At 34.0% G+C, this 116,012-nt stretch overlaps 13 protein-coding genes across 16 annotated transcripts; 5 read left to right on the plus strand and 8 right to left on the minus strand.

Moving 5' to 3' along the window:
• Positions 1-9,239: 9,239 nt before the first annotated feature.
• LOC107186135 (JNK-interacting protein 1) lies at positions 9,240-32,044 on the minus strand. The gene is made up of 8 exons (XM_015573947.1): positions 31,962-32,044; positions 25,895-26,107; positions 20,575-20,822; positions 18,560-18,838; positions 16,188-16,340; positions 13,527-13,807; positions 10,908-11,086; positions 9,240-9,312 (listed from the first exon to the last, which is right to left on the minus strand). The coding sequence occupies exons 1-8, from the start codon at positions 32,042-32,044 to the stop codon at positions 9,240-9,242; spliced, it is 1,509 nt and encodes a 502-aa protein (XP_015429433.1).
• Positions 32,045-42,969: 10,925 nt separating this feature from the next.
• LOC107186123 (tryptophan 5-hydroxylase 1) lies at positions 42,970-51,113 on the plus strand. The gene is made up of 12 exons (XM_015573931.1): positions 42,970-43,068; positions 43,837-43,941; positions 44,533-44,746; positions 46,078-46,181; positions 46,257-46,324; positions 46,415-46,465; positions 47,560-47,658; positions 47,765-47,811; positions 47,914-48,049; positions 48,682-48,808; positions 48,947-49,176; positions 50,765-51,113. The coding sequence occupies exons 1-12, from the start codon at positions 42,970-42,972 to the stop codon at positions 51,111-51,113; spliced, it is 1,629 nt and encodes a 542-aa protein (XP_015429417.1).
• A 1,750-nt stretch (positions 51,114-52,863) lies between these two features.
• On the plus strand, positions 52,864-54,657 carry LOC107186133 (suppressor APC domain-containing protein 2). The gene is made up of 4 exons (XM_015573944.1): positions 52,864-53,776; positions 54,008-54,154; positions 54,231-54,443; positions 54,511-54,657. Exons 1-4 carry the CDS (start codon positions 52,931-52,933, stop codon positions 54,655-54,657), a joined length of 1,353 nt encoding a protein of 450 aa, XP_015429430.1. The 5' UTR covers positions 52,864-52,930.
• A 1,844-nt stretch (positions 54,658-56,501) lies between these two features.
• LOC107186138 (protein crumbs homolog 2-like) lies at positions 56,502-58,576 on the plus strand. The gene is made up of 4 exons (XM_015573950.1): positions 56,502-56,550; positions 57,815-57,958; positions 58,084-58,212; positions 58,455-58,576. The coding sequence occupies exons 1-4, from the start codon at positions 56,502-56,504 to the stop codon at positions 58,517-58,519; spliced, it is 387 nt and encodes a 128-aa protein (XP_015429436.1). The 3' UTR covers positions 58,520-58,576.
• Positions 58,577-59,801: 1,225 nt separating this feature from the next.
• LOC107186127 (cold shock domain-containing protein E1) lies at positions 59,802-63,616 on the minus strand. Its single transcript, XM_015573938.1, has 10 exons — positions 63,051-63,616; positions 62,793-62,972; positions 62,514-62,704; positions 62,222-62,432; positions 61,913-62,142; positions 61,572-61,833; positions 61,256-61,492; positions 60,976-61,181; positions 60,324-60,908; positions 59,802-60,223 (listed from the first exon to the last, which is right to left on the minus strand). Exons 1-10 carry the CDS (start codon positions 63,444-63,446, stop codon positions 60,055-60,057), a joined length of 2,667 nt encoding a protein of 888 aa, XP_015429424.1. The 5' UTR covers positions 63,447-63,616; the 3' UTR covers positions 59,802-60,054.
• A 2,456-nt stretch (positions 63,617-66,072) lies between these two features.
• On the minus strand, positions 66,073-68,190 carry LOC107186125 (ataxin-3-like). 3 transcript variants are annotated; one of them, XM_015573934.1, is made up of 5 exons: positions 68,046-68,190; positions 67,804-67,968; positions 67,127-67,263; positions 66,782-66,936; positions 66,073-66,704 (listed from the first exon to the last, which is right to left on the minus strand). In XM_015573934.1, the coding sequence occupies exons 1-5, from the start codon at positions 68,067-68,069 to the stop codon at positions 66,073-66,075; spliced, it is 1,113 nt and encodes a 370-aa protein (XP_015429420.1). In that variant the 5' UTR covers positions 68,070-68,190. The 3 variants fall into 3 exon arrangements, with proteins under 3 accessions (XP_015429420.1, XP_015429422.1, XP_015429421.1); XM_015573936.1 differs by having other exon boundaries at positions 67,804-67,964; positions 68,046-68,083; XM_015573935.1 differs by having other exon boundaries at positions 67,804-67,982; positions 68,046-68,070.
• Positions 68,191-69,224: 1,034 nt separating this feature from the next.
• On the plus strand, positions 69,225-73,173 carry LOC107186126 (SRSF protein kinase 3). Its single transcript, XM_015573937.1, has 6 exons — positions 69,225-69,761; positions 70,849-71,062; positions 71,145-71,460; positions 71,660-72,235; positions 72,310-72,604; positions 72,685-73,173. The coding sequence occupies exons 1-6, from the start codon at positions 69,574-69,576 to the stop codon at positions 72,974-72,976; spliced, it is 1,881 nt and encodes a 626-aa protein (XP_015429423.1). The 5' UTR covers positions 69,225-69,573; the 3' UTR covers positions 72,977-73,173.
• A 5,994-nt stretch (positions 73,174-79,167) lies between these two features.
• Positions 79,168-81,842, minus strand: LOC107186129 (sodium/hydrogen exchanger 8). The gene is made up of 4 exons (XM_015573940.1): positions 80,519-81,842; positions 80,275-80,444; positions 79,827-80,198; positions 79,168-79,724 (listed from the first exon to the last, which is right to left on the minus strand). Exons 1-4 carry the CDS (start codon positions 81,792-81,794, stop codon positions 79,374-79,376), a joined length of 2,169 nt encoding a protein of 722 aa, XP_015429426.1. The 5' UTR covers positions 81,795-81,842; the 3' UTR covers positions 79,168-79,373.
• Positions 81,843-82,228: 386 nt separating this feature from the next.
• Positions 82,229-84,134, minus strand: LOC107186137 (diphthamide biosynthesis protein 2). Its single transcript, XM_015573949.1, has 5 exons — positions 84,020-84,134; positions 83,432-83,765; positions 82,870-83,351; positions 82,503-82,794; positions 82,229-82,427 (listed from the first exon to the last, which is right to left on the minus strand). Exons 1-5 carry the CDS (start codon positions 84,122-84,124, stop codon positions 82,258-82,260), a joined length of 1,383 nt encoding a protein of 460 aa, XP_015429435.1. The 5' UTR covers positions 84,125-84,134; the 3' UTR covers positions 82,229-82,257.
• A 3,067-nt stretch (positions 84,135-87,201) lies between these two features.
• LOC107186139 (mucin-17-like) lies at positions 87,202-96,944 on the minus strand. 2 transcript variants are annotated; one of them, XM_015573952.1, is made up of 15 exons: positions 96,492-96,944; positions 96,133-96,347; positions 95,963-96,043; positions 94,183-95,742; positions 93,839-94,090; positions 93,659-93,760; positions 93,126-93,230; positions 92,668-92,812; positions 90,078-92,539; positions 89,588-89,998; positions 89,301-89,504; positions 88,679-89,205; positions 88,330-88,573; positions 88,011-88,113; positions 87,202-87,932 (listed from the first exon to the last, which is right to left on the minus strand). In XM_015573952.1, exons 2-15 carry the CDS (start codon positions 96,235-96,237, stop codon positions 87,202-87,204), a joined length of 7,032 nt encoding a protein of 2,343 aa, XP_015429438.1. In that variant the 5' UTR covers positions 96,238-96,347; positions 96,492-96,944. The 2 variants fall into 2 exon arrangements, with proteins under 2 accessions (XP_015429438.1, XP_015429437.1); XM_015573951.1 differs by lacking the exons at positions 87,202-87,932; positions 88,011-88,113; positions 88,330-88,573; positions 89,301-89,504 and having other exon boundaries at positions 88,617-89,205.
• A 1,708-nt stretch (positions 96,945-98,652) lies between these two features.
• On the minus strand, positions 98,653-100,736 carry LOC107186134 (PP2C-like domain-containing protein CG9801). The gene is made up of 6 exons (XM_015573946.1): positions 100,570-100,736; positions 100,268-100,494; positions 100,002-100,202; positions 99,576-99,873; positions 99,018-99,507; positions 98,653-98,868 (listed from the first exon to the last, which is right to left on the minus strand). The coding sequence occupies exons 1-6, from the start codon at positions 100,734-100,736 to the stop codon at positions 98,653-98,655; spliced, it is 1,599 nt and encodes a 532-aa protein (XP_015429432.1).
• Positions 100,737-102,594: 1,858 nt separating this feature from the next.
• LOC107186130 (protein zyg-11 homolog) lies at positions 102,595-106,850 on the plus strand. The gene is made up of 9 exons (XM_015573941.1): positions 102,595-102,711; positions 102,846-103,083; positions 103,181-103,375; positions 103,476-103,870; positions 103,948-104,093; positions 104,229-104,617; positions 105,813-106,182; positions 106,255-106,591; positions 106,716-106,850. The coding sequence occupies exons 1-9, from the start codon at positions 102,603-102,605 to the stop codon at positions 106,841-106,843; spliced, it is 2,307 nt and encodes a 768-aa protein (XP_015429427.1). The 5' UTR covers positions 102,595-102,602; the 3' UTR covers positions 106,844-106,850.
• Positions 106,851-113,243: 6,393 nt separating this feature from the next.
• Positions 113,244-114,834, minus strand: LOC107186124 (probable DNA primase large subunit). Its single transcript, XM_015573932.1, has 4 exons — positions 114,588-114,834; positions 114,195-114,463; positions 113,563-114,128; positions 113,244-113,492 (listed from the first exon to the last, which is right to left on the minus strand). The coding sequence occupies exons 1-4, from the start codon at positions 114,764-114,766 to the stop codon at positions 113,244-113,246; spliced, it is 1,263 nt and encodes a 420-aa protein (XP_015429418.1). The 5' UTR covers positions 114,767-114,834.
• Positions 114,835-116,012: the final 1,178 nt, after the last annotated feature.

The raw sequence follows: 116,012 nt of genomic DNA on the forward strand, positions 1-116,012 counted from the left end.
CACACAGAGAGACGCGTCTCCTAGTTTTTCGTATCGAGTGATAGAGACCAGTAAAAACCGAAGGAAAGGTGGGAAATATAAAAGGGAAAATAAGATTGTCTTAACAACGCATGAGGTGTATAACTCTTTATAGATTGCCAAAAAACGAGAAGAAAAAATAGCGTAACCGAAATCCGTTTCTCTGCTCTTCCAAAACCAATACACACGATAAAGGTGATTCACGCAGCAATTTATAAAAATGTTTAACAGTCGAGTCGTTTTGAGCAGAGCGTAGAAAGATGAAGGAAAGGAAAATTTTATTCGAAGCGAAAGAAAGAGAGTGAAAGAGAGAGAGCGAGAGAGAGAGAGAGAGAGAGAGAGAGAGAGAGAGAGAGAGAGAGCTTACAGTTTTTTTGTTATGCAGACATCGGTTTCGAGGGCCTCGTTTTCCACTTTCTAGCGAAACAAAAAGAACGAAACGACAGAAAAAGGAACGGATAAAACAGAATTTTCTTTTCTTGTACCACGATCGATCTGTGAAAAGAATCGACGAAAATTGTGCCTAACGGTGTTGTACGTATTTGCAGTAACCATTTTCAAATTCCGTTTCCGAGTACAATTAGAAACACGAATGAAGGATTATTAGAACGTACATATACATATAAACAAGCATAATAAGAATAATTTAAACAAATGGAAAAAAAGAAAGAATGAATTCTCAATATAATCATTGAAGGGAATATGTATAATGATTGGGATCATATACACGTATAACTTGTGTCAAGACTGAATTATCAAGACTTCGTAGGAGGTGGAACATTTTTGTAAATAATACTGCCTGAAAGAAATATATGTAGAAATTATATGAGAATTTAAGGGAAATTCCAACGACCACCACCCCCCGTCATTTAAATGTATTTTCCTCGTCTCCTGTCTGCTTTGCGAGCTTCGTTATAAAGTAAACGGAAAACAATATGTATATGTACATACTGGATAATGAAATATTTAAAATCACGAGTTATTTATTACACAACTCTTAAAATAATTGCAGAGACCCCATCGATCAGCGGAGACTCAAGGATAATACAGACACTTTATCACAATTTAAAGTTTAAACGCCTGTCACACGATCAACAGAGGTATCCTCCATATTCTTCCGTGCTCGCGACTCTTTCGATCAATTCTTCAAACATTCATTCATTCCCAACATTTGTTCTGTTTTCGTATTACTCTTTTCTGTATGTTTTTTTTTTTCGAGCGTCGATCTAACCTAATAAATAAGTAATCGATTCGGCTAAACTCACTAATCTGATTTTTGGATTTAAGGCTGGTTTCACACACGCAGATCTTGCTCAATTTGTTCATGAATGAAACGCGGTGCTTTATTGTTGGTTTCACGCGTATCGATCACTGATTCGTGACCGGAGTTTATCAATGGCATATGTGACGGCGTGTACACATATGTATGTACATTCACATGTATCGTCACTTATGCTCCAGTTGCCCCTCAGTGTTTCATTAACAAATAGTTGTTTTTAATACTAGAACTACCATTATCGGATGAATACTAAATTAAATTGTATAATATTGTAATATACATAACATAGAGTACAACTTAGTATAAAATAGTATAATATCAAAATGTAATAGTAAATTAAAAGCCAACATAAATTCCGTCAAAATGAGTATTATTTCAGTAATCGTAAATAATCAATCTGACGGATTTGGCAGTCCTAATGTTAAAACGGTTGATTTTTAAATCAACATGGTTAGGCTATGTAGTTGCATTGAGTGAGACAAAGACTTGCACTATGGTTCAAAATACAACACATCTGTAGACTGAAATGAAACTGAAAAAAATGTGAAAAGAGATATGCGAGGAGTTGAGAGATGAATTTAACGGACTGGGCGATATTAAAGAACTGCATGTTGTAATTGTTAAAATAATTAGAAAAATTCGATTTTATCTTCCCCCGGATCATCAATTAATGTATAATATGATTCAATATCTTTTTTCTCTTCTTTGGATGAACCTAACGATTCCTTCGAAATTGTGCTTTTCGATGACAACAATACAGAAATATTACAGTAAGCGCCTCAGACCTACAGAATTGTCAGGCATAGACAGGTGGAAGCGATACATATAGGTAGCGTGATCGTAAAATGGACGATTATTCCATTATAAGAATTACAATAAAACTTTGATTAGTGCCCGAAAATTGGAAACGAAACTGAGCGCTTATAAAGGAGGGGAATCGATTCTAAATACAGAATCAACGTCGAACATAGAAAAGGACAGCAAGTGAAAAAGAAAGAGGGACTGATCCTCACGATGCAACGAATTCCCCCTCAATGGTGGGGATGAACACCAGTTGCTTACTCTATAGATCGTTTCGAGCATTAATCGAAGTTTTACTGTATTCAATTTTAACGTCTCAAAAATATGATACTACTAATTAACGACCATCCCTTTGCTAGATTTATGTCGTACACTGTATACATTTAGCTATCCATTCACTTGGAATTTGAAAAAAAAAAGGAAACAGAGTTCTATAACTCCCTGTTGATGTTACGACCACAACATATTTCGTCAGCCAAGAGTAATAACCAGAATACTTGTAAAAACAAAGAGAAATTGACCAATTTCTCGCGACGTGTGCAAAGGCTAGCCTAATGAACTATTCCACAGATGTCAGTGACGTGACAGTTCAGTGCCAGTTCCGTGTCAGTGGTATTCGCGACGTGTCACTGACGACTATTATCGCGTATCCATACTCTACAGTTTCTTCAGCTGCTGGTCCTTGAACAGTGTTCAGATACGACTCATTTCTCCCTAGGATGGAATGGCAATGGCGGATAGAATTACCGGTGATGATGAAAGAGAAATATGAGTGCGAAAAGCCTGACTGAAGAGGCAAACTAAAAAAGAATTTGCAAGTCCTTATAAAGAAAATTGATTCATGAAAACATTACGTAGAATATTACAGCACTCATTACAAAGAGCCTCTGTGAAACGACAAAAATATCGTTAACCGACGAATTCTTACTTCGCCGTATAGGTGACCCTCGTATAACACGATATTCCCATAACACAGAGATTTGGGGAAACCACCAAGTAACACGGTTTAGAGAATTATGTATTATAGAATAGTGTAGTTGTGTTACATATGTCGCCGCCTAAGTTCTTAACCGTTGTAACTCCATTTTTCAAAGATATTTAGTTAATTAGTTTACGTGCATCTGATTGGCCCATAGAATACGAATTCACCATAATATAAAGAAAATTCAACCTTAGAAAACAACAAATATTTTTTTAAGTCCTAACTTAAAAATTTTGAAAGTTTTTTTTTATGGCTCTATCTCTCAATAGGTACATACTAACAACAATTAAAAATTTGTGCTGGTAATGAGATACAATTTTGTTAAATATTGTAATAACTAGCTATATATTGAGTAAGTGATATTATAGTGTGTTTACTTATTTCACTACTTTCCTGTGTCTATAATATTAAACTTCGTTTAAACTCTGTTTTCTCAGTCAGAAACTAGTGGAGATATAATGCTTAAGAACTAGAACAACGATGTGTCTACTAGAGATGGCGTGAACTGCTACTTGTGAATCACTCGTTATTCGATCACGTTCGTTCCCAATCACGGTGATTTTTCACAGTGATTCGTGATTTCTCGTGATCGTTTCTGATTGGTGGAGAAACCTAACAGTCCCGTACACGCGACACATAATCTATATATTTTATATTAACGATATCAAAACAAAAATTCGAGTTATATCGTATAAAGTGAAGGAATAATTAGAAACAATAAAGAATAATAAATAAATTAATGATTACAAATTATAATCTACACGTTACCTAGCAAATCATTCTTTTAGAATTTCTTGTTTTTTCTACTGATTTTTACAAACACAAATAGTAATGTAATTCATCGTAAAATCATATTGAATACGTTTTTCTGTTTAAAGATCAAGGACTTACGATCGCAGTGAGCAAATTCACTCAAGATAAAAACATCGCATTCACGGTCGTAAATGAAGTTAAATCACGACCATGATCGTGATTCGGCGATCACTGTGATAAATCACCGTTAGCGATTTTGCACGCCATCTCTAGTGTCTACACACAATGTAGTTCTTAATTTCGTGTAACACGAATTCGCCGAACACGAAAATTTTTATGAATCTAACCACCGTGTTACACGAGGATTACCGGTACAGATACGGGATTGATGCTGGCGGAAAAATTACAGTCACTGAAATGGCTAAGCGCGAACTTGTCAATAATTCTAAAGCAACTAACCAATATTTCAACCATCGCGTCAGTGAAATTAGCGAATACACATTATAGGGCAATCGTCCGACGCTTCGAGATATGTTCCGCGTGAAATGGAAGCCAGGACACTATCCTCACAGTTCATCCGCTACGAGATAATAGAAAATGAAAAAGAAGTGATCGTTGTCGATAACAAGGATTTATTATTTCGTATCGCTACCAAAATTGCAACTGTAACGTAATAATATACACCTTTCGGGCGAACGAAGCTTCGAATCGAATCCCCAATCGAATAGCCCCGACGAAAAACACATCGAAGGTCACGGTGAAACGAACAATGGCGCTCGTTTTCGTTCGGACTAACCTGAAAAATTTTGTTATTATACAGTTTCCTTTTGTACCGAGAAAAGGAATGTGACAGATCTTATTATGCAAACGTAAGTAAGTACATACTTATACGTTTCCCTTTTATTCGTTTTGTTTTTTTCTTCTCCGCATCGCTTACCATCTTTTTAATTCTATCTCGATGACATGGATCGCTATTATGGAAAATTAGACAAAGACAGAGAGAAAGTGAGCGTGGAACAAAGAACGTTGTTTTTATCGTCGAAATCGCAACAATGACCTATACACGCGGTGATGATATTAATTTGTACCTACATGAGAAAATAATCGAAAAGACACGATATACATATGTATATTCGAGGCGATCTCAATAAAAGGCACGTATAATTGGTAGACAATGGTGTGCAGCAGGCAGAGTCTCTGAGCATTGAATAAGTAAGCACTGCAGTTTGTCTCGTAATTTTTATTCAACATACCGTAGAACCAAGCAGCTTTAAGGGGTCATGCTCAGTCAGAAATTTTCAAAACATCGATTTTTCACTTTATACATTTTCTTTAAGTGCAATATCTGGGGAATAGTCTGTGCAAGTTTCAAGGTAATCCGATTAAAAATGACAGAGTTACAAGCGTTAAAAAATGAACATTTTATATAAGTGTCAGCTTGACTTGAAACTTTAAACGCGTTTTTCTCGAAACTACATTTTTCAAATCGGTAATCAATATTTCTCGAAAACCACTGTGTCGATTTATATGAAACCTTTTGCGCCTTATTTCAAATCAGAAAAACTTGTCCTTGAACGAAGGATTTTTTTTTTTGTTGTATACTTTTTTTTTAATTGACCAAAAACGAGTGATTCTTTAGGTGAAAATTGCACTTTTTCAGGAAAATGTCCGCCATTTTCTTCCTAATCGATATTTCGAGAAACCCCACGTTCAAGGACAAGATTGGTTCTTCCATTATATAAATCTTACTGAATTTTTAATTTCAAATGAACCGTTACGAAGTTACAGTAATCACGGCAGACCACTTTTTGTGAAGATACATCCGGGAGATCGCTCACCATTTATTTACTAATAAATATTTTTAAATAAAATATTTACCTTATTATCTAGAAACTGCAATCTTTGAAACACAATCACATTTTTTGAAAAAGGTCTTATAGTTTCTGAGAAATAAATTCCCAAAAAACACTTTTTTTTTCAGTCTCCTGACTGAGCATGAGCCCTTAACACTAGGTTTACGGGAAGCGTCACTTTTATGCATTTCGAATACCTTCTAATCTCGAAATTTTCTATGTGGTATACCTATCTCTACGGATACGCGTCAATTTGACGCGATTGTAAATTGAGTATTACATAAAAGAAATTGTTTTTTAAAGAAAATGTGCGGTTTTGCTGATGCGTGTCCGTAGAGATAGGAGTATAAGAAATGTCCGCAAACCTAGTGTTAAACACGTGTGAAAGTAAGAATAGTGTAGAATAAATCATATTTCGTTTTCACACTTGACACTAGGTACTATCTAATGTTGCTTTTAAATTTGACAATATCTCACAATGATAGATACATAACAACAAAAAATTAAAGGACTGTATTAGTTATATTGATAATTGTATTGAAATTTGCATACCTCTTTCAATTTTGGGTTCTTTCTATAAAAACACTTTTGTCCCTCATTATATTTGTATGTAATCTTGTGGTGTCCCGGGTTTTAACGATCACACTGTGCCAGTATATTCTACGGTGTGCAGATAACAAAACGTTATATAAACAAATGTCCATAAGCTTTATTCAAAAGTTTTAACTAGATATCAAATGTCAATACAGTATGGAACAATTCTGTCTACGTATCATTTCAAAATTGCGCTCACTCTTGGGAGATCGAATCTACTATCGTACAGATATTGCCGCGATTTTGTTTATTTTCAAGGATTTCCAGTGCATTAATTTTCATCATCACGAACGTTTCATTAGCGACATTTTTAAATCTTGATGGTTAAAAAATTATGCAGTTGACCCCAACATATGAAATTTTCAAGATAATATTTGTTAATTCTTAATAAAATATTCCATATCTTCGCAATGGAACTTTTCAACAAAACAGTTCCTTTTCATTTCCCATGAAACATAGTTTCGTTTGTTGATTTGTTCATTTCTATCAAAACTTTCCCTAATCTGTCATAGTTCGGCTGTTAAAGCCTAAGTCATATTCCCGCGTAAGTATGTATTTACTATGTAAGCATCATGTATGCGGTGTAACAAATATTATCTATCCCGTAAATCCTGAATATTTATCCTTTTTGTTTTACATAACATCGTACACACATCTTCGTTCACGATAAAAATGGAGCGTTTAACAACAATTAGGACCCTGCGTACACGAGACCGTCGTGATACTCGTCGTTCGAACGACAGAACGGCGATCATCGGTACAAATTATAATACTCGCGACATTCGAATTAATAATAATAATCGTTGACGCTCGCTCATTGCTTGGGGTGCGTACGATTTGATTCGTGACCGCGTGAATATCAACAACGCAGTATAATACCATCGAGATACAATTGAAAATACACAGAGGCCAATGTGCGCTTCGATTTATAAGTAATGGTCGATCGTTTTTTTTTACTTTTTTGCTACGCGAACGAAGGACTCGTGGAATCGTAAACGATCATCGTAAACGTCAACGCTTTATCGTTCGGAACATAAATCTATAATTAATGATTTCTTCGGAAAGGAAGATAGAAAAGTATAGGGGTCTCTAAATACAATAAAATAGCTTTTCTTCCATTCTTCTTTTTTTCCTAGACATGCTTTTCGAGATCGCTTCAAAGTGTCTCCATGATTCTTTCCATTCTGTTCCCTTCCCTCGTTTTCGTTGCCATATTGATAAACGTAATTGGGCGGTAAAAGCAATTCGAAGTACAAAATTGTTGACGGTCGAACGAAAGGAGAACTGCATCATTCGAATAAAAATCATCGACACGACAAAGAAAACGATAAAAACCTTCGTGGTTTTCTTTCTTTTTTTCTTTCATTTCTTTAAACGTCGATACGATCCACGCTATTGTCGTTTGTCTTTCTATGTGTCGCTAACGCGGTTGTCTTGGTCGAAGGATCGAAAGGTTAACGATTAGTTCTTATCGGTAATAATTAGTGTACGTTTAGTCGAATATTAAAGATTTCACGCCCTCGGTATTCAGCTCGCGTCCCAATCGCGTAACGAAAAGAAACGAAAATCACCTATAATGAAATTATTGTTTTCTTCGGATGCGTTTATGATGGATCGTGCATGGTGTTGGATAGAGGGAGGTTTAAGGGAGGATGAAGGAGCGTGGAGGAGATATGTTAAACGCAAACGAAGAGGAAAAGAAGAGGGAAAAATATTGGCGCTGATGTCGGTCCCGTCGTGACGCTTTCCGAAGTTGTTCGGTACATACATATACATAGATGTACATAGGTCTACATAGATTTACATGTGTGTTGTGTGGAATACACATGTATATCTGTACTATATGTATATTTATATACGTATATATGTATTAATATATATTTATATAGATATACACAGAGATGTATCGGATTGTTCGGAAAGTTCGTGTCGTTTATAAGTAAAGAACGTTGATCTATAGTTTTCGATTTGCATCCTGTTTTCACTGCAATTTTTACATAAAATTCATATCCTTTCGGTTAAAGGACTCTTCAAGGTACATACAGTGGGTAAAAAAAGTATTCGTACACCCTTTAAAACAGAACAACTTTTTCAAAATTGAACCAAGTGTCTTGAGTTTCTTTGTGAACCTAGAAGGATTAGCGTACTATGTAAATCATGTGTTAACAAACTGTTGAAAAAGTTTCAAATGGTCGGAATCGCGAAAAAAATAGTAAAGGTCGTTTTTTGCGAATTTTTTCTGAGATTGTAATGAAAATTTAAGGATAAACTTCCGAAAAGCCCCCATACCCAATCACCTTGACCTTGACATATGTTATCAAGGTCACCCAATTGAGTTTCCAATTGGTTTCAATCGTTCAACAGTGTAACGTCTGATAAGTATTAGGTATACCAATAAGTAGTCCACTGTTTTTTGTAATTATGAGGCGATACAGTTTAAATTGAAAGTATCGTTTCGATTTTTCACTGAGCAAAAATAGCGTAGGATGTTGGAAAATCATTGTGAAAAGAAATGAAACCATATAGACCCTTGACTTTCATACAAACGTATACTGGTTTCGTCAAGAAATTTCGTTAAATGGACGACTTATCTACAATAGGTACACCTTATAGTATAAATGTTGAAAAGTTTCACAATTGAATCAATGTGATTTATTTTATAGCGGTTCATACCTTTTTTTTGCATTTCCCACAGAAACCAAAACATCCACCGTTAAATTTTTTAAAGATAACAAATATATTGTGCTCGAAACGTTTCGAACTGTCTGAACGATCCAACATACATATACATATACATATACATGTACACATATGTATATGTCTTTTAATTGGGTATTTGATTCGCGTTTGCCATTTTTTTTTTATCTACAGCTAAGGGCAGTATGTACAGGGGAGAAAAGAATGTGTGTTTTATCTGTTTCCTCCGTAGCCGCTATACGACAGGCCAGCAGTATAATATCTATTCAATATAGATATCCTCTATCGGGAAAGCAGTCTCGATGAACTTCGTGTAGAACCGATGAAAAGCACGCCTACGGAAAGAACATATCGCAGTTTAGAATCTAATCTTAGTCGCGTGAAAAGAATGAAATATTAGTGAATTTTCAAATGTAAAAGATAAAGCTCTGATTTTAGTAATCTGCTAAATTACAATTGCCTTAATATCTTCTATAAAATAATAAAGCGGGAACGATATATCAGAAAAAAGTTATTTCTGTTTTATGTTTAATGACCTTTGTTACTTCGAGGATATCGAATTCTATTATATTGTAGATTACTTCTTCTTGGAATGTAATCGCGGTTAGCACGTTCGCCGTGGCGGCCATTTTGTACGAGAATCTCGAAATCATTGATCTGAATGCGTGTTAATTCTTTTTACATAATGCAATATACAATTTTTCACGGATGAATTAGATACTTTAGGTTTCTTTGTTTTCAGTAATAATCTTAATTGCGTATTCCAATCTTAATTATGCTCTTTCTCATGACGGGGTAATGTTAATTGAAAATTTCAATCTTGGCTACTAGTAAACAGCATGGCGACGAACGTGTAGAGATATTAAGGTGATTGCTTCTAGCTAGCCACTCTGTATCATATACTATATGTACATATATGTAAGTATGTACGTTCTGACCTCGCCCCAGTTAAAGGTTTACCCTCGGTGAACGTAGTACATTTTCAGATTGAAGGTGCGAAAACAATTTGCACGACTACGTATCTCTATAAACATTAATACATTCGAAAAGAAATGTTACATTGCAATGAAATTTTCATTTTGTCAAAAACTAATAATACTCTTCTGTCTTGTAGTTGTAGTTGTATTTAACACGACAAAAATACAAATTTTTTTATTTTTAAATCCCAAAAACACTATTTTACTTTACTTCTTTCATTTTTATTAGATTGTGTAATTTAAATTTTTCTTCAAAATGCAGTCCAATAGTGACCTTCGAGCTATGGTTTTTGTAACCAATATATTTTGCAACATTAGTTCAACCATCAGTTTTCTTGCAGACACGATCACTTTATCTAATTCGATCTTGGTAAAATGAAAGACTGTTCGTTCTTAGAATAAGTCGAATATTTACAGCGAATTTATACTTATTGGAAATAAGAATGTGACAAAAAAAGAATGCAAGAAATTGTTAACAAGGTTTGGTAAAGCTTTCTCTTTATTCTTTTGAATCGAAGAAAACCTTTAACAAGGTTACTTAACGTAAAGAAAGTAAAGAAATCTTAACAAAGGTTTTCTTCATTAAGCTCGGAAAATCTCATTTCTGTTTAGTTTTCATCGATCTATTTAACAGCAATTAACATAACATACGCAATCTACTAATTATTATTTTCATTAAAAAAAAATTATGATTAACACTAGAAGTACCGAGGGATAAACATACATCTATTTCTATCGGCCGATAACCATCACAAATTTTTAAAAATGTATAATTGTATAAATTAACTGGTTTCTTCACTTTCATATGGTAATAAAAGTTGTAGGAGATCTGAGAAAATGTATGGTTATAACATTTTAATCAACGTTATATGAGTGTTCTGACCAGTTATTTTAACTTGTTTAATAGTTCTAGTGTAAAAAAAAAGTGGACAGAATAATAGGACTATGCATACCCGACAGCTTCGGCAACAGGCCTCGTAGATTCTTGGCCGATGAACACGTGACAAGCGAACCTCTGCAAGGTAGGATGCTTCGTGATGAAGCCGAGGTAGCGATGATCGCGAGGATGAAACGCACAAAAGGAGACGTTTTTCAACGAGTAGAAATAATCGTGACAGGGCCCCTGACATTTCTGAAAGAAAAAAAAAAGAACACAATAATAAGCATTATACAATAATCTGCAAACATTTCCATTTCAGAAATCAACGATTACAAAAAGAATAAGGATCACAATGTGAATCGAGCAATTTTTTAATGAGGCAATCACGGCAGAGTAATCAGCAATCAATTATTCACCCTCGAGGGTAATCAATAATCGTATACCGATACCGTATGCGTGATCTGTAACCATTAATCAGTAACTTCTAATTACGAAGTGAATAATTATTCCGGTCTTTAACCAAGCTGCCAATACAATTACGTTCACAATATTAATGACGGCGTACAGAGCTACAGATGAGTTACTTTATATGTACACAGGGTAGGGCAATAACTATGTCCACTTTGAATGTTGCCATTATTTGTAATAATATGAAAAGCTTGTTATGTACAAAACTTACACGGTATAGAGGGAGGCATATTGTAACACAAACATTTTCTGCGTGGGTGAAGGCATAGAGGAGATTTCAAGGTCATCCCTATTTTTTTTAATGTAATGCTATGTTTTTTTTTATTGCGATGTGATAGCCGGTTTTGAGACGACATCAGCAAGCTATCATTGAAGGTCATGCAAGGTCAAGTGTGGTTAAAATAAACTTTCTTACATTACAGGAGATGCTCGAAGTGGTGACCGTTTGCGTCAATGCAAAGTTGCAATCTTCGTATCGCTGCATCACCTGCATGTCTTATCGTTTCTGAACTTATTCTAGCACATACTGCAATTATCCGTTGTTTCATATTTTCTGGTGTAGTGGGTACTTCTTGATAAATAGCATTTTTCAATGCTCCCCAGAGAAAAAAATTTAATGGGGTTAAATCTGGAGAATGAGGTGGCCAAGAAATTAATCCTCCACGTCTTATCCATTTATTTGGGTAAAGTTCGTTCAGTGCATCTCTTACTCTCCGAGCATAATGTGCTGGACACCCGTGATGCTGTAACCACATCATTTGACGAACGTTTAGTGGTACATTTTCTAATAAAGTCCCCAATCTACTTCGTATAAAGTATGCATATCGACGATATGATATCGTTCGCCAGTAAGATTTCCATCGATAAAATGCGGTCCGATTATTTGATCACCAACGATTCCACACCACACGTTAACTGACCTTGAAATCTCCTCTATGTCTTCACCCACGTAGAAAATGTTTGTGTCATAACATGCCCCCCTCCATACCGTGTCAGTTTTGTATATAACATTTTTTCATATTATTACAAATAACGGCAATATTCACAGTGGACATAGTTATTGCCCCACCGTGTATAATTAAATATATGTAATACAATCATTTATACGTATTAATTACTCGGTCGATACTTTTATGAAGATTTCATTGGTGCATTGAAGTAATAATAATCAAAATTGCAATTATTGGTTTTTACAGCCTTGACGCACACAGCGACGCCATTTTGATTTTTCGTGACATAATGGGGTTCACTTCGACAAATCACGATACAGTATTCTGTAACACTTCCAAAATGGAAAATCTACAGAATATCAAATGTTAAGTTTGTTAGGATCATAAAGGAATGTTTTATACACCTTACAATCGAGTAATAAAAATCATACGTCTGACATTCAGGAAGACAGTTTAATAAAGTGTGCAGTAGAGGATACCAAGGTTGAAAGTAACGGAGGTACATAAATTGTAACAGGACTTATAACTTTTTAAATCAAAGAGACTGCGCTATGATAACAAATAATTAATAAAATATGGCAATTCTTAATCATAATAAATAATTGATTTCGTTAAGAAGATAATGTTGTGTTGTGCTAATTAAAAAACGGTAACTTATGTTACGTCGAGTACCTATTGATTTAGAAATAATGTTATGTTGAGTCAATTAAAGAGAAAACTATAATGTTATGTCGATTCTTTGTATTTATTAGCTAATTCTGCTTAATTGAAAAACATTTCATCGCTAAAGAACTAATCTTGAATCTCCAACTTACCCGTATAAATTAACATTAAATCTCTAGCTAAACTATAGACTTTTCAATTTCATGAGAACCAAAAACTGTTATTTTCAACCCTGGTCTCCCCTAATCGAAGGATTAATAACGTTCCCATTTACCTAATTAACAACATAATTAAATTATTAAAAAGGCGGAATAAATATCTCTATGTAGTCAGTGCCTGTTTTTAGAATTTAACCTATAAGAAATGTTAATTTGCATAGACATTCATAATCTATACTAAGGTACTTGTTCTGCGCAGCTTTTCCCCATGATCTTCCTTAAAGTGGCGAGCGGGATCGGCAAGCAAGTACATATATACTTTCTCTCGTGGAACGGACCTTAGTATTTATATGAGGTCGCGATTATTAATTGCTTCATTTACATCTATCTCAGCTTTCTTTCGCAATAAATTCGAGTTTACAGTTTAGTAGATAGAAAGAGTCGAGAGTTTACCCGTGGTTTACTTCTATCGACCATCCGAAGACCCTGATCGGACACCTCCAGGATACAGCTCTGGGAGACAGGCAATTCCTGGGAATTCCCGACGATTCTTCGGACCGCTTGGCAAACGACACCGGTACCTTTGTGCGCCAGGGTCTCCACAGATCCCAGGTAACCAAGGAGGTATCGTTCCCTCTTCACCTTCGGTGCCGAGGGATCAAAGTCACTGTAATCCATGTCGACCGCGTAAGCAGACGGGAAGATACCCTGACGACCTGTTCTGAGGTTCACGCCTTCGAATTGAAACATAGATTAGTTAGTATGACGAATACATGTCGGGAAGAATAGTCGTGGTGTAACCGAGCAAAAGATGAAACTTTTGTTACGTATAGAGAATAATTTCATTTTCAATCGTATTCTACCGCGCGCCTGGCAACGGAAAACGCCCTAAAACTCTGTCTGTTTATTCCTTATAGTAATAGGGGAGCGTAATCTCGACCAACTGGATAGTAACCTAAAGACAGAATCATGATTCACTCGCGACCGTTAAGATTTCCTTATAAAGAAATTTTAATGAAACCTCACCCAGCTTTGGGACTATAAACCACCTCTGATTTCAACCCTCGGAGGCCAGAATAGTACAGTCACTTGTAGTGTCACGACGTATTATATCCGGTAAAGAGTCGGTTGTATCCAGTGAGATCGGACTTAAGGGATCATGATCAGTCAAAAATTAAAAAAAAATCGATTTTTCACTTTCTACATTTTCTTTAAGTACAATATCTCGGGAATAGTCTGTGCAAGTTTCAAGGTAATCCAACTAAAAATGACAGAGTTACAGGCGTTAAAAAATGAACATTTTATATAAGTGTAAGCTTGACTTGAAACTTTAAACGCGTTTTTCTCGAAACTACATTTTTCAAATCGGTGATCAATATTTCTCGAAAACTACTGTGTCGATTTACATGAAACCTTTTACGCCTTATTTCAAATCAGAAAAACTTGTCTTTGAACGAAGGATTTTTTTCGTTCCATACTTTTTTTTAATTGACCAGAAACGAGTGATTTTTAGGTGAAAATCGCACTTTTTCAGGAAAATGTCCGCCATTTTGTTTCTAATCGATATTTCGAGAAACCCCACGTTCAAGGAAAAGATTGGTTCTTCCATTACATAAATCTTACTGAATTTTTAATTTCAAATGAACCGTTACGAAGTTAGAGTGATCACGGCAGACCACTTTTTGTGAAGAGACATCCGGGAGATCGCTCACCATTTATTTACTAATAAATATTTTTAAATAAAAAAAATTACCTTATAATCTATAAACTGCAGTCTTTGAAACATAAATACATTTTTTGAAAAAGATCGTATAGTTTGTGAGAAAAAAATTCTCAAAGAACACTCTTTTTTCGGTCTCCTGGCTGAGCATGACCTCTTAACCCCTTGGGTACATTTGACGTCTGAGACACGTCATTCACTTTTTTCCCCTAAGAGCGGATGACGTGTCTAAGACGTCAAACCAAAAATTAAACTTTTAGGTACATTTGACATCTGAGATACGTCATTTTTTTTTTTTTATTGATCAATTTCATTCATCAATAAAAATATCACACTCTGCATAATTATTAGTAATTGTTTTTTTTTATAAATTGAATTTATTTCATTTAGTTTTATTTTGTTGTTATTAATTTATTTTTGTTTTGCAATTCTAATTAGTTGAAGACATCTTAATACTACATATGTCACCAATATTTTAGAAATAAATACATTCTTACGTAAAATGTACTGCCTTTACATACTACTCCAAGCAACATGCGACAACACTACACTACATACACTTGTATTAAAGACTGATTGTATAAAACTTTACTGTTATACTATGATTCAATATAATTAACTCTCGGGTCTTAATTAAGGAGATATTTGTTTATCCTTTCTTTCACTTAATTTTTGTAAATCTATATTTATGTTCGACGTTGCACATCTTAGCTGGTTTTCTAAATTGGCATCAGTTAATGAAGCACGTGATGAACTCTTTGTAAATTTCATCTTCGAAAAAAATGTTTCACGAACAAATGTGGATCCAAAAGCACTTATAACTCGTTGTGCAAAATATTTTAAGTTGGAATATCTCTGGGATGTAACATAAGTATTGTCATCATTCCACTCTCTTACATTACTAAGTGCAAAACCGATTCTTTCAGTAACATTTGGCGTTCGTCGATATCAAATATAGAACTGGAGTTCGAAGTCGCACTTTTTTGTATATATACAACGGGAAACAAAAGTTTCAATAGAAATATAAAATCGCCTGGCGGGCCGCGTGTTGGCCAGGCCTGCTCTATTCCAAAGAAAAAATCTCTATTTTCATTAACTCACGGAATAGTTCCAAATTTTAGCCGGCAGTGTATGTCGTAAGTTGAGAATAAAATTTTGCAATTAGAACGTCCTTTCCAAGAAATTGTTATGGCCATTTATAGAGTGTCGGTTCGCTACTGGTCGTTTCTACTTATCATACCATAAATCTTCAAACTCGACTTTCTCAGAAGCAAAATCTCGAGCGAAGAAATTTATTACGCGTTTAATTCCTCGTCCGATCGTGCCATGAACTTATTCCTAACTTGTATGATTAAATTTAAATCAACTGAAAACGGGATTTCGATGCAACGAACCTTCACACCACAGATCGTCAGCCTCCTTCTGAACGTAGATAGGATCGCCGATTTCAAGATCGATCTCGTCGTGATGTCTCGACACGAATTTGTGCAGTCCTCGATGCGTCGCCTCGAGTAACTCCAGTTGAGTAAACGGCACACCTCCGCTACCTTTTGAAACAACAGCGAATTATTAATTAACGAGATAAACGAGAATGTAACCCTTAACTGGTCAGGTGAGGTCTGAGGAACCCTATAAATATTCGTAGGATATTTTACTTTTATTCGATAGTCACTTAAAAAGATGTTTGTTTATTTCGATGTTCTGTTAGATGAGAATTCAAAACAATTATGTAGTTGTGCGAATAAGAAATAAGAGTAGACTGCAGATTCATATACATTTATATCATATACCTACAACTATGTGAAATATGATAAATAAATGGTAAAGCTAATATCACATCTTATACATTTTCTATCTTAATCTAGTCATAATAAAATCCTTACGAAATGGAAGAAAATTTAATCTTCACATCCACCGTTAAAAATCACTTCGAAAAATATTATTTTGCCTAAAGTTCCGCAATTTGGTAATAAGTTATAAGATTTCCACTTGATCAATTGAAGGTTAACATATTTTCTTGAATTTTTATTCGTATTTCATAACTTCGTAAATCAATTTATATGTAACAGGAATCGAATAGAATCATCGTTTGTTTAATCAAGAGTTTCGATACGACAAAAATAATTTAAATGTTTCACTGCATTGGTTTCTTCTCAAAGCCTTTCATTTCCATTGTTGCCATATGGCTACGTATTCTAAATTACAAAATCAAATAATAGTATCATGTATTTTTTTATATCCCTGAGTATGTGATGGTTTCTTCCAGTCTTGTATAGATAGAAAGGTAGATCGAGGCTAATCGGATCACAGGGCGAATCGGATCAAAATAAGAATTCAGTCCATATTTGTTAAATCCTTCTGGAGACGAGCATTTTGATTGTTCATATTACGTCATCCTTGTCCCACACCCAATCCAATAACCCATCAATTGTTTTACGTAGTTGTTTACTGCTGGCACTGCTGGCACATGTTGCCATTGAGACGAACGCGTGCGAACGTTATAATTTTGGTGCGAATCTAAGATACGTAATCTGCAATTTCGTATTTAAAATAAAAAAGTAAGCTTAAAAAATTCAAAAGTGTTTATTGTTATTAGTTTGTATGATGCCCAACTTTAGTATTTCATATGTTTTAGATTATTGTATCATAATTCGTCTATGTATGCTATTCAATTTGAAGTCCTCGTGTATGGGGCTAATCGGATCACGTTATTTGGGCTAAATTGGATCACTCTTTTTCTTCGTTTGACTATTTTTATGATTATAAATGTGATAATTATTTATATACACATGGTTCGTAAGTACATTAATAAGACCAATCAAGGATCATGGTGTCCAGAAAAAATGAAAGAAGATTGTACATGTATAGTGCAATGTCTGCAAAGAGTGATCTCACGAGAATTGTAGGTATGTACTGATAGAGGTGGTGTTAAAGGGCACTATGCTTGCGACTTATGTACGGGCCAAGTAGTGTGAGTTGGCCTCATTATCATTAAATTATATTTTTTAAAGTTAATATGAAGATCTTTTTTTATGAAAATTTAAGTTTTTTCAAAGATTTCTGGATTATCCGATTCGTTCCAACTTTTGGAGCGAATCGGATATTTCTTACTTTTTGGTTTTTTTCTTTGAAAAAAGAAAGATTTTTAGGTTTTTTAATTTTTTGATTATTATTGTTCAAGTTAATGCGTACTAATTACGATTTTATGATAACCAATTAGCTTTCTCAGCTTTGACTAGTATTATTTTTACTATCAAACAGAAAATGATCCGATTCACCTCTGTCTATCCTATAACACTTTCAATGTGCATTTATAAGCTTATCGGTGAAATAAGATTATAGGTCCCTTGCCTCTTTCATTTGATGGAATTCAAGTGTTGAGCATCGTTACGAACACAGTAAACACTTACACAACTCTAATATCTTTCAAATATTTCAAGTGGGTTTACTGATCAAAGATAAAAAAAATTCGATTTTATTATATACATATAATAACATTAGAATGGGAATTATTATACCTATATAACCGTGACAAAGGTAAAAAAGTTGTCAAATTGCAACAAATGAAAAATGGGATTGAACACTTTCAAAATGTTAAAATGTTCTTGTGAATCACCTATATGTTACGTAATATACACAAAAATGCAGCAAAGTATTTCTTTCGTAATTTTTAGATAATTCAGTACTGAAAGGGTTAATATGAATAAGAAAATTAATGAAACTTAACCAGTGTCTTTTTAAAAAGAAAGAAAAATCGTAATGTCACCTGGCGTACTGCTAGGCGAGACGGAGTCCGTGTTCTGCAGGGTATTGCATGGTATGGGAGACACGCTTTTCGGCCCGTTTTCCGGCGAGTGTGCAGTGGAATGGCCGCTGTCAGTCGCCATTCGTTCGCTGTCAGGCGAGCTGTCTTCATGACGAAGCCTCGAGTGACATTTTCGTAACACTAAATGGGGCCTGCTCGAAGTCGAGCCGCCACCGGCCGCGCTCAGTTCGTCCGCCAGTGACGACGAGGACTGCATCGACGTTTGACCGATAGGCAGACCTGAAAAGGAGAATCATTCTGTCAAACGTTTGGATCACACGAACTTAATATCATCCGTAATCGTTATATGGGTACACAGTGAATCCTCGATAAGTGTACGAAAGCTCCACGGTATTAAACATGAAATATTTCAATAACTACTGGCCATATATGGCTAAAACAAATCTCATTGGCTTCAGAATTCCAAGCTCTATCATTGTGCTAAACCTCATGGAAAAGTCAGCGTTACACCTAGGGACCTCTCCCTATCAGTGTCGACTAGCCTTCGAACACTTATCGAGGATTTACTATACTAATGAAACTCGATTCGACTGTGTATTCCTGCTTCCGAAATAATTACTAAACACTCAAAAACTATCGAAGATCCAACGTACCAAGATTCTTGATATACTACTATCGAACAATTAACACGCGATCGACACGCATTGATACGATCAAATACGGTCGTGACCATCGTAGGGAACCAGCGAGGGAGTACTTAATATGGTCTCGGCTAGATGTAACGAGGCTGGAACAAGTGACGTGTGACGTAAGTAGATGTCATTATGGATTTTCTATCGTTGCGGTCAACGATTCTGCGGTTGAGCTCGTGATATCTTTCAAGATCCTCGAATCCAAACAGGCGACGAAGAAATACATAGGATATAGTCGATTCGTAACGGAGACCACCTTGCACGCTTAAGGTCATGTCATTCTCGAATGACACCTTGATCGCAGCGGTAATGGATCAGCATGTGAGATCAGCCTGGGGTATTATCGTCTGACATTTTCATTCGAAAAGATAAATGTAACGTTTTTTTATAGACAATTTCCTGGACCAGAGTAACTTTAAATGTTAAGAACGTGTTTCAGACGAGACTACGTTATCAATACAGTAGGATACCTGTTTTCCATAATCTACTTATTCGAATCAATTTCTGTTGAGTACCTGAATTACTAAGCGAGTTGACATTATATTGAATATTTGAGTACGTGCATTAAGGGGGGGGGGAGTACATCATCTTGTAGGCCTAACAGAAATAGGTAAATTTTGAAATTTGTTCTGAAGTAATTATTGAGCAAAATATTACATAAAGATGTTACGTAATATTTTAATGTTATTTTGATACATTATTTATTATTTAACACTACAAAATGGTGTGTTTATATATTGACTGTCGTCATACTTGGCAGGATCTTGTTAGCTGATACCCAGCAGATCTCCGAAACTTTTCATCCCGTCAACATCAAATGTGGACACATTATCCTTTATAAAATTATCTACTACGTAGCATACAACTTTCTTCATATTTAAATTTGATGAATTTTTATGAACTTTTAAGTTTGATATTTTTCAGTAATAAAAATTATTTCTTCTTTATAAAGCTGCAATTTCCTTATTTTTTGAAATTACTAAAAAATTATATGCTACGTCCTATGTAGATAATTTTATAAGAAATAATGTGCCGAGATTTCAAGTTAAGCGGATAAATATTTTCGGAGATCCTCTGAGTATGAAAATAAAATTAAAAAATTGCCTCACTTAAAAAGATCCCAATATTTTACTCAATAATTACCAGAAAAACCAAATTTTTAATTAACCAATTTTTTAGGCCTACAAGGTGGTGTACACCCCTTAAATAAAAATAATTAAAACAAAACAATAAATGTACGTTTTTTTAGGTCAACAAGGTGGTGTACAACCATAAACGGAAAATCAGTGAATTACGGAATTTTTTTGCATTTAATTCTCTTACATTTTTTGGTTTTGGGGATTTCCGGTAACCTCCGACGTCTACGCTCGTTGCCACCGCTTCCAGGGCGATTCAACGGTACGTGTTCCGGCGTTGGCCAGGAGCTCAAACTTGAACAAGAGTCACCGACGTCGCTGACGACGCTGTCTCTGCCGCCGTTTCCGGAACCGGAAATGGTGGTGGTGCCTCCACCAGGACCCGGTCCACCGACGCCTGCCGATCGACCCCTGCTGCTCAGTCCACCGAACAAGCTAATGTCACCCAAGGGTAGTTGTGTAGTGAGCTAAGCTACCTTTCACCATGCCGTTCGAAGTGTATTGATTGGGATTTTAGAAGGAGTTAATGCATTGAGAACGGGATCATAACATCTGCCTGTATACTCGAAATTTTCGCAAATTGTTTTGCTAGTGCTCGTTATACCAGTAAGTAGACTACTATTTTTATTTATTATTTCGAAATAACACAAACTCTGATGTTCTCGTAATAATTATTCGTGGTTCGTCTGTATATTATCATCTTACGCCATTTTGACGATGGGAAAAGCGGAAAAGTATTCCGAATTTAAACTGTATTGCCACGCTTATGGAACTTTATTTTTTGTTTAGTAATTTACATTTGGAACTTATAGGATACAATTCAATTACGAATACACCTCTGTTCGAATGTTTTCATATTCTTTCATATTCTTCATCACTGTCACTTTTAAAAGTTATTTGCCTATACTCAAATATTTATTCATCGCACGATTATACCAAACGAAATTTCCAGTAATCGTTCTATTTATGAAAATTTCTTGTCTCTCCAAGAAAGAATAAGCAGCTGGTACAAAGTGAATGACTTTATGAAGTTGTTTTTTACTATGCTTCGCAATCAAATTCTCTTGACGAAATGATGTAAATAACTCTAGGTAAGCCTTATGGAAATTAAAAATTTGGAATTATACTTTTATGTACATACGTATTTGTTGAGCATAATTAAAGACACGTACCGTGAATAAGCCATTTTTGTTTTTTGTACCTTTAAAAGGTATTTTGTTTATCTTCTAATTTAATAATTTTCTATTTTCAATGGTAAATAATTGTAATGAAAAATAAACATTAGTCGAGTAAAAAAATTTAGAAAAATAAAAGACTTCTCGGTACCGGTGACGTACGAAATATGTCACCCGTGTCCTTGAGAGTTAACTCTGGTGGACCATAGTGGATTACTTATTGGTGCAACCAGTAATATCAGTTTAAATTTGATCATAAGCTGAACATCTGCGTTTACAATTTAAGAATGAACTGGTATCATCGTATGATCTTCGTAAAATTTTCATCGAGTTAGCATAGAGGTATGTGAAGGTTCCTTTACCATGCAGTGAAATCACCTAACAGTGCCCGTATTGATTATGCTTACGATTGTATTCTGTGAAAATATTGAAATTCTACATTCCACATACATCTTAAAATTACAAGAATATAAAGAAACAAAAGTACGTAATAATATTATGTCCACCTTTGTCAACGTGTTAATTAATATAATTGGAAATTCAATTTTGAAAGTTGTATGGGTGCATATACAGGTAACCCTGCTATAACACGGTAGATAGGTTCCTAGAAAATGCCGTGTTGTGTGAAACCGTGTTATATGAGACCCAGAGCCGGTACAAAAAGGGTGGTTTCATTCCGAAAACTTATTAAAAACCTTTTTTTTAATTTCATGTAAGCAACTTAATTTTTATTAAAAATATAAATGTTTGTATAACACAAAACGAAAAAAAGAAACAAAAATATCATTTTTATTTAATGTAACCTTAATTTAACAAATTTCTTCCTCATCACTACCCAATACAATCAAACGAGAACATTTTTTCGGTTGGACGATATCACCTTCACTTTCTGAACCTTCTTCTTCATTTAGATTTTTTGCATCTTCTATCCTCTTTGAAAAATCTGTAATTTTGGTTTGTTTGCTGGTTCTTACAAGGTCATTGTACATTTCATAGTATGAAGATAGACAATTTTGCAACTTCCTTTTGAATTTTCGGCTTCTTTCAGCGGAAAGGTTTGCATTCAGGAAACATGATTCAAAATTTTCAGCTAAGCTTAGGCCTTCTTCTAATTTTTTTAATGTTAAATTATTAACTTTACAATCTTCATCAGTGCTATTGTCCTCAGAATCGATTTGATTTCCAACTTGGGATGCCATTTCCATCAAATCCGCTTCGTCAACTTCTTCTTCCACTAATAAGTCTTGAACGTCCTCAATAGCCATATCCACAAAGCCTTCGTCTCCGGTCGATTTAGCAAGTTCTAATATGCCACCAATTTCATTTTCTGACGATTCAAGCACGTTCTCTATTTCCACTGAAGATGGCCATATCTTCTTCCAACATGCATTTAACGTTGATGTTTTTAGTTCTTTTAGCGACAAAGATATAATGTCGATGCAGTGCTTAATTGAAAATTGCTTCCAAGCTTCCATTACATTAATTGATTTCGAATCGATTACGTCTAAAATCCACTGTAATGCTCTTCTTATGTAATAAGTTTTAAAGGTATAAATAATACCTCGATCCAATGGTTGGAGCAACGAAGTAGTGTTAGGTGGTGGGAACACTATTTTGACGTTGGGATGACTCAAATCTTGTGGGTGACATGGAGCATTATCTAATAGTAATAGCGCCTTGAAGCTCAAATTTTTCCGTTTTAAATCATTTTCAACGTTTGGCACAAAACAATTTAAAAACCAATCTTTAAATAAATTTCCAGTCACCCAAGCTCTAGGATTTGCTGTCCAATATACCGGTAAGGTGTTTTTATTTACGCCTTTAAGTGCACGGGGATTTAGAGATCTATAAACTAGCAAGGGTTTTGTCATAAAGTCCCCCCACGCATTACTGCACAAAAGTAGCGTTATACGATCTTTAGACACATTAAATCCAGGTGTAGTTTTTTCTGTTTTCGGTATAAAGGTTCTACTGGGCATTTTTTCCACCAAAGCCCAGTTTCGTCGGCAATTGGAAACTTGATGTGCTGTGTATCCAAACAAAAATCATGTTATCCAGTACTGTAGAAGTACAGTGTTGTACAAAAGTTTTCGCAATTTTCTTATCATGTTAGAGCGAAACCGTGTTGTAGGAGGGCTACCTGTATTTCATATCCCATATTTCGATTCAGATGTTATGTAATCTAATTCCAATGCATTTGTGAAAGGATATTCTTTTTAAGGGACGTGAGATGCTAGGATATCGAAATACACTTTACCAGTTACTATTCTAAGGAACTTAAATGCAAACTTGCCTTTATCACGATGCTTTTCTAAACTTGAAAAAGTATCGATATCCTTTCTTTAAGAAACAAAAATAGAGGAGACATAAATACAATCGTGACCTTGAGGAGTTATGGGAAAGGTTTTGTTTAAAAGATTTGCAGGAATTTGAGAAAAAGTTCATTCCTTCTTCCATGCAAAAGTTACAAGAAGATTTATCTAGACATAAAGAATTAACAATGTTAACTGTTTGAAGTTGAGTTATATTAGAAACAAGAGTTGAATCATGTATAGGGTGTTCCACATTGTATCAATGCGTTCTGTATGTAGACGCAGAAACAAGGTGTTACGTAAATAGACACTTGTAATGGGTTCATTGTAATTGTAACTAAAGTACGAAATAATCTATGAAAATTGATCAACTACAATTTAAAGTTACCATATAAAAAAAATCAGCATAGTCTCTATTAATCACTTGTCATTAATTCTTTTTAATATATCATGTTTTTTTACTTCAAATTTATTATTTCCAGGACATTATACTTTTTTCTAACCTCTTTTATTTAAATCAATGTGTATGTAATATATTCCTCTTTCGGATAATAGATATGTATATTTTTCTCGAGCAGAAAATTCTAGGACACCCTATACACTATCGAATGCAATTAGAAGATCGATTATCTGAATCACTATGGATTATCCATACACAAAATTTTACGAAAATAGCTAGTTGAATGATCAATTACAATCTCATACGTTATACATATTTATACGTGCAGAGGTGTGTAAATTATTCGACTAAACGTAATCTAATAATTTTCCTACAATTTATTGTTTTCTTTAGAGAAACGTAAAGAAATTACGGTAAAAAATATTTTATTCTTGCAATATTCTAATTGATACATTAATTTGACGCTAATATTTTACATATATATATTACTATCACGCAACTTCACAAAAATTACAATTTTAAATTGAGAATTTAGTCTTTAACATCAGCGAAATCCGTCATAAGACGTTCGCTACCACCATTTAACACTTTGACTGCAACATCATCTAAACATGGTGGTGACACGTGCATTACAAAAAGGCTGGATTATTTAAATACCGTTACAAGATTTTTGTGTAAAATTAATGTCGCAGTATAATTTAAAGCAAGACCCACAGCCTCTATTAACTAAACACATATGTATATTATCGACGATTTATGACAAAAAACGAAATAAAGTGTCTGGTTACGTGCGGTGTTTTTCACTGTGGTAGTCAAAGTATTAATTTGCAAACTGCCCGTCACAGACCCTACTAGAATTTCGACATTCTAATCAGAACAAGTACAAGTGAATATCTCTGATTTCATTTGACTTTTTAATGCAAACTCATAAAAAATAGAAATGGTACACATGCCTCCTATAAATAAACCGTCATTTATAAAAAAAAAGAAGTTCGTACTCATAATACAATGGTGATGCGCATAAAACCGGACCTAAACGCAAAATCCAGTTTTAGATTTTTATTTGATAATAATGTACCGTACATTTTGGTTACATTTGGTATGGTATATTAACGATTTTTCCACCTTGAAAATACAACAATTTTACCAATTAACGAATAATATTAAATACAAAATATAACTTTAACCCTTAACTGCTATAGTTGGATTCTGGAGTATCCCCAACAGTATAAAATTTGTCATAATTTCGCTTTCAAGTAGCATATTAGGCTAAGTGCCTCAGTAGTCTTTTGTTAGGTGAAGTCTTATAATTTACCAATTACACGTGTTGGCCTAATTACACTTAATTACACTTCGGGTAACACGCCAGTGTTAACGTATTTGAATTTCACCATAGTAGTTAAGGATTTAAAAAGTTGATTTTCCATTTGGGGCCACTTTAATGTCCGCCTTACCCTGTATTCCATTCTACTTCAAGTTCTATAATTTACACACCTCTATAATTCACCGATTAATCTCACAGTCATTCGATCAACAGTAACGAAACTCTAAGAATTGTCTAACGACGTGTTCACAGGCAAAAGGAAAAAACGGTATTTACACACTTACGATGTTACCAACCTGAAGTCGCTGTCGGCTACGATCGAACAATTATGATCGAGATCCTCGCTCTCGTCCCCCGACGTGTGCCCGCTCTGGTTATCGTGTCGGTGTATCACAACCACGTCCTCGTCCTCGGAATCAGCCGCGACTCCGTCGCAGGCTCTGCCGACCTCAGCATCGCTGCCCTGCGACGAGGTCGGGGAATCATCTATCATGACATCGTGAACAAGCCTGTCAGACAGAAACAATAGTTCATGAACGTTGATCCTTGTTTCCTGGTTGGACTCGAAGAAAGGAGGGTGAATGATGGAGTTAAATGGATTAAGAACGTGCACAGTAAATTCTCGATAACTGCTCGGAAGGATTTCTACGTTAACTACTTCTTACTCATCCCCGCTACAATAAATCCTCGATGAATGTTCGAATGCTCGTCGGCACTGATAAGGAGAAGTCCCCAGGTATAACGCTGTATTTTTAATCAGGTTGAACATAGCGATAGAGCTTGCAATTCTGAAGCCAGTGACATTTGTTTCAGCCGCATATGGTCATTAATTTATGAAATATTTAATGTTCAGTACCGAGGAGCCTTCGAACACTCGTCGAGGATTTACTGTACTGGGAGGTTCTACACTGAAACTTGGTTCGAAATGCAGTTCATGAATTGACACAATTCATGAAGTGCAGAAATCGTGTCCGTCTGCGATAACTGCTCCAAAGTGGTCCCGCGTTTCGAGCATTAATCGAAAATTTACTGTATTTTGTTTGTTTCGACGATGATTATGACGACCATATTTTTTTGAAGGTAATAAAGGACAAATCAGAAATTGTTTCATATTTAAAAAAAAGGTTAATTTTGATACTTTTTAGAAGAATGGCCCTTTTTTTTAATAAATCAGCTTTGTGTTTTAAAAATTCATAAATACAATTTATGTCAAAGTTGCATTTAGTATAAATGCGTGCTTTCAATGTTTCCTTTTTTAATTGGGTTAACCTATCTACTATACGTTAGCAGTATTTGTCATTTTGTCGCCATTCTTCGATCTTCTCACTGGTGACATAACTTTTAATACACGAAACTTCATCAAATATTTCGCCGTCATTTATATTTATGTTCGATTTACTATTTCAGTTCACAAAATAAAAAGGAAACTAACCATTCTGACAGAGCAGTGAAATAAAGGACTGTCCTCTTAAATGAAGGACGTATGGTCATCGTAATGATGATCGAAAAATGAATAGATTGAGACATACAGGGTGTCGTGTAACTACTGGTATATCAGGTTAGGGAATAATTCTACGTGAAATAATAAGTCGAAAATACAGAATAAAATTGTTTCATATGGAACCCGACTTTCGAGAAAATCGACTTTGAACATCTTATGTGTCTACTTATTGCAACAACCGCGTTTTAGATGAATCTTCAAACTCGATTTTCTTGAACACGGACCTCCATATAAAAAGTTTCATTTTGCATTTTCGATTTATTTTTTCTACTCGGATGCATTACCAGTTACATGCCATCCTTATATCAGACGTAGATAATGTACGGAAAGAGGTTGCGAGCGTCTTTGTTAACCCTCGAAAGGTGGGTGCTTTTCATGACCCAATAGATAGCTGTGCGTTGATCCAGATAGACTCATTTGTCTTTAGTTGTGTCTTGAAACGAATTTCTTGAATATATGCAATCTTTTTTTATAAAATACCAATATAAACAACTACACATTTTTCTGTAAGCTCCTAGGTTAAAATAGACCTAAACATCGCCATCCGAGAGTTTAATGAATGCGTTGATTTGAAATGTCTTATAAATTATTTCTTTTTCGACTGTCTTTTGTTAATACTTCTTTGCGTAGAATGATGATATGAATTGATTTTATGTAAAGGAATACATATATTCGTTTAAGAAAATATTTAACTAGGTACTGGAGATAATTTGTAGCAGTCCAAGATAAGATTTTGCTAGTAGAAAATAGATTTTTTAAACTATTCAATCGTTATAACAACCGCAAGGGAAGTACTCTTGTCACCGTTACGTGGACCACCCTGTATAACGTGAAATTATGACGGATCATAGAAGAACAAGTGAAAGAGTTAACACTTTTTATTATAATTATTTTGTAAAATCGTTATTTTGGTTTGTCGCATAGCAGACAGTTGAAATTTGAATGACTGACGGTTCTCGTAGATGGTGCAGACGGATTGTTTCGATTGAAATTTCGAAGTGGATGTGATACGTCGTGCTCCGGTACGTCTTCTGTTAAAATATTATCCATTTAACCGACAACTGGATCAAAGCTCAGCGAGCTGACACGTTAGAACTCTCAAGGAACACTTCGTCACGAGCAAGAAACACTCGAATACTGTTGACCAACAGGTAAACAACGCTGTTATCTTAATTCAGATTCGCAACGTACGGTGCTTGTATGCAAGTTCGATTCAGCGGTAATTTTACCAAACTTTTTTCTACTTTGTGCAAGAATACCCGAAAAATGGTCAAATAATTTAGGTTCCCATCGTGATAACAGAAATAAGCGAAAGATGTCCTATCAACATACGTCTGCAAATTATTCTTGGCGAGGATAAATCGAAACAAAGATGAGAAAAAAGCAATCAAATATAAAAAAAAGATCGTTTTAAGTTACATTTTTCTTCCAGTTTTTTTATGAAAAATGTTTCACAGAAAAAAATCTACGAGTACCTTGAAAACTTTACCGTCTTTGAGGAACTTCTTCGCAGGTGTAAGTCGAAAAAAGTATCTAATAGGAAATTTTGGGCTTATTTGAACTTGTGTAGGTACTCCATGTCCCTAAATGTTTTGCTCTTCTTCCAAAACACTCTTCTAGATGGACAGTTCGTGTCAACGTCTAAAATGTCATGAGTTTTATAAAGCCCCTGTGTCTCATTGTTTTCAAGATACTTATTTAAAGATAATTCACTGCCGCCAAAGAAATGTGGACATCTGATTAGATCAAATTAACGATAAAAGCTGAACGCGATTGCGGGCCATTAATAACCAGACGTGATTCGCGTAAAAGACGAATAACCAAGAGTGACAGATAGAGCGGATATAATTTCGCGTAGTTATCGGATGGACTGGTATCGATTTTATTTTATTCCTTTTTCGGTGGCGGGTCAAGCTCGCCCGTGGTTAATAAATAAACTTCCACATGGCACATACCTATCACTGTATTTTTGAAGCATGTTACTGTTGAGAGTATTAGTCTTGACCGCGACAAATACAAAAATTTTAATCTTGCCGACCTATCATTTTTCTTAGTAACGTAATTTCATTGAAAACGGTAATCGTCTATGAGTCATAATTTTTAATTACGTAATTAAGTAATTAAGTAGTACAGCAACTCAAATATAATATTTCATTTAATTGTTACAGCCATTTTAAACAGGCCATATTTACTATTAACTGAACACTTTCAAAAATGTATTGTTTAATATCTAAGTTACATTTGAAACTGTACTTTGATCTGATTTATGCACAAAACTTTAAATACATTTAATTTCGGAGTGTTAGAAGTAGATGAGAACACTCTGTTTAGTCTGTTTTTACATAAATCTAGTTTATCTGTAATAAAATACAATGTTGTTAATTTTCAATGTATATATTTGGTTACTTTTTAATCATTCTGTATTAAGAATATATGTATATTTCGAATAATTTTATACAAGTACTCTGACAATTCTTCTTAAACTGGATTAGTTTATCTGTAATAAGCCATTGGGAGTATTTAGTCATTTTTTAATGAACCTGTGATTGCAAGACTTTCGTGTATACTGCGTCTGTTGTATTAACACTAACCGTACCGACCGCCGGCCAAATGACCGGTTTTAAATACGGTGCAAATAGGTATATAAAATTCTCGGTACGGTTAGTATTAATATACAAAAATATTCAGTACCTTTCAACCCTTGTGCACTATTCAATAAATTGTCGCATTACCGATCCTCGAATTAAACAGGGTCTAAACTAAAACAAAAATAAGGAAAGAAACTAAACAAAATAAGTAAAGAGATATACTTACTCTGGCAGCTTTAAGAATCTTAATTGACTACTATGTAGAATCAAATCACATAAATCGAAATATTTGACAAGGGTCGTTTCTGTTATAGTAGCCCCTCAATTATTGCATTGAACTACTATTCCTTGAACTAAACTTGATCTATAAACTAAAATCGTATTCAGGAAATATACTTACAGATCGTTTTATTGTTACATATGCAAATTACTGACGTAAAATTGATTTACAAATTTCTCTGATAAAGAATATAATTCAAAATTAAAGCCTAAATATAGATCAAATTGATTCGAACAGTGCACATGGGTTAAGCAGATATAGTGTTTTATTTATTAGTTATTGAAAGAGTTCAGTTATTTTTCCATGATCCTATAGATGAAGTGACTCTACGGAGATTGCTTCTTTTCGCACTAAATTTATTTCACACACAGGGACATAAGCATCGACCGCGCCTCCGTCGCGTATCTTTCCGATGCATCCACGGCTTAGCCCCCTAATTTCCACCCAAAAGTGCAACACACCGGGTGAAAGCAACGCTACGTAATAGATGCAGACTGCAATGTGATCGGCACGTTAATACGTAGCTAATGCTCTGTCGACATTCGAACGGACAAAGTTCAAACATTATTGCCTGCGGATTTTTATACGAAATTACATTTTCCAAAATAATACGTAAAGACAAGAGCAAATGTAGAAATTATTTTACTCTCTTAACATTAGAACTACCGACGATAAACGCATATCCATTTCGATCGGTCGAAAAACATGACAGACTTTTGAAATTTATAAACTTATGAATTAACTAATTTCTTCAATTTCATATCGTAATTAATAAAAGTTGAAAAATATCTGAGAAAATGTATTGTTATAACATTGTAATTGTAATCATCGTTATAAAAGTATACTGACAAGTCATTTTGGCTTGGTTGGTAGTTCGAATGTTAAATATCTTATTCGGTTCAGAATGAAATAGAAAACTCGTTGCATCCGATGAAAATTTGATCCTTCATTGTATTTCACATCGCTCTCTAGGCTATAAATGCATAAAATCCGCAGTCTAATTTTCATATTACCAGTATGTATCGATTCTGTCGACATTCAATGAATCGACATAAATTTAAAAAATGCAAAAATAGTCCAGAAGGAATCATGTATGAAAAGGTTATTATAAACTGCCAGAAAAATTGCGTCATATTTGACAAAACCTACTCGACCTATTAACAACGTTTAAACTATGCATCTGTGTTCCTAATGATATAGAGCCAGCTTCCAATTCACAATAATCCCCATTATCAGTACATATCATACACGTTCATTCACACAAAGTCCCGTCAGTAAATCGATCCTCCTTAAATAACTCAATCTTTTACATCTTACGACCAGACTCTAGAAGGAACATTAATAATCACCAAATACTTTTTTCCGTAACCTTGTCACAATTTTCGAGTAACGCAACCCCCCTTGCAACTAATTATATTGCATCGAGGATAATCAATTAAAGACACTTCCCTCTCAAATACCACCATTAATCTACAGATTCCATGCAATTCAAATACCAAACAATAAAACAAAACCTACATAATCTACCGCAGTCCTCATTTTACGTTCAACCGAATTCAACCGTCCAACCTCTAGCGACATAACGTGACCAGACTTCCCAGATGGACACGAAGCAACATCATCCTACCATCCCCAGTACAATCCAAACTCGTCATACTCCACTCTAACATAAGAAACACACGACGAGCCCGCCAATCATTCCTACAAGCCGATTAACAACCGAAAATACTCTTCCATTCAACGGTTCGATCGGCCCCAGTCACTCGAATTTACATGAACGCAACTGCAGTCTAAACATCGCCCAGTAAAATCCGTTCAGGATCACATCGACGTGGCACACGGTGACAGTTTTGCAGTCCAATTTTCATCAAGATCTTGCCTCGATAAAAAATAAATACGCTTGTGCCCTCTGACAGCTAATATCAGGGACGTGGGTCATAGCAAGCTCGGAAATGCGTTTTCTCGTCGTGTAAACGTCCCAGGTCGCTACTCACGTGTAATTGGAGAGAGGCGCCTTTAGGTGTTGGGGCAGCCTCTCGAAATAGTGCCGAAACTCTTCGAACTCGGTGTCGGCCATTCCGACGGTTTCACGATCGGGAACACGGGCCGCGGGGGTCGGTCCTGAAGACGGCCGTGACGGCCTCGAGGTGTGCTGCTCGTCGACCCCGTATGGAAACCAACGGTGAGAGATGTCGCTGACGTTTGTCGGCGGGACGAGGCGAAGGGTGGGGGGGAACGCGCCCCCGCGCGCCACTCGACAACGACCGAGATCCTTTTGCCCGTGCGAGCCGGAGGAAATCGAACCGGGCGAAACCAACCGACGAGGCCAAGGAAACGTGGAACAGGACCGACCGTGTCGCGACTGCAGTTTCCAACGATTTAATATTTCAATCGCGACCCGAGTACACACCGGCCAATGGAGACATGGACGTTCGGAGAGTTATTGAAATGATGGATGGAAGATGGATAGGTGGATCGAATATGAAAAAGTAGAGTCGTGTGGGTTGGCGATGCCAATGATACAAAAAGATGAGAAGGTTAGGGGATGTAGACGTTAGGGAGTCGTATGTTGAGGGATGCTAATGTTACTTGTACACATTCTTGTCTGAGGTCCAGATTTTTGAATATGTTGAAGGATTTTTATAAAATACTAGCTGCTTGTAGTATAACAATTAAAAAATGAAAATAGTACGATAGTTTGAAGATGTTGGCGCTGCAGTTCAGATGTTGAGAGATGCTAAAGTTGGTTGTAGATCTAATCTGAGGTCTACATTTTTTAATACAGTAGAACTGTATTTATGTAGATCTGTCGATCGAGAAATTTGTTCATATAACCAGATCGTACGTATAATAGAGATCCACCTATTTCTTCTCGTACCATCTATATGACTTTACATTCGAGGAAGCTCAGTTAGAATTCAGTTAATCAAGCACTACTCAAATTTTATTCGGATAAATGGAGTTCATATAAACTGTTGTTCATAAAAACTTTTATAAAAGACTAGGCGATTGTAATACAACGACTAAAACGGAAAAAAGGTTTGGGGATGTAGGCGTTGGAGTCATATGTATGCTGGGAGATACTAATGTTGCTTGTAAATCTTCTTGTCTGAGATCTAAATGTTTCAAATATTGAAAGACTTTTGTAAGAGATAGGTACTAGTTGATTATGATGTAACAATTGAAAAGAAAAATAGTTGGTTTGTTTGAATATTACTAAATTTTTAGTTAACAGATTCTCCGCGTCGTCTATTTCGACTAACTGCTCATTTACGCCGATTGTAATATCTGACATCATAATTCGTATTGCATGATGATCACCGGTGACCAACGCGGCGGTGAATATGTTAAGAATTAGTCTAATTGTTACTCTCTTTTTGGTTTAGAATATACCGTGGTAGGTGCAATAATTTTTCCTTTCGCTCTGGTTTTCTTTTTTAATGGTTATGAAATTAAGAATTTACTTAAAAATCCGCAGCGTACTTTTAATGAGAGTAATGCGGTTCTTATTGCACACATGATTATATAAGAGTTGAAGATGAAGCTCAGAGTCTGGAGCAAACATTTATATGAGATATAACTGCATGTGATGTCTCTTATAACTTCTGCATAATATAACAACAATTTGGTAAAAACATAAATACTCACAATTAAATCTCGCATCTTAAACTGCGGATTCCTACTTTCATAGAACATTTTTCAAAATCCAGAGTATATACAAAATTTGTTTCACCAAATAAGACATCCACTATCTTTAAGAATAAAATAAAAATTTTTTAAATTTTTGTGTAAGTTTTAATTTCACTAAGTTTTGTATTTCCTTTTCATATATTACAATAAATTTTACAATTAAAGTTATAATAAGCTAATCTTCGCTGGTAACACTTTTATTAACATAATCAGGAATACAGAAATTTGAATAAAAAATTTACAAGTAAACGTAGAAAGGCATAGATGAAAATGATGACATAATAAAATCTATCTTCCTTTTTTGATTTTTTACAAAAATACACTTATGAATGTACATAGTGTCCTGAAGAATGCAGTTCCATTTACGAGAATCTGTTATTACATCCGGCAAACGCATTTGGTACATTCCGTTAAAAAACGTCATGGTAGGAAAATAAACTTACTGCATCATATAATATTTACGCCCGCCATTGCTCTGTATCTTCGCCTGGAAGGGAGTCGTAAGCTAACTCAGTTCCTGTATACATATGTGCATAGTTTCATTCTATTATATTGTACAGAAAGTTCAGACTGCACGAAAGTAATGTCTAGCATTTAAATGTGTCTTCCCTCACGACCAAAACCTAATTATATAACTTATACATTTTCATTATATTTTAATTTTTTAGTAAACATCTAACATAAGTACGTTAGATATTAATGTATAATTGACTGAAACGAAATATATCATCGATTCCATTGCGCTATAAAACCATAAAGGGATTAACTTACGACGTTAATTTATTATCGTAATTTTCGAGAAATCTGTTACGTTCGTCATCAATAATTTTTATATATACTTATGAGCGACGAACGACAATAATTTTCTTTCACGAAAATTGAACGACTTAAAAACTGTTGCAGGAATATTGTCAATTGTTATCCATTGTTTTCTGTCTTCGCATACATTCGAAAACATGTGAAAAGTTGCAGGGAGAGAGACCAGTTACGATGCAAGGGGAAGAGACCAGTTAACGAGAATAGAGTGTTCAAGAAGAGCTAGTGGATATAGACAACCGAGGGAGTGTAATTAATGTCGGTTAATCGAATTAAAGAAGTTGCCGACGTCAAAAGTTTCAGGTGACACTGTTCGGAGCTTCCATGTTTCCTCTTTATGATTTGTGAATTAGGCCAGTAAACCTAACCGATATTTATGGAATTCCATAACTAACGCGTGTCCACTGACAACACTCCAAAATTTTGTCTTAGCGATATCCATGTTAAAGTACAGTAGACCCTCGATTATCAATTACAAAAGTATTCGGATAACCGAATTTTCGCATAATACTAGATGTACAATTTAATTCGTGGCTTCTACAATTAATTATTAACTGAAAACCGCCATCATTTTTTCATGAGGGAATTCGCTGACTGTCCGATAAATGGCGTAAATGTGTAGAACATCGATAGGGAATATTTTCAAAATTAATTTTTTTAAATAAACGACAAATCTATAAAAAGAAGGTCACGAATTAATTTGTACAGCTAATAGAATGACAACTCTTATCATGTGGAACTTCAAATATTTTAAACATAACACAAATGAATAGAAAAAAGGGACACGTAAAAAAGTTTTTTTTTTTATCCATATCTTTTTAGTCGGTGAATCGCATAAATGTTTTAACACTCACAATTCTGTACAGTTGCATTCCCTTTGCGATCATTAGATGCATAGAAGGAATGTCTAAAGGAATTTATATACACGATGTCTCGTTTCATGTGAGAAGTACAGCAGATTTAATATACTAAAATAAGCAAAAAAGTTCATATTAACATGTATAGGCGTAGCCAGGGGGGCAGGTGCGGGGGGAGGGGGAACTTGCCTCCCCTGGACGGATACAAGTGGCTTTTGCCCCACCCTACAAGAAAAAAATTAGATTTTGTTTCCCTCTCCCTATCCAGAGTTACAACATTTTTACATAATATTTAATATTGCAGTATAATTTGAAACTCGACAACAGCCTCTATTAACAAAACGCATACATTTTTAACGATTTATGACTTTAAAAACACAATTAAGTGCGTCTGGTTACATATGACCTTTTTCACTGTGGCAGTCGATGTGTTAATATTTTTGCCCCCCCCCCCCCCTCGACTGATAACCTGGCTACGCCCATCTTCACATGTGTTCGATATGACCTTGGTTTTCAAATACAGGCTCTTACGTGTTTATTGTTTATCTGGAACATTTAATAGTCATAACGTTTAACTAATTTGTTAATACTATCATGTATTGCTTGTATTATGAATGGAGTAATTAGTACACGGACTGTGTTCAGTGAACACCTGTATTCAAGCTAGTGGTGTCCATTTCAAGCATTTCCTTTGAAATTAAATACACACTTGTTGCAACACGAAACAGACTGTAACTCGAAAAGAAGGTCATGTTGGACATATGTTTATATGAATATTGTTTTGTTATCGTTGTATCTTGAATCCACCCCTGCAGTACTTCCCACATAGTACGGGTCACCCTGTATACAGAAGGATTCATAAATGCATGTCAATACTTAATAAGTATATATATGTATAGTCATATAAGTAAAAAAACGTCATGTGAACGTGTGTCCTATATACCTTCATATTCGAGTTATGGTTGATTGAAAGAAATTTTAAGAATTTTAGAGGAAGCAAGAAGTGCCTCGACACACGCCACTGCACGCCGTACCACCGAGTTCCACATTCGTTCGAAAATATTAGGTATTCTTCGAGTAGCCTCAAATCCATTTTGTATCCTTTCTTATAGAAAAAAAATATCGATGGATATTGTTTATAAACATCTGTCAAGGTCAAGACATACTTAGGCGTGCTGTAGCATGTGTTGACGCATCTGGCGGGCACTTCGAACGTTTTCTTTAATCATCCATAACTCGAAAACTAATGTATATTGAATATATTTTCATGATGTTTTTTACTTATATTAGTGTGTAAGTTTACCCCCTGAAGTATTGACACGCATTCATGAATCGTCCTGTATACATGGCAGGATGTAAGCATTGTGTGGAACATACCTGACGTCTGAAATACATTGTACGGATAATAGAACGTTCAAATAAAAGAATGTTCGCATAACAGAGCGTTCCGATAATGGATGTTCCGATAATAGAGGTTTTACCGTATTCTTAACTGAAAATTGTACGATTTTATAAACGTAACGTAACCACCGATAACATACGGAAAATTTATAGCTTCCAATTGGACTAATAGCGGCCCTATTCAAAATTCGCGGGTTTTTATAATTGAAATGTGTCCACCGGTAACGTCAGCGAATTTACATTGGGTCTAGGCCAAAGTTAATCTCAATTGTGGACCTCTCTGTGCCAATCATACTATCCACAACAATGCCACGTTCGTTCGATTCGGTGTGTACAGAATTTTTTTCCCTTCGATTTTCCCTCGTCCCCTATTGCATTCAGCCCTTTTTGTTGGAATCAGACCGTTCACTCGTGCTGAGAGCGAGCTCCGAGAGGATCTTACCAACTGCAAACAGCGAATATCCATCGTCTTGTTCTTACTTATAGAGTTCTTAGACTATTTTTGCTAATCGATGAAGTCGTTTCGAGTGGTCGATTTGTATCGAGTTTAATCGTTGGTAGAATCGAGGAAGGAGTAAAAATCGAATCGAAACGAAAGTCTCGGTACAACGTACAGAAATCTACCCAAAAGTAGTCGCATGAATGTATGCAATTACGAAGTAGCATTTATAAGAACAAAGTACATATGCATTACACAAGGTGGTCGGTAACTGGTGGTGTAACCGGAAAGGAGTAGATTCTAGATAAAAAAATAAGTGAAAAATTTAGAATAAATTTTTTCATTTAGGACTCCGTTTTTGAAAAAATCGACTATGAAAATCTGTGGTTACGTATACAATTGAATAGAACTTGGCTAACGCGTCTGTTAATTGCATTCCGTTTCTACTTACTATCATGATGAATACACGCATTTCAAATTACATTTCAAAGTTGACTTTCTCGAAAACAAAGCCTCATACGAAAAGACTTTATTATACATTTTCCACTTATGTTTTTATCTAGAATCACCCTTTTCCTGGTTGTACCACCAGTTACCGACAACCCTGTATATTACAAATTTTACTTAAATATAATATTATTAAAGTCTGTTCCTATGTATTAGATTCTTGAGAAATAAATGGTTAATTTTTCGTAAGATATTCATGTCTTACTGATCTCATACTTGAATAGCGAATGGCTATACGAATTTATATTTTTATCGTACAATTTTACATTTTTTTCTAATAATCATTTTAAGAAGATGAAAATAAAATAGAAGCTTTATGCTATATATTTTACTTTTCTCTAACTTACTTCATTAGATGATGGTATTACAATATTGTACAAATAGTTGGAAATGTGTATTGTACAAATAGTTGGCGTGTCCTTTTCCCTTTGATCGTTGTTTAAACATGTTCAAATGTTGATAATGCGATAACAATGTATACCGTTTTATTCGGAAGAGTTTACAGAATAATTTGACGTAACAATCAACTGAATAGCTATTAATGTTTGAACACAGGAAATGTTCAAACTTGAAAATTTGCATTTTTTTTCAAAATCAAATTTCTCGTAAACTGAGGGTGATGGCAAAAAACTGTTTACGGATTCGTATTCAGCACAGAAGAATTTATAAGAATCATTAACTGGATGTTCGGAAACAAACAAAAAGTTAAATTTTGTTGACCAGGGTTATTAGCAAGATAATATATTACTTCATTCCATACATAAAGATTAAGATCCTATTTTCTCAAATCGAATCTGTGAACTTCATGGCAAATGTGATTCGTTATTATGTAAAAAAGGAAAAATTAACATTGACTTGTTTCTCCGCAACAGAAACTTAAAACAGATTAAAATATGCATGAAAACATGGATTGTGTCTGCGAATGGCCCACTAACCTTTCCACAAACCTATATTCAGAATGCACGTTGCCACAAAATGCTAAAGACTAAGTCGAAACGGTAGGGACAAATTAGATTCATCGAAAAAATATTCGTATACGTTTATAAATTTTTCTGAACACCAGAAAATGTTCGTTAGAAATCGAAATGTCATCGAAATTTTATATTCCTTTTTTTGTTCGAGCTAACTTATTTATCTTCACGCTAAACGAATTCAAGCATAGGAGGAACATGTTTACATGAAAAATAAAGGACTACCACTATATAAATACTAACTATTAAATGTGCGTTAATAAAGTGTGTATTACTTGTCATGTTATAACTTGAATCTAATACCTTCCACGCTTTTGTATGCACATATCTTTACACAAGGTCTGTTCGATCTACTACCATTTATTCATTTTTGTGCGAACATTTGTACTTAATATTCTTATTACACTTCTCCTCGACGTTTGAACTTCTTTCCGTATAATGGAGCAAATTAGGAAATTCCAGTTCCGAGCTCAAAGGAACATTCTGACGAAGCAGATACCAGATTTCGCGGATGACCCCAGTGAATGGAAGAGGACGGATGTTGAAATACGGGTTGGAAAACGTTCTAGTACAATGTTAAGTTAAATTACTCTTGTATCTTGGCACGTGTTACTGCTGAAAGACGAACTAACCTGTACTGATTAAATACGACTTCTTCGCAGAAGTAGGAAATCAATCGCACATAAGGTCACTGTCCCTATTTCTAATCGCGTCCCGATTTATAACGTTAAATAATAAATTTTAAACGTTAAACAATAAATTAGTTATACAAAAAATGATTGAAATTAATTCAGTATTTCCGTACAAAATACTATAGCCCGCGGTTCAATAGATGGCAGCATTTTAATAGAAATAAATTTAATAAGTTTGTCTGGTGTAAAGAAACGTGATTTAAGCGATTCCGTCACGATCGTGAAGTTACACGTGGACACTGCGTTCTTACTAAAAGAAACTTACGGAATCTTTAATATTGTTCGCCAAAATTTGATTTTGGTACTTCCATTTACGCTGAGCAGAAATAGGGACATTTTATACTTCATATTAGATTAACTATTATTAAGTTAAAATGTTTTTAAAACTACTTTTATTTAAATTTAATTATAAAGGGAGGTTTAACTTTTATATCTAAGAAGTTCTTTTGTCGATTGTTGCATAAATAAATAATAAAAATCAATTTCCGAGATAGCAGAACATGATTAGAAATAGGGACATTGACCTTATACATACATATAATGGTCATCTCTTTGTTCGAATCTCTCATAGCTTTTAATTTATAGACGTTTCTTTCACAGAAATCTATTGGTTTCTTCTTAAACATTATAATTTATTCACAATATTACAATAATAAATTGTGTTTATTAAAGCCAAGAATAAGTAAGCCTCCATTATTTTACTAAGCTGGCAATAATCTAAATTTCAAATATTTTTCCTACCATTTCTTGGTAAAATAGCGTAGGGCGATGGACAATAAAAATGAATATTATTGAAGTAATATGCATATTTAATCAACTTAGATGTAATACAGAATTTGATAAAAAATACTGAAAATATTTATTGCATCACTCTTATATTTACGTATTACCTATGTATACGTACAATTTTCATAGCAATATGATTAACAAAATAATTCGTATTCAATTCACTTTATTCACGATAGTCAGGTACGTATTTTTACAATAAGTATCTGTTTTAATTAATTTTCCTAATACTAATAATAAAAAAAAGTATAAGTAATAACATGTTTAATATTTAAATGATGCAATAAATATTTCCAATACTGTATGTATGTACATACATTATTATTTAGTTCCATTTCAAGATACTAATTTTAATTACTATTTAACGCATATGGTATCCTAGTTGGTATTTTTCTCTAGAAACAAATGTAAAATTTTCAAATCTCGAGTAACAAAGTACACTGTTCCGATTAATAAAATTCAATCATTTATTGACATTCGCATAAAATGCAATTACTGTAAGCAGTTTACTGTTCCCCAGTAAAATATATGCATTCACTGTCAAAAACAATTTACCGACTGGCAGACACGACGATAAAAGGAGTATCCTCAACGCAGATCGAACGATACTCTCAATTCTCTTAATGCCACAGGAACGCCCGGTATAATTCAGCGAGGGTAGAGCCACTGGATGGTAGCTGATAGTGGTAAGTGATGGACATTGGTAATGTGCTGCATCTGCTTTGCCAAGAAGCGAAGGAACGTTCTCGGCCGTTCGAGCTTTTATGAAACGCTCTCTTTGTTCTGGGGAAAGAAATACAAAGCGGGAACGATTGTCTCGTTGGAAAAAATAAACTGAATCCTCCGGAGAAGACTGTGCTTCCGATCGGAGACCGTGTTTCCTTGACGTAAGACGCGTTTGAACACTTACCGTGACGTTATTTAATTGTATTCGAATAGTGAATGAACTATATGTATACACTTGAGCAACGAATCTTACGATGTTATACAGGTTGGGTCATAAAATGTGTTATAAGTAGAAAGCGGATTTTTGAACAAATATAGATTTTTGTAGATAGTTTTATGAAGATTAGAGACAAATAGAAATTTGTTTGCTTTATTAATCCTCAGACACCAGACTAGTACGAATTTGCACCAACGAAACGTTATTTCGTCTGTTCCTTTGGAAATTTACCGTTTTTTTATAACAGATTTTCATAATTAAAAAATTATTTCCCACTTTTGCAATTATTACCATTGAATTTCTGAGGAAATTGTACCCCCAAGAATTTGTTACGAGTTCAATTTGCTTTTATTTTCTTCAAGTTTTTAATCATTAAAAATTCAAAATCCCAATTCGCACTAGTGTGGTGTTTACATATACGTATGCTGAGTTGGGGTGTGGTTTCTCAGTGTTATGGTTCTTGTAAGATTCGATAAAATGTAATGTTCTCGATAATCTATTATAAATTTAACTGTACCGAATTTTAGACAATCGTGTTAGGCAATAAATGCATAAAATCCACAGTCCACTTATACGTTTCATTTTAAAAAGTTCTAAGACGGTGCACAAGTAATTACTTTCCTCAGTATTAAATACTTAACTGCTGAATGCCTTGCAAGCTTATAAGATCGTTATGCAGAGTTTTCATCCGATATAATATAATAAATATAATAAATCGTCGGATGATTGCTTGACATTAATGTCAAAATGACCATTTCTGAACTTTTTAAGCGAATTTTGACAGTAGTTTAAATGAATTTTTACTATTTATTTAGTCTTAATTTTCGTAACAATGTCAAAACTCGACAATACCAGAAAATAATTATAAACTAATTCTAACTGTGAGTTATTATACTTAAAATGTGGTTTATTTTAACTAAAATCATAACCATAATTATAACTACAATTACATAAGTCTCGATTAATTTCAACCGAATGCCATTTCAAACCATAAAATCACGAATGATGGAAAACTTTTCCATTGATGTATGTACATTAAAGAAATTTCTACATGTATCCATCTTATAAGTTCCAGAAACGATCGAACGAACGCGTAGAACCGTGAAGAATCCTCGAATCAACGAACAAAATTCGTGTCCTTCCCATGGCCGACTAATTTCACTTGGCCCGGTAACCTATACACACTTACACACGGTTGTGCCGGTCGCGCGTGATTCCGCGAACAACTGAGACACGGAATAGGCGAGGACAGAAAAGTAAAAGAGGAAATATACATATATATATATATATATCTATATATTAATATAATTAAAAAATATATATATATACATATATATATTAATATAATTAACAAAAAAAAAATATATATATATATATATATATACATATATACATATATATTCTTCCCTCCAGGAAGAGACCTTGCGATCTCTTCCTCGCCCGTCCATCGTCGGGACTCGCACCACCCACAATCACGCGGGGCTCCAGTGACGTCACAATGAATACACATTCTGCGACCGGCACAGTTACGGTTAAATGGGGTGAGCCAACACACTCCGCTCTCAACCCCATGGAAAGTTTTATCCGACCAATGGGGAATCGTTCTACCGTCTGTACGTCGACCAATCGCGTAGGGATCGTCATTGAGAAGGACGCGTACGGCGGAGGGGACCGAGGTCTTAAGAAGAGCCGAAGACAGTGGTACCGGGACACTGTTGCTTGTGACATTTCAAGGGGTGAATCATCGAACCCTCGAGCTGTAGTTTCTTTCGAGAATTATCCTTCCGTCGATTATCGTCCTTGCGTTGTAATGTGAATCTTTAAACCGTCTAAAGGGATCCGTATAATTTCGATTGGTCGACGGAATTATAGAATAGTTTTTTATAAGGCGGAGGTCATCATGAGTGGATCCGGTAAAGGACTTCTAGGGGTGTGGCTGTACAGACGTGGGGAACACTGGGCCATCAAGGAAGGCAGTCCCATTCATAAATCGAGCGACGTACGTTCAATCGGGATAAGTGGACAGTGTAGAATTATTTTCTTTTTGATTTTGACACATTGACGACCGGTAACGAGAAATCCTATATTCACTATAAATTTATTATCGGTGACCGGTAACGAGAAGTCTCGTTTTCAGACACGTGCATGATTTATTTATTCTTTGCTCGATGACGGTACACTTTTTTACATTAGAATATTATTGGCTTTATTACAAAAAATATTTTTAGTTTGGTGTTCGAGTTCGATGGACAATTACATACAACTTTAGCGAAACTTTATTGGTCGCCAATATGTTAATTCTCTGGTAGTTCGCCTATAGCCTGTCTTCTTGCAACTGTTGTAGCTTTATCATGGGAGAAGGGATGTACAATACACTGACCCTCAAAAGTTTTCGTATTTTGTTAATAATCTCGACATGGTTAATTGGTTAAATCTCAATCCGTGTTAGAATTACTATTTTTGAAAGACTTTCAATGTTCATCACGATAATAATCATTTTTCTAGTATACCTCTATCCAACATACTTACCAGTCTGATTGTCAATATATTAGAAATGAACTTTCGATCGATACGATAGATAGTTTCAATGTGATAATAATATCCGTTTTTCTGCTTAATTTTTATCAAATGTTTTGAAGTTAAGTATTATACATATAATCAGATATACTTCAAATTGTACTTAACTCTTAATAGTACGATAGATAACAGGCGATTGCAGGGTTGAAGCTGTAGGGTACTTTATAAATATGTTCTTTCATTCATTCAGATCCCAATGGTCGAGCGGAGACCGAACAACGATACCAAAAGTTCCGTCGTTTTTTCGTTAAAAAATCAAGTCGGTGGCTTGGCGCGAGCCCTTCAAGTCTTTCAGGTACGATATTCGAACATACTTGACAGAATAGTGCGTGTGGAACACCGTTTCGACCGTACAAATAATTATTAAAACGTATATGTTGAAGAAAAAACGATAGTTACTTATCAAACACTGATTCGCAACAAACATTAAAACTATTTAAAGTAATACTTTTAAATATTTTCTCTATTGTCAATAGCCATCAACGTTTTTTACGTAATATTGAAAACAAATTACCTACTTTATACTATATATTTCAATATGTCTACATATTTCAAAAAATTCAATTTTGAGTATCTTTCAAATGCTGATTCTCCAGAAACATTAGAACTACTTCAATTTCGGAAATAAATTACACGGGACAGCATTTTGGTTTATACAGAAGATTGTACAGTCGTAATATTTTTGGTTTATTATAAGATTATACAGAATCGTAGAGTTCTACAAAGGTTATCTAACACTTTACCATCGTGTGCTTACATTAATGAAAATTTTACTGTGATGTAGACAGTAGGTCATACGTGTGAAATGTTTTTTCTAATGTTGGAAACGGCGAACATTTTACAAACCAAAACTAATAGGACACGTTTTTACGCGTATTTCGCGAAGGATCTGGGTGTAAATGTTATTCACATCGAGTCCCGGAAATCGTTACGTCGCGGCTCGGAATTTGAAATTCTTGTCGATGTTGAGTGCGATTCAATAAGGATGGAACAGTTAACGAGAATGTTAAGTCGCGAAGTAGCTGCCATTAATTTGGCCCAGTATGAAGAGATGGGAAGTATTCCGCATGCACCATCGCTATCCGCCGCTCAAAGTTTCGGTGAGTAAGCAATGTAACATATACTATTGAACAGTATTTATTATGTAGTTCAGTAATTTAACAATCTCATATGATTCTGCACACTTTCGTTTTCAATTTAAATGACCCTCTTCACTAAATCACTGCTCTACTAATGTACGACGCTAAAAATAGCGTCAGATGTTAAAATGTAACAATGAATAGTGCTGTAATAGCATATGTTTTGAATATTTTTACAAATGAAGTATAAATGTTCTAAAGAGTAGTAGATTACCAATTGATACTCTTAATAGATAATTCTCTTTGTATCAGGTGGTTCGGAAAGTATGTACCGTTTTAATTACTATTTTTCTTCCTATTTCGCTCCATTTTTCAATTAATTTCACTGTACCAGTTATATAGTATACACCTTCGGTTGCATTGGCGGAAAAAAACTCTTCAAGCTGCTTCTCGATAAATTCTGTTTTCGAAGAATTTTCTTGATACAGAATATTCTAGCGATCCAAAGGAATAATTATTCGATGGACCAAGTCTAATTAATTGGGGTAAATAAAACTATATCTTCCAGTTGAAGTAGTTTAACTCTTTTACATTGATAGAACGTAATGAAAATGAACATTATGCTAGTTCATACGTTTCATCAGTACTTTTTGACAGAAAACAACAAAAACGACGAGTAACATATACAACAAATACATTCAATCCATATCTATAAAATAATAGTTGTTCACCGCATCAAATAATTTTTTCTTTGTCCAGTAAAAAGGTAACGAAGCCAATGTACCTACTCGAAACGCTACGAACTTTCCGAACGACCTAATACTAATTTTCACAGATCACCAAGTCAAATAAGTTGTCTATTAATACTTTGAATGTTAGAGCAATATCTGCAAACATTTTTACGAGATCAAAACCCCAAAAAAGATATTTAATTCTTTCAGCGGCATATTTACATAATAGACCCAATATGGCAACTATTTTGGGCTAGATTCAAAATTAACAAATAAACACAATAACGTGATTTTTCATCAAAGTTGCATAGATTCGATCCCTAAGAGTCTAAAAAATGCTAATATGTGCATACAATTTGCAAAATAGGTAGGAAACATTAAAAAAAACTGAGGAAAAAAAAGATGATACGAATACGTACCTACCACTGCCCCTGAAAGGGTTAAACTAATTAAGATTATTATTGTTTTACCTTTTGGCATCTGTTGTAACGTAAATATTCATTACACAGAACGTTTTTTAAAGAAACAAAAGCCTTACGAACTGTGATCTGTATGATCATTTTTATCTTGTTTGATACAAGTGATTAGAGAAAGTACCTACTTAAAATCAAAACATTGCAGATTTCAGTGAGGTAGATATGCCTTGGTTCCCACGGAAAATATCGGATCTAGATCAGGCTCAGAAGGTGCTCATGTACGGATCTGAATTAGACGCAGACCATCCCGTACGTTTTTATCTCATTCGTACCAATTGTTCCCATTAAGGTCGTTCATAACATGAATCAAATTTCATGTTTTAGGGCTTCAAAGATCCGGTATATCGCAAACGTCGCGAACAATTCGCCGATATTGCGAACAATTATAGATAGTACGTGCAAAAATATCCAAAATTCTTCTAAAAAAAAATCTATAGGATCGATCCTTGACCTATTTTCAACGGAATTACTGTGTTTTTCAGTGGCCAACCGATTCCTCGCATTGAATACACGCCAGAGGAAATCAAAACATGGTTCGTGAATTTCTTATTTCTTAATAGTAAAAATTTTATATATTTATTAAATATCAATCAGCATATAACCCACTTTAATACACCTAACGTTTACAAATAGTAGATCATTGGAAAAATACATGACTTTGATTCCTACCGCGTTCTTTTTCTGTCGTTAAATCGAAATTGTCTGAATGTATGCTCGATAAAAATGATTAACACCATTATTTCGAACTTCTTTTTTTGTAAAACTTTCGCTTGTTACGACAAATCATCGTACGTGCTTCCACAAATACGAAGGCAATCTGCAACGAAGAAACGATCATTCGATACTTCTGTGAGTTCCTACTTCGAGCCTGAGCCTTGCCAATAGAGAATCGAGAGTTTACCTTCCATCTTCCTTCTTCGAGACGTGTGAACAAGCTAAGGTTGTCTCGCGTTGAATGCACCCCTTAATTGTCCTGATTCGATTTATTCTCACGATCTCGAAGCAACTCCTCTAATCCAATTTCGACCGGATATACGTACACAAGACGAGCACTAGTGAACGATCTATTCTTGAAGATTCACGAACCATATGGTCAAGAAAGTGTTAAATAATAACCGTATAATTCGTATTCTTAAGTAATAAAATTAATTCTTTCAAAATCGAAGTTAGAAACCAAATTGATACATGACAATTAAATAAAAAGAGAGTATCGTTATTGGAGGAACGAAATTAAAGCGGATAAACGATAAAGAGAAAGGGGGACATGTAAAAAATGGAAAATAAATAATAATAAATTACAGTTTATAACAATTGCATTTGATGTTTAATGTTTATATATTAATTTTAATACGAAACGATTCTTTTTTGACGAAAATTTATAATTAGCAAATGAAATATGTCCCTTATTCTTACTATACTTTATAAATGTGTGTACAAAAGAACCCAGAATCGCAGAAAAACTTATTTCATCAATTAGAAGGGCTATTAAGTTAAAGATATAATCACAATTTTATGAATCTTCTCTAAACATTTTTACGTTGCATTTCATATATTTCTGCAAATTAGAAGTGCATGATATTCTCAACTTAAGAACATGTATGTGTTTTAAATGCTACTTACTGTTTAGGGGTACAGTTTTCCGTGAATTGCACCAGCTTTATCAGAAACACGCTTGCAAAGAATATCTGGAAAATTGGCCAAAGCTGGAGAAATATTGTGGTTATAGGTAACATTCTCTTAACATACGATATCGCTTAATTAATATACTTATACAATTAACATTAATATAATTTTATTAACTACAACGTACAATGTCATATTTCTCATAACAGACAGGATAACATACCACAATTACAAGATGTTAACGCTTTTCTGAAACGTAAGTGTGAAATTATAATTTTCTTCACAATCTAACGATTAACAATGATTAATTGCTTATAATTGTTACTACTTAATTGTTGATAATTTGTTAATAACAAAGGAACAACCGGATTCCAACTTCGACCTGTGGCTGGCTATCTCTCCCCAAGGGACTTTTTAGCGGGACTTGCTTTCCGTGTATTCCATTGCACGCAATACATTCGACACTCGTCTGATCCGTTTTACACACCCGAGCCGTAAGCAATTATTAAAGGAATACTTATTCGTCAGATCATGAAAATATCGAATTAATGAATTATATTATAAACTGTATTTTAAATATTCTCGTTTCAAATACACTCGTTCTTTAACCCTTAACTGGTGAAGTGAACATCGTATTACAGTAAATCCACGATGAATGTTCGAAAACTTCTCGACACTGAACATTAAGTATTTCATAATGCAACTGGCCATATGCGACTGAAACAAATATGATTGCCTTCAGAATTCCAAGCTCTATCATTGTGCAAAACCTCATTAAAAAGTCAGCGTTACACCTGAGGACCTCTCCTTGTCAGTGCCTAGGAGCATTCGAATATTCATCGAGGATATATAGACTATACTCGTTACTTGTTACACAATTCTTATTACTTATTCTACAACTAGTTGTTTTGCATTCTCATGTCAGAAAACATCAAAATAAGCAAACATCTCGTTAATAACTATTAAATAAGAATAAAATATTACGAAAATATTCATGGGGTTCCTCACCAGTTAAGGGTTAAAATCTTTAAAATCATCATTAATTACCTTTCGCATTAATTACATATAAATCCCTCCCAATTCTTTCAATCGATCATTTCATCAGATTTTCTTTTGTCATTCACAGGGACTGCTGTCACGAACTGTTAGGACACATGCCGCTCTTGGCGAATCCAAGTTTCGCTCAATTTTCCCAAGAACTTGGACTCGCTTCCTTAGGTGCTTCGGACGAGGACATCAATAAATTGGCAACAGTGAGTGTATCGTACCCGAGATAGTTCCTCGGTTTCATTAAAACTTCATGAAAATTTATTTCAAGCTTCGGGAACGGTGGGGAACGCTCCGTTTACGATGTATTTCTCCCTATCTTTTTCTCGTTCGTTTCATTGTAGCTGTACTTCTTCACTGTGGAGTTCGGTCTGTGCAAACAGGACGGCGTGCTTCGTGTTTACGGGGCTGGATTGTTGTCGTCCGTTGCGGAACTGAAACACGCGATCTCCGCCCCCGAGAAAACGTTTCGTTTCGAACCGGACATCACCTGCAGACAGGAGTGTATCATCACCGCGTTCCAGAACGCGTATTATTACACGGACAGCTTCGAGGAGGCAAAAGAGAAAATGCGGTATGTTCGTGTCTGGTCTGCTAACTGACAAGGGATGTTCGCGAAGTGATACACGCCGATTCTTCTGTAACATTGCTCAATTGTTTATTGGACCAACCCAAGAATTTTGCCGTACCTGGTTGGTGCTGTTTCTAGACTTTAAGGGAGAAACCACTCATCTTACCCGAAGCGTCCGTTTACGTATTCGCTTGTACAGAGCTAATAAACTACAAAAGATATCAACAGAAAGTTTAGATAAATTTTATATCGTTTTTAGTTGTCTATATATCTTATATCTATATACTATATAGGTAGGAATACAAATTTTCAGAAACAAACATTTTCAAAAAAAATATCGAAACCAAGTATTTTTTTGGAAATTCCTTCCTACCGATATATGGACAACTAAAACCGTTATAAAATTTATCTACACTTTTTATCGATATCGTTTGTAGTTTACGTATTACAAGCGGAGAAGTAAAAAGGACGCTTCGCATAAAAAGTATGGTTTTCTCCCTCGAAGTCTAAAAATAGCACCAACCAGGTACGGAAAAATTTTTAGGTTGTTCCGATAAACAATTGAGCAAAGTTACAGAAGAATCGACGCGTATCACTTCGTGAACATCCGTTTTAAGTGACATTTCATTTAACCCTTTCGATATTATGGGCGACTATAGTCGCTCGCCATGAAATAACTGCCCTGTACAATATTAAACAGTTTCTAAATTACTGATGTATTGATTTAATATTAAATTTTATTGCGATTAAACGTCCACTAAGCGTCTGTCGTCTTATTTAAAGATTACTTATAATTTAATATCTAAACGTACGGGAGCGTTGCAAACTTTTATATTGTTCCAAAGTATACATACGTTTCGCGGCAGATATGGCCGTATCGAAAGGGTTAATGGCGTCAGTTTACAATCTGGTGAAATCAGAGAATAAGTTATAAAAAAATTTAATTCTCAAATGCTAGAGAAACATTGCATTATATCCAATGTAATAGGCTCGTTATTTAAATGATTAATAAATTTCTTTATATTCTTGCACTATTCTACTATATATTCTTATTAAAGAAAGTTCTGTATGGCTCCTTATGCTGTATACAAGAAATCTCCTCGTAATGAATCCGTTATACATATTATATGCAACATCTAGATATGATATAATGTTTCATTCTTTTGATCATTAGTTTATCAACTGACTCCATTGAAATGAATATATTCTTCATATCACATATATACCTAGTGACACATTGTTCCCGACGTCTACAGCCAACTCAAATAAACTTCATCAACACATTTCACTAACATTAAAGATGAAAAGCATTAAACAAAAGTAAATACAAAGATACTTTCTTCTTGAGTTACATATTTTATAAATTACTCGTTGAAAAATATTCGCGAAAAATTACTATATTATGTTAACAAGCAAAAAATCATTAATCCTCAATACTTCGAATATTTCTGACATCTATTTTAGTCAACACTAGATATTTAATGAACTTTGTAGCTACTATACGAAGAATTGATAGAACATTACATAATAGAGAAGTATTGTTATCATTTGAAAACATAAAATTTAAAATCATATAATTGTACGTTCTCAGGTCGTTTGCAGGCCAAATAAAACGCCCATTCGGATTACGTTATAATCCCTATACACAGTCTGTGGAAGTCCTTACGGATGCTCAAAAGATCACCGCAGTGGTCAGTGAACTCAGGGGCGATCTTTGTATCGTTTCGAACGCTTTGAGGAAAATACACGAGCAGGATAATACGGTGGACGTTGAAAGAATAACCAGCCTCTTAACTCGCGGTATTGATTTACCTCAAGACACTTCATCCTCCGACAGCGATATCGATAAAAGTCCTAACATTGAGACGCCACAAAAAACCGTGCAGGATCAAAACCCGGAATATGTGCCCAATGGTAACACAATCGCGACGCAAGATTAAAAGTCTTTTTTCTTCTATAAGTGACTGATGATATGTAACGCATATTGTATATTGTTATTAGCTCTAGAACGTAATGTCTGTAAATGTTATCTGCCCCTATTAGCCAGTTGTGTACAAGTTTCGAGCAAATCGCCAACAATAAATGACAAAAGTTGTCTAAAAAAACCATAGCCATCTGTTTTCGCATTTGACTTGGGTTTTGCAGGCAATGCCAGATTACAAAATGGTAAAGCAAATTTGCTTAGCAATTGGCTTTAGTCTTGCAACATGACCTATGTCAAATTGAGGGAAAAACCGCAACAAGGTTTGCGCAAGCCAATTTGCGGCATATGTTACTGCTAATGTACGCGCAAGTGGTTTGTAGCAAATCTTGCATCAAACTTGTAGTCATAACTTTATAACAGGCATTGGACAAAATTTGGGTTTGCAGGTTTTTGGCTGACTGGGGCGTTTAAAAATCGTTCAACATGAAATGAACTAAATATATTATTATGGAATGTAATGCTAATCATTCGTTAGATCATGGCTCAAAAATGTGTTATAGGTACATAGTATGTATATGCAATACGCGTACGTAAAATATTTATGCTTGTAGAGAGCCTAATTAGAATATCGTTACATAGCTACATTATGTATAAAGGAAATAAATTTGAGATGAAGTAGAATGCATTACTTGTATATTCAACAGCTTTATTAGATTAACGGGTTTTTTTCAAATTATTTTGCAAATAACATTAAATATACTTATTCATTAACATTAAAAGTACATTTACTTACTATAAAATACATTTTACTTCCCTGATAACCAGTTGTATGCAAGTTTCGAGCATACTGCCAACAGACAATGACATAATTTGTCTAAAAAACCATAGCTATCTGTTTCCACATTTGACTTGAGTTTTTCTGGCAAAGCCTGCTGACAAAATGATAAAGCAAGTTGACAGCAAATTAGCAGCAAGTCCTGCAACACAACCTAGGCTAACTAACATAGGTCAATTCATAACCTAGGCTATATTGCAAGACATGCTGCTAATCTGCTGCCAATTTCCGTGCAAGTTATTGATAGCAGATCTTGCATCAAACTTGTAGCCATATTGAATACATAATATTATAACAAGCTTTGGACAAAATTTGACTTTGCAGGTTTGGCTGACTAGGTTTATTACGTTAAGTGTTTATGTATTATTACTTCGCACTTGATTCTTTCAACCAATTTCGAATAAATTTGGAAAATTTTGTTTATTTATTATATTTAATAAAATTGATATATTTATATCGGAATCGCGTATCTTTCATAGAATAATTTAATATGTTATTTTTCTGTACATACGTTTTTTAAACATTTAATCTAAGAAGGTCAGTCTTTGAAAACTGTTTTTATGAGCAAAATAACTATAGTAAGTTCTAGTTATGTACCTTCATAACCGTTCGATACACCTGTTCCATCTGTTGTGCATACAATTACAAGTTCAATGAGGTTATTTGAAAAAGAAGATTGGAGTTATTAACAAAAAATTGATAGAAAAATGTATTCAAAAAATGTTGAACGTAGTCAAATCTATAAGGGATAATTTAGTTGATAATTTAATAATATGTGTTAATAAATGTCCCGTATAGGAAGAAACACCTGTCAGGTGAATAAAACAATGATCAATTAACAATGGCTAATTATAAGTAAACGATTAATTCGAAAAACGATTCATGAAAGAAACAATGGAACATCTTCCAGCGTTAGAAAGATAACGTATAATTGTAAAATATTTAAACGATTATATGTGGCTTTAATAACCATACTTTAAGCACTCTTGTATATAAACATGGCGCAAATACAAACTTCAGGCGCTGATGGGCTGCCAAAACATTTTGTCAGTGCCATGCGTACGCTTTTTGATATAATGGATGATCAAAATACAGGGTTTGTCAAATTTTCGGACATTGAAGGTAGATGGCAAGATGATGGAACACAAGGTCTTCCAAAAGGTGTTTTAGACAGTCTTAAAAAAGTTACACCATCCAATGGTTTGTTATCTTTCGAAAGGTTTTGCACAGGGCTCAAAATCTGTCTACTACAAATTCAAGCAGAGTCTGATTCCAAAAAACATGGTGGCCAACCAAATAGACCACCGTCTGCACCAATTCTTATTCCAGATAGTCAAACTAAGGCAACATGGACATCTCCGAATACAGCAACTATAAGACCAAATAATGCCATATCTCAACAGCGAACCTTAAGTATGCCACAGTTATTAGCAGGTCGTAAAGATGCCAATGCACAGTTAGAATTAACGGATAGTAGAAATGGAGCAGAATCAAAACTAAACAAAGCATATGGACCCCCAAAACCTCCTAGGACTGGAGCTGCATTAGAAGCTAGAATTATTAACACCGATAGAAATTTTGACAAGTCTGAAATTCGAACAGTATTACAGAATTGGCAAATGGGTTTATTAATGAATGATGATAAAACTATAGAGAAACGACAATTGTCAGCAGTAAATTGTAGACCAGATACAAGAACGTTATTAAGACCAACTCGGGTATTGGGAGATGGTAAAGCAGTTGACTTACAAAATAATCAAATTGGTTTTCAACTTAAAAAACCACTAAATCGCCGTAGAGAACCTAGACGTCATACGTTGCAGAATGGTATTGATTATAATATGGTAAAGATGTTCTCCTCTAGGATTCCCAACTAACAATTGGTGATCGGTTGTGGGTTTGCATGAAATATAATAACTATTAACATACCACATAACTGTGTAACTTTTATCAAATATTAGTTAGCTTCTAATGTACATAATTCTATGCAACATTCTTATAGATTGGATAGTTGGGAAACCTGTGTTTCAATTTTCGTTAAACAAAAAGTTATTTCATTCTGCTTTTATTTTTAGATGAAAAGAATGAAACAAATTGAGCAAGAGAAAGATGTATTACTTCAGGGTCTAGCTGCAGTTGATAAAGCTAGGGAATGGTATTTGAAACAAATATCTGCTACTCAAGAAAAGATAAAACATCTTGGACGTATGGGATCTCATGTGGTATACAGATTTTCTAGTTATGTTTTATAACATTACATTATATATGTTTCACTGACAATTTACCTCCTTTTTTTAGGAGCAATGGACAGAAGCACAGCAGGAACGTCTGGAACTACAACGTGCTCGGGTGTTGGAAGTCAATAGACACCTTTCTGCATTGATAAGTAGCTGGGAACATGGGGGTCTTCCTCTACATATGAATCTTGCCTTTCTTAGTACTCCAACATCTACACAACTTCAACAAGATATGCTTTCTAGGCTCAAGCAACAAAATCACCGACTAACAGAAGTGAGTGAATAAAAGTAAATATACAATACTAAATAAATATTAATGTTTTATAAAAATTGTAACATAGGAAGTTAGCAAAAAAAGCCAACGAATAGTGATACTTGAACAAGAAAAGGATAATTTGGTGCGAGAATTATATAATAGACAAGGTGGTATGGTTCAGTCTCGAAGAGCAACAATGATCCACGAACAACATGACCAAACATTCATGTAAGGTACTAACAATAACCATGTCAGTTCTTGTATTTAACAGAAAACTATATTCTATATAAATATTCCTTTTTAGAATATAACATCAGAAAGAAGATTTGCCATTGAAGACACTGATTATGAATTTTTATATGAAGTATCAGCTATAAATTTTTGTATACCTAAAGAAAATGATAGTTATATTCAAACTTCAAGTTAAGTTTGTAAAGTATTTGTTAATTATTCAGGGTACTAATACTCAAATTTAGATGTATAATGTAAACAAAGTGCCTTAAAACATTTATAATCCGTCCAAGAATCTAAAGATTATTACACTTTTGCCAATAAATTATTATTATAATTAATAAACTTCCTTGACCCAATTATTCGTTCTATTATGATATTGCTATCACAATCTCGAACTACACATAAAATTCAATGATTAGCATTACGTGTCCAGCACAGCTTTCTGTTATCTTGCAGAGAAAAGGTTTTGTAAGAAAATTGCGCAAACAAATTCTGCATATTCGACGGTGCGCGCCACGTCTACTTCCGGCATTATGACCGTAATGTCAAATGTTATCGAATTTTAAAATGTGATAATATGCTTCCCCCCAATCGTTCAACAGTGTTATTTCCATTAAATTTACCAAGAATGTTTAAAAAATGAAAATATTCCATTTAGTAATACTGAAAATGTACTTAACACAAATACAAAAAATTATAAAAGTATAATAAACGTTCAGAAGTTCTAGAATAGTAAGGATTTGCTGTCCACTACATACACACGTACAGAATAGAAATTTCGAATATGAACTCCAGTTATTTCTAAACCTTAGAACTTTACTGTCGACCATGTGGTCCGTTCGAGAAAATATATGGTGGGTCACATGATAAATGAGGGCTGATCCAGTGTCATATAACACTTCAGACTTCAGACATTTCAGTATATATCTCAATATCTTCATAAAGTAACCATATTACGTTTTTACTTAAAAATGAAATATAAAGATGTACAAGTAAACTGTACGAATCGTTGAAAAAAAAATATGCCACAGATTGATAAACCTGCTGTACTTTACATATGTTAATTATACATCAACCACACTACTTTGACTAGGAACTTTTATAGCATTCACCCGATTTTCTAGATATTGCCCTTATCGGACCATTGCATTTATTTAGATATCGGGGAGATTCTTTATTAACAAAAAAACAGAAATGTTATCTAATTTATAACGAACTAACGAAATCATTCCAAAAATGGGAAAAAATTGTAAAAGGAAGTAGAACATAATATGTTACAAATTAAAAACTATGGATCGCGAGATTGTACCCTCAAAAATGCAATTAACATTCTGAACAGCTCAACAATTTTAATAATATGCAGTAGCAAGCCATCGTATACGCGAACAATAGGACATTACAGTTCCAAGCAGGCTGTTAAAAGACATTGATGGTATGTGGTAGTCACCGACTGATTAACCACCCCACGCATGGTTTCTTGGTCTCTGGTGACATCCTAGCTAAGCGCGTTAGTCTGTATTTAGTTAACCGTCGTCGAGGGGCAATTGCCTCCAGCTGCCCGGAGTCAACAGTTCAGTTCGGTCAGCGCGCTCAGTGTGTATCAGTGTGTATCGTCCGTTCGACGAGCACGAGCAGTAAGCACGAATTTCCTTCCGACGATAGTGCATGGTGTGAGACGCGAAGCCCCTTCAAACGGTCGACCTCTGACCCCGCCGAGATCAGGAAAAGCCTATCTGCAGGCGCGCCGGTCGTCGATCTTCGTTTTTGAACTCAACAATCAGCCGGATTATCATTATCGGGACTTCTCGTCCGGATTCCGTGTGAGACCTCTTTAAGCCCACCATGTTACCAAGATTGGTACCGCCACTAATTCTGATAATTGTAACTGTAGGTATGAACACGTTCCTTGCGCCTTGCGTTTCATACATTCAAAAATATCGACATGCTCGATCATTCTTCATATTCCTCGCACTTCGCTCACGGAACACGTAAAAATAAGCTTTGCATGGACATAATGTTACATACTTTACATTAAACTTTGTTAATATATGAAACTTCCATTTCTCAAACGTTTCTGAATGATAGATGTTAGAATATAAAAATTGTAATAGTTTTGAAAAGCGTATTTAGACTTACGTGTGGCTTACGTATTGGCCCACTGCAGGTCACAGTGTTAGCGAAGTGTTAAGAAAATAATAAGACTTTGTTCATTCATCGATTTAATTTGCCCGTGTCTTTGTATGAACATTTTGAACGAACGAGATAATTAAGTTAAAGATATCTATATTTTATAGGATATTAAAATATCTAAATTAATCGCAAGGATATTTGTTTCTCTTTATAATATTATTGATTATTTTGTTTCGGTAGATAATTCGGTTAGAGTAAAATAAATATTGAACGTTCGTTTGAAAGGAACATCTTGGTTCATTTACCGAGTACACTCAGATAAAGCGGTACGATAAAGAAGCGTACTTTTATAGATGCACATTCCGTGTTTCTTCGTATTGCTTCCATTCTATATGAATATTAATGACGATAGTAAAGATTTTACATTCGAAAAATCAATTAACCCACGCAGACATGGCTTTATCTCCTTAAACATTTATCAATTTAAACAAGTGGGAAGTGCAGCGGACACATCCGGTAGAAATAGTTGCCTGAGGCAGCATGTCTCTTCGTAGCATTATCTCTTCAGGGTAAATAAACTACAGATACGTTCACTGCGTATGTAACGTTCGCTTGGAAAGCTTTGCAGAAAATTTGAGACCGTGATTTGTCCCTTGAATATCTCTTATGCATCTACATAATATTGTCGTTGTTGATTTTGCATAATTTGTCATCTATTGATAAATGCGGCGCTCCTTTTGCGCTATCGTTATTTAATCTTAAAACAAGGTAATTAAGCGTTTATCATTGCTTTTGTGATGAATATGTAACAGTATATAAATATGATAAATCGATATATTTTAATTATTAATGTAAATAGAATTTTATAAAAAATATTTCTATTTATTGCAAAATAACTGTCATTATTAATTAATCATTATAGTAATTATTGTTATTTGCATTTTTAGAAATATAAGATTCCACATTTTTAAATTAATTTCAGTATTTTATAAATATCATTACTTCATCATTACTTTTTATTTTAGCTATAAGCACACTGTCGCGAGCTTGCGATTTGGATCAAATGCAATATGGATGTCGCATCTATAATGCACAATGCAGATGCGGTTATGGTTGTTCTTCGGAATATAGATATAATAATAATGAGGATTGTAAAGAAGCGTTAAGAGGTAATGACATACCTGTAAATTGCATTAACGTGAACTTAACGAGCAATTGTGGTTCAGTTTATTATACTCTTGCACCAGTTTTTTTTTTCGTTTAATTTTGTATTATTCTGTAATTATTTTTCCAGGCAAGCGTAGCGATACATGCTATAGATTACCTTGTTTGAACGGTGGGTCTTGCTTGCAAATATCGTCGGAGCCTGGATTTAAATGCCGTTGCGAAGGAACTGGTTATTATGGGCCATTATGCGAAACACGTTAGTAACTATTGTTATCGATCAAAGATAATTAATAACTATATTTATAATTTGCAGTCTCATATTTGGTTACATTCAATTCCCAAAGTAATCACGAATATGACATTTTCAATCACCCAAGTAATAGTCTTGATATATGATTACCTAGAGTTAAATAACAAAGTGAAATTTTAATGACTGTAGTAAATAGAAATATTGTTGGAAAAAGTCCGTTTAATAAAATGATAATTGTGTTATTTCAGCTTGTCCGGGACTGAGCTATCTACGTCTCCGAGGACCTTTCCCATATGAATGCGTTGTGATCTGATTTACAATTTTTCTTATTCTTATCTATTCCAAATCAAATACATTCACTATTAAATACAGAAAATAAACACGTTTTGTGACAATTTCCACATCTGTGTACATACATAATAAATACATATTGTATATATCATAATATTCTTGTAGATTATAATTTGTAAATTTTTATTACAAATTGTCAATGTAGATATATGACAAATGTCAATGACACGTATTTACTACAATACTTTCAAGAAAACATGATTTCTACACTATTTGAATTCTGTGATTAAAAAGAGAGGTACAGTTGATATTTCCACTGTTTATTCATCAATAATTTTACAATATGTATGCACATGATGTGTTGGATCCATGAGTTGTCAGACAAACGATTAGTTTGTACCGTGCTTGTGTTATGACTTTGTTCTTATTTTTACTCCTTTCATCTATTTCTACATAATGCCACGTGTACCTCGCTTGCTGTTTCTGATGGCAAAACTTATAAAATTCGATTCTGTTACTCTTCGCATAAGTACTTTTTTGTCATTTTTTTGTTTTTGCATTATATATCGACTGAATCCGTAATACTAGTTTGATTTTACAACACGAGACTGCATCAGGAACTTAACGGCATGTACATATATTTATATATTATATATTATCTAGGACAAACAATTGGCCAGTTGTAACTGTTTTTTTTACAGATTCATAGATACTTTTTTTCAATAGAGTGACACGTTACAATGATTCATATAATAAAACACATGTCTGCTCCTTCCACTAAAAAATTATTTAAATTCACAAGTTTCAGCAAGTGATGCGGATACATTTTTTTCTTCTCTTTTGATTATACAGCCAATCAGTATTTTTATATATAATATATATATGATGCATTTTGCATGTGACTTCGTTTTCGTCTATTGTACATTTCAAACTGATTGTAGTTTACATTATAGGTAAAACAAATACTCTAAAGAAAATAATATAAATAAATGTTGTATCAACATGTACGTATATTCTTATAAAGACAGATGAGACATTATCTTCGAACATTACAAACAGGCAGGTTGTCAACGGCTCAATATTAAATTATTTTCCAATCTATATCCTGTACTTATAATAAACTGAAGGAAGGAAACGTTTGTCAAATTTTTATAGAGAAAAATATTTGGCAATTAAAAGGATCAATAACATTTCACAACTATTATTTTACTCTTCAGAAAATCTATTATGCGATGTTACAAAATGAAACAAGATTTTCAACAGTTTTTTTTAGTAAAATTAAATAGTTCAGACAAACTGCCCCCCTAATTATTTTCATACTTTATAAGATGATAAAATGACTCGTTGTTTTTTTAATTTTATATTCTCCTTTTTCTCAACAAGATCATAATCCAATCGATTATTATCAATATTATTATTGTTGTCACATTAGTCTCAATTTGGCAAATGTTTACGATCATGCTTATAATAATAATAATCTCGGTACCGAAGTGTATAGACTAAAAACAAGTAATGTAGATTACAATTTGGATAAGCATTAACCGTTTCGATACGACATTACTCTTGGATGGCACCAGGGGTATGCTGGGTTCTTTCCTGACTAAATCCACGCGTGCCGTCTGGCCCCTTTGGTTGTCTAACAACTGTTAATTTAGGACCTGTGTCTTCCATAGATGTAGTACGTAATCGACTGATCAAACGTTCGGGCCGTTGTTGGACTGAATCGCTGTGCAATATATATATGTATATATATAAACAGATATTAATAGATTAGTTCATAAGACTGATACAAGAAGATACATAATTCGTAAAAATGTATAATTTACCTTATTCGTGTTACATTGCATGCAGACGATTTACCGGTACGTTGATTCGTGATCAAAACATATTCAACCGGGTCTCCTGGCTGAAGTGTTGCGTGGTCTCGAACTTCGCTCATGTGGAAGAACAATTTCTTACCCTCATCAACCTCATACGAAAGAAAACCAAAAGGACCTTTTACTGCATCCACCGTTGCTCTTCTTTTTTTCCTAACTGCTACAATATTACAAGCATGACCTGCAGAGTCCACCTGTAACTGTACAGGGTCACCAGCTTGTAACAGCTCGCGTTTATTGACCAGTCCCATAATTCTAAACTCGTATTCTGGGGTATCTTCATCTTCAGTAGTAACATTTATCTTTATCAAACCGGCGTACTCTGCCTGATCAGGATTTGCACTTCGTAATGGTCGTACTACCGTTCCATCAAGCACTTCGCTAACTGGTGTCGGCCTAGGAATGCTTCCACGAGGTACCAATTTAACGTAATCCGCTGCAACACAACCACCGTTACCTCTACCATTTCCGGAAGTGATTGTACACTCAATATCCGCTCCTACTTCCAAAGTACTAACATCTCCTTCGAAATTGCTAAAGAATACAAAGATATGTATTACAAGTGTGTAGTAAAAGACTTGATTTATGTAAAAGTTATTACCTGAAGTGAAAAAATATTTCTTTATCATGATTTACAGTCTCAATAAAACCAAATCCATCTTTCAGAGCAGCAATGAAGCCCTGACAAACTTGACTGTTCAACTTTTTGGTGCCATTCTGAGTTTTTTCACCAGAAGAATTCACTAGAGATATGTCAACAGCAACAAGTTCTTTATTTCGTTTCACTTGACAAATACTAAATTGAACCTAAAATAAATCTCTAACTTCAGTAACAGTGTATTCAAAACTGGTTCTCCCAATGAATAAAAATAATAATGTACCTTGTCACCTAACTTTGGAATATTTTTTGGATCGCAATCTTTGCTAAAGTAAATAACACTCTTTTGTTGATTCTCTTTCATGTATCCAATGAGACCAGGCACCAAGCCATTTACGCCTTGAACAATAGTACCTGGTAAATCTTTGTCTATGATTGTTTCAAACTGAACCGTACCAGCTGGTAAATGTTTCAACCTAATCGCACTTTGTCGATTATTCGAAAATGATGAAGATGGATCCTATTGTGAAAAACAGTAATAATTCATATTAAGATTAAAATAATATTCAATATATACTTCTGAAGAAAATTATGCTTACTTGAATAACTGTAAATTCAACTTCATCTCCAACACTAATTTCTCTATCAACATCAAGAACTTCGTTGAAATGAAAGAATAGACGCGTGTCGCGATCTACACAACGAATGAAACCAAATCCATCTTTGAGTGCAGCAATAAGGCCTTGTTCTCGTCTCTCACCAGACACATTAAAAGATTCAGGTAACAACAATATTTCAGTAGCTCTTTTGAGTTGATCTCTAGTATCTGTAGCAATGCGAAATTGGACCCAGTCCCCATGTCTAAAAACACATACTAATTTTTAGTCGTTTCAATAAACTATGAAACAATCATTCATGCGGGTGATATAACTATTTGTACCTGAGAGTAAAATCTCCTTTCTGATCTTTGTCACCAAAAGGAATTTCGACTTCAAAATGATCTGAATCTCTATAACGAATTCTTCCAGGTAATGGATCACTTTGATGACGAGCCGCATTACCCCTTTCTAGAGGTTTTAATACCTGCCCTTTTACTATTTCATTGCAGACTTCTTCAAATACTACAGACCCAGGTGGTAATTTGGTAATGTTACAAGCTACCTCTTTGCCCTGAAAAGAATTCAGAATTTCACTTACTAAAACAATAAAGTGACAGTTAATTTTATATAAAATAAATATACACTCTTACATTTCGTGTTTGTATTATAAATTCAACATCGTCACCTAGTCGAAGTTCTTCTTTCATAGATTTAGTTTCGCTAAAGTGGAAGAAAATCTCTTTAACCACATCAGCACGTTCAATAAACCCAAAATTTTCCTTCATTGAGCATACTACTCCACGATAGCGAATTGGATGTGCTGGATTTTCCAATCTTACATGACATGCACCCAGATTTCCACTACAATTAAATTCAAGGGATTGTATTAACTCTGTACATTTGTGTTTCGATAAATATAGTAAAAAAATATAGATTATATACCGTTGATTAGTAGCAATTTGAAATGACACTTTATCACCAGTACGCAAAGTAACATTTCCTTCAACATCATCCTTTGTATATGGCAAAAAAAAACATTCTCCTCTGTTTTCGTAACTGATACGCCCTTGTGAATCACCACTCGCGTGTAATTCTGTAGTAACGTTTCCTGTAACTCGTTCTTCGCTTAGCACCTAAATTACGAGATTTTATAAATTTAGATATTTAATTATGTACAGTTCCATTTCAGAAATGTAAATATAATATGTATGATATACTGACCACCTCCGGAGATATCTTACTAACTGTACTAGCAATTGGCTTCCCTGTTCGTCGGTCATAAGTCATTTCAAATTCAACTGGATCTCCAATTTTTAAGTGCTCTATGTTACCACTAAATTGGCTAAAATGAAAGAACAGCCTTGCTTGTCTTTCACAGCACTGTATAAATCCATAAGAATGCTAAAAAAGAATGGAAGAAAATGCACTTATTGTGTAAGTGCAAAAATGTAAAGTGTCCTATGATAATGAGATTCTTACTAATAATTTTTCAATTATTCCAGTTTCTCGTGTCCCTTGGTTAGCAGACTGATCCTGATAAGTGGAATTATTTGTTAATGGTTCTTTTGTGTAACCAGGATTTCCTTCCATTTCAGTAAATGTTCCAAAAGGAAATCTGGTGACTTCATTACGTGATGGCTCAGTATTGGTGTAACCTGCATAGTGTATATTATTCTTTCCACTTCCCGGAGGTGAATCCGTCATATAATGATCACCGCTGTAGTTGGTACCATTTCGGTAGATATGAGTTGCTGATTGATGCGATCCCGTGATAACTTTGGGACTCGGTATAGCCATAGACTTATAATCAAGTATTGCAGGGTCAGAGTTCATGATTGGCGGCTGGAACGTTTTCCACTGAGGATTCTTGGACATAGTTTCGAATTTGCACAATTTTAAATGTAATCTTTACGTATAAGTATTCCTTTTCTTTTGAAACAATTACTTAATTTCTTTTTATGTTCACTTCCGTTTCACCACAATATATATATATACTTATATTTAGAAATTTTTAGTCTTTTCAATTATTTAAGTGTTAACATAGATATCACAGAACGGTTCTTGGTACCTTATATCTTTGTTCACTATTATAATGTTACAAGAACTTAATATGGAGGAAGAGAGGCTCTTTAAAATGCCGCAGAAATGCAGCTCTGTTGTGACCAAGAAGTGGAAGGAAGGTTTTGAATGTATTTTGACATTTATCATAAATTATATATCAGCGAGTACCTCTGCAACTCTGTGCGAAATTGGCACTCCTTTTAAATACAAATACAAGTGTTTTATTAACCAAGAGCAGCACAATCTCAGCCGCAATCAAAATCACGGTCACGGGCACTTTATGGCTTACCTAACTCTTTCTCACAAAGCTTGTGTACACAATATACAAATGAACAATATTAGTTAATGTTGATTTACGAATGAATACAAGTACAAAATTCTTAGCACATCATAGACCATTGATACTTTCCACATATGTAATGCATGAGTGTTATAACAAGTGTTTGATATTTACTCAATTTAGCATACAATAGAACAACCGTGTTTCCTTTTAAACAACAGTCATCCTTTATAAAAGGAGTAAATTAAAAAACATAGGAGATTTAAAGGATAAATGTTGACTTGAAAATCCTCAGATGTCTTCAATGCGTGCTGAGTGTGATTGTGTTGTTCCAATATTTCTATATTAGCGTTCCTTTCTTCAGCATTTAATTGTGAAATTTACAGTGAGCCGTGGTTTCAAAAATGTCCTAAACTAACAATTACACAAGCTGAAATAAAAAACAAATACATTCATTTTAGTATAGAGTAACAAGAATTATTGCAATAAAAACTTAATACATATTCAAATAGAAAGGATCACAAGCTTTCTAATGTAACATTCTAGAAAATTAGAAAATAGTATTTATTTGTCAGTTAAAAAAGTACCTGCAGTAATTAAATTTACAGTTGCACTTGCAACTAATTCACTTAATCACATAGCGAATCAATTACATGCAATCAATTGTTTCATAAAATTATATATAGTTAAAAAATATGTACCATTTATGAAACATTTTATATATCAGTCTTATATTCTGAATTTCAGATCATAACTTTTCTTCCACTTAAACCAAGTAAAAAATACATTTTTACCGAAGTTACTGTTTCATTTGTACGTATAGGTTATTACATATTTTGCACTTTATAGCGATACGAATATTTAAGTATATAAGATAATTCACAATATATTTATTGTATTCTATTTGTGGTTTTATATGAGATAAACAAGATATTCGTAATAATTGACTGCCAGTTTGACATTGACTTTTTGTGCTCCAACTGGTAGTGTTTTCTCAATGTTTTTTTACTTGTTTCTTTCGATTTTATTCGTGCTCCATATATCTCGTTTACCGATGTTATATAGCCAATGGAAGCATTAGTGTCGTCGATTTAAGATTTAAATCATACTTCTCGAGCGTTACTATACTAAGATAGATTACTTGAACACCCACATGAAAATGTTTGAAATATATGTAAAGATGTAAGCATTGCAAGTGTATATATGGAACGTAACTAAACGCGTATCATTCTGTCGAATTTCGTGTGGTGCATTTCAAATTCCAGGCGACAGTACTTATTTCCGGAATAGTTCAAAACAAAAATCCAATATATTATACGTGCTTGCCAGTTATAAGATTCTAATTTTTTTATGAGATCGCTCGTTTCTTTAAGTATCCATAAAAATTTATCGGTTTCCCACGGACTTATGGAATATGAATATGCTTCACAGAGAATGAATAATCCTGCAGAATCTAATTGTTTCGTTAAAAAACTTGTAATCGAACGGCTTTAGAAAGTTTTATGAAACTCACCACGACACAGCACAGCACTGACGACATGCCGCCATGTTGAATGTCAACATTCAGCATTCACATACAAAACAGGAGCAACCACAGAGCAGCTACAGTTAAAATCTCGGTTCATAGCCTTCTGGTAATATTGCAACGAAAAAATGTATTCGTTCGTTGTATTCTTTGCAAAAACATATAAATCTTGCATTCAAAGACCAATAAGAATACAACGTATTTAAAAAATGTTAAGTTAAAATAAACTGGAAAATAAAAAGAGAAGTGTGTTTTTGAATACATAACAGAAAACTTTGATCCAATAGTATTGAAGTGTCCTGAGAAAATTGTGGTTCACAGTATTTTCTTGAAAGTAAAAACACAAATAATTTCTTTAGTAAATTCAAAACAGAAATCAGTTTTTCATGTGATAAAGGAATTGGTAATAATGATAAAATAATAGACACTAGGTACTCCAATAATTATTAAACCAGTAGTTTCAACATACACGTATGCTTTATTTTTACATTTACTTCTCGGATCTTTATTGTTAGTAGTATACAAAGTAACTAGTTATTTATAATTTACAAATAAAATATGTTTTAATAATAATGACAGTAATAGTAATGTAATAATAGTAACGGTAATAATGTTAAAAAAAATTTTTGCACATATTAAGTATTCAGTTTTTGAGATGTTTCTGTACTTGATGGCCTTGAATATATACCAAAATGATTTAATCGACGCCAACGTAAATCTTCAGGTTCAGGTGTTGGTGGAGCAGTGACGCATTCTAAACTCAGTTGAAGAGCTCTTCTTAAATCATCATCGTCATCTGTGTCATCAGATATATTTGTTGTACGAGTTGCTTTATTGTCATTATGAAGATCTAATCTCAATTTAAGAGACTCGTCAATATCATCTTTATTATTTTCTAAATCTAACTGCAGTGCCCTTTGCAACTCTATATTCTTATCATCGTTTTCTTCTCTTCCTTCAACTTTTATAGGAATTATCCTTTCTCGTGGCTTATTCACCATTATCTCTTCTTTAGACGTTGATGCTTTACTATACGCAGTTGAATCTATAGTTCTTAATAAATTAGATGTACTTGGTACTTTAACTTCTCCTAAATCAAGCGTAGCTTTTAAGAGTTCATCCTCCTCCTTAGTACCCAAACGATAACCTTTTGATTCTGGTTTTAAAGGAGCTTTTCCTTTTGGTACAGCTACTACTGGATTTCTCATAAGAACATCATCTGCGGTACATTGAGGAAGTGTACCAATAACGATAAAGATAGAGTAACCTATTGAAAAGTATATTTTGTATTTAATATACTGTAATTACTACGATTCAGATGTCTTCAATATATATTATACTTACCTTCTTGTATCAACTGAGCTAAATACATTGCAAGATAAGTATCTGATATAAGTTGTGGTCCACTCAACATTGAATTTAGATTAAACCACTGTTTCCCAATTTTTCTTATGGTAAACCAATGACCTTTATAGTTACAAATATATGCTTTCATCTGTCTAAAAAACACATCTCCTTTTTACTATATACTTACATAAAGAATAAATTATTATATGGTAATGAGAATGAGAATGAATATAAACTTGATGATCCGTTTTAATAATGGAACATATTCTATTATTTCTTTTTATTGGAAAATCATTAAAAAACTTCTGAAATGAAGGTATGAATGAATGAGTAATAACCTACGAAGGATCTTTCCGTGCCATTAAAGCTGCTGATTCTGTACTATTATATGGGACTAGTTCTAATTCCAAAACCTTCAATGCCCTGCTAATAACTTGAACTGAAAAGTATCCACTATCATCCATATTTCCTGATGGTTGCTGTATAAACAAATTAATATTCTTTATTACATATAATATTAACATTTATTAGTGCATAAAATCTTGTGCTATGTTTAGTAGAGTTTTTAAAAAGTATAATTGACATTCATTAGACACTTTGCTTGACTATATTTTGATTCATTCTTTACTTGCATGAACACAAAATGTATTTAACTGAAATACAACTACTTATTGGTGGTCAAACATGTATTTTTGTTAAACTTTAGATATTTATTCAATTTGAAAAATTAAGAATTAAAAAGAAATGTACTTTTGATACTTACAGTTTTATTAAGGTATTAAATAAAGATTAATGCTTTTATTTTATTGCAGCCTTCTAAATCTAACCATTCTAAATCACATACCAGAAATATATAAAGATCTATAGTGTAATTATCATTATATTTTACTCATTGATAGTTAGACTTAAGCTAAAACATTTGAGTTTAGAATCTATTAAACAAATTAAATGTACACTGTAACATAAAATAAAATAAAAGCAGAAAGAAAACAGTGAAATTAAAATATAGAAACACTTACCTCTAAGAAGAGTTTGTAATCTTCACTATCAATACCAGATTCTGCCATCCTCATTCTTTCCTCTTTATCCAGTTCGTGTCCAAAACTGGCAAGATCTACTGCATTAAAGTATGGTCCTTGTAAAAGTGCATTTAAACAATGTTGTGCGCACAAATATCCTTCTTGCTATAACAAATTGTCTTATTAATATGCTACAGACACGAAAAGACCGTTAACTTTTTGTTGCGCTTATTATTATTTACCTTCTCGTGAAATATTGTTTCCATTTCGTCAATATTTGTCCAACGTAGTGCGTAAAATACACAGACATTAAATAAGAAATAATTACGTTATACGTCGGTCAAGCATAAAAGATTTCTGTGATCAAACGTCACACACAAAAATATTTTTTGGTTATAACCAAAAACACATAATGTATAGTAGAGTACGACATTACGTATTATGATGCACACCTATTCTGCTGCTACCTAACAACAGATTTTATAGTTATCACCACAAACGATATGCAAGGATAGACCTAACATCCAATACATTTTTTTAGCCCGATTTTCTGGGGTCCAGTCAGGGCGTTCCACCTGATAATACCCACAATTCATGCGGTATCGTTAACGTTGGGTAGTGACAATTCAACGGTGTTGGGGTTCTTGATTGCTCCTGATTCCCCAAAAATGGGGTTACATATGTTGCGTTCATTTACTCGGTATTGAAACAAATGTATCGAGTAATGCACTCGTATTTACTTGTATTGATTTATCCCTAGCTCCAGTTATTGTCCTTTCTCTCTTATGTCGACTTCAGCCCTACCATAAGACCGCGCAGTCTATTATATACAGAGGGTGTTCCAAAATAGCTTCGACCCCCAGAATGAGGGGTTCCCGGGATGATTTGAAATAACTTTTTCCTTGGCAAAAATGTCATTTAAGATTTTGTTAACGAGATATTAACGAAAAACCCTGACCAATCTTAGCACGAGTCTGCCGGTCGAGTTCCCGCGGTAGCGTCGGCTACCAATCGCAGCGCGTAGCTTACGTTACCGTAGAAGCTCGGCCGGCAGACTCGCGCTCTGATTGGTCGGGGTTTTTCGCTAATATCTTGTAAACAAAGCCTCGATTAACATTTTTAGTAAGGAAAAAGTTGTTTCAAATCATCCTAGGAACCCCTTATTTCTGGAAGTCGAAGCTATTTTGGGATACCTTGTATGCTATGGAAAACCTTAAGCCAGGTACAAAATACTCGACAGGTTGCGTATCGATGTACACATTTAGTCCCTAATCGGCGAGAAGCATCGGAAACTACAAAATTCTTATTCAAGGGCTTTGGCCGAATTCGAGCCTCGTCTGCTACTACGGCATAGACAAGGATATCGAGTATCGAGTACCGAGACCAAGTGCGAACGAAGGGGATCGACTTGATCTAGAAGCAAGGTTGTAGCGTGTCGGAGAGTACAACGCATCGACGGACTTGTACAAGACGACACCTGCTCTGGTCGAAACGGGAAACCGGAGAGACACGGTGACGGCGGGGGCGGCCATACTCAAACAACCGCCGAGCGAAGTGCGCGGCACAACGCAGAAATGAGACGATAATAAAATCGTATTATATCGTTTCTAGACAATCTTGGGGACGAGGTGTAAACGGATATAAGTGTCTGTATTGAAACGTGAAAGAACAACAAAATTGTACGGAAGGTAGTGAAAACGGAACAAGTGTGGGAAGTGTAAAGAGAAAGAGGATAGAAACGGGCCAACAAATCGAGATATAAAGGACGGTATGAGTGCGAAGACGGACGTGAACAGGCGGGTCCTAGCGATTCAGGCCAAGAAAAAAAGGCACAAGCCGAGTAAACGTAAAGGAAAGGGAAATTCTCAGGGAGAATCAGATACACCAGGAGCTCAATGCTCGAAGACATCAGCCGCTCGACAAGATCAACAAAGTTCAGATTTCTACCTCGGAAAGAGGTACCTGACTAGCTTTTATTAATGTGTTATTTCATTTTTTCGTTGACCTCTCTTGTTGACAGTTTGTAATTTAAGCAAATTTCGGTTTGACACATGTCTCGTTATAAAATTTTCTGTTGGTTTCTTTTTGCCGTTTAACGATGGTAAAATGTTGTCGGTGAACTGTTTTGGGTACAATAAGGAACGTGCAGATGTGTCTGTCCTTCGTTAATCACATACAGGACAGTCTCTTTTTGAACAGAACAGAGTTTAAATTATAAAATTCAATGCATATATACACAGTGCAGAATATTAAGAGTATTTACTCTTATTGGAAGAGATGTAGTATGATCATAAAATCAAGCAGGAGCTACAGTACTCGTGTTTCTGACACTGGAACAAAAGTATTGATAGAAATATGGGATATGAAGGGTTATTGGCTTTACCCTAGGGTGGTATGAACTGTTTAAACCCTATTTCAGTTTTTTTCTGGCTACTTCAGCATCAATGATTGTTTAAAAGTATAAAGAAACACCAATACTGCAAATACTAATTAAAATTCATAGTTTTCCTGCTAGTTAAAGAATTGTTATTAATTGCTAGTATTATTCTTTTGAGGCAAATAAGCAGAATGTTGTATTCACAGTTCTGTATTTTGTGGTCTTAGTATGACCTGTTTGTCAGAGATCTACTTTATGACCACATTACATCATTTTCATTACTTATAACCAGTCGCTTTATAAAAAGGAGCATGTTTGATAATGTTTAAGAAATATTAAACAAAGTTGTAAGGTTTTCAATAATTAAAGGAGGTATGAACTAGTAATTTTCTTGTTTTTTTTTTCTAAGAAGATTAAATTTAAAATGTTGATTTACAAATGTAACTGCTACAAACTAGATTCAAATAACTTACAGAATAATTCCTAAGTACAAATTCATAAACAATAAAAAGCTATCCTTTACCAAAATGATTGACTAAATATTCTTAATGCATTACAGTTGGCATATAATTTAAACTTTACCTTTCATGTATTTAAATATTTTAGTTTTTTTATTTTAGACTCATGTTTTTGCTATTTTTATTTGTTTCTTTAAATGAAACTTATAGAGTGGAACCATGCCATAGCTCCAGTAATGAAACAATAGAAGATGATGATGAGGTATACAGTAGTGAGGACGAAGAACAAGAGGATAGCAGTGATTACTGCAAAGGTGGATATCATCCAGTCAAAATAGGAGATTTATTTTTAAATCGCTATCATGTAACTCGTAAACTTGGTTGGGGCCATTTTTCAACAGTTTGGCTATGCTGGGATTTACAAGTATGTACATAAATCAGAGAAAAACAAAATATTTTTATGATTATTAAGTAAACAAGGGGAATGTCTTGAATATGTTCTGCAGGACAAACGATTTGTGGCACTTAAAGTGGTGAAATCTGCATCCCATTTTACTGAAACTGCATTGGATGAAATTAAATTATTAAAAGACGTGCGTGACACAGATCCAAGTGATCCTAAACGCAATAAAACCGTCCAGTTGCTCAATGATTTCAAAATCAGTGGCATTAATGGTTTGCATGTTTGCATGGTATTTGAAGTGCTTGGACATAATCTCCTTAAACTGATCATCAAATCCAACTATAGAGGAATTCCAAGGAATAATGTTAAACGTATCATCAGACAAGTACTTGAAGGTCTTGATTACCTCCATAATAAATGTAAGACAAATTTAAAAAAAAACTTGTTTCATATTCATTAGTAGTATTTGTGTAAATGTATGACAAAATAAAAAATTGGAACTTATTTTAGTGAAATGTGAATTGAAAGTATTTCGAATTACATTCAGCAAATATTTTTCCAACATTAAATTAGTATTGAAATGCATTGTTATTTCAGAATATTCGTTTCTTTTTTCAGGTAAAATTATTCATACAGATATTAAACCTGAAAATGTTCTTATTTGTGTCGATGAAGCTTATATACGAAAGTTAGCATGGGAAGCTATTGAACTGCATTCTTTAGGTATGAGATTACCAGTATCGCTAATTTCGACTGCGCCAAAGGAATTTCAAGAACCTATTCCTAATTCGAAAATGTCAAAGAATAAAAAGAAGAAACTCAAAAAGAAAGCTAAACGTCAAAATGAATTGTTAAGGAAGCAAGTTGAACAGATTGAAGAACTTGAGGAGCAAAATAAAGTGGTGGCAAATAACACAAATGGAGAATTAGAAACAAATAGTCCAGATCAGGATATAAATACAGAAAGTATAGAAGATAATACTGAAAGCAAAGGTTCACCTGACATTTCAGAACCGTCAGCACCTTCATTGCACATAAACGGTGTGGATAGTTTAGGGGGTGGAGAGAAAGTAGAGAATCAATTACCTCAACAATCTGAAAAGATGGACAATGCAAACTTATGTGATGTAGAAAAAAGTTGCGGAGAAGGGGTATTACCACCTGACCATGAAGATACAGACGAGTGTAGCGAAGGTAAAATTTGTTCAGAAAATGACACTAATTAATGGTATGTTTATGACTATATTTTATTGGTATTTATTTTACAGGTCGTAATTTGCAGCCACCTGACAGTAAACAATTGAAACGAGCGTCCATAGCTCCCTTAAATCCCGCTATAGTGGAATGTGATGTTGAAGTGAAAATAGCGGACCTCGGAAATGCATGTTGGGTGCACAAAAAATTCACAGATGATATTCAAACTCGTCAGTACAGATCATTAGAAGTGTTACTAGGATCGGGATATGATACTTCAGCAGATATATGGTCCACTGCCTGTATGGCATTTGAATTAGCAACTGGTGACTATCTTTTTGAACCGCATAGTGGCAAAGATTATTGCAGGTAAGAAGCAACATTGCTCCTTTGTTTATTTCAATATTTTCTGTTCCACTTATTTATGTTATAAAATGTATTTCTTGCAGAGATGAAGACCATTTAGCACATATTATTGAATTACTTGGAGAAATACCAATACGGATTGCTCTTTCCGGCAAGAACTCTAAAATATTCTTTAATAAGAAGGGCGAGTTAAAGCATATTACTGGATTGAAACCTTGGGGACTGTACGAGGTGCTTACAGAAAAATATGAATGGTCACCAAGAGAAGCACGCGAGTTTGAAGAGTTCCTAACTCCGATGCTTGAATTCGACCCGAGAATGCGAGCGACAGCAGCAGAGTGTCTGAAGCATCCGTGGCTGCAAATCAAAAAGTGATTGTGTTTTTTATCGTTTTATTTTTAAATTCTTCAACTTCTACCATCCTGATATAATCATAAGTCGAGAGTGTGACAAGAAGCAACGACCTGCAGGTGTCAGGTTCTTTCATATTATATACAGTGTTTTATTTCCATATAACGAGTGCATTGTTATTGAAAACGCACACGATAAAATTATTTAATATTTAATATACACGAGCGAATTGTAATATATATATATTGTTATAGAATGCAAAATTATTAAGAACGTATCTTATAAAATGTTGTCATTCAGAAAAGTTTTTTTTTATCTTTTTTTTAATGCTGATAATTTGATAGAATTATCATTTACATCCGATTAGTACTTCATTTAGTAGTACGGATAATTTCAAGCGGCGAGGGAGAAAAATTCGAACCATTGATGAGGAAAGAGCTTGCTACATTCCGCCAAATTCCGTATGCAGTTGGGTACGCTTCTGGTTGTAACACTCTCGACAGTGGCTGCCTATTTGTGTATTTATAAATTTGTTAAATCATGTTTTTCATTTAGTAATGATATCTTAAATTAAACTTTCTTAGTACTTTATTGTTTTACACGGTCATCGTTGGACTATCCTTCGTACTTGTCACTTAATTTATCAACAAATATCCCAAGAGTCATGGGACCTACTCATAATGTACTTCAAGCAAGAGCAGGCGCAATGTTACTACTAGAACGATCATTAAAATTTTTATTAATTTTAAATTAATCGGAATTTGGTGATAGCAGGTTTTTTCATTGTGATCTTTCCTTGTGCTTAATTAATATTCAAGAAGATATAATAATAACTACTACTATTATGTTGATAATTAAAAAAAATAATACTCATTATACATACGCCGGAACGTGTGTTTAAGGAACTGAACCTTTGTACAAATTCAATGTATGCAGACATATGTTAGTGACATATTGTTAGTATAATTAAGAGTTGGTCACCAGATTCTTGGTAGAACAGCCAATACAATATCATTATGATTCGGAATAAGACAGTGCATAGTTCAAATATTATAAACAATAAAGTTACGTTTCAAAAGAGAGAACATTTGTAATAGAATTATTACCTAATCGAATTTCATTGTGAGAATCATCATAAAGGACATATACACTGTCTGATTTCGAATAACGACCGAGGTACTGATTGTGGCACACACTTTCGTTCAAGTTATTGTAAGTTTCTTTATATTGCTAAGGCATAACATATACATAATGTAAAATTACGAAGAAAGGAGGCGAGTTTCTAGATCGTGACTGATATTTCGGCGAACATAAAAATATCGTGATACAAGGATACAAAGGATGTGTGATGTTAAGTTCTGCGCGACCTTTACTTCGAGCTGTTGACTGATTATTGAGCTCTCTCCCGATAACTTGTCTTCTATTTTATAACGAAAGCGAAACGGTATGCTCACTGGACATTCGACGTTGCAAACGTATTTTGTACCGTTGAATTCTATTTTATGCTTCCAAACGAATGTTCTGTTTCGCTTCGCCTGCCAGTTGAAGATCGTTTTCATTAAAAAAGGTATTACTGAACCGAAAACATTTCGTACGAAACCAAGAGTGGAGACGCATACGAAGGATACTTACTAAAAATAGTGTTCCATTAAAATGGATAATGAACTTCTTCCGGGTAAAAGAGGATAATTATTTCACAGTTTAAATGTGAATAACCTTTATTGAAATGGTTAAAAAATCAATACCTATGTTTTTAACAAAATTGTTCTAAAAATCACGTATACTTTGAATGGGATATTTGCAAATTAAGACTCAAAAAAAGATACCGAGAGATTTTAATATCTGCAGAGAAATAAAAACGAGTACCAGTTGAGATTACAGTAGACTTTCATTCTGTTCTTGTATATAAATGCAATTAGTGCTGTCCATAAATGGGTCCCCTTACATAGTTGCGTTTTCTTTTACACACTATATATTAACAGGGGGGAAATTCCAGAACTTAATGGTGGACAGCACTGCCCTAAGCGGAAAGTGCCTCTTCTATCCGTGCTACTACGATCAACGAAATTTGACCGAAGACACAACAAAACAACTGTATTTTATGGATTTAAATGGTTTTCTCTTTCTTTCGAACTATTCTCGTCTAACTTTTCTCGTGTTACCATGCGACCCCACCGCAATTATTCTTCTAGGACTGACGATGGCAATCGTGTTGAATTTGTACAGTACACAACGGAAGTTATATAGTAGGTATACCGGCATTATTTTGTGAAACGCGGCCTGTGAAATCCGTAGAAGAATGGGCAACGGTACAAGAGCACAGAACGAACTTTTCGCCTGACCGTCCTTAACACTGATCAATTGCCGATCGTCGTGCGACTGTACGTCAACAATAATTTTACGCTTTCGACGAGAATGTATAATAGAATGTTAATTGTTATCGACGACGAAAAGGGACATTGTGTTACAGTGGGCGAATGGTAACTACCAATCATACAACATCGAGTCGTGTTTGTACGACATACGATCGGTTTCGATATTTATTACCGGTGTATTAACGGATTTCGAGAAGGCGCGATTCCATCGCGTATCCGAACATTAACGATTATATATACCGACGATATATATATAAATAAATAAATAAATAAATATATATATTTATTTATTTATTTAACACACACATATACATAGAGTAAATCGAACGACAATTTATGTAGGTGTGATTCGCTGCTTGGCGTTAGGATAGTTAGAATGAAATTAACAAACGGTAACAGTAAAAATGTGTATAGCTTGATGTACGAGAGCCCCGTTCTCCCCACCCCCCTTTGGCATACGAGCAAGTAATTGTACTCATATGCATTAAAACTTGAAAGCTCGATGCGCATTTTTTTTTCTCTCAATGAATGAAAGCGAATGATAGTGAGCACAAAGGTCGGATAGAGATTAACTCGATTTCGGGGAAACATGGTTTGTACAGGGACCCAAATGCGAAACCCGTCGAGAGATTAACGTTTCGATTGGTAGGATTAAATTATACGTCGAACGAGCATATGACAAACCCGGATTCGGATGTGTCGGCTTACGAATCGCGCGAAGTTGCCGATGTACCATTACGAACGGCTACTTCATTCCCAGAGATAAGGCCGAACCGAATCATCCGAAAAACCTGCCGCTTCTTTTCTAATCTACCATTACCGAGATAAAGCTAATCACTAAGAGATTATTGTCCCTTAAATTGGATCTAATAATTGTTAACGTACTCGTGACAGTATCCACTATCGAAGCGAAAACACGTGTAGAAGTGGCAGCCAAATCAGATATCGCGTGATCCACGAATACATAGTAAATGTCTTTTGTAATATTAACGAAATTTCAAACGAACGGTAGGATAACGAGTAAACCGGCGAAAAGAAGACAGTTTCTGAGCGTTTGATAAAAAATAATAAAGGGAAAAAAAACAGCGGACAGGAAATGATTTCAAACCGAACACCAAGTTATATTACGTAAGCTTGCGGCGTGTGTGTGACACGCGTCTATGAGATACTGTAAATATTGAAAAATATATTCGGGGGGTTTTACACGTTTTTAGACCGGAGTGTCTGCATTATTAAACGTCGACGATTTAGACGAATGCTCGAGAGAGAGAGAGAGAGAGAGAGAGAGAGAGAGAGAGAGAGAGAGCGAGTGATACGGCTCCAACGGATTACACATACACAACGCGTAACACGATCGATTCGGTCGATGTTTATAATCCATTGGAGCTGTCCTGTAATAAATTGATGAGATCGGAGTGTAATATTCTACTCTTATAGATTGGTACATAGGCATACTGGTCGTAGCGTTATAGCGATCATTTAACTGTGCATGCTTAGCCGATCGCTCGATGTTGTACATACACACCATGTACCGTACTGAGCATTAATATGAATTATTAACTATCCAATAAGAGCGCGTCTAGACGCTCTTAATACGTGATGATCATTTTTAGAACGTTATTAAACGGTAACCCAATGCGCAAATACCATTCGTGCGGAGGATGTGTGTGTAACTTAAATTGACTGGAGCATCGACGAACGGGGGGCAAGTGTGTCTTAACGTGCTTATAGACAATACTTCAGTACCAGTAGAAAGGGTAATAACGTTCGTTGATATATTAACGTTGGCCAAATAGAATTTGAACGACAACCATCGGTAAAAAAGAAATTGCGTTTAATAAAGTTGGAAGCGTGAAAAATAGAAGTGCCCTAATCCTTGTAAAAAAAAAAAGAAAGAAAAAGCAATCTATCTCATACGACATTACCATGGTGTACCTTGAAAAAGAGGAAACCAATAGTTTGTAAATTGTGTGTTGCGAAGTCCCAAGAGATCGTAATTTATAAAAATATTCTCACAAAAAACGTGCCTCGTGCTCCAGTCACTCGATGTACGACCAGATGAGGCATAAAAAGAAAACGTAACATAATAAAAGTAGCGGTAATGAGTCGAACAAATAAACGGATTTGATGTTTTAGACGCTGCCTCCGTTATGTGCCCTGCCGCAGAAAAATAAGATAACAGACCCATTTACCCACGTCCCGAGATCGATATATGATATCAAAAATAAATTCACAGTAAAATAAAACGAGCAATATGAGCTTTCTTTTCCTTGTCACCGTTATCATAGCTTCTCAATCCAACAAAGAAGTTCTTCCGTTTCGGAATCAATAATTTATTATGAAAACTATATCATTTTTATTGTCTATAGATGTATCATGGATATTTTTATACGGTGTATAAAATCGTATATTACTTTTAAAATCATAAATTAACATTAATTAAAAGAAACATTCCACTTTGGCTAATTTTCGGTTAGATATTTGTTTACAATTAATTACAGTAATTCAGTTTCACATGATAGACTAATGCTGCGCTGCACGGAAACAGGAAGTTACGTCCGCTTTCATTCTTTCTTTCATAATTGATATGATACGAGAGAAATGCAGAAAACAACAGGACATTTCCCTTCCCTGTGAATAATTAACTTTTGATAAAAAGCAACGGAACTATTTTTGTCAGATTAGGAAGAGATTCTGTATTGACATATTATATAAGTGTGCGAATTAATTCAATTTAAAATGTAAGATACATATAATTTCTGTAGGATATAACATATCCAAATGAAAAGAACACTTTTCATGTTCTGAAAATTGTTATGCAATGCATTAAACGTATCGTACATATACAAGATAATAATTTTATATAAAAATATATTAATAGTATAATAGGATATTTACAAATTCTGTACATAATAATAAAAAGAAAATATAAGATTAATAACAAGAATGAAATTAAATTTCAATCACGAAATGAGAATTTCTTTAAGAATAGAAGTTTTATCGAAGTACTATTCGAACGTATAATAGACTGATATGTTAAGTAATACACATTTAATGCTCTAAAATTGTTAAAAGAGACCTTAGTAAATATCCTATTATGACATGTTTATTGTATGATCTACATATAAAATAACTGAAATATTATAATACACGTAAATATCGTATAATTTTGCAAGGATTTAAAGAGCAAACATTATTTTAATGAAGCTAAATTAATCACACATTGTAACGTTAAGTTCTTAGTGCCATTGAGTCCTACATTTTGTATAAATACTTATTTTGCTTCATATGCGGCATAACTAGTGTATAAAGACTTATACATATACGTTATATTTGTGCAGAAATTTAAATGTTTTTAAGAATATCACACGTGTCTCCACTTCAGTAGATTACATAATTATTTCTAATAAACTAAGAAGGAACTAAATTCTCGATAGAATGTAAGAACTTGTTTCTCATTTATAAGTTCCACATTAATAATATTGTGCTAATATCTAATAATGTAACACTTTTATGTAACATATACGTTTTGATACAACAATACTTTAAATTGACGAGACAACTAAAAGATTGTTTACAAATTCGATTATTAGTCAGACCAATCCTCGTCCGTTCTGTAAATTAATTAGAAATTGATTAATTATTCAGAACCGTAATGCATTTCAAATACAGTCCTCCACCTACAACAAGCCCTCAGAGCAAAGCAAATATTTTAAAGACCAAACCATTGTGGTCGATAAATTTTTATAGTCACACAACAATTTTAAGCAATTTGCTAAAGCCAACAAATTCTTTATCTTATCAATAGTATCTCAATTTTTTTTTGTAAATAATCCTTTGTATATTTCTTTGTCTTATCATGTATCATGTAGAATACTGTTTCAGTTGAATAAAAATTAGGAAAACTGGACGAACTCGGATTTTTAAATACATACAGAAAATATTCTCTTCAAATTATAGTGAACATTACTATCAATAAACGCTTATGTACGTTCACATATAAGCACAGCATTGGTAGCACACTTAGCATATCGCACAATAATAAATTATATACTTAATATAGACCCGTGACTTGGACGTCCTTTGTTTTGTTTTCCATGAACTTGATTCCTACTATCCCCAGATAAATTTATATTTAGTTGTGCTGTTGAAGCAGTAGTTACTTCATCATCTGATTCCATAGGACTTATTCGAATAGCCTGATACCATTGATTTGTCAGATCTGTCATTTGTGATTTACAGTCTTTCAATTCTTGTTGGGTAAACCTCCTTGTGAAGAAAGGAATGAAGAACTTTAAATCCCATCTTGCGAAGCCACGAATTCGTGATTGGAGAAAAGATACTTCAATCTCTTCTTCGGTAAGCTCGGATAGGTGTTCGGAATCTATTGTTTGACCCTATAATAAAATATACTACATGAAACATACATATATTTTTGAATTATTTTTAAATATCTTTATTATATTTACATACATAGATTTACATATACACGAACTTACCCATTCTCTAGTTTTACTTAAAGAAACTTCTTTATCCTTTCTCTTTCTTCTACTATTATTCTTTTGTTTTTTTTCTGCTCTCAAGAACTTTAACAGAGGCATGGTAGAACCACCAAATATTAATGTTGTGAATAATACAATAATTAATGTAGTTGTGATGATCACGTGTCGTGTTTCATCACTGAAATCCAAATGAAGTGATAAAGCATAAGAAATGGCACCACGCAAACCACTAAACCACATTATAAACATCATTTTTCTAGTGATCTGATGTTCTCGAAAACGATTTACAAGAAGAGCTAAGGGAAAGATGTTTGCAGCTCTACCAATAAGGCAGAGAATTATGGACCATACGATTAATGCTGGTTCAACCTGTGATTGAAATAAAATCAGTATAAAAATACAATATACACAAAATAATGATAATATTCTGTAAATAATATTTTACCCGATGTCTAAAGCTGAACAAAGCTAACCCCAAATAAGCAAACACACAAGTTTCAGCAATAAATGCTAAAGTTCTCATAGTCTGTTGCATTGTAATTTGAGTAACAGTCGATAAATTAAAATGGGTATAATGTGACATTACAATCCCATTAAATAAAATGGCCATAATACCTAAAACAAAATTAAATTGTCTATGTATTTCTTTATAATAGTGTAACAATAAATTTAAACATTTAAAATATTACCAGATAATTGTATGCCTTCTGCTAATACATATGGTGCATAGGTAAATACCAGCATAAGTCCAAATTCAAGAGAAGGATTTTTCCTAAGATCCACATGTTTAAGTAACAATGCACTGATTAGAGCAAAGACAACTCCAATGCCCGCAGAAGCAAAAAACATAAGGCAAAATCTATTTAAGCCAAGAATGATGGCTTCACTAGTTGTTGATGCATTATTAGATTCCAATACAGATGTGGTCAATACAATAGAAATTGCATCATTTAAAATAGATTCTCCAAAAACTAACATGTTCAATACTGGATCCACATCTAAGGCATGAAATATAGCTACAGTAGCAACAGGATCTACTGCAGATATTAAGGATCCGAATGCAAAACTTTCAACAAAACTAAGTTTATATGCTACCTGAGCTAATCCTAACAAATATATTCCAGCACCAATGACAAATGCTGAGATTGCTGTACCAAATATAGCAAAAACTAAGATACTTCCAATATTTTGAAAAAAGTTTCCTTTGTGCAAATTATATCCTGATTCAAATATGATAGGTGGGAGGAGTACAAGAAAGAAAGCAGTTGGAGAAAAGGCTTCTTCTTTCCTCCAATTAGCTATATTTTGATTTGACATAAGATTTATAATCATACCAATAGCTCCTCCCAAAAAGACAATTACTACAGATTCAGGTAAATATTGAAAGTTTGTTTGTAGCATGAGGTGTATAAGTAAAATGCCTAAGGCTAGGACACAAAGGACAAAAAATATGGACATAGAACTGTTGTGTTCTTCCTCCGCAGATCCTTTGTCAGGCAATACTGGTTCTGCTGGTGTAATAGTTGTTGTACTCGTATTTGTTGCATTGCTGATATCTGAATTCTGTGATGTAACTGCAAAATCTGGCACAGCAGTTCCATTTTGGTCATTAATAATATTTGTCGTGACTGTATTAACTTTTTCAGTTGTTTCATCATTAACGTCATGATCAAGTCGAACTGTACTTGTAGATATAGTTTGAGATTTAGCATCTATTACGTTTGATATAGTAGGATTTATTTTCAAATTACTGCTATCGGATTTTTCAGATGCATCTGTTTCTATCGACGTATTGGTACTCAAATTTGTCTGCGTATCAATTTGTAATGTGCTGTTCTTATTATCCAACGTGACATTGTCATGTTTCAGGTTAGAAGTTTCTTCCGCATTTAACACCACAGAACACGCACCAAAAACGATAAATATCATACAAATAATTGAACTTTCAACGTAGAACAAATTCATTTTTAAAAATATCTTTACATTATCACAAGATAGTCACAACACACTTTTCTGGCATGTATTAGCATTGCGATATGACAGAAGAGCACAGCTGATCATACATGTATGTATGTAAGTAGAATTATATCGATATCTCGCTTTGCGTTTACATCGAAATGTGCCACGTGTTCGGTCAAAAAAATACACTGTGTTGACAACGATACATAGATTTGTAAGAATTGTTCTACTTGTTGAACTTGTAATAATATAAACAAAATTATATAAATGAAATGACTTTAAATTAAACAATATACATTAGTATAAGCACAAAATTATATACATTGTATTTCAAGATTTCAATTTCAAATTATCAATTATACATTAAAATTATTATATTTAATGAGTTGTTCAGAGACTAAACGATTTTTTACTTGTTTAGTCAAATAAAGATACCGTGCCTGAAATCCTACAAACAATAACACTATGTTCAATTGTTGTTTGTTCGTATAGAAAGAGGTTCACTATCATAACTGCTTGGTAAACCAGATCGACCAATTACTGCTGAATGTACTGTATCTTCTCCTAATCTTTGTTCAAGCCCTTTCCATGCTCTATTCTGTAAAAATTCAGCTCCTGCTTTTCCAATTGCAACAACACCTAATTCAATTAAAATAACATTATTGAAGGAATATTCACTGAGTGATTAATTTTTATAATATATAAATAAAGTACCTGAATCTTTAATTGCTAATGCATTCATTTTATCTGTACATGGCAGATTTTCATCACAATCTCTAAGTTTACCAGTAATTAATGAAATGTCTGAATTTGTTGATGCTTTAAAATCTACATAACTCAATCCTCCAGGAAGTATTTGTCTAAAATCCATATAATATTCCGTGTGCAATTCTCTCGAACTATTAAATGCTAGTTCTACTTCATAAGGCAGAAGTATTGGTTTTAAAAATTCTCTAGAATCAAATACTTCATTTTCAGGACATGTTATCATAACAAAAACATCAATCTGTAAATGTATAATACGTTTTCAAAATATTACCGTTGTTTCAAGTGAAAGTTACGACTATTACCATTTACATACCTCTGGAAAATTAGCAAGTTTCATTGGATTCACTTTACCTACACTTAGAATATAAGATTTTTTATTTTTCTGTTTAAGAATATTTTTAATCATTGATAATATTTTCAGGTAATCTTTAATGCCTAATGTGGCTACAACAATTCCAACAACTTTAGCATCTTTTAATTTCTCAATTAAAAACCTTCTTCTTTTTAACCATGGAGTACTTAAAGCTTGGTATTCAGTGATACTACTATTTTCAAAATAGTACCATTTTTTTGCAGGAATTGTTATTTCTAATGTGGTGAATGTTTTATCACCACTTCCAAGGAAAAATGCCTCATAATCTTCTATTTTATATCCTTTTTCTAATTTAAAGCTTCTGCCTAAGATTATTGTAGACATATTATCTTTAACATCTGTGAATTCCACATTGGAAGTACAGTTTAATGATGAAAAGATTAAATTTTTATAAAGTGGACTTAGCACTTCGTATATACCTTCTGTAAGTAAAATGTATTTCTAATAACATTTAAATCAATTAATTCAAACTTTGATATATTCTTAATGTCATAGAACTTACCAATTTTATGTGCATATGCAACATTATAAAAAAATAAAATTCTTTTGCATGTGTCTTGAAAATGAGATGTAAATTTGTCAATAACTTCTATCATGTTAATTTCTGTTTTTGGTAACACATGAAATACTGATAACCGAGTAGTAGGATTTAAACAAGCGTGTCCAAAATGTATTATGCCATCTGCATTCATATGTTGAGCTGATATTTCATCTACGCAACAAGTACCGCAAGAAGTATCTCCCAAAATGTATACTTTCTTATTGATACGATTTTCCAAACGTAATGCAATTTGTACAGAATCAGGTAACAGGTTATCAGGAAATTGTAAGCATACCTAAAAATATTTCATATTTGCAAAAGAAGCCTGTTTGTATATACTGATAAGTATACATTCATTTATTGTAAAATATTATAGCATTTATAAGTGTTATTGAATAAAAGTATGATGACAGATGTATATAACCTTTACAATGAGTATTTTAATGTTGTTGAGGACGGGGAATAGAGTTGAAAATTAAATGTTGCATACACTTTAATTATACAATTTTAAATTATGAAATATCCATCACATAGATAAATCATTCAAACCTTATTTAAATTATATGCATCAATCCACTTGCCGCATTTTTCCACTTCGTAAGGATCATCTACGGTAGTAACGTTTATTTTGTGTTCAGTAATTTTTACACTCATTTCCGAAATCATTTTACTTCATGCACTAAATTTTATACATTACAAAAACTATTTACAAACAGGTACATTTGTACGTGTAACAAATATGCCACTGTATTCTACACATAAGTAAATTTTACAAGAGGTTATTGGAATCACGCAGCATGGACGGAAGTACATACATAAGTATATATGTATATTGGTATATATCTATATACACATATACATTATATTCGCATCCACATGCTGTTCACGTATGACGGTTCAAACGAAAAATTATTTAAATCTTTAAATTTTAGAAATTTGGCAATTTTTCACATAAATATTTGTTTCAACGGAGATCCCCGACAGGAATCTTCCATCGATGAGAAATCTTTACGAATGTGTTGCGTATTGTATTCCTCTTTCGCGAGTTACTAAATAGTAAATCGTTTTAACGAAAATGTACTTCTTATTTACAAATTTTTCTAATTTGTTCACTTTACTTATTTAATTTACAACCTATAACATTTTTTTCAACTTACCTTTGAAATATTTTTTTACTATAATTAAAAATTACAGAAATGAATGATATATTTCCAGTAAACATAAAATATGTAAAACACTGTTTTCATATTTCTTACAATTAGACATAGGTACTTAATTTCTTTTCTAATTTACATGCACTAATGCTTCATGTTATTTGTTGCTGCATTTCGTTTCCACTACATAAATTTCTTATACAATTATATATTTTATAAGCAGTAATTGATTTAATTAAAAAGCAGATGTCATAGTGTACCTACAAGTGGAAAAAGTGTAGGCTATAATTTCGGGCATTCATACCTATGATGGTTCAATTTGAATTAATTTTGTATTCTTTGGTATAAATTGAAATGTGGATACACGCACAAAACATGCAATTTCATATAAGGCAGACATATAAAGCACATTCAAGCATTTGTTAAAAAATATCTTCCTAAACAAATGCTAAAGATAGAAAAGTTCATGAAAATTATATTGTTTGAAGAGATAATGCAACTAATAATGCTTGATTATATTACAAATGCATACGGTTATATCGAAAATATAATAAATTGGTTGAACTATGTGTAATATTCAATTACTCTGTGTGCCCCTATGTAGTATTAAAATACTGCATACCTGATAGGATAAAAAAATTTACTGAACATTGGATCACAAGGCACCTAAACTTGCAGTTACAATAGAATATTAATAATTCCATGATATTGTTTTAGGGGAGGAATATGTTCATTACAATATGTTAATGATATCTAAAATCATGTAATTGATAATAATAATTACATTTTATCGCATTAACCACTTCACTCTCGTCAGGCATTTTATACTATCACCGAGAATTGTCAGTACTGAAAATCAAATTTCATGCTGTAAATTAAAATCTTATCATAGACAAGGATAAAAATATTTTCGTACACGAAATCGTGAAATATCGGCAATTTATTAGGATCAAAAAAACTTTAGCATATCCAAATTTTTAAATCTTTGAAGAATTCATTAAGTCACGATTGCCGTCGAGAGTGTAATTGAATATTATGTACAAATGATTATTTCTTATTGTAATACATTACATAGTTTTGCTTGATTCTCTGTATATACGTCAGTCTTGGATTGCTTTTGCCAAAAACATTTCATTGCCTCTGTGTATAGAGAGCTATCATGAATTTATGTGGGAAAAGGATGCAAAAATACAACCACATAACTAAATTCTTCTTGCAAAAGCACTGTCGGTGATGAATAATTATTTTTGTAATTCATAAGATACTTAGAGAATGATTAACTCAGACCATAGTTCCGTATGTATAATTTACCGATTAAAAAATCTGCAGTTATTATTTGACACGTTAGCACTGAGTGAATCAAAGTTACGAGTCAGGTGTACATACATGATACATTATCATCAACTATGTAAAAAATAAAAAGGCACATATAGAAAGATCTGCTTTTTAAATCTTATTCACCGCTTATCTATCATTAGCTTAAAATGTTACCAATGTGGGTTTACCCTTTTTCCACACATGTGCTCTCTACACATGTACTCATCATTTACCCAGATCTATTGTGATTTTATGTGATGACAAAAAAGTTGTAAAACATTAATCTACCTACAAAATGTTTGCCCGTTTGATTTTGCATTTTAACATTTAAGACTGCATATACATTAAATAGAAATGAATTCAAATTAATATAGAGGTTTTGTGTTCCCTTTTTTTCACCTTATATATCATTTGCCTTCTATGCTTTTTCATTGTCTTCCATTTCAGTCTCTTAAACCACTACTTTCTCTTTACACCATACATTCCTCGTTGATTGAGATTGATGGTATCGTTGACAATAATAGTAATAATAATTATAATATAATAATAATATTAATAATAATAATACAATAATAATTCTGAGAGCGAATCTCAATAACAATAATACAAATAATAGCAATAATAATATTAATAATACACGTTAAAAACGTATGTACAATTTACCGAACCAGTTTTAAGTATTCGTAAGATTTCTCTACAAGTACTACAGACAAAGTGGAATAAGTTGTTTTAAATAATTACTTTTTACAAAATTACATTACAAAGTGGCAGATTGAAAAATCTGAGCGAGTTATCTATTTAATTATCTAACTATCTATCTATCAATCTATCCGTCTATCTATCCACATGTACAGCTGCCAGAATTAGGTAAACGCGATGGCTTTATTACAGCTAGACTACTGGAAAGTATACATATTTTTTATATTATGCATAGTTATTGCCATTGCAGAACAAAACTTTGGAGAAATATGTAAAATTGCATAATCCAGTTAGTCTGTTTTAATTTATATGTATAAATGAAATTAAGGCTGCACGAACTTTGTACAAATAATTTAGCAACAATCTGCGTGATTTTAGATATGCATTACCAAAAAACAATGTTGCATTCTTAATGTCAAACATAGTTTTCATATTATTCACATTAATCACAAAAATCACCAAAATGAATGTGTAGTGTCCATTTTTAAATTTTCGAAACGAACAATTAGCTTGATGTTCACCGTTAACTTCACTTGTTTAACATACTTTATTAAAGGAGGGTCACGAGCCTAAAATGCTGCGGACTGCTTGGTCAAGCACTGTGTCCTTCGATTCACTGGACTGTGATGCACTGTTACCACTACTGCCAGGTAATGTGTTTGTAGGACGTTTTTTAAGATTAAGAATGCTATCGATAGCAGATTGTACCTGTGCGGTAATATCATCGTGTTCATTACCAGTGCCACTCTCATTACTTATGTGAAGAGAGCCTGGACATTGTGTTTGAGAATGTAAGGCCAGTCCATCTAAGCTGTCGGTATCTTCTAACAGATCTCGTTCGAGGTCTGTAGCGCTACTCCAACGTCTCTCAAAAATTGGAGTATTATCTTGTTCACAACTGTCTTTTACAACTGTGTTTTGAACTCCAGAAACACTCGCACTGGGTACATTCGTACGACATTCACCGTTCGCTCGTGTTCTTTCTGTTTTCGACGTTTTTGTTACAGCCACAGCACATGCACTATTACTACTACTATTTTTACATTTGAACGAGTCTGTGGTAGATGGATATACACCTAGTTCCTTTTGAATTTCCAACCACTCGTCGTAATCACCACTAGTACAACTTGCTGATTTAATCACTGGTTTACATTCCATTTCGTCACTTGGAAAGTCATCTTCTAATTCACGTTTTACAGATACATTAGTTAAGGGTGGTGATAATTTGTCTTCTTCTGTAAGACCAGGTTCGACCTTTGGCACCAATGGCTTTTCTTCCTTTTTTAATTCTTCTGAAAAAAAAAATTATTATAAAAAGAAATATACTAATAAGAATTCATTTCTTAAAATGTGTAATAAGAAAAATATACCATTAACTTTAGCCTCTTGTTCTCGCAACCTATTCAATATATTTTGTTCTTCGGCAACAAAAGTTCTATCAATCATCATTAGTTCTGATGTCCTTACTTCTCGCTGTAATATGTCAATTTCAGTTAACAGTTTACCATAAATATTGTATCCGTACACATAATAAATACACAGGGAAATATATGAATAATTTGATACTATTATCTCGGAAATAGTTGTGTATAAAAGATTTATAAACATGAAAATTCCAATATGCTTTAATATTTCCATTTTATACATTTCAAAATCTCATAATCTATTTAAAAAAAGTCTGTAACATACCATGCTTTCCATTAGAAGAAGGTACGTGTATTTGTTCATCATAGAATTGAATTTTGTTAACAGATGTTTCGCTGTTTCTTCGAATATCTCGTCAGCTTTTGCCAAATCCTTTGGACTAAGTACTTGTTCATTCAAACAATGATATCTTACAAGACGCTTACAAGCATCGCGTTTGCTCAAAAATGGTGTGTTCACATCCGGATTTATCGCACCGTTTTGATCAATTTTTAGTTGTTGTTCTAACCTGTAGATATAAAAGTATTAAATATGTTTGTAAGTAGAACATAAATGCAACAAATACATTAAACATTACTTATGTAAATAAATATGGATGAAAAAGTATACTTACAAGTCACTACGATTAATTTGTCTGCAAATTGGGCTAGACGCAGGCCTTTTTACACCTTGTCTGGGACTTACTAAAGGACTTGTATTACTGTTGGGACTGACAATTTGTTTATTTGAATTGCCATTACTGTTTACTGGACTTTGAATCCTCTGTGGTCCTTTGCCAATCATTCTCGGTGAGGCTACCTGGCCTGCAGGAGACCCACTTTGAACTTGGATAGGTGAAGATAGTTCTTGTTTAACAGGACTTGATATTTGTATGTTTGGCTTAATGTCTAATGGATCAGTTTGACATTGTGTCGATTGTTGCATTGCTGTTTGTTGTGTTTGGATTGGAGTTATTTGTTGTGCGTTGCCCTGCAGGGTAGCTACTGAGGTAATTGGTGGTGAGAATATTTGCATATTGGCAGAGGACGGATTCAATATCTGGTTTCCATGACTTTGATAATTTTTGTGCTGTTTTGCGTGCGTTTGATGCACATTCTGACTATTCTGCACACACTGTTGTCCTTGTACAGTTTGTGGTACCTGCAAGAGTACATATTTATATTATTATATAACGTATAGGATCAACAAATATTTATATATTTTTATGACATTATTACGAATAATAAATCACTTACTGTAAGGTTATTCATATAACTATTAGTTGTATTACTGTGTGCAGTAGCTGGTATACTTGGATTCAAAGTTTGCGAAGTTACTACACTAGTAGATGTTTGCGTTTGCGTTTGTACAGCCGATGTCTGATTCTTATAAGAATTTTGAGGAATTATAGTGGATGCTACTGTTGAGACTGCATTTACATTGAAACTTGCTTCTGAACCCTATTTCGACCAAAGTTATATGATACCGTGAAATTTTTACAAAAACGTATAATTATATAAAAGTACATTTATATATAACTTACACTACTAAGGGAATGTGTTGTAGTACTGACAATCTTTCCACTTGCTAAGATTTTCGCTTGTTCTTGATATAATTTCGTCAAAACGGTTTGATCTGGTTGTGAACCCGATTTACGAGCTAATATAGCTTGTATTTGTGATTGTATATTTTTTAGTAACTGCTGCTTTTGAGCAGGAAGTTGAATGGTTTGCACTCTTTGAACCATTTGACCATTTGAAGGAACTGATAAGTGACTTCCAGGAGATGATGGAAGTACAGGACCATTTGTGACAATTTGAGTAGATTCACTCTTAATTGGATTTGTACTTTGAGATGCCACAGCATTTGTTTTATTAGAATTATCAACCTTCTGAAGGTTGCTTGTATTCGATGGTATCATTGTTGGGCGGGAAACCGTAACAGTTTTGGTTACCTATTATTACAAATATTAAATTTAAAGCAAAAGATACATCATAAGTATCGAAAAATAAGAATAGAATTTTTCGACATACCTGGGTATTTCCAGCATTCTGAGTAGTAACAGTTTTTGTTCTTTTAATAATTTTTGCCTTCTTTGGTTGATTTGTTTGACCTGTGTTTCTGATTTGCTGTTGATTTAGATTATCAATAAACTGACTTGGAAAACCGGAATTTTGGATCTGTATATGTTGGGGCATTTGAGAAGGTGCAGCTTGTACCACAATATTTTGTATGTTGTTTTGAATAGTAGGAGCTCCACCAGAACTATTTACAATTATTTGACTTGTTGGTGTATTGATTTGTACACCTTGTAAATTCTGACTGTTTCCATCTGGCTCGCCAATCACTATTTTTTGAGTTTGGTTTTGATTTTGTACCTGGTTGGTTGCATTTAATTGCCCAGCTAAAAACTGTTGTAAAAGCTGCTGACTTATTACTTGCATCTGTCCGTTTGCATTTGCAATTAACAATTGATCATTAGGATTCAAATTGCTCAATGCATTTAAAATTTCAGGTGTAATTTTCGGTGCATTGTTTAATATATTGTTTGCAGCTGAATTCAGCATTGTTGTACTTTGAGTTTCTACTTTCTGAGATTCGTTTTGTTGAATAGTACTTGAAGGAGCAGGAGCATTCGTTATAACAATATTTCGATGTTGACTATTTTGTTGCGTGTTTAGTCCTTGCTGTATAGTATTGGCCGTATTTTGAGTTTCGAAATGTTGTGCATTAACAGAAGAAAACGTGTTCGCCTGCGCGACAACTTTCTGTTGCTGCACATTCACATTCTGTTGTACACTCGTATTGTGTAAAATAGCGGATGTATTTTGTTGTTGCATACTGGTGATAACATTCTGTTGCGCATGAGCTATATCACTGATACTGGACTGTAAATTTTGCTCAATATTTTGTACATTACCAGCTGCATTTTGCTGTAACACATTAATTATATTTGGTTGGATACTAGAATGTTGTAATACATTCATAGTATCATGCTGCATGGTATTACAAGAACTTTGTTGCTGCAACATATTCACAGAATTGTGTTGAACATTCGAACCAGAAGTTTGAAGATTTTGTTCAAAAACGTGTTGAACGTTTTGCGTTTGCACAGTCTGCGCCGTTATTTGCTGGTGTTGATTATGCTGGAATATTGGTGTTTCTTGTTGTAATGTTACAGTTTCTTGCTGAAGATTCTGATTATTTTTCGCCATGTTGTGTTCATTTTGTACAGTTAAACTATTTGGTAATGACTTTTGAACATGTGCACCACTTTGTGATATTTTATTTAGATTTTGTCGCACATTAGTAGTTACACAAGCATTCGTAAGCCGCACTTGACTAGATTTTTGTGTAGAAACATTAGAATTTTGTTGATTAGTAGTTGCTTGGTTTGTATTACTTAATCGAGAACTTTGCACATTGAATGTGGTACACGACGGTTTTGTTGATAAAACATCAGAAGTCGTCAGGACATTACTGTTAGGCTGTGCAAGGCTAGAATTGGATGATGTCTTCGATGTTGGTATAAGATTTTGCACGGTAATACTTTTCGAGGCTTGCATATCCAATGTTTGTAAAGTTCCAAGGTTGCTTTGGACACAAACGTTTAACACAGGATTAGATTCTTGAGGAACATTTACACTTTTCTGCTGATTACTTGGTTTCGAGCATACTTGCACATGTTGTGGACTAGTAGCACAAGTAACACTTTGAGGACCTGTAGGACTTACGGTAGTAGCAACTGTTGTAACACTAGATGATAGAGGCGATTTCACGAATTTCTGTTTTTGTAATACAGTACTTTGTGTAGTTTGTGTTGTTGTTTGCGCTTGTCCAAGAAGATGCGAAATAATCGGTGAATTTTGTCCACCGCCTTGCGTTAACGATCGTATCAATGCTTGAGCAGTCGTCTGATCCATTTCAGGTTGATTTGGTTCTGAAGTACGGTGTAAAACAACCCTTCCATCCTCTCCAAGAGCGAATCGCAATTGGCCCTGTATCGCGTTCTGCACAGGCATCTGAAGTTGGGCAACAAGCTGACTATTAAGTGTTTGAGAGACAGAAGTTTGGGTATTCGTTGTATTTGGTGCAGGTACTTGTATCAGATTCTGAGCAGAACTGGTTGGTATAGTCACTTGAGGTGGAAGTTGTCCTAGATTTTGCCCTGAACTTGATTCCACTTGAACTTGACATGAAACATCAGATTCAGTTGTAAGATCAGTATCAAAAATATCATCGTCATCCCCAATTCCTGATATTTTCATTATACTAGCAAGATCTAATTTCGGTGGTTCGTCGTCTTTCCGTTTGGCTTTCTTCTTTTTCTTTGCCTTCTTCTTAGGTGGTGGTAATAATGTCTGTTCGACAACGGTTTGCGTGCACGGAGTACTACTGGTATTAGTACCTGAACCCACTTGTGAAATCTGCGGTTGAGGACTTTGTACCATTGCATTTTGAATCACTATAGAATTACCAGTCCCTGAATTCGCAGCTGAATGGAAAAAAGGATATATATATATATGTATATAATATAATATAATATAACTGCGCGCGAGCACATGCAGTTTTAACTTTTAACGCGAAAATATATTTCAATAAAATAGTAATTGTAAAACTTACAAGGTGCTGGACTAGACGGAGTATGTCTAATTACTGGAGAAGCAGCTGAAGGAAATCCATTAGGTACAGCGAAAAACGTAGGAGTAATGCCTTGCAACTGCATTCCTTGCGCCGTGACAACTCTTACTAATTGCTGTTGTGTTAGCTGTAAGAGGAAAAAATGTATATATTGAACAACTATACCTTGCAACACAATACTTTTCCCTAATTTTCCTTATTAGATTTAAAGTATCCTAAGAAAAATTTACTTTAATGTAATTTATCAGAAGATTTTAATACATAAATCGAAACCATGGAATGCACACAAAATTTTATGATGACTGGACACCATGTGAAAAAATTGACAATGACCTTAAGTAAAATTTCTAATGACGTATAAAAAGATATTTCATGTAAGTAGTAAGTAAGCAATGATTGAATATGATGAAATTGTTTGACTGCATGGATGAAACCATCACCTGTGCAGTATGTGTTTGTTGCTGGGCGCTTGCTGGCGTTCTTAGTATAAGTTGAACACCACCTGGTTGCTGCTGTACAATAACAGGTCCAGTTGACGGCAAAACCTATGTATGAAATGTGATAAACATATGAAGCATAAAGCAGATAATTGTGACACTAAAAATGCGAATAAGCCAATATAGAAGAGATCAAGCATATTAACCCTCTTGCACCCGGCATAAGACGTCCGTGTATTGTTGGAAATACTACGGGAATTGTTGTGTGACAAAATAGGCTATAGAGCAGCAAAAGAACATCGAAAGAGATTTAATTTAAATTTCCATTTAAAAATTGGCATCGCATAATCGGGTGATATCGGCCGGAAAGATTCTTCGCGCATGAATCAAGTCAGCCAAAATCGGGCCATGGGATTAAAAGGGTTAAAATTATTTTATATTGGTAACTGCTAGAATAGGCGTAACATGTATACTTTCGAATGATCTCATAATGAATAAACATGCAAGTGACAAACACCTTACAGACATACAATTACCTGATTCAATAGAAGACCCTGTGCTGTTGGTATCATTGTAGCTGTTGTGGGATTTTGTTGAGGCCCAGCAAGAACTAACTGTGGTTGAGTTTGTTGAGTCACCTTATAATCATTCAATAATTTAAATAAAAAAATATTTTAGAACAGTTGAAAAGGTTTTAATTCAACAAAATATATTACTTGATTGGTAATTGTGGTAGTAACCCGTTGTTGTTTTTGTTGTGATCCAGTCGGTTGCTGATTAGGAGGTTTTGGTAAAATTTGAGGAGGTTGTTTTGCAGGCTTAGTTGTTGCTATTTGAATTTGTTGATTTCCAAAAAGATGCGTTCTAGTTACTAGCTGTGTTGGCGTGGATTGATACCCCTGTGGTGCACCATGAATTATTTGTAATACTTGCATACCTTGCTGAAGTATGGGTGTATTAGGTCTAACCTGGAAATTAAAAAAAAGAAACATTAAAACTTTGAAATCATGTTGGAAAGCATAGAAATTTTACATATTACACAACATAAAAATTTATTTACCACAGGTGGACCAGGACTGCCTCCAGGTGCTGGACTTCTGTTGTTCAGAGAGTTATTTCCACTTAATAGATGAGGACTTTTCGCAGGAGGATATGGACTAAGTACAGGACTTTGAATTTGGCTAACACTCATTGGACTCTGCATTGGACTTTGCATTTGTATATTAAAATTATTATTTGAAGTCGACGTCCCGACAGGACTTGGGCTATTTCTGTTCGACTGTATTGAATTTGACGCTGGACTTCTAAGTAATAGCCTATTAGGACTAGGGCTTGGTGTGGGTGGTGCAATATTAGATGCTGGACTTTTCAACGGTATTGAAAATGGACTGCTTGGAGAACTAATATTCTGACTCTGAATATTTTGCATAGATTTTACAGTATTTATTGTACTGACCACATTTGATGGCTGAGACGAGCCCGTTAATGTAACTGACGAACTTAAGCCAGGGTTAATTCCCTGCGAATACTGTCGCTGAGGTTGAAATCCAGTTGATTGAGAGGAACTTAAAGAAGAAGTATGACTCAGTGACATATTCGGCTCGTTCGTTGCAGATATATGCTGTACATTAGACGTTGTTACATTAGATATATTTGAGTGCATTGTACCAAGATGTGGAATATTAGTAGTGAGATTCACGTTCGAAGCGTGATTCACATTTGCTGTGGTTGTATGAATCGGTTCACTGGAAGTGCTAGTGAATATACTGGAACTCGTCAAAGTGCCAGCATTTGATATTTGTGAAATAGTAGAAACATTAGAATTTGGGTGTTGCGATATGGCAGAGCTTGGTACATGTGCAATATTTGATCCAACAATGTGTGGTGCAATACTTTGTATACTTTGTATGGTTTGGAATGGAAATTGCGTACTGTTGGAATTTAGACTAGTTTGAGTCAATCCAGTTGTTAAAGCACTTACAGGTCGATTGAGACCTTGATTCACACCAGAATTTATACTTGTAGTAGTCAAATTTGCGTTTATGTTTGGATTGATAGCAGTTAAACCAGACACACCAGAACTTGGGGAAGTGAAGTTTGTGCTTAAACTGGTAATATTCTGGTTCACGTTCGAGTTTAAATTCGTCAAATTTGGATTTACATTAGTAATTCCAGCATTGGACAACCCAGAATTTATACTCGTTGAATTTAACGTATTAAGTCTATTAATTCCAGTATTTATATTATTTAAATCCTGCCCCAAACCAGATAAACCATTGTTAATACTGTTTGAACCAATATTCGGAGTTAAATTGGAGTTTATAGCATTCAAGTGATTCAGGCTAGGATTTATTGTAGGTAGTCCTGTATTTATACTTGGCAGGCCCAAATTGAGCAGAGGATTTGACGTAGTGATAACATTAGATGTGAGGGATGTAAGGCTGGTATTTAGAAGTGATAGTGGCAATCCCATATTAAGGCCCACCCCAAAAGTGGGGGTGGCCGGGGGTAGGCCCATACCAGTCCCCGAGGGATTTATGGTACCCTGATTTAAATGATTTAGCTGGTTTACATATACTATGTGATTTCCAGTCGTTGATCCATTTCCTTGGTCTTGCGGCTGTAATACAAATTTTTATAATAGAACTCATTATATCCTATTTTCTTTAACAAAGGAGCACACGTGTTGGGGTAAAAATTATGACAGTTTTTTATAACACTGTCATCTAAAAGTGTGAACACGCAATATATCCCTACGTGTGTGCTCCCTAGCCAATAGGAAACAATTTTAACTGCATACAGGACATACTCTTCTTATATTCTTAATTAAAAATACTTACATTATTTGATGTTTGTTGCAAAGCAAATGTCAGTGATTGACCACTCGAATTTTGGGCCTGTAATTGTTGTAATTGTTGCAACTGAAAATCAAAATACAGTTTACAATATCACTTAGTAACAGGGAAATATGATTTTCAAATGTTATTTACTGTAGTTAAAAGGAACATACTTGTTGATGTGTTAAAACAGCAACAGGATTGTTACGCCGAGCAGTCGGGGAAGTTGTAGAGGATACTGAGTCCCCGAGAAGAGGGCGTGACTGAGGCTGCTGCATGCCCACGCAGCCCCTCTTTACTCTGGGCAGCGTCTAGCCACCTTTTCAGCTTATCTATGTTTGCTTCTATGTACTCCTATACATTTGCAATACACATTGAGAATTACCAACTGAAATAGAAGATACAATAAATACATAGTTCCAATGCATGAATACACTGATTCAAAGTTACAAATAGATATTGTCTACAAGTATTTACAAATGTGAATGTTAAATTTAAAAAAATATAGGCAAATAAATTGACGTCTATTTACTGTTATTAATATTCGCTGTAATCGTATTACTCGCCAGTGATAACTGGATTTCAGTGACAGGGAACAAGTTATATTTGCGCTACGGCGCCACTCAACGCGTCTGCGACCTACGTCTCCTATTCCTGTCATCCATGTAACTTCGTGTTTCACCCGTTATTTAGGCAGTACTTTCTTATAACTTCAGAATAGTTGTGTTTACATATGTGGCTGATGTTTGTGTTTAATATCATACTGTAGTGCTAACCATACTTGGATATTAATTTCTTGCACACAACAGGTAGTTCTTTTTCGAACTACATTATCCATTAAAGAATAACTGCACAATTGCATTCTGAAAGTATTCTGACTTATCGTCGAAGAACATTTGTTGCAGGATTACATCCATGTATAAACACAATTGAACTACATTTTTCCATGACATTACATTAGAAATTGTGCATATAAAACAAGTCTGGATATGTAACTATCTAAATAATATGTCCTTTATATTATCCCAATTCCAGATAATATTCGGTAGTCATTATTCAGCAGTTCATGAACATTCAGAGCACTAATATCAGGACATTTTGTATTTAAACTGTTAAATATGATTCAACGCTGCTTCACACTTCAGCTTTATTTGAAAGTGTCACATATAGTACACTTATGGCTTCCCAAAATCTGCACTTAATTTATACCCTGTAATATGTAAACAATATTCAATTAGTCATTCCACATAAAACTAATACATGTGAAAAATATCACTGAAATTATATTATTTCTTCTTAATTTACAAAGAACTCGTAATATTTTAATTTAGTGAAACTTTTACTATCAAACAGAATGGATGTTATCATTGAAAAATTATGTTACGTACAATGGGATAGAAATCGAACACACTGTTATGGCACGTTGAAAGTTATAGGTATGAATGATCATTTTATAGCGGGAAGAAAAGTTCCGAATAAAAATTCGACAGCTGGAAACACATTTTGAGGTTATAACTTGCACGCCTGTGTGCAAGCATACGTGCTACACAAGCCACTTACACGCATACAAGAATCGCATACATCTCACTCTCACTTATGGGTACCAGCGGCGCGCGGATGCACACAACAAAAGCCCAACTGACAAGGCGTAAACAAAAGAAAAAGCAACCATCTGTGAAAAATTTTTCGGTCCGAATGGCTGAGAAACTCGAAGAAGGTGTCCCGGATACATGTATTTCATATTGACGTGAAAAAATGCGAGTAGCGTCGCGATGAAAAATTGTCAATATTACCTCCGCGAACGCGGTTTTGCCACCCGTGTTTTCTTCTCACGATTTTTCCTTTTTTCACGCTTCTTTTCGCATGATTTTAGTTCTGTACACAACCTTTCGTTCCTTCGTGAACAAAAACAACATATATGAACTACACAAGAGGCAAAATTCTACTTAAAATAATAAACTTTTCTGGCACACGACAGTTCCATGTACGCGTTACACTATTCGGTGGCAACGGCCATCATGTATTTGTCAAGGCTGCCATTAGCACAAGTCTATAAAATCCCAGTGCTTTTACCATTGGCGACACCTCGGTTATGGTACTGTAACTTTTTGCAGCACCCATTTAGCAAACTCTTCAATGTGATTGGTTGATACTTCACTTATAACCAATCACTAAACAGAGAATGTTGGTAATTTTAATACGCTAGCATTTCAAGAGATTTTGAACGAAACGCATGTTTACATGAAATTTTTATTCAATTATGCCATTGTATTGAACACAATTTAGTAAGAAGACAGATTTAAATACCATTTAATTTCGAACGAAAATTTCATAGTGCGTTATTAAGAGATTTTCAAAATAAGAAATTTTTTGTACTAATATTTACCGCTACCGCGTATATTTGAATGCGTGCAACGATGGTACAGGCACGTGTACTATTGCATATATGTACAAGTTACACACATTCGAATCAATTTGGATTTACTATATAGTTAAGTAAGTCTTGTCACATACAGAATAAGCACATATATTTTTATTTTAAATAACAAAATAATGATATAAACAACTTAAATTTATAATACTTAAAACAATACTTTTTAATTAAACTTGTTCAGTAACATCTTATAAAAAAAAACATTTTAATTTATTACTTTTCTTAAAAATAAAAACTATAACTTTATTACCATGGTTAATTATAAACCATATTTTGAATCAAATGTTCCAACTACATATGCTACAACTGTTGCATGATCTAACTTTCCAGGAATCATGGAAACCTTGTCCAATGTCTTTATTCGCCGAGTTCTCTGTTCTTGTTTGGAAAGTTGGACTAAATGGCCGTCTTTACTTTGTGCGTAATATAAATCTGTATCTTCCAATATTCGTCTTTTGGCAGCAGTTATGCGCACCTTGTTATAAAGAAAAGTAAACTCACATTAGTATTAAGAGTCAGCATTTTATTTTATCCAGTATCTTTTAGTTTCATGTATTTGTTGTTAAAAAAATGTATGATATATATATTATTTCATATATTCTATTTATACTTTAGATAACTTACTGCAAAATCCAAAAGAAGTTCACAAAGATGTTTGGCACTGTTACATGGTGGACCTTCTCCAGACACACCTCTTCGTAACAAATCCTCCATCCTCAGAAGCGTTAATTCGTGTCTTTGATAAGCCTCGACTACCGGCAAATTAGATTTATTTTTATTACTATTACCAGAATCCGCATGTCTCAAATTTTCTGCTGATTTTCGACGGGTTTTCGACCTTCCTTCGGCATGATTTTTCACAGTTGAATCAGGTACACTATTATGGCATGGTAAGACAGCAAATTTTCCAACTACTGGATCAAAATTGTCAGAAATTCCATCGCTAGTTAAAAATACAATGTCTTCATTCTCAACCTCTGTCATTGCAAGCGTTAAATTATTTAATTCCGGATTGCATCCATCTACAGGTCCTAAAGCTCCAAGAGCATCGCGCATGTCGCGCATACAATGAATATCATGAGAACCTCTTGTTATTTCTCTTACACCAGTTTTCCTATTGAAGTTATGTATCATGTAAATATGTTATAAATCTAATAATTTCTAGTACCATATCTGTGTTACCTTGAATATACATAAGCTAAACTGTCACCAACATTACAGGTACAAGCCACATATTTTTTCTGATCTGTATTGGTCTCAGAATTTGGCAGTGGAAGAACTGCACATACAGTTAATGTTGTGAGCATTCCTTGCTCCTGTAGAATTAATGAATGTGCAGCATGGAATGAACGAAGTAAAGCTATAAAAACATCTTTCGTTGTTGTTATTTCATTGTTAACTGAAGGGCAAAAGAGTGCTGTATTCAAGTATTCCATACTTCCATGTATAGCAGATCTAGCTGCAATACTTGCTTTGGTACCTAATAAATTTATATAAGTACTGTATTTAGAATCGTGATATTTATTATAATAATATTAGCCATAAAAATGTTAGTCATATATATATATACACACACACATGTATTAACTTATTTAAAAACAATCATACCCCAATTAACACCATCAGCAAGTGCTAAAATAGATGAGTTTCCTCTTGCTACAATGCCAAAACAGTCTGCAATTGGTTCCCCATTATTTGTATTATTTGTAGGGTTCTTTTCATATAATGTAGTCGCAATTCCATATGCTGTTTCACAAGGATGAAACCAATCAACAATACCAGCAATCGTGGGTGTTGTAGTTGCAGATGCTGAAAGAAACAATTTTTTTGTTCCTTAGATCGTTTCTCTGGAATTCAATGATTTTAATACTTACTATTTCTATATTGTTCACCTTGATCTAACATATCAATGTAATCTATGTCAACGTCATTAATACTTAAATGTTTTTGTTGTACATTAACAGCTGTAAGTCCACTATCAGGACCAGTGTAGGCAGCGATTACATTTTTGTCTTCTTGAAAACTTCCAAGTTGTCTAATTGGCAATTCTTCCGGATCTCTACCATGCACAATTGTTGGTCCTTCCTGTTTTGTCTCTAGACTAAAAATATTACTTATATATTATATTTTGTTTAGAATATTAATTAGAATATTATTTACAAAAAATAAATATTACCCATCAAGGTATCGTGTAATAAAGCAACCACTTGTAAAATCTTGTGTTAATGATCTAGGGCTACACAAGGTTTGTTCACCTTGACCTATATTTTCTACAGCTCCTGCCAAGTTACTGATTGACAGTTGCCGCATAAAGCCAGCAACTTTTTTTCGTAAACTTGGCATTCTTTCTAGCAAATTAAATTCAAGTGTAGGTAGAAGTCAGATCAATATCAGTTATCAGGTAACATGACATTATAAAATGGTTGACACTTATTAAAGGATTCAAACCATGACCTTATCTTGAAAGATTCATTCTTCTTTAAACCTTATGGAAAAAAGAAATATTTAAATGTATCACCATTTGTTTATTATATACTATTTCCTTATTTTATAATATTTCTACTAACAATGAATAAATGTAGAATTGGATAATAAAATTTTTATTTGCGCAGTTTTTTTTATATTTATAAAAAAAAGAAACAGGAGCATATATGATTAAATATGTTACGCTTATAGAAAATTATCTAACTTTTTATATTTGAGATTTGCATTTCAAATCAGCGTCTTCGATAAGTACCCGTTAATCCGTTAATTTTGGGATCGAACGATACTAAATATATACGATTCTGTAATGTGAAACAACAATAAGTTTACGAACACGAATGCATTCAAATAATCATTATATAAATATTACGATCTTACCTAGAGAATATTCTTACCATGCAGGAATGACATCGGAATACACACTGAAAAGTACATCGTTTTCCACTTTATCGCCATATTGATAATGTGTCAATAACCAATGAATTCCTTTACAAGTAAAACTTAAACTTCACTATCTATGTCACTAAAAACGAAAAAATTCCGTTAAAAGGCGTTCACGAATTTCTTATATAAATATACATTAACTCATAAATTGTTTTAAGTAGAACAATACAAATTTTAATATTCCCCAGTATTAAGGTACGTGTCACTAATAAAAATAATTATGTATCACAGAATAACACTAATCGCGTTAGTCAAATGATTAAGTTAGGATTGACAATTTTTTATTTTCGAATACGTTACTTATGTATGACAGTTATGATTACGTATCTTGCATACAACATACATCTAATATATATATGTATATATAGGTATATATATACACATATATATATATATATATATATGCATACGTAAGACTTTTTGGCTGTAGGTCTGTTTCGTTTGTTGGACATTTGGCAAGTCAATATGGCGTTCTCTCTACAGGTGAGAGACTATGATTTTCCGCGGTTGTCTTTACAGTTGTGAATCGATGGTACTCTCAAACGAATTTGCACAAAAATTTAATAGTTCTTTTATATTTGCTGTGATCGGGTTATAAATACCGATGCGTTGAAAAACTAAGTTTGCAGTTTTATAAGTTCTTTTCAATATGTGGTATAATGAATGTGCTTACAAATTAGATGCATAGTGACACAAATATTTATTCCATTTTGTGAACTTGTTATTACGTAATCATTATACTGCAAATGTTTATGTAAATTCCAATTTTTATGGACCAACTTATGAAAAATGTAATTAGACAGAAGTTTATTTTCACCGATATTAGGTTAAAAATAAAAGAAAAACTATATATTGCACATCACTAAAATTCTGACTTTATTGTGTTTTGCGCATTCGCATATGCTATAAATGTTTGAAAACATAGTCTAGTGATCATTATTTGAAGTTGTGTCACCTATTTGACACAAACAAAGTGATGTGCATGGTTTCTTTGATCATTTCTTTATTGAGACATACGCAATTGTGAATTATTTTACAAGTGTAATAGTTCATTTCGCATGACAAGTGTCCAAATTGTCATGCAAATTAGTTTACTTGATCTTGTGACTTATGCCTGCTATGAAATACACAGTATGTCAAATTTAATAATACTCGTATGTTATGACAGATCCTGTAAAGCAAATATGAAACAATGAGATGCTAGACCATTGGAAATAATAAAATATTTAAAAGAGCAATAAAAGGAAGATAAAAAGACGTGAATGTAAAAAAAAGTAGAAGATGTTTGAATCTCCTAGAAGTCTACGTGAAGTTTGCATTGATTTTATTTGTGACAATGTTTTGAATTTGTGTGTGCTATGTCCTGGTTCATTGGAGACATCTATTTGCAGTGAGTAATATCAGTTATTTCATTCATTAAATTTTTCATTAAGTTATTTAATATTGAATTTAAGTAGTTAAAATTGGTTATTTAAAATTATTTTTAACAGAACAACATATGATCAAGAAATATGTAAATTTTAGGTCTGCAAGCAAAGTCTTCAGTAAATGATAGTAATACAGATATTTTGGGAAATACTGCAACAGTACCTAGGGCATCCACTGATGGATCATCAAGTTCAGCAACAAGACTTAGTTTTAAGTATCCAGATGTTTTTATTCCCACTGAACTCTCAGAACAATTATTATCCAACCTTTGTGAAAAAAAAACTTTATCTGACTTGACCATTACACTCTTTGATTCAAAGTCTACTAGATTAAGGTAATTATATCATATTTATTAAATTGAACGGAATAATTATTATAAAAAATAAAGTGTGGATGGATATAATATTTATTGTTTTAACAACTCTTTATAGACATGTGAGGTTAAAAGATGCATCTGCATTATCAGCAAAGGGCTTAAAAGTTTTAAAACAACATAAAGTCGAAGAGTTGATAGTAAATGGATTAAAAATAACTGTTAATGAGCTTATAACTTGTTTAAGTGACTGGAGTTTACAAAATCTTAGGTCATTGAGTGTAGCAAAGGGAAGTTTTATGGATTGTTCAAGGTATTTAATATTCACTACTTTCATGAAGATATACATATGAAGCAAAATATTTATTTGATATGTAATCATATTTACACTGTATACTTGTATGTTACAATAGGTATTGTGTGGTAGTAACACTAAGCAAATTAAGAGCATTGAATACATTAAATGTATCAGGAACAGAGTTTAATAAACATGGTCTGGAAATAGTGGTCGAAGACCTTCCTCTTCTAGAAAATTTAGATATTTCATGTACAAAAGTTGATGACATAACACCGTTAAAAAAATGTAAAAATCGATTGAAAACGCTGAATATGTATAATTTAAAGATAAATGAAAGTGCAAATTTAATCTCAGTATTATTGAAATTAAATAAGTTAAGAAATTTAGACATTTCTGATGAAAAAGATATGCATGCTGTTAATTCTGTTTTGGGGCCTGCAAAACCAAAAATAACAGACTTTTTAAAAGCTGTACATTGTATGCCATATTTAACTAATCTAGACTTATCTGGTGAGTATTATATGACTTGTATATTTGTGCTAGATGTTTCTAAATAAGTATAAATTTCTTTTTTATATTTACTATAGGGAAAGGTGATATAGATCCAAGAGACTTAAAAGAATTTATTAAAGCCCATCCACATTTAAAGTTTTTGGGTCTTGTTAGTACAGATGCTTGCTATGAAGATAGTTTAACAAATTCGGCAAACAAAGACTATAGACCTGGACTTGTTGTAAGTTACAATAATGATGTTCTGATTATTTTGTTCTGGATAGAACATTTTAAATAATATTTATCTTATATTGCTACTTCATTGAAACTATTTTTGTTATAATTGATACAACATATTGTTCACCTCCGATTGTAGGTTAGTGGTACAGCAACAGAATCCCAGATTTTGGAAGCTCTTAGAAGGTATACATGCAGGCCACTTTATCTTGAGAAATGTTTACTTAGTTTATTCCGTTTAACACATAACTTTCTTGAACCACGGGTTGATGTCATAAAGTTGGTGTTAGCTGGTATGAAAAAATATCCACACGAAGTTCGTGTACAGATGCCGTGCACTGCCTGTCTTTATAATCTTTCCAAAGGTGAATTCGCTATTATGATTCACCCATCTATACTTAAACAAGTTGTTGAATTAACAATGGTAGCAATGGAATCTTATCCTACCAATTATCGACTTCAGATGAATACGCTGCTGACATTATGTAGTGATAGAATTCTCCAAGATGTTGCATTTGATAAATACAGGTACAAAGTTTATAAAAAATTTTGATTAGATATTTCAAACTTCAACGAAAAAAATAATAAACTTAAGAGAGGCATTATCATAAGTTACTTCATCTTCAGTTACCTATTTAACAATGTATAAATGTATTGGAATATTAATATGCATGAACTCATAATAGAGTCATTCCACGCGAAATCGGACACCTTTTGGAGCACCATTTCAGATTTTTTTCCAATTTGGATATGTTGTAGTCTTTATCGATATATAATCGTATCTCGAGGATTTTTGAAAATTTAAAAAATTGTAGATTTTACAGCTGTTTGCAATTTAGGATTAACCTTTTTTCAATAAATCATAACTATTGAATTGACAAACTGATCAAACTGAGCTTTGTAGGTACTTACAGTGGAGACATAAGAGTATCAAATAAAAATTATTTCAGTTAAAACAAGATATTTTTTAACCGTTTATTTATCAATTGTTTTAATTAAATGCCCTGTTTTGATACTGCCGAACTATTTAAAAATTTGAAAAAATGAGGATATAGCCCTATTTGTTCTCTTTGTGGGTATATTTTCAAAAATGTGGAGACTTTAAAATTGGCAATATGATAATTGATTGAAGTTAACGCTGTGTCGAAGCCCATCGACTCAAACGGGCAAGCCGTACCAGCTAGCCTAGTACCACACGGCTTGGCCGGTCGAGCCGATGTAATTCGATGCAGCGTTCACTACAATTAATTTTTCATATGGTCAATTTTAAAGTGTCCATATTTTTGAAGTCACGTCCATAAAGAGGAAAACAGAGCTATAGCCTCATTTTTTCAAATTTTTCAATAGCTCGGCAGTATAAAAACAGGGCATTTATTTAAAACAATTGCAAAATAAATGGTTGAAAAATATCTTTCTTTAACTGAAATCATTTTTATTTGGTACTCTTATGTCTCCACTGTAAGTACCCACAAAGCTCAGGTTGATCAGTTTGTTAGTGCAATAGTTATGATTTATTGAAAAAACCGAACCTAAATTTGAAACAGTTGTAAAATCAACAATTTTTGAAATATTCAAAAATCTGTCGAGATTCGTTTATATAACGTTAAAGACTACAACATATCCAAATTCGAATAAAATCTGAAATGGTGCTCCAAAAAGTGTCCGATTTTGCGTGGAATGAACCAATAACATTCCGTAATTTAATGTATTTTTATTTCTATAGGTGTGCAAAATTAGTGATGAATTCCCTGTTAACTTTTAATGAACCATCAGTGATTCGCATGTCTGTTGCTATTTCCTCAATCTTGGCAGCAAAAATAACTCCAGTGGAAACATCTATGCTTGGTGCTCAACCGCAGTACATGTCCAAATTACTTGCAATAGTTAAGTCTAGAGTTGAATCTAAATCGGTAGATATAACAATGAAATTTACATTAAGTGCACTGTGGAATTTAACTGATGAAAGTGCTACAACATGTACAGTTTTTCTGGCAGAAGGTGGAATGGAGTTGTTCCTTAAAATGCTTGAAAGTTTTCAGGGAGAATCTAGTGTTGAAACTAAAGTACTGGGATTACTAAATAATATAGCAGAGGTTTGTACAGTAATTTATCTATCATAGAATTAGAAAAAAAATGACACAACAAGTAATGAAATTGTATTGTAGATTAATTATTTGAAACCAAGGCTCATGCAACGTGAATTCATTTCTATGCTTCCTACGCTCCTGGATTCTGCACACATCGATGTGTCTTATTTCGCAGCAGGTATTACGGCACATCTGCTTAGCGCTGATCAACGTTTATGGTATCCTGAGGGTTTGAAACAAACTAGGATACAATTATTACGACAGTTGGCTCATACTGTGACACATTGGCGAACACCTCAAGGAGAAATGGTCGCTTATAGAAGTTTTCAACCTTTCTTCCCACTTTTGCGTTGCTCAGATGCTCCTGTTCGACTTTGGGCAGTTTGGGCAATACAGCATGTAATTACAAAAAATCGTAAGTATCTTTTACACATAAAAAATTATTAGTTGGTGTAGATATTGCAGGTAATGTATTTTCTTAAAACTAAGATAGATATTGTATAACTATTATCTTACGTTTAAATTCTTATTATTTGTAGCAAAACATTACTGCAGCATGTTAATCAGAGAAGAAGGTGTAGGAATATTAAAAAGCCTGAAAACCTCAAATACACACATACAAGATTTGCGACGGTCAATTCTTGAAATGATTGAATTAAATTCTTAACGACGACTATTGCCTTCCAAAACAAAATTCACGTACCATGGAGTTGGTATACTAGTCAATGTTTATATCTATGCAATTTTATATCCTGTTCTTTAGACCAAATAATTAAAACTATTATATGAACATGGACATTTATCAAAAGTGGACTAAACTGAAACAACAAGTCCAGAATATTGCTCTTGAATTCTGTAGATTTAAATTGAGGTCCTGAATTATGAAAAATGGCTCTGTGAATTATGAAGTGTAACGAAGTATATTATACATAGATCTTATACTCAGAAACATGTTTGAATATATAGTATAAGTTACATTTAAAGAATTTGTTTACTACAAAAAAACGTATTAACCGTTTAAAGATATACATTGAGCTTAGAAGAGACAAATTTTTAACGTTTTATTATGACATGCTATATTTTTTAATTGTTAAATATTGGTAGAACAGGCTTTGATGAACAAGTTGAAATCTTAGATTCCCGCCTCTCGAGCCTCCACTGAACCCCCTGGAGGTGCAGGTCCAGGTTGGGTAGATTCCTTGGTATCGCTAGTGCCGAGCAGGCTTCTTTATATCATTTTGTACAGAGAGCTCCATAACTTGGTCGTACGGAATATAATCGCCAGGATCCTCAAAATATTCTTTTGGAATTTCTACTTCCCAAACAATACATCAAGTGTGACTTCAGGTGAGAGCTTTTTGTATCGTAGTAGTATGTTAGTGGCTATGTCTGGTATTACAACCAGTTCGCGTTGGATAGTACTTTGGACTCGGTATCCCATATGTTGTATGTGATAATCTACCATTGGGTCAGGCGTAATCATCCTTTTACCCGAGGGTAGAGCCATAGCCTGACGTGGCCACTCAGCTCTTAGCTGACATTCTTGATCAAATAGCACGCCTAGCATGAGCTTCATTCACACCGATGTATCCATCAGCCACCAGGCTTTGTAGCAGATTTATTGCTGGTAGCTGAGAAAGATGCTCTTCGATTTGTTGCAACCGTATTCTAGCGTTTCCTCCATATGACCAAAATTATAAAGGATACATTTGAGGTCGCTGCGTGTTCTAGTATCCATGTCAGCGGTATTGCAACCTTGGCTCTTTAAGTGATTCCAGCTGATGACAATACTTTTGTGAATAGCTGATATTAGGTTTGTCAATGTGAACATTTGATATCATAGTCTTAAACTAGTTTTTTCGCCAACTACCATTAACTACAGAAAGGTTGTAGAAATTTTAAAAAATGTCTTGGTTTTGCTGTGCCCCACCAGGCCCCCCACCTTCGATATATTGCAGGGCACTGTCTAATTGTAAATAAGACGGTCAATCAAGGATATCATTGATGAGTATGTTGTCCACATCGGCTAAGGCTTTATTAGTTGAGGGACACAAAGATTACGCCAGATTTGCCTAGATGCTTTATTATTTGCAAAAACTTTTTATCAAAAAGTTAGCCGCGCATTTCATAAAAAAAAGTATTGTTGGAAACGTAAGTTCTAATGTCCGCATTTTTATGAGATGTATTCTTAGATTCCGGCCAAGACAAATCATACCGATCACCCAACCTAGTCCTAGTCCTAGAAATGTACGTTACAGTTAGTTCCTGTACATTATTGCACGGATTTGGTCTAAGTTATCGATATTATTCTTTATCGGTTAACCTCATTTCCGTGCATTGGATCTATATAGAACATCCTCTGCTGCAACTAATTGTAAGAAGCACAGAAGCAAACCATCTCTGTCTACTAATAATTCTACTGGCAAACATTAGCAACAGTTGAAGAAGTCATATAGCTCCTTGCCTGCTTCAATTGCATTCCTAGAACCATTTTGAATGTTTCTCAACGATTTCAAGATAATCGGTATTGTCTATTTGTAACGTTCCAATGAAATGCACCACACAGTGTGTGGTAGTAATGTGAATTGTACAAGTTATTGGCCGGCTAAAAATGCACGAAAGGATGTAGGGGCCTTAATTGTGCAGATAGCGAATGATAAACAATATACTGATATGCTGAAGTGTTAGTCCTAATTGTTAAATATATTTCTATATTTTAAAATGAATTAATAGAAAAATCGATCAATTTAAGCAGTAAGTGCTAATATTTTGAGAATTTAATTATTTGTTATTAATTATATCGTTTTGTATTATAAAGTTATAAACTATAACTAATATTTAAGGTTCTAGTCTAATAAATTCAATAATTATGTTACTGTAATATTTGTGTGTTTTTACTGACATACTTAGAGCATTTTTCATCAGAGATTTGAGGCTTTCAAGGCTTAACATCATACACTTGCGACTGTTAAAAAGCTATTGGAACAATTTACGTCAGGGTTGAATGGAACATTGATATTGGTGCGTATGTGTGGTTTAGTAATGTAGAACTTTTACTTTGTCAACTAAATAGTAGAAGATATTTCCTTAAGAAGTACATGGAAATGGCACTACATACATACCCAAATAACATGGGTAGGGACAATATAATTGAACCCTATGTGCAGCTCCCTTTTTCTAATTTTTTAATGATAATTGTTTTATATATAAGATCTAACTGAACGTTATTGATGTTAACAAAAGCAAAAAATAGTATGATTGCACTTGGGTTCACGAATTTTGGCTAGTCAGGGTCATTTTTTTAGCAGCAATTAAGAGGACATTGAATCTCACTTCATTTGTCTTCTTATGTATGTTTCACATTTGTCATATTCAATTATTGAACACCTGAAGAGTAAGTATCATGAGGTAAAAGGGCCGCTTATGATTTCGCCTTTCAAGAGATAAGTATTTATAGTTTGCAAGAATGCAGTCGATGGGTGGGTAATTCCCCGGATTTTTTTTTTGGGCGTCCGGGGATATTTTTTATAATGATTGAGGTTTTTTGGTAAGTTAAGGGGGAAGGGGAGACTCCATCGAGACCAACTCCGAATTGATCGAAGCGCAGATGTAAACAAACGGGCGCTAGCAAAAATACATAATCGATAACTGGGACGGCTTGATGATACGACATCTAACGGCAGTACCTACAAATAAATTTTGTTCTCCATTACCATCAAGTTGGGTTTGAGTTAGGGATGTTCGATTTGCTTCAACGAATCGATTCTCAAAACGACGCTGAATGGATTCTCTTAAAAATCGAATACTAAGAATCGATTTTTCGAAAATCGATTCAAAAATCGTAATAAATTTCATATTAGATTAATTCTTGATTTCAAGTGTTACGTTCCGGGGACCATGTATCCCGGTTGACACTATTTTCGGGTCTTTACTCCTACTCCCGCCCTAAGGGATCAGAGTGTTGGAGCAGGACGGGGAAAGAAAGGAGAGGAACAGATAGGAGGACGAAAAAAGGAGGTGCGTTTCGTCTCGATGCCACTACCAGAGGTGACCAGTGACCAGACTCATCAGTAGGGCTACAGACAGGCTACAGCTGGTGGGACCTGCTCTAGACACGCGGGACAGAGGATGATTTTTGGAACTTCTATTTACATAGTTGGCGCCGAATATTAACGTATCTTAACGATTTATATCTCAAAAAAATGCTCCCAATTTGCTCCTTCCGAATCTGAAATTGCTCCCACAGCACCGTTAATAGTTAATGAGATATTCACAAAAGAAAAACCAAAAATTTGTTGTTTACAAAATAGGTAGTAAATGGCCTTTTTACACAAATATTATGGCACCAAAAAATTGCTCCTGATCTGCTTTATAATAATCAATAGTCAGATATCTCAATAACAACTTATTAACGAGGAGCAAACGAAATACTGTTGTTGCATAGAGGTTAGGTATTACGTCATTTGGTAGGCGCTCGTTTATTGCAGCCTTCGTTGATGACGAGGGTCAGAATTCCAGAAATATTGCAATATCTCATTAAATATAAACGGTGCTGTGGGAACAATTTCAGATTCGGAAAGAGCAAATCAGGAGCAATTTTTTAAGATATAAATTGTTAAGGAACACTAATATTCATCACCGACTACGATGGAAAACTCAGAAGATCCTCGACCAACGAAAAAATCATTGCTGCTAAATAATAGCCTTCTCCATACTAAACAACTTCTGTGAATAAACCTTTCTGATATCTCTGAAAATAACGATGATTTTGAGATATAAATCTTTAAGATACGTTAATATTCGGCACCAACTATTTTCCGGTGGACTGGACACTACCCTACCATAAATCGTTCCGTCCGTCGATGCCCAGGATTGGCCAGTGACCTAGTGACATAGGTTGCAAATTCCAGGTGAATTTCCGAAAGGGTGAGTTCTAATCAATTTATTGCTGATTGGCTATAATTTTACAAGTTTCTATACGTAAATTTTTCTTCGGGCTTTTTGAAGAAACTTATTCATTATCAGTAGCATTATTGCCCGTTATTAAATTACGAATTTTTATGCCAATACCGAACTACAATCACTTCTCGTTCATTCTCTGTTACATTACCTTTTCATTCATACGTTATTTGAAAAGGAAATTTACAAACTGCTTGGCCTCTCTCTTCAAATAATTATTAGTTTCCATTCTGTTTAAAAAAGTAAATGTGCATTCGTCTTTTTACGTTACACATAATTTGCCTACATTTATGCTTCATTCATTAATCTCTTTAAATAACAAACGACAGATGATAAACAGTATGATTTTATTTGTTATGTCTTTCTTATGTGCTATTATACGCAGTTTCCTGCGATGCATGCTGACCTACTTGTTCCGAGCTTCGTAGTACAAGCGCAGCGCGTAGCCACCGCTAGCGCGGGAACTCGGCTGGCAAACTCGCGCTCTGATTGGTCGGAGTTTTTCGTTAATATCTCGGTAACGAAGGACCCAGATTACATTCTTGTTAAGGAAAAAGTTGGTCCAATTCACCCCCCCCAAATGTTCCATTTCCGTGTCGAGCAACATTTTTGTTACACCCTGTATACAGATAGGTGGAAAAAATACATTGGATAAAAAGTCTACTCATATACCTCGTCTGTGCTAGGACGGCTAGGACCATTTGTAATTTCAAAAATCTTGATGAATGATCGCTACGAAATAATGGACAAGACAGGAAGGCCACGGACTGTGCCTAAAGATTGGTTGCGGTTATGGAAGGGGGAGTGGTCCAGTGATGATAATTTAATTTAATTTATTGCCATTAATGGGAAAGCCTATTTTATACAAAAGTTTAACAAGAAGAAAGCTTCTTATAACATTATTTGTAATAGATTAAATATACATATATGTGTTACTCTCGCAGTATTCAAATGCGTTTGCGAGTGCCTTTTGTTGCTGTAATGTGAAATGCTTGCGAGCATTGACGTATTTGGTGTGCACACTTGCGAGTGGTACAGTCTGTTGTTGCAAGGTACTTGCGAGTACCATGTTGCTAGATAACAACTGTGGTGGTTATCTGTAGCAGACACACTTGCGAGTGATGTCTGTGGTGAAATGAGGCCTGTGTTGGCTGTCTTTGTTATTTGTGTTTGGCAGGTAGCGGCGACAAGGAGTGCAAGTGGCGCTACAGTTTGATGAAATAGTGTAAGATATGCTTTGCAAGTTGCTTGTTGAAAGGTATGCTTCTTGAGAGCGTGAAACAGATCAGATTGGCTGTCTTAGCGGCAATTTTTTTATGTAAGGAGACGCACGTAGTGTCGGCCTTTTGAAAAGGGATTGTATCGCCAGTACCCGGTTAATTCCGGGCCGGAACCTAATATCTATCATCGATGTTAAGGTTCGGTGGTAGTCCGAGTGGCGATCCTTTATTGACGTCTCGCAGTTCTGACCTCTGAGTGTCACGAGACGTAAGTACGTCTGTATTTATGTCTAAATACAGACATAACAGTCAATGTCCTAACCGTCGAAACATCTCTTCCAAGAAACTCAACTGTGCTGAATTATCGGCCCCAATAACTCAGAGTCGGTGAATACTTGTTAAGTTGCGGTAGGTCACGGAGAATAGCGTATTTGCTGATACGTGAGATGAGACGTTGTACCTGGAGGATCTGGCCACGGAGTGGGGAAGGCAGAAATTCCTTTTGGTAAGAGGACTGTGATGGACCGCTCAGCACTTATCCCAGATCCTTCCAAGACAGTGTTTCGAAAACCTAACACATATCTAACAGATATGATATTTTTTTATGATGAACACAGAAATATTGTGGACGTGAGCAAACTTGGTGTTACTTGCATATTTGTAAAAAATGGCGTCTCACACACAGCTCATAGAGAATGCCTTAAATGATTTTAAACATTTGTATTTTTTCAAGATTTATTTAGTAAATGAAATTTTATTTTTATCACTTACTTTTCTTATGTGTAATACAGATTTATGTAATGCATTATTACATGTAGTAAAAGTTACCAACAAGTGTATATAATTTAATATATACAAAAATAATGTTTTAATAAACACTTTATGTGTTTAAATTTGATTAATCATTGCTAAATAATATTGTAATGGACTTTTGATGACAATATTATCACTATTTCTTTGGTCAATTAATTTAAAAAATTCTCCACAAGCAGACTGAGGATTTTGAGGAGTAATAATACTTAATAGTTCAGTTACTTTGTTATCTGTTAATGATAAAGATAAAAGACTCTTTAAACTATCTGTATTAAAATTTTTAAATGGACATCCTCCTTCATACATTGGGCTAGAAACATTTGCCTATAATAAAATTACTTAAAAAGTAATTTACACTAACAGATCATTTATAACAGAACAATATAATACTTACACACATAAATTCACAGTTGGGTGATTTATAATTTTTTTTAGATCCTTCTAGACCATAAAGATGTCTAATACTATATAGAAATTTGCGTTCATTTACTTGCCATTGGTGTGAACAGATGGAAGAACATGAATGAGGTTTGGAATATTCTTCCTTCCAATAATTTATAGCATCTTCTATGTGCATTCCTCCATCTTTTAGGAATAGGCTATAATGTAAACGAGCATAATGACTAAGTCGATGTGTATTTCGTAATTTTCTATACAAATGTTGCATGCAGAGAGGAAAATTTCTCATTTGCATATCTATATTATCAACAGTTATGTGTCCATATCCATGGCTTGTTTGAAATATTTGACAATGGATTTTCTGATATAAATAGTCCAGTCTAACATCTTGATTTATAGTATGTTGTGCTTTTGACTTAATACATGTTACTTCTTTGTGTATGTAAGTACAAAATAATGCTAACAGGACTTCTTTTAATTTGGAACAGTATATAATAGCATATCCATTACTTAACTCTACTTTTCTTTTTTTTATTAAGTCTGGTACTAATTCATATCTCACTTGAAAAAATAAAAAATATATAAATATTTAAATCTGTAACTGAATTTATTTATATTCATACATACCTTTGGTTTGAAAAAAATTGCATTCTTCTTTATGATCTTTTGTTGCGAGATGCATAAAAACAAATTGTTTTGAGAAAAAAGTACATACGTCAATTAATGTGTTATTAATTAATTTTTCTTTATTTGTAAGCAACCTAAGTTGACGTATAATACTTCTTAATAGTCTATGTAATTGTCTAGGCAATATATAATTCAGTCTCTTTTGAAATAATACAGTTTCTCTAATTATCCAATAATAAAATAGATCTTGTGACACAGAGGCTAATAATCTAAAATAAATATATCAATAAATATTCAGTAAACAATTCATTGGATAATCTATGAGCACCTAAGCTTTTACGAACTAGAAAAATGAAATTACTAATTACTATAATTACATGAATAACCACTTACCGCAATGAAAAATGACCAATTTTATCATATGCTGAATTTTCTAATAAATATTCACAATTGCCCTTGAATTCGTGAGGTCTACCCTGATACAGTAACTCTAAATATTCTAACCTACCAAAAATACATTTTTCTAAATCATGGAGCAATACCTGTCCTGTTGGAGCACGAATGTAAAACATATTCCAAATATATAATTCTTTTACCCAACTATTCCTGTAACATGTCACTTCTTTCTATTCTTCAGGGGGGAGACTCCTTCGGGGCCAACTCCGAATCGATATCGAAGCGTTGATGGTTGTAAACAATCGGACGCTAGCGAAAACACATAATCAACATAGACATATATGTCTATGACCGATAATTGGGACCGCAGACGAAGTCAGCGGTGTTCCACTCAATACATTATTTTGTTAATACGACATTAGTATCCTCTACCGAGATGTAAGCTTACTATATGACTAATGGCGGGCGTTTCAAAATGCGTATTAAATCACCGACGAGGTATAGGCACCGACTAGGTATAGAATAGACCTATCATCCAATGCTTTTTTCTGTCCCACGTTCATAGGGCTACGTAGCCCTGTTACCATTTTAGTGTCAATACCCGACGTTACCGATAAAGCATGAATTCTGAGTATTATTAGCACAAATGAAGTGTTATATATTCCATTCATATTACGTGTATCTATATGATTTCACGAGAATAAAAATATCCGATGCTTCAGTTTAAGGTTAAGGGATAAATATGACAGTCATGAAACATGAAACGGAAAAGTATATATTTTTTCACTTAACTACAAGACAATTTATTCTAAATGCATCGTTAATGGACATTTTACTAATGTTACTTTTTACATGTTCTTGTTTTATTCGTTTTTATATCTTGCTTTACATTTGTATATTTGTAACAGATAAATTCAGAATAGATGTAGTTTCATAAATAATTTATTAAATCTACCTTTTGGCCGGTGGCTTACAATTTCCCTTGTGGGAATGCCTTACCGTAATGAGCCATCTCGTTACCGCGGGATTCCGGGAATCGGGTGACGTTACGGCGTGCGAGCGAGAGCGATAGAGCGAGCCGCGGTATCGGTGCTCTCCTTCGGTGTTGACGCGTGCCGAAGAATTTCGGTGGTCTATGGGGGGAGGTGTGCGAGCGAGAGAGTACGGTAGAGCGTGCTGCGGTATCGGTGCTCTAGGTCGGTCCAACGAGCTAGTGACGTGCGTCACACAGTTTATTGACCTCGCCGTGTACGCCGTACCAGGCGGTACCATCCGGTGTTTGGGTCGTTCAAGGAGGAAGGTCGTTCAAGTCGGCAAAAACAATTCAACACGAACAAACCTGCGTACGCCGAATACATAACGACGTTAGCTTCCTCACTTTCTCGTGAGCCGTCGCGGAGGGTGGGCGTACGTCTCATACTC

Source organism: Dufourea novaeangliae, unplaced genomic scaffold, assembly GCF_001272555.1.
Source record: "Dufourea novaeangliae isolate 0120121106 unplaced genomic scaffold, ASM127255v1 scaffold69, whole genome shotgun sequence".
In the NCBI taxonomy this organism is placed as follows: Eukaryota; Metazoa; Arthropoda; class Insecta; order Hymenoptera; family Halictidae; genus Dufourea; species Dufourea novaeangliae.

What these genes read in the sequence shown, in the direction of transcription:
- LOC107186127 (XM_015573938.1), bottom strand. Translation starts at nt 63,446, where the DNA reads ATGTCCAAGAATCCTCAGTGGAAAACGTTCCAGCCGCCAATCATGAAC. An exon ending in GAATAATTGAAAAATTATTA is followed by an intron (nt 62,973 to 63,050) that starts GTAAGAATCTCA and finishes ATTCTTTTTTAG; the next exon opens with CATTCTTATGGATTTATACA. An exon ending in TTATAATACAAACACGAAAT is followed by an intron (nt 62,143 to 62,221) that starts GTAAGAGTGTAT and finishes AATTCTTTTCAG; the next exon opens with GGCAAAGAGGTAGCTTGTAA.
- LOC107186135 (XM_015573947.1), bottom strand. Translation starts at nt 32,044, where the DNA reads ATGGCCGACACCGAGTTCGAAGAGTTTCGGCACTATTTCGAGAGGCTG. An exon ending in TGACGATCTGTGGTGTGAAG is followed by an intron (nt 13,808 to 16,187) that starts GTTCGTTGCATC and finishes TTCAATTCGAAG; the next exon opens with GCGTGAACCTCAGAACAGGT. An exon ending in TCGATAGAAGTAAACCACGG is followed by an intron (nt 11,087 to 13,526) that starts GTAAACTCTCGA and finishes TTTTTCTTTCAG; the next exon opens with AAATGTCAGGGGCCCTGTCA.
- LOC107186137 (XM_015573949.1), bottom strand. Translation starts at nt 84,124, where the DNA reads ATGAGTGTAAAAATTACTGAACACAAAATAAACGTTACTACCGTAGAT. An exon ending in TGCATATGCACATAAAATTG is followed by an intron (nt 83,352 to 83,431) that starts GTAAGTTCTATG and finishes TTTTACTTACAG; the next exon opens with AAGGTATATACGAAGTGCTA. An exon ending in AACTTGCTAATTTTCCAGAG is followed by an intron (nt 82,795 to 82,869) that starts GTATGTAAATGG and finishes ATACATTTACAG; the next exon opens with ATTGATGTTTTTGTTATGAT.
- LOC107186123 (XM_015573931.1), top strand. Translation starts at nt 42,970, where the DNA reads ATGAGTGGATCCGGTAAAGGACTTCTAGGGGTGTGGCTGTACAGACGT. An exon ending in CCATTCATAAATCGAGCGAC is followed by an intron (nt 43,069 to 43,836) that starts GTACGTTCAATC and finishes TCATTCATTCAG; the next exon opens with ATCCCAATGGTCGAGCGGAG. An exon ending in CCAGAGGAAATCAAAACATG is followed by an intron (nt 46,466 to 47,559) that starts GTTCGTGAATTT and finishes CTTACTGTTTAG; the next exon opens with GGGTACAGTTTTCCGTGAAT.
- LOC107186134 (XM_015573946.1), bottom strand. Translation starts at nt 100,736, where the DNA reads ATGCCAAGTTTACGAAAAAAAGTTGCTGGCTTTATGCGGCAACTGTCA. An exon ending in TTAGCTTATGTATATTCAAG is followed by an intron (nt 99,508 to 99,575) that starts GTAACACAGATA and finishes TAACTTCAATAG; the next exon opens with GAAAACTGGTGTAAGAGAAA. An exon ending in AACTTCTTTTGGATTTTGCA is followed by an intron (nt 98,869 to 99,017) that starts GTAAGTTATCTA and finishes CTTTATAACAAG; the next exon opens with GTGCGCATAACTGCTGCCAA.
- LOC107186126 (XM_015573937.1), top strand. Translation starts at nt 69,574, where the DNA reads ATGAGTGCGAAGACGGACGTGAACAGGCGGGTCCTAGCGATTCAGGCC. An exon ending in GATTTCTACCTCGGAAAGAG is followed by an intron (nt 69,762 to 70,848) that starts GTACCTGACTAG and finishes TGAAACTTATAG; the next exon opens with AGTGGAACCATGCCATAGCT. An exon ending in GGCTATGCTGGGATTTACAA is followed by an intron (nt 71,063 to 71,144) that starts GTATGTACATAA and finishes TATGTTCTGCAG; the next exon opens with GACAAACGATTTGTGGCACT.
- LOC107186129 (XM_015573940.1), bottom strand. Translation starts at nt 81,794, where the DNA reads ATGAATTTGTTCTACGTTGAAAGTTCAATTATTTGTATGATATTTATC. An exon ending in AGAAGGCATACAATTATCTG is followed by an intron (nt 80,445 to 80,518) that starts GTAATATTTTAA and finishes ATTTTGTTTTAG; the next exon opens with GTATTATGGCCATTTTATTT. An exon ending in TAAGTAAAACTAGAGAATGG is followed by an intron (nt 79,725 to 79,826) that starts GTAAGTTCGTGT and finishes ATTTTATTATAG; the next exon opens with GGTCAAACAATAGATTCCGA.
- LOC107186124 (XM_015573932.1), bottom strand. Translation starts at nt 114,766, where the DNA reads ATGTTTTACATTCGTGCTCCAACAGGACAGGTATTGCTCCATGATTTA. An exon ending in ATTGGTCATTTTTCATTGCG is followed by an intron (nt 114,464 to 114,587) that starts GTAAGTGGTTAT and finishes TATTTATTTTAG; the next exon opens with ATTATTAGCCTCTGTGTCAC. An exon ending in CAATTTTTTTCAAACCAAAG is followed by an intron (nt 114,129 to 114,194) that starts GTATGTATGAAT and finishes TATTTTTTCAAG; the next exon opens with TGAGATATGAATTAGTACCA.
- LOC107186125 (XM_015573934.1), bottom strand. Translation starts at nt 68,069, where the DNA reads ATGGAAACAATATTTCACGAGAAG. An exon ending in AAACAATATTTCACGAGAAG is followed by an intron (nt 67,969 to 68,045) that starts GTAAATAATAAT and finishes AATTTGTTATAG; the next exon opens with CAAGAAGGATATTTGTGCGC. An exon ending in ATGGCACGGAAAGATCCTTC is followed by an intron (nt 66,937 to 67,126) that starts GTAGGTTATTAC and finishes TGTGTTTTTTAG; the next exon opens with ACAGATGAAAGCATATATTT.
- LOC107186130 (XM_015573941.1), top strand. Translation starts at nt 102,603, where the DNA reads ATGTTTGAATCTCCTAGAAGTCTACGTGAAGTTTGCATTGATTTTATT. An exon ending in ATTGGAGACATCTATTTGCA is followed by an intron (nt 102,712 to 102,845) that starts GTGAGTAATATC and finishes TGTAAATTTTAG; the next exon opens with GTCTGCAAGCAAAGTCTTCA. An exon ending in AACTAATCTAGACTTATCTG is followed by an intron (nt 103,871 to 103,947) that starts GTGAGTATTATA and finishes TATTTACTATAG; the next exon opens with GGAAAGGTGATATAGATCCA.
- LOC107186133 (XM_015573944.1), top strand. Translation starts at nt 52,931, where the DNA reads ATGGCGCAAATACAAACTTCAGGCGCTGATGGGCTGCCAAAACATTTT. An exon ending in GACGTATGGGATCTCATGTG is followed by an intron (nt 54,155 to 54,230) that starts GTATACAGATTT and finishes TCCTTTTTTTAG; the next exon opens with GAGCAATGGACAGAAGCACA. An exon ending in AAAATCACCGACTAACAGAA is followed by an intron (nt 54,444 to 54,510) that starts GTGAGTGAATAA and finishes ATTGTAACATAG; the next exon opens with GAAGTTAGCAAAAAAAGCCA.
- LOC107186138 (XM_015573950.1), top strand. Translation starts at nt 56,502, where the DNA reads ATGTTACCAAGATTGGTACCGCCACTAATTCTGATAATTGTAACTGTA. An exon ending in TCTGATAATTGTAACTGTAG is followed by an intron (nt 56,551 to 57,814) that starts GTATGAACACGT and finishes TTTTTATTTTAG; the next exon opens with CTATAAGCACACTGTCGCGA. An exon ending in TGGGCCATTATGCGAAACAC is followed by an intron (nt 58,213 to 58,454) that starts GTTAGTAACTAT and finishes GTGTTATTTCAG; the next exon opens with CTTGTCCGGGACTGAGCTAT.
- LOC107186139 (XM_015573952.1), bottom strand. Translation starts at nt 96,237, where the DNA reads ATGCAGCAGCCTCAGTCACGCCCTCTTCTCGGGGACTCAGTATCCTCT. An exon ending in CTACCACAATTACCAATCAA is followed by an intron (nt 93,761 to 93,838) that starts GTAATATATTTT and finishes AATGATTATAAG; the next exon opens with GTGACTCAACAAACTCAACC. An exon ending in AACAAACACATACTGCACAG is followed by an intron (nt 92,813 to 93,125) that starts GTGATGGTTTCA and finishes TTCCTCTTACAG; the next exon opens with CTAACACAACAGCAATTAGT.